This window comes from Lathamus discolor, chromosome 6 (assembly GCF_037157495.1).
Source record: "Lathamus discolor isolate bLatDis1 chromosome 6, bLatDis1.hap1, whole genome shotgun sequence".
Lineage (NCBI taxonomy): Eukaryota > Metazoa > Chordata > Aves > Psittaciformes > Psittacidae > Lathamus > Lathamus discolor.
The window spans coordinates 86,649,777-86,760,400 of record NC_088889.1 but is presented as its reverse complement, the minus strand read 5'-3'; the positions used below and the strand labels follow the sequence as shown (position 1 = coordinate 86,760,400).

The 110,624-nt window shown below is 49.9% G+C and overlaps 6 protein-coding genes across 16 annotated transcripts; 5 read left to right on the top strand and 1 right to left on the bottom strand.

The window, feature by feature from the left end:
* Positions 1-28,251: 28,251 nt before the first annotated feature.
* PSMG3 (proteasome assembly chaperone 3) lies at positions 28,252-32,289 on the top strand. The gene is given in 5 exon segments (XM_065684497.1): positions 28,252-28,279; positions 28,282-28,347; positions 28,350-28,439; positions 28,846-29,063; positions 31,256-32,289. Coding segments are annotated over 5 exon segments (555 nt in total). The 3' UTR covers positions 31,409-32,289.
* A 1,292-nt stretch (positions 32,290-33,581) lies between these two features.
* TMEM184A (transmembrane protein 184A) lies at positions 33,582-42,533 on the top strand. Of its 3 annotated transcripts, none has more exons than XM_065684491.1 (9): positions 33,582-33,667; positions 37,024-37,248; positions 37,835-38,000; positions 38,860-38,950; positions 39,042-39,117; positions 39,696-39,787; positions 40,037-40,206; positions 40,302-40,499; positions 40,919-42,533. In XM_065684491.1, the coding sequence occupies exons 2-9, from the start codon at positions 37,024-37,026 to the stop codon at positions 41,167-41,169; spliced, it is 1,269 nt and encodes a 422-aa protein (XP_065540563.1). In that variant the 5' UTR covers positions 33,582-33,667; the 3' UTR covers positions 41,170-42,533. The 3 variants fall into 3 exon arrangements, with proteins under 3 accessions (XP_065540563.1, XP_065540562.1, XP_065540564.1); XM_065684490.1 differs by lacking the exon at positions 33,582-33,667 and adding an exon at positions 33,745-33,851; XM_065684492.1 differs by lacking the exon at positions 33,582-33,667 and adding an exon at positions 35,396-35,593.
* Positions 42,534-45,093: 2,560 nt separating this feature from the next.
* On the bottom strand, positions 45,094-58,986 carry MAFK (MAF bZIP transcription factor K). 4 transcript variants are annotated; one of them, XM_065684495.1, is made up of 4 exons: positions 58,856-58,986; positions 53,684-53,843; positions 51,196-51,275; positions 45,094-50,019 (listed from the first exon to the last, which is right to left on the bottom strand). In XM_065684495.1, the coding sequence occupies exons 3-4, from the start codon at positions 51,229-51,231 to the stop codon at positions 49,585-49,587; spliced, it is 471 nt and encodes a 156-aa protein (XP_065540567.1). In that variant the 5' UTR covers positions 51,232-51,275; positions 53,684-53,843; positions 58,856-58,986; the 3' UTR covers positions 45,094-49,584. The 4 variants fall into 4 exon arrangements, with proteins under 4 accessions (XP_065540567.1, XP_065540565.1, XP_065540568.1 ...); XM_065684493.1 differs by lacking the exon at positions 53,684-53,843 and having other exon boundaries at positions 58,856-58,937; XM_065684496.1 differs by lacking the exons at positions 53,684-53,843; positions 58,856-58,986 and adding an exon at positions 58,487-58,585.
* On the top strand, positions 57,139-61,761 carry LOC136017520 (proline-rich protein 2-like). The gene is made up of 4 exons (XM_065685834.1): positions 57,139-57,205; positions 58,027-58,203; positions 58,276-59,175; positions 61,616-61,761. The coding sequence occupies exons 1-4, from the start codon at positions 57,139-57,141 to the stop codon at positions 61,759-61,761; spliced, it is 1,290 nt and encodes a 429-aa protein (XP_065541906.1).
* On the top strand, positions 57,298-73,605 carry LOC136016817 (lysosomal alpha-glucosidase-like). 3 transcript variants are annotated; one of them, XM_065684489.1, is made up of 20 exons: positions 57,298-57,401; positions 64,305-64,830; positions 65,006-65,151; positions 66,282-66,447; positions 66,896-66,992; positions 67,948-68,067; positions 68,280-68,398; positions 68,473-68,604; positions 69,311-69,421; positions 70,194-70,307; positions 70,451-70,535; positions 70,889-71,006; positions 71,350-71,483; positions 71,587-71,738; positions 71,864-72,012; positions 72,096-72,237; positions 72,441-72,539; positions 72,672-72,836; positions 72,911-73,057; positions 73,289-73,605. In XM_065684489.1, exons 2-20 carry the CDS (start codon positions 64,315-64,317, stop codon positions 73,349-73,351), a joined length of 2,775 nt encoding a protein of 924 aa, XP_065540561.1. In that variant the 5' UTR covers positions 57,298-57,401; positions 64,305-64,314; the 3' UTR covers positions 73,352-73,605. The 3 variants fall into 3 exon arrangements, with proteins under 3 accessions (XP_065540561.1, XP_065540559.1, XP_065540560.1); XM_065684487.1 differs by lacking the exon at positions 57,298-57,401 and adding an exon at positions 62,879-63,242; XM_065684488.1 differs by lacking the exon at positions 57,298-57,401 and adding an exon at positions 62,880-63,238.
* Positions 73,606-74,064: 459 nt separating this feature from the next.
* INTS1 (integrator complex subunit 1) lies at positions 74,065-102,729 on the top strand. 4 transcript variants are annotated; one of them, XM_065684482.1, is made up of 47 exons: positions 74,065-74,163; positions 74,285-74,575; positions 75,150-75,346; positions 75,549-75,686; positions 76,143-76,302; positions 76,675-76,780; positions 77,055-77,241; positions 77,380-77,525; positions 77,824-77,965; positions 78,308-78,484; positions 78,757-78,865; positions 79,449-79,569; positions 80,226-80,303; positions 80,826-80,983; positions 82,133-82,229; positions 82,598-82,689; positions 83,023-83,083; positions 83,469-83,666; positions 83,907-84,036; positions 84,212-84,391; positions 84,483-84,632; positions 85,221-85,400; positions 85,580-85,684; positions 86,528-86,695; positions 87,044-87,155; positions 87,599-87,757; positions 88,950-89,096; positions 89,506-89,604; positions 89,975-90,099; positions 90,789-91,043; positions 91,699-91,864; positions 92,457-92,597; positions 93,001-93,175; positions 93,260-93,383; positions 93,915-94,033; positions 95,074-95,161; positions 95,792-96,018; positions 97,005-97,128; positions 97,608-97,741; positions 98,117-98,309; positions 98,573-98,700; positions 99,188-99,300; positions 99,857-99,970; positions 100,855-100,925; positions 101,432-101,523; positions 101,638-101,747; positions 102,154-102,729. In XM_065684482.1, exons 1-47 carry the CDS (start codon positions 74,106-74,108, stop codon positions 102,267-102,269), a joined length of 6,561 nt encoding a protein of 2,186 aa, XP_065540554.1. In that variant the 5' UTR covers positions 74,065-74,105; the 3' UTR covers positions 102,270-102,729. The 4 variants fall into 4 exon arrangements, with proteins under 4 accessions (XP_065540554.1, XP_065540555.1, XP_065540553.1 ...); XM_065684483.1 differs by having other exon boundaries at positions 87,596-87,757; positions 91,699-91,858; XM_065684481.1 differs by having other exon boundaries at positions 87,596-87,757.
* Positions 102,730-110,624: the final 7,895 nt, after the last annotated feature.

Sequence of the window (110,624 nt, the reverse complement as noted above, 5' to 3'; positions counted from 1 at the left end):
ATTTTCCTGAGCTGCTGCTCAGTTCCCAGCCTGTAGTACAAGTTCTTGTCATCTGCCCTTACATGTTTGACCTTGCACTGCTGGCTCTCTTAGATTTAATCACTTCTACTCATGTTGAGATCACCCGGGTCTTCTGGCATGACGTAACATGACTCTGTACTGAGGATACTTCCCAGCATTGCATCTCCAGTGTTTCATTAGCATAAGACTAATTCTTATGCCAAGGTCATTAATCAAAATTATTATATGATGAAAACAACGTAATTCCTGAACTCTGTCCTTGAGACACTTGGTGAACTATCAGCCCTTCACTCAGTGCTTCCCTGGTCCACAGCGCCCCCACTTTTATCCCACTAATTCCCACCTCCTCTGGCTTCATTAATAGGACATGAGATAGGTGAGGCAGCCAGGCTGTGAAACTGTCTGGGAAGTGAATTTTTGGGTAATAATGGAAAAAGATGACATGGCTTATGGAAGACACTGATCTGCATACGCATACCTTGCAATTATGACCCTACTCTTAAGCGTGCATCTCAGCATCCTTGTGTCCACGGGGAGGAAGCACCTTACAGACGCTCTCAGGGACAGACTGAAGCCATCCGTGGTCCCAGCAATGGCCCAGCATAGTGTGATTCTTCATTCTCATCTCCTTTTGGTCACTGTAGGATGGCCAGTATCTGGATGTAAAGATCTGAATTTGCTTAGCAAACACCCTGACACCTTCCTCACCCTCATCCACAATGATGCCTGCACTCCATGGCAAAACCCTCCACCCACTCCTGCAGCACCACAAACCTCTCCCAGCAGATTTTACCATGGAAAGGAGCAGCATTACAGCATTGTCACATCCCCCAGGGATGTCTCTGTTAGCACTCTCTGTTAGCTGAATGTGGATCACCACAGTTAGCATCTGTGCGTGTAACAGAAAGCAGGCCTGCAGAGCGGATGCTGAAGTGGAAAGGACAAGACAGAGAAGGTCCCCAGTGGATGGAAGAAGTCACAGTATCCATGAGGAGCTGTTCTGGAGCTCAACCGATGGGAAGGGCAGCGCACGCATCCTCATGACCCAAAGTCCTCTCAACTCTTCCCTCTGCCTGAGTGGCAGGCAAGAAGTAACCTCAGTGATTGCATTTCTTTGTATGACCCCATCTAAAACTTTCAGCATCAGATAAACAACTCCCAAGGGTCAATTAACATGTCTTGAGATGATTAGAGTCTGACACTGATGAAACCCAGCAGTAATTAGCAAATTAAAAAAAAAAACCCAACCCTTTTGATTAGTACTCAGCATAATTCCCTCCAATTATTCAAAGTTCATGACTACAGGGGGTGGAATATCTCCAGGAATATTTATTTATATCCCTATTTTTTTCCAATCAACTTTGTGAATCTAGTTAATCATCAGCACTTGAACTTGTTAACTTGGAGAGTTTCAGAGCTGTCACTCTGTCTGATTGCTGGAGACAGCCTGAGGAAGAGTTTGGGGAACACAGAGAATCCAAATACCTGTCTCAGGCAAAGAAAAAGCAACAAAAAAAAAAAACCCAAGAAGAAAGCATAAAAAAAAGGAAAAAAATCCCAACTCACTGCAGCAGCAGAGCAAATAAAAATAGTGTTTTCCCTCTCTTTGTTTAGAGTCACAGCTTGGTGCTGGCATGTTTTGCATCAGCCTGTCAGACAGTGCTTTGCAAAGGCAGGCAATACACCTCCTTCTGCACACGGACAAAATCCTCTCCGAAATGATGCTCGTGCCTGCAGAGCCCAAATATCTGGGCAGGAGCATTCCAGGCAGCCAAGCTTCCCCAGCAAATGTGTTCCATGGTATTGCAGGCAAAGAATAGCCTTAAGCTATTAAGCTCCTTGGCTGCAGGTGCAGTAAATCAGTGCCCCAGCCAGCCCCCCGCTGTGGCTGGGGCAGGGCTGACCTGTCCATCATCCATGGGAAGCAAGGGCAAGCCACAGAAAAGCTGGAATTCCTCTGGAAGTCATCAGTGACTGCAGGGAAGCTTTGCTAAAGCATTTCATGCCTGTCTTCAGATGATATGAGAACAGTTTTCCTGCCCTAAATCCTTCTGCATCCTTTCTAGCAGGAAGGGAGGCATCAAGGACCACAAAACCTCTCCTTCCCTATCCCTCCCCAAAGCTACCCCAGCAACCAGGGCTCATGGCTGTTGGGATGGAGCTGGGGTGGGGACCAGCATCCCCACACTGCTGTCAGAGGCAGGTGGATGCGTGACCCCCATCCCACAGCCCCATATGTCCCAGAAGTACTTCTGTCTCCTTCCTCCCACAGATGCCTGCAGGCCTATGGGAGAGGTCGATGAAGGGAAAGCAAGAGATGCCACCCCCTCAAAGGATCAGGGTGGTCAGAGCACTGCAGGGCTTTATTGGGAAAACACTGCAATGGAGCCTGGGAGAACTTTTCGGCACCCTCTCATCTCCTGATGCACGGTCTCAGCAGCCCCAGCTTCACTGCCTCCTGCAACTCACGTCGCTTGGGCAGAGACAAGGTCCATCCTGGTGGCATTCAGGGACTTCCCTTGCGGACCTCCATGGGCAAGAGCTGGGGGCATGGAGATGTGACTACCTGGAGGGTGGGCTTGCCAGGCTCTGAGCTGCAACTCCTCCACCTTCTGCTTCATTAAAACCTTCTTTCCTGCCCGAGTGAGCCCTGAGGGATGGAGAAGACGAATCTCTGATAGGAAGACATACGCTTAAACCTTTCAAAGCCATTTTTCATTGGACTTTTCTACATTCATCACTGCAGACTAACAGAGATTTTCTCTCTAGTTTAGATGATTATTTTTTTTAATTTAATCCTATCCAGTGAGAGCCCTCTAGGGAGCTCCTAACCCTGCTTTAATAACATGCTCATTAGCGAGGTTATTCAGGGAGTGGTTTCTATTTGACACTCCAGCATCTTTCTAATTAATGTTGCTTTAAAACAAGCAAACCTTAAAAAAGAGAGAATATCAAACAGCTCGGAGTCAGCACTGCGGGAAGACAGCAATTTCCTCTGGATTTTCATCTCCCTTCTCTCCAAAATTCGGTTCTGAGAATGTCAGCCATTTGCTGAGACAGGACTAAATTAAAAGACTACAAGGCCCTGCCATCCCAGCAGCTCAGAGACGTCAAAAAGCAGCCAGCACACCAAGTAGGACACTAAGCGTGGGTTTGTTGAGCTGGATTAGGTCCTGCACAGTGCACACTCTGAGTCATGCATGTGCAAGGTTGTACCAATGCACACAGGCACTCCCCATGGGCCAAGGGACAACAGGGTGACATTTCTCACCACCTCTGCAACTGGAAATCCTTCCATCAGTTCAACGCCTCCCAGTACTGGAGGTCCTTCCCTTGGTCCCTCATTTATGCTGGGTTTGTGCATGCTAAACAGCTGCAGCAGCCAGCAGGATCACTGGGTTTGAGTTGGGGGATCATCATCACAAGGGATGTTGCCACAGTTGCTGGAGCAGGGACACAAAACTCCTCTGACATCTCTTCAGGTGGCCTGTCTTACCTGTATATTTAGATTGACTTTTCCCTTTGGCTTAGTTATTCCATATGGGATGGTCCAAAGGCTGGAACAGCTCAGAACTAAGCTCTGAGCTCATCTCCGTCCAGTAGCTTCACACGTGGGATTTGCCAGGTGTGTGCCTCAGTTTCTCTTCCATGAAGGCAAGCTCTGGAAACACATCCCACAGCCAGGTGGGATGCCTCTTAGCAACCAAGAAGAGTCTCGCACAGCAGGTGCTGCAGAAGGTGAAGCATGGCAACATCAGGGCACAAGTTACTGAAAATGGTTTCAAAACATGCTCAATTTACCCACAATAAGCAGGACTGAAGCTTCTTTCACTGCCCACCACTTCCCCAGCTGCAGTAACAGGTCCTATTAATTTCATTTTAGATACAGAACATTGAAATCTGAGTCACAAGTGGGGAAAGCAGAGCCCACTGCAAAGAAATACCTCCCTTGGCAAGTCAGCAGATGCAAGGAGAGCACAACAGGGACAAACTCTGCACTGTTGGAGGGCCAGCACCACTCCACCAACCAAAGAGAGCTGCAGCCATCTGTGCCCCGGCTGAGCTTGGTCCTGGAGGGCTGACGGCAAGTGCTACTTGGGCCAGGAATGGAATCCAAGTGGTAAAATGGTGAGATAAGAGGGTTAAGAGCCTGTGGATTCCTAGGGCTGGTAACAATGCTAAGAATGAGATTTGCGCAGGGCTTCCCTCTGTGCTGTCCTCAAGTCATTCCCCACAATTTGGACTGAAATAAGTGGATAATTGTGTTGCCTACCACAGCTTGCCAAGCACATGTCTCCGCCTGTGACGCAGGGAATAATGTCGGCATTACCTGGTTGTGTGAGCAGCTAAACTCTGAGTAAGTCTGCAGGCATCCTCCGCTCTCTATTATCGCAAGTTCCCCTTAGGCTCTTCTCTTTGCTTTCCCCAGTCTTACGCAGAATTTGGGCTCTTTTTAATTAAATGACAACTGTGTGCAGCCAGAGCTTGAATTACACCTGCCTAAAGCGATCGGCAGTGATTGGAATTGTCATATCATTTTGATTGCAAAGATTCCCACACAAGTCAAAACAAGCCGGGAGAGCAGGCATATGCTGGAGCTATTACCAGGGCTGTGAGACAGCTTCCCTTCTGCCAACACGCACCCAAGGCCTATCTCTTTGCAGTGGTTTGCAGAGGGAGAAGATGATGCTGATGCTGTTTGTGGGACCCAAGGTAGTGCTAGAGATGAGGCACAGACCTCATGCATCCGGCTCCACTGTTTCACGATTAATTCTTTACATCAGGCTTGCAGCAGCTGGTGTTTCCCTGGCTTGTTTTATGGCTGTGGTGGAAGAAGAAAGGGATATAACTGAAATAGGGCAAGTTAGAAGCAGGCACATAAAGATGAAAGAGTACAGATCAGTGAGGATATATGGAAGCTCTCTCCCCAGCAAGCATCGTGCTAAGATTTCCCTAGGGATTGTCCACTCCTCTCCATACTGCACTGCAGTGCTAACTCCGATTCTTCTTTGCAGTTGCTCTCCACTCCCCCTTAAAGTCTTGATCATACATACAGCAAATGGGATGCCCATGACTTCCCAGCATGTCAGGAAAAGTCTATCCCAGTTTGATACGGGCAGATATTATGGGAGGCCATGATGGCACAGCTATGTTGGGAATGCTGGGAGAGGACCTGCAGGCAGCGTGCGGGGAGGAGGGTGAGGCATTGGCTGGACCCCTCATCCCATAGTTCCGTCAGCTCTCCCACCAAGCAGGGCACTGTGTTTTCAGTAAATACCAAACCAGTCAGTAAATGGACAATCCCAGCAGCAAAATTGTCAGTGAAAACAGGCTGAACTGGGGAAAACTGCAACCAAAATCCCTGGGAGAGGGAGGCAGAGGGAAGATGCTGCCCTTTTGTATATGAAACTTCCCGCCATGGTTTCCAAAAGCAGCTTTCTTTAAGATCAGACCTCACTTTTAAAGTGAAGCAGGGAGAAGGCAGGGAAAGTTTTTGACACATCAAATAACCTAAAGCAAAACATTTCCATCCCAGTCCAGTGAGACAAGTTGGGGTCCCCAGCTGCAAGACAAAGGGAGAGCAGGCAGGGGGGTACTTGGACCAAATCCTTTCCCCCTATTTACTGGATCAGACACCAGCCAAAAACCCTCTGACTCGCCAGCCGCAGGGCCATGCAGGGGCACCCACAGGCCACTGCTGTAGGGACCATCACCCCTCTGCTCAATCCTGCTCCAGTGTCACCACTCAGTGATTGCAGTGCCCCTTTCTGTTGCTACAGAAACAGCCATGGATGAGGAGGTAGCGCAGGAGCTCCTGGGAAGGGCAGAGAGGTGACACGGCATCACACCCCTCCTGTGCTGAACCCCAGGCACCCTGTCCCCCGGCAGGCAGAGGTGTGCCAGGGAAGGCAGGAGCTGCAGGAGAGGTGAACAGCTTTGTGTCCTCAGGAAGCTCATTTTTAAGCTTTCCATCCTAAAAAGTCACATTTTTTGGTGGTGTGGAATAGATTCTTTGCTGTATTGGTTTGGAGCAATAATGACATCCAGTGGCTGGTTAGCTTAGTCCTCAAGGGGAATCATGCACGAGCATCCTTGTCCTGTCCCTGTTCAAGGGTGATAAAGTGGGACAGGCTGGAGCAGACGGAGTTGTTTGGGGGTCACTCCAGGCTTCTCTTGCGCCTGGAAGGAACAGCGCTAGGATGAGCCCTACGGCTCCTCCAGCAGCTACAGAAGCTGCTCCCAGGACATGCTCCCACTGAATCCTCTCCAGCAAGCCCCAAGCCTGCTTCTTTTGAAGTTAAAAGTCTCTTGATTTCAGGGAGGGAGCAGAATAAGAGGCAAGAGCTCTGCTTCTCCTGCCTGCCCCAGGAACACCCTGAGCTTGCTGGAGGGGCACATACGGTGAAAAAAACCTACTGAAGTGACTCAGGCAGTGTGGGCACTATACACTGACACAGTTTGTGCATCAAGTTACAAGACCTGAGACGTCTGAGGCCAGACTGAGCTCCTATGCCCAAGGTAAAAAGGGATCCATGGAACACCATAGACAAGCCCCAGGATGCCAACATGGGCCAGCTCAGTGGGGTGTTGCTGTGTCCATGCCAAGTGTGACATCAACCACTAAGTTAACCCAGAATAACCAAGCAGCATCTCAGGGCCTGTGGCAAGACACACAGAGCTTTTGACCCTTTTCCTGTAAGCACGGGCTGGGACAGCACAATTTAGGGATCTGAGACACAGTGTATCAGCAGGATTTACATGGGATGAAATGAGACTTTAGGGCTCAGCCACCACGGTGGCTTCATCACATCCCCTGATGACAGCAAAGGCAGGAGAATGATTTATTTGAAGCCAGAGCCCAGCTGTTGGGTGCTTATGGTCTCTGAATGTATCTCTTGCAGAAAGCTAGGTTGGCAAAGCCTGTCAGGAGCAGTTTCTCTGCTCACCCCTGCCAATGATTACTGGGTCAGGCAGAGGTTTCACTCCAGAGCTGACAGCTTTACATGAGTGGATGTCCCTGGTTCCCCTCCAGGCTCCAGCAGCAAACACAGCTCAGCCCACATGCGCCTGCCCAGGCCCTGAGCAAGTCACTGAGACGTGAAGAATACAGTTACACAAGTGGAGCAGCGAGCACTAGTGCCTCTGCCTGGCAGCTCCCTACATGGGCTGAGCTGGCAGAGGGGCTGGCAGAGACAGGGATGCAGCCAAGCATCCCATGGAGGCTGCACTCACTACAGGGGCTCTGGCACCCCACATCACTGCCAGAGTGGAATGAATGACTGGGATTGATGTGGGTGCAAGGCATGGCCATGGCACAGTCTCAGGAGCTTCTCACACCTTGGCTGCAGCCATGAAGCTCTGCCTTGAATGTGATAAGAGTGTGAGGTTCACCCCATGTCTGCTTCTCATTTCAGCTGTAACTGCATTTCAGGAAGAGCTACTTTCTCCATGGATTGCAGATGGAGCCATTCATCTCCAAGGAGATTGGAAGAACGCTAAAGTCTATTAAGCCAGGGATGCTAATTGCAGAGGGTCAACAGGCATCTCTCACTACACTGGAAGATGTGCAAAGACCCATGCACAGTCAGGGACACAGAAGACAAGTTGATTTAAGGCATCACCTCTTTAAAAAGCCACCTTAACAGTAAGGTCACCACTTCATTGCATGATCTCTGCTCTCCACAGTGGCTCAGGTTTCCCCAGCACTGGCTGCGCCAGTTTCTATCACAGCCTACACAGCTCATACACTGTCATTTCAGTGAGCTGGTTGCTGTGACGGCCTTGCTCACACTCCTCTATGTTTTGAGAGGATCACTATGGGTGCCCTGTGTGATTACAGGGGAAAGTACCTCCTGCCATTGCTGTTAACAGGGCAAGTCCATGTTGTACTGGCCTCAAAACTGCCTCTCTCCAGCTGAGAGGAGAAGGGACTCTGACAATGCAAAGCTTCTTCACTGAGTGTTTCACCTAGATGGTGAATGAACAGGCTTCTTGTCCCCTTCTGCTCTTAAAATTGCTAGCAAGTGCTCAGAGTCACATCTGCATGGGAGATGCACTGCAGAGCCCAGCGTATATCTCTCCTACTGCTCCTGACAGGTCACCAGTGTTTCAGCAGTGCCAGGAAAGAAGAAACCCTGAAGGTCTCCCCTTGAAGTGCCATGGGTTGGTGTGACAAGGAAACCTCTGCTTGAAGCAAGGGAGACACCAGCCACAGCTGGTCCAGGCATAACCTTGGCCAACACATCAACTGGGTGGGTTGCCTTTGTCTTCACAAAGCCTTGGCCAGACACTGCCCAAGTGGTATCAGCCAAGACGTGAGGGATAGCTAAGCCTTTGAGAGCATGCAGCAGCGTGAGAGCAGGGAGGCAGGACGCAGGGCTGACCCCAGCAGTAAGTGGGTGCATGGCTGCAGGCAATGCTGACAGCTGCTTTGCAATCTCATTTCATACAGATGTTCTCTTCCCTGCCTTCAGTTCATTGCTATTGCTCATTTCTGCTCTGTGGGTAAGGGAAAGAAAGGGAAAGAAAAGAAAAGGAAAGGAAGAGGGGGAAAAGAAGGAGAAAAAGGAAAAGGAAAGGGAAAAAGGAAAGAAAAAAGAGAAAAGCTATTGCAGACCCAAAGGACCCTTCCAGCACAACATTTAATACACTTTCTCCTGTTATATTAGCACTAGACAATCAAACTGTTCAGCACAAGGTTATTTCCCTCTAGGATAGAGCAGTGACTTGGCGAATGCTTAAAGAGATCTAACAGACATGTTATTGCACTCCTAAAGGCTGAGGGATCACCAACGAGCCATGCTGGTCTCTAATTGCCTCTGTGCTGCTGGGCACGCTCGGTTTGGAAGGAGACAAAACAGAGATCTCAGCTGAGACAAATCACCCCAAGCCCTGCCTTTGCCCTGGGGAGGAAAGGACGGATTCCCTGGGCAGCCTCCCATGTTTGGCATTCCTCTCCCAGCTTACGTGTCTCCGTTAGGTTTCCCAATGTTCTGTTTCCAGCTGCCATTGAACAGATGCCACTTCACCCCCTGGAGAGGTCTGTTTCCTAATGCTAGCATCAAACCCCCCATCACTTCACAAAGTGCTGTGGGCACGAATACAAATCACATCACCAACATCTGGGATCTCCTGCAGCAACCCCTCCTGGCCATGCTGCAGGTCCCCTGAGCACTTGAAATGCTGGGCACCCAGTGACCTGATGCCCATTTCCACTGCAGGTCCCAAACCCCAGCCACTCTTACTGCTAAGCAGTGGGTTTTGGTGATGTAAATGGATTTTCTTCTCTGCCAGCTCATGCCCAGGAGGTGCAGTTCTGTCAGTCACTAATTAAGGAAAATAATTTCTTTCCCTCCTTTAGGCAGGCTCCTCACACCCTTGTATCTTAGCCTAGACCTCTCCTGCTTTCCTCCACAGATTTAATTTCCTTCATCTTTTGGCCTGTAACTCCTCACTGCAACCTCACACTCTGGTACCTTATTGTCGTGCCCCAAGCTAGGTGGAATTCCCTCGTGATGTCCCCTGTGATCCCCTCTGTGCTGTACAACACAAACCAGCTCTATGGCTTACATGAAGAACCTCCCAGTGGCACATCATCTGACACAGGATCTTTTTTCCCCCCTTTTCCCCTTTTCCTTCCTTCCTTCCTTCCTGCCTTCCTTCCTTCCTTCCTTCCTTCCTTCCCTTCCCTTCCTTCCTTTCCTTTCCTTTCCTTTTCCCTTTCCTTCCTTCCTTCCTTCCTTCTTTTCCTTCCTTCCTTCCTTCCCTCCCCTTCCTTCCTTCCCTTCCTTCCTTCCTTCCCTTCCTTCCTTCCTTCCTTCCTCCCTCCCTCCTTCCTTCCCTCCCTATCCTTCCTTCCTTCATTCCTCCCTCCCTTTCCTTCCTTCCTTCCTTTCCTTCCTTCCTCCTCCCTCCCTTCCTTCCTTCCTTTCCTTCCTTCCTCCCTCCCTCCCTTCCTTCCTTCCTTTCCTTCCTTCCTCCCTCCCTTCCTTCCTTCCCTTCTTCCTTCCTTCCCTTCCTTCCTTCCTTTCCTTCCTTCCTCCCTCCCTCCCTTCCTTCCTTCCTTTCCTTCCTTCCTCCCTCCCTTCCTTCCTTCCCTTCCTTCCTTCCTTCCCTTCCTTCCTTTCCTTCCTTCCTTCCTTCCTTCCTTCCTTCCCTTCCTTCCCTTTCCTTCCTTCCTTCTTTCCTTCCTTCCTTCCTCCCTCCCTCCTTCCTTCCCTCCCTATCCTTCCTTCCTTCCTTCCTCCCTCCCTCCCTCCTTTCCTTCCTTCCTTCCTTTTCTTCCTTCCTCCCTCCCTCCTTCCTTCCTTCCTTCCCTTTCCTTCCTTCCTTCCTTCCTCCCTCCCTCCCTCCCTCCTTCCTTCCCTCCCTATCCTTCCTTCCTTCCTTCATTCATTCCTCCCTCCCTCCCTTTCCTTCCTTCCTTTTCTTCCTTCCTCCCTCCCTCCTTCCTTCCTTCATTCCTTTCCTTCCTTCCTCCCTCCCTCACTCCCTTCCTTCCTTCCTTCCCTTTCCTTCCTTCCTTCCTCCCTCCCTCCCTCCTTCCTTCCCTCCCTATCCTTCCTTCCTTCATTCCTCCCTCCCTCCCTCCCTTTCCTTCCTTCCTTCCTTTTCTTCCTTCCTTCCTCCCTCCCTCTTTCCTTCCCTCCCTATCCTTCCTTCCTTCATTCCTCCCTCCCTCCCTTTCCTTCCTTCCTTCCTTTTCTTCCTTCCTTCCTTCCTCCCTCCCTCCTTCCTTCCCTCCCTATCCTTCCTTCCTTCCTTCCTCCCTCCCTTTCCTTCCTTCCTTCCTTTTCTTCCTTCCTCCCTCCCTCCTTCCTTCCTTCCTTCCCTTTCCTTCCTTCCTTCCTTCCTCCCTCCCTCCCTCCCTCCTTCCTTCCCTCCCTATCCTTCCTTCCTTCCTTCATTCATTCCTCCCTCCCTCCCTTTCCTTCCTTCCTTTTCTTCCTTCCTCCCTCCCTCCTTCCTTCCTTCATTCCTTTCCTTCCTTCCTCCCTCCCTCACTCCCTTCCTTCCTTCCTTCCCTTTCCTTCCTTCCTTCCTCCCTCCCTCCCTCCCTCCTTCCTTCCCTCCCTATCCTTCCTCCCTCCCTCCCTTTCCTTCCTTCCTTCCTTTTCTTCCTTCCTCCCTCCCTCTTTCCTTCCCTCCCTATCCTTCCTTCCTTCATTCCTCCCTCCCTCCCTTTCCTTCCTTCCTTCCTTTTCTTCCTTCCTTCCTTCCTCCCTCCCTCCTTCCTTCCCTCCCTATCCTTCCTTCCTTCCTTCCTCCCTCCCTCCCTCCTTCCTTCCTTCCTTCCTCCCTCCCTCCCTCCTTCCTTCCTTCCTTTCCTTCCTTCCTCCCTCCCTCCCTTCCTTTCTCCCTTCCTTCCTTCCTTCCTTCCTTCTTTCCTTCCTCCCTCCCTCCTTCCTTCCCTCCCTATCCTTCCTTCCTTCATTCCTCCCTCCCTCCCTCCCTTTCCTTCCTTCCTTCCTTTTCTTCCTTCCTTCCTCCCTCCCTCTTTCCTTCCCTCCCTATCCTTCCTTCCTTCATTCCTCCCTCCCTCCCTCCCTCCCTTTCCTTCCTTCCTTCCTTTCCTTCCTCCATCCCTCCCTCCCTCCCTCCCTTCCTTCCTTCCTCCCTCCCTCCCTCCCTCCCTCCCTTCCTTCCTTCCTCCCTCCCTCCCTCCCTTCCTTTTTCCTCTTTTCTCTTCTCTTTTCTCTTCTCTTCTTTCTCTCCTCTCCTCTCCTCTCCTCTCCTCTCCTCTCCTCTCCTCTCCTCTCCTCTCCTCTCCTCTCCTCTCCTCTCCTCTCCTCTCCTCTCCTCTCCTCTCCTCTCCCCTCTTCTCACATCTTCTCATTTCTCTTTCTTCTCTCACATCTCATTTCGTCTAAATGCTCTGACTTCAACCCATAGTCACCATTTCTGTCCTATCATCCTGTTGCTACATCACCCTCTTGCTACATTTCATTTTAGGTCTCTAATTTACCCCAATCAAGTTATATTATCAAGAATAAAAATGTCCATGTAGTTAAAGCTCTGGGTCTGAGATACAGGTTTAACTCCCAGCCCTGCCACATTCTGTTTGTACAGTAAGGTGCTTAGATATGACAGCAGTTAAGTCCCGCAGAAAATCACTCCTAGGCCTATTCAGGATGGTACAGTGCATTTGAACATGTAGTCCCTACAGGTGCAGAGTTGCTCAGTCCCACATCTTCCTAGTCCATGTGGCTCTTCTGTGAAGTTTAGGAACCCCAATGCATCCCCAGCCTGCTATACTGCCAGCATAAATCCTCACTCCCCTGCGCTGCAGCAAGCCATTTAGAGCTCTTTTAAATGACATTACCTTTGCCTTGTGTATTTTTTGATCCAAAGCACAGGAGAAAGCTAACAGAGGGAAATCAGCATTTTAATTTGGTGATGTGGCAGTTCATAAGTAAGTCAGCTTATACGTGGGTTTGGATGATACAGAAATTGGCTAGTGGGAAGAATATTTACAGGAGTCTTTTCCCAGCTTTGGAATTAGACAAAATAATCCTACTAAATTAAACAAAAGTGATAATAATATAAGAAACTGCTTCTTAAACATGACAGCTTCCATCCCTGCCAACAACAGAGAACTCAACGTTTTCAACACATGTATAATGCATTTTTAATGTAAACAGCGGGAGGCATAATTCCAGCATAGGATGTGAAATGGAAAGCACTCAGGAAGGGAGCTGGGGAAATTGCTAACGCTGCACACAGAATGAAACTTCCTCTAAATCCCAAGCTCTGTCTGTGGGGCATTACAGCATCAGTACCATTATCACTACACACCATGGACAGCTTATTGCTATTAATTACGTTAGCAAAATAAAGGATCCTTTCTGGCCGGACTGGATGGACAATGTTAAGCCATGCTGGAAAAGCTGGATAAACCTCATTAAGGAGAATTTGGCACAGGCAGAGATAAGGCTGCAAGCTCCCCGAGTTCAGGATACTTCAAAGGGAAAGCTGGCTTGTGATAATGGATTTCTCAGGAGTCAGGACATGACTGGGCACCTTACTCATCCTGCAGCCAACTGCTCACACAGGAGGGGAGGTCTTCCTAGGAAAAAGCCCTCCACTTGCCTTGCCACACTTAAAGCTGCAATGGTGCTGCATCTTAACCATAATTTTGGGGTCTCAAGGCTCTCTGCCCCTTTGTTGCAGGACTCCTTGGTTAAAAAGTGTGTGGTGAGAGGGCTGTTGCTCCAGGCAGGCACACAATGGGATGGCACATCCTTGGGGAGCTGCTGTTTCCAACACTTCCCAGTGTGTATGGATGGCTGCGCTGTACAATCTCCTGCTTGCTCCATCTTGGGTTTGCAATGAAGACACAGTGAGAGATGAAGGAGCAGGTTTATTATGCATGCAGACAAGAGCGATCAGGGAGGGATGGCAAGGACACTTTGGGGACAAGGTTAGAATGCAAAATGATTTAGACAAGACGGCTGAAATGGCCCCAAATATTAAGTTGAAATGCAAACCAGGGACAACAGCAAAGCATGGCATTTCAGCAGGAGGCACAGGCTGCTCACTTCAAGGGTGGGAATGAATGGAGCCATGGCTTTCTTCCAGAAAGGAGCTAGGATAATGGCAGACATAGGGCAAGGGTCTGTATAGAGAGGGCACAGAGTCCTGAAGCTCTGTACCAAATGAGAAGTGGTCCCTCTCCTTATGAGCCTAAGAAGTAACGGAGGAGGGATGTTGGCCTCATATCTCTGCCAGCTTAACAGCTAAGTCCTTAAGGCCTGTGAAAGATAACCTTCATGAGGAAGGGAATGGTCTGTTCTGGACAGGACATTGTTGTTATGGGTTTAAATTGCAGTGAGAGCAAATCAGGCTAGACACAGAGGACTGGTTAACAGGGTCTCTGGAGCAGATAACCTTGGGGTGCCAGGAAGTCTCCATGTTGAGGGACCTAATAGCTTGAAAGCTGCCTCCTATTAGTGTCCAGGTCTTTTCTGCGGTGTCTAAAATGATGTCTGTGTGGCAAGAGGAGTTGAGGAATTTACCTCTCCTTGAGGAGAGGAGCTGGTCTGGGTTCCCCTGAAGCATTTTCCCTAACACAAGCGAGGCAAGGGCAGCTCATCATCCTATGCACTAATACTGCTCTGAATATTGGGAAAAGACAGAAGTGATGCTATTTTTAAAGGCGATATTAAGCACAAATAGACATGGCAAGGTGCCAGCCCCAAAAGATAACTGTTTCCAATAGAGCTGGGCGAGGCATTAAAGAGTCTTTCAAAAAACTCCGTTAGGGCTCCATCAAAACAAGGAGCTTTTCAGGATGACAGACACATAGGTGCCTCCTTCAGCTCATTCACCCAACCAGAAAAATCAGGCACGTTTTCTCCTCATTTTCTTTCATTCATATTCAAACCTTCCAGGGAAAAAAAAAAAAAAAAAAAAAAGAAAACACAAAAAATCATTAAAGTTTCTGTTGCAGGGAGGAAGGCAGCACCATTTCAAGTTTTAACACATCTTCTATTGATCAGCCTTAAATCTGCTGCACGCTACCTCCAGTCAAGCCCTCAGCTCCGCTGCATTGCTGCCAACATGGAAGGCACTTAGCAGGCAAGCAGAGAGCTCACCAGCCTGCAACCCTCACCCAGTGCTCAAAGCTTCAATATGCAGAAGCCTTTCTAGGCTGAAAAGCCCAGGCTTTTGCCTCTCCACCAGCAGGCCTTTGAAGACCTCTGGGTCTTTGTAATAGCGGCATCTGCTTGATCATTTCAATTTCTGCATGAGTCACAGTTCCCCTCATGTACTACTTTTCCTTTCCCACTCTGCCTCAGTGATGTTAGTGTCCCAGAGCAGAGATTTGACAAACCTCAGGCAGTGGATTCATGTCCAGAAAAAAAATTCAACTTACGACAAAAAGGGGAAAGGAAGGAGGAGGAAGAGGGGGATGTGTTTGTAGTAAAATTGCTCAGAGATCAATTTAGTGCTTCCTTAGGAAGTCCCTGGGATGTAAAGTACCAATTAATGTGCACATGATGTGAAATATGAATAGGCCAGAGTTTAGACTCATCCCCCAGTACAAACTAAGTGAAGCGCTTGAGTCGGCAACACAAGTAGCTATTTGAAGAGGGAAAAGGAAAGCCTTGTATTTCCATCTACAGGATGTGCCTCCAGCCACAGCAGAAGGACAGAGGAAGAAATACAAGTCAGAAATGCCAAGATGTGGAGACGTGAGCTGAGGGTGCCTGTGGTCTGCCTTGGACATAGGCCAGATGAAATCTATGGGTCAATACAATTCTTTCCCAGTCATGAATCCAACACCCATTGCAAACCTGAGCACTGGCTGAACAGGAACAATACACACTTCAGCTGTGGGCCCCCAAGCACTGCGTCATGCTAATCAAGCAACCCATGCAGTGCCCCTGGCAATGAGGTATTTTTAAATGACTATTTTAGGAGACAGCACAAAGATCAAATTGTTGTGAAGGCCCCCAGAATTGGTCATTTGATTCCTTAGACGATGCTAGTTCTACTTGTTTGCAAGGGAGATGAATGCTCCTCTAGGAAAGGTCCCTGGGACCTGTCCTTGCTTACCCCTCCAACTGCCTCAGGCAAGACAGCACCGGTGCCCGCATCCTGCCTGGCTGATAGATGCTCTGGACAGAGCACGGTTATTGCTCAGGTGCTGAGAACAAAACCAAAACCATTTTTGGTGCATTCTCTATTTACTGCTGCAGCACAATCAAATCCATCAGACGGAAAGAGGAGTTCAGTTGTCACTGTCACATCCCAGAGGAATGCTGGGCTGACTCCATTAGAAGACGTACACGTGTATCGATTACTGCCAAGTACAAATTCTCTCTTCTCTCAACTATTTGGTACACTGTTAGTTTATTTGCCCCCTCCAGGTTATTCTTAATTTTAAAACAACATGATTGCTGTTGTTCCAAATGCACAATACAAATTGACAATATAATATAGCTTGTATCACTGCAGTCCCTACTGGCCTCTGATGAGTTACTAATTCAGCCATCTGATTTTTTTCCTTTTTGCTTGTGGATTCCACAATCTCTGAAATGTATTTCTTATTCATGTTAAAGCAAAGCCATCCTGCAACCACAGGCTGCCTGAAGAATTTTTCTTGCCCTTTGACTCCAACACAGACAAGGCCGGATCTGTTCCAAAGATCTCCTCTAACCGCAGCCATCCGTCACTTATACTCAGAGATGTGCCCGATGCATCGGTGTGTAGTGACGACAGGTTTCTGGGAGCCAACCTCTCTCTGGATGCTGGGACAACTGTTTTGGAGGGGACGGTAGAACCTGTGAGCTCCCTACCTGAGTTTACGCACAAAAACACAGGCTGGTGCTAAGCAGGAATGGGAGTAGCAAGCTAAGGTCTTCTAGGATAAATGTCAGGTCCTCACCAAACGCATCTGCCTACAGACCTGATTCTTAAAGGGGGAACTCATCACTTCTGCCCCTGTAAATAAAGACATCAGAGTAACTAACTGTAAACTGATGAGCCTAAAAAGGGTCTCCTGAGGCTGAAAACACAGATCTCAAGGTCCTGCAGCTCTGTCAGAGCAACCAGGAAGGTCCAGCTTTCTACATTAGCATCGGCACTCTCCTGTCCTTGCAGTGCAATCTGGGAGCCCAACTTCTCTCACACCTGCAGTTTCCTTTGTGGAACTGGCAAAATGCACTGAAGCCATGGGAATCAGAGGTCCCATGATCTCACTACAGGATATTAAAATTCTCCATCTTCCTCTTGCCTGATGAGAGGGGGATGAACCGTGCTTGGTCCAGTTAGAAATTAAACTATTTCAAGTGTATAACATCTATTGCTCTCCTTGGGGATGACTCAGGATGTGAGCTACACATTTCTGGTTGAATGGTACTGGAGAGGACAGCAGGGCCAGCACTTCAGCTCTGTATTTATGGGTATCATCAAAAAAGCTTTATTGGATACATATTTTGCATCCTTCTCTCTGGAGGATCCAGCTGACTTTCACAGTATTTTTGTTCTCTGGCTTTCAGTAACTGCTTTTATACATATTTGTATATAAATATATACATATATTATACAGAGGGGATTTTGGTGACAGTTCCTCAAAATATGGAGAAATGGTGGGTGTTTCCTGCTTGACTCAGGGAGGGAACATGGAACTCCAACCTTGAGTGCAAGTCCAAAAGGCCTGGAGTGGGTTCTACCCTTCTACTGGTTACAACATCATGCTTCCCTCCTCTAAAGGAGAACTATCACGTGCTTGTCTTGCATAAAGGCTATCTGCCAAAGCTGTTTTTTCTTCTGGCTCCCCACCAAGATGTGCTGCTTTCTCCATTGAAGTCATCCGTCAAGGGCACCCAGGTGCCCTCCCTAAGGGCTAATTGTGAGAAGTGCTAGGTTCCCTGAAGGCTAAATGCAAAGATGTACTCCTCCTGCCATCCATCCCTGCCAAAGGGCCTTGTGTTGCATTTAGGAGGGTGTAAATTCTTCAGCACAGGGTCCCAAAGATGTGCCTGCTGAGCACTGAGCCCAGCTCCCCCGAGGGACAGTGCTCACACAGTGGCACAACTGAAACGTGGGACCACTGTGTAGCTAAACAAGAGACCTATCTATGTTCAGATGTACAAAAGGGTGATTCAGTATCAGTTTAGCACCTTGATTTTGGCCTCTGTACCATAACGCCCTCATCAGAGTGCACTCTCCTTCCTCCAAAGGGTGAGAGGTTCTAGGATTTCCTCCCAAAGAGGGAAAAAGGAAGGAGTCTATTGAAAGTTTTCACAAAACCAGCATGTCCCACGCGCAGTTTGGGTCAATCAAATGTTTTCTTTTGCCCTCTTTTCCCGTGTAAGATAAAATGTGGATGAAAAAAATGACATGAACTGAAATGACTGCAACTTCATTTGAAAACTCATCAAAGCAGAACACTGTAACCTGAAAGTTACTTTTGAAAAGGGAATGATCAAAACATTATGGCCTGATGTGTCAAAATAACATTTCTAACAAAACTCACTCTGACAATATTTTTCTCAAAAGCTCTTCATTGCACCATTCCCAAAAGGACCATTCCTAGTGATCGCACAAAGAGACCCAGGAATTTCTTTCTAAGGCACTACCAATGGGCACTGGCCTCTCTTTCTCTCTTCCTGTGCTGTCTGAGACTGAAAGTCTTTTGTACAAAGGTCTTGTTATTACTGTTGGCCATGGGGAGCATGTGTGTGAGATACACAACATTACAGGCTTCACAGCTGTGCCATGTTTGCCTGCAATAACAGGGGATCGGTCTGAACTGACACAGATGTCCCCAAGACAGCAGTGATTTATCAGACGTGCAGGCACATGAAGGAAAAGAGAGCTTGATGTGAAGGTCGCGCTACACGTTTTGCCCCATTCATATTCATAACCCCAACGTGCATCTGCTGCCTGATGCACATGTAGAGAGCAGATAGTTAGACAGGATGGGCCGTGCATCAGCATAACATTGAGCTGTCCAGCACATAGAAATATATACAGGAAACAATAGTTGAAGCATGTCTGTGTGATCCCTCAGCTCAAGATAGTACATGCTGAACTCCGTCCACACAAGCAGGATGGTACAGACCTGAACAGAGCATAATGAATGCCCTTCTTCATCATGCAGGTGTCACTTCTCCTGACTCAGATTCAATTACACTCACGGAGCTGATTGCAGATTTCAGCCTACCCTTGCATATCAAGAGCATATTCAATGTTCCAGAGACTTGATGAAACAAAATGTCAGCACGTGGCCTTCTTTACAGCCTCTGGGTCTTGTTCATCCCTGGTGGAGCTACATAAGGAATGAATTTGGCCTGTTTTGTCAGATGCGGGGATATCTGCGGAATAGCATGTTCAGTCCTTTATGTCAGACCATCTATCTCTTCTCAGCAAAATGCATCTGTGATTAGTTCCCTGTTTGCTGGTTTTCAAACCCACAGAATTATACAGTAACCCTCAAACAGAAGGAGGGGAGAATGAAAATGTTTAATTTAAAAGTTTATCTAGTCAAAGTAAAGTTAGGGAAAGCACTGAGCATCTCCAGTGCTGGTTAACCTATAAATGTAAAATAATGAAGACAGGGAAGAGGAATATTAAATGAAGTGAATTCTTAGGGGAATCATATCTTGGCTCATACACAAGTCTGAGCTGCTGCAGGAGAGGAATGGGAAGGCTGGGTTAGGGGGGAGAGGACAATCAGTGTATTTCCACGGAAAACAAGGGAAAACCTCAGTGGAACTCAGGTAGGATGGAAAGTAGCTCCACTTACAAAACAGTCTAGATCACATTCGCCCCACATAACAGCAGTGATGGATTTTGCCCCCAAAAACAAATAGCAAAACAAGTCTCATGCTCAGATACAGTTTAACCACACATGAAGCTGACGTGCAGACCCTGGAAGGGTTATTCCCTTTGCATGGAAACTCTGCCTTATTGTAAAGAAAGAGCTGTTGTATCAGGAAAGTGTCCACTGCTTTCTCCTCCAGACAGAGATCCTGTCCCTTGGGAATACACTGGCCTTTTGCAGATACAGCCCCCATCAGCATTTCTGGCAGGCTGCCTTCACATCCTTCCTGGATGCTTTCCTTTCACCCATGCAGGCACGCAAGTACCAGGACCAGTGCAAGAAACATCAAATCCCACAGCAGGCCACTCATCTGCTGGCAAAGATAGACACTGACTCAATTTTCTCTTAGTCCTGCTCTCTGTAGCTTCTCTGTGGGGGGCTGATGCTGCAGGACCCATGTTGCATTGTTTTGTAGATCAGTAGAAACTCCTCTCAAAGGCTCTAATTTGGCTTCCAAGTCAACAGCAAATAAACTTCTGCAAAGAGTGCTGAGCTGTAACGTGGGTCCCAGCTGGTTTTGGGAACATTGTTCTGTTGGAAACCATATTTCACGGTATGTAACTGTGACAGTGCTTTCTGAAGAAGGCCAAACATGTGGGAACACTTCCCTCTCCCTGGAAGTTAATGGTTGTTTCTCAGCATAGATTTATAATTTAATTGAAAAACTGAGAGAAAGAGAAGAACTTTTGGTTAACACTGCTCTTAACCAACACTTCTTTCAGTGGGCACCAGCCCAAACCGTAACATATATTAGAGGACTGACAATAGAAACATTCAGAGGGAAGATAAAATAAGAATGAGGCAAACAATGGTTTCACTTGCTCATTAGTAACTCCATGACATAAGCAGCTATTCCACATTTATGTGGCCACAGAAGTTCAAGTTGGCCCAGTACCTTCTCAACTGAACATTTTTCCTGCCTTCTAATCTTCAGGAGCCTTCCCCAACAAGCGTGCCTTCAGGCTCCTATGTGTAATGTTTGCATGATGTATCAGGAAACATCTCTAAAAAGAGACATCACTCAATGGCATGGAATCCTCCCTGGGAAATTATCTGCTGTGCTGCAGGCTGTGAAGGGGAGATTTGTCACCACTCAAGAGCTGTCCCATTCAAAAACTGCTGAAGCAAATAGCAAAACATTCTCCGAGTCAACCCTGAACTAAAGTCCCAGCCAATATCAGGAAGCCCTATTCTGTTAGAAGAGCCTCTTTTCAAGTAAGACTTTCATCCAAGGTTATCCGAACACTTGCAACCAAGTGGCATTTTGTGCTAACATTAATCCTGGTGTCCTGGCCAAATTCCAGTTTAAGGAACAACATTCTGCCAACCTAAATCCCTCCAGAGATTTCAGCAGGATGCATTTTTCTTCTTCCTTTTTTGTCTTTTTTGGGTGGTTAACTCTGGACAGAGTAAAAGGCTGACTGTGTTCCACATGGGGAAAGTGGACTTTGAAGTGAGCAGGACCAAAATACTGCGTGAAAACACATTATTAATAATAAATGGCTTTTAAAACACATTTGTACTTCTCTTTTAAATGCTGGTATCAATTTAAAACCCAGCAATGAGAACAGAGAAGTGCATTTTAAGTTGTAATCAATACATGAACGATACAAATGAAAGGGAGACGTTACGTAAGGATTTTTTCCCACTGGAAAGAGTCCTGACAGCCAGTTATTTCATTGAGGAAAGGAAGTCATCCAGATGGACTCTCCGTCACACTAATGAAGCCGTCTCATAACTGTAACAGAGACCTCATGTATCTGCTGTGACACTCAGCAAATCTGGGTATGAATAAATAACCAAAGTCCAATTGAATTAACCTCCAGCTGATCAGCACTACTAAACAAATTATCCTAAACTCTGAACAAGATTAGAAGGACTGGCACAGGCCAGAATCATGTGGCAGAAGTGTTAATTCAGTTTAACAAGTTTAAACCTAATCCCCCAGTGCTCTCTGAGCTCAGGGTTTTGGGGCAAACGGGTTCCAAAATGCTCTTGGAAGAGGAAAGGAGGATCACATGAAGTTAAGAGGAAAAACATGAGCTCAGCCTAGAGCTGCCTAGAGAAACAGAAGAATTCCAAGTGCAGAGCACAGAAGGACTTAGGCAGAGCATTTCTTACAGAGACAGAAGACAGTAGGAAAATGACTATGATTTGCTCATGGAATATTCCAACCTGATTTGCAGGATGAAACTTTAAAAGATGATAGCACATCTGCTTTCTTGATTATCATGTTTCTTGTACAGAAACATGAGATAAACACCTGTGAAAATTCATGTTATTTTCCCTATTTTTCTTCTAAGAGCACATTTGTACTGTCCATCAAATGCACAACTCAATTATCACAAACTTCAGTTCATTACTTAAAATGACGCTAACGAACAATTTCGACACTTAAACTTCTTTTATGTTCATTCATAAAATAATTTATGTGGCCAGTTAAAATGAACTTTAAACTTCAGCTTTAACAGACCCAACATTTTGCAGGCTTCTGAAATGTGAGAATCTGCTTTCAACAGAAAATATTTATTCTATTACTCTCTGGAGGCAGGAGAGGGTGTAGTAAACTCAACAAGTTTTACGAAATGGCGATAACCAGGATTTGAAGCACTTCTAAATAGAAAATCCTGCAGCATATGCACATGCCTCACAAATCTTTCAAATCACACTATTCCTTATAAATGTATTTCAGATCTTCTGTCATAGGTGAGTCCTTCATTATTGCTTCCAGTTTCCTAAAATCTTACCTTTTCAGAGACAGCAAATGAAACAGGTTAGTATAGGTAGGTAAAGACCGAGATCCGAAAGCCTCTACAGCTCTGAAGGGCACCTGCCTGCATTCTTTTGCCTTGTCATGGTGTATCTTTATGCAAGTCTGACTTTGATTCTTTGTGATCTACAGCACAACTAATGGTTTAAGTGCTAAACTTCAGCACCAGCGAGGATTTTAAATTCAACTACATGGCAAAAAGAATTAATGTGTTACGAAAGAGAAGCATCCAGCCACCAGCCATTTCCACCATCTCCATCTTCAACATCTATAAAGAACAATCAGACGGGGCCAATCTTCACCTAATATGAAAGAGTGGGGTTTAATACCCAGAAATCATTTTGTTATTGTTCCATTGGCAAGGCACAGAGTTGCCCACTTGGTTGGGAAATGCCTCAATGCTCCCACGCATTTAAATCTTGCAAGATGAATACCTCGTGTAACCCTGAAACTTCAGTCACACAGACCCTCAAAATCACATCCTGACCTGTCCCCTGCATACTTTGCTGTTATTTATGCAGTATAGAAATGAAAAGTAAATATTTATTCTCATTTTGCACTGCACTGACTGATATCTCCCAAACTTAACAGCAGCATTATAAACTGCAAATGATGACACATTGTCAAAGTTGAAACCATTTGGTTAGATGCCTCTTACATTTTCAACTATTCCCAATATGCAATTTCATAACTGTCTTGAACATGAGACAATGGATTTTTCCTCTTTCAACTGTGTAACAATGAACAACGATTAGAAACACTTTTAATTTCCAGCGTTTCAGGGATCAATGGCCACGGAGAAAATATGCCCTTTTCAACCAAGTTTTTAATTGTTTTCTCACTTGAAAGAGGAGCTAATTTATTACTGGCAGAGCACAAGGCATTTGTCTCATCAAGATATATCATTTTAACTCTGGGTGGATTCTAGACAATAACACTATTTAATTTGCTGTTGCAATTAAGTGATTTATACAACTGACTAAACTATTAGTATCATACTAATACTCTGCAAGAGCTACGTTGTTATTTTCTGTGCTGTCGCACTTCTTAGGAACAGAGTGGTACAAGTTTTGTACTTATGAGCTACGCCACAATTACTTTTACAATCCACTCCATTTGCATGGTGACTTTCATCTGACAGTCCACCACAAGCAACCGAAAAACTCTTGCATAAACTACAGCGAGCTTTATGGCAATTACTGCTGTCTTTACTGATCCATGGAGATAATTTCTTCAGCCATTGCAGTAATGCAAAGCTTCTGCTGTTTACAGGGCGGATCTGTTGATGGATGATACCATCCACAGGCACTGTCATAGCCAAGATCTATGTAGGGCTGTTATTTGACAAGTGAAAATTATGTAAACAGTACTTAAAGTCAATCTGGCTTCATAATGACTCTGCCTGCTCCATATACCCTGCCTACAGTGTCCAGTACAGACATCTGATATTTCATTATAAATATTGGGGATAAAAGTTATTATCAGACAGCACCAGCTTGACTGCATGATGTAATCCAGCCTCTTTCAGGTACCTGGAGCTCTTTCAGCACTTTTAGGTAGTCTGAAGCTGCTCTGGAGATAAATTTCACGTATTTCAAGAATGTCATTTTCATTTCAGTGGTTGCTGAAATAATTCCTGGGTATCTTTTGCAAAGACATGTAAGATCTGATGGTTTTAAAAGTACTGAATATATGAAAACTACTGCTCTTCAAGACCAGGAACCCAAGAAACTGTTTTCAGCAACATTCTTCTGTAGATGTGACTTATGTGCCTTTTGTCAGGCTCCGCAACCTCAGCAGTAGCCCCCTTGTAAAACTCTGCTGGCACCAAGAGAGCTCCTTTCTCATCCCAGCCCCATGGATCTGGAGTCCTCCTCCTTCAGCCTGCACAGCAGCTCAGAAAACACAAACGACACAGCATAACAAAGTCCTACAAGGGCTCCTGGAGTACTCCTCTATTTATACGTTGCTAAATCTGACTTTAAAAACCAGTTACTTCCAAAGGGCTCCAGTCAAATTGCTACCTAGATGTTTCCAAGCCCAGCCAGAGCATGCTGGCTTACTGCCACGGTTTAAATCCTACCCTTTCACAGAAAAACATGCTAGTGCTCATATGTGGGCAGTGCCTGTTTACACAAACAATAATGTTTTCTTACGAAGTTGCAAACACAAGAAAACAAGCATGACCTGAAAGAAGAAAACAGCATGACCTGATAGTCCCCAGCATGCAAAGACATCCATCCATTTCAGATACGCAGCTCGCACAGAAAGGGAATAATGTGGTTTCTGAGCATTATGGGGTTTTTTTCTTAAAACACTGTTTTTTCCAGCTGAATTACACATTTGGGGGGGTGGGGGGAAGTGTTTAATCAACAGCTAAATAGCTTAGAGTGGTTCTGCAATGCCTAATTGATCGGTTTAGCCTTCCGTTTATTCGTGGAACAAATGAAGAGATGGCCCATACAATAAGAGTGTTATGGACAACTTAAGAACAAAGCAAACCTCTTAGACATGTCTCTCAGAATAAGAAATGACACTAGTTGTTGTCTTAGGGAGCACAGAAAAGCGACCAATGTACAGAAGAGCTGGAATGCCCTCATCTTCCTTCAAGGTACGATCACATGGAATTACAGCCTGAGAGCTTTAACTCTGAGAATGCTGTTCAGCTATCACCTAATCCTGAACACATCAAACTCCTCAGCTGCTCAAATCTTAACCTCAGGCTTCCCTGCAAACCTGATGCCCCATTTCTGTCTGTCTGGCAGTTGGTTTTGGTGATGTCTGGCAGGCCCAGACCTACAACAGCCTGAAATCTAGAAACCAGCAGATAAAACAGCCAACTTGAGCCGCAGCAGGCTTAACTCCTGGCTGTGGATAGCCAGGTTCAAAGCTGTGCTTCCACTTGGCATCAAGCAGTGACAAAGCCTCTCTCCACTCACTGTAGAGCCAGCCAGGGACTTCTGGGGCTAAAGCTAGTCTTTGAGAACAGCCCCAGATGTGCTCCTCTACCCCTTCTCCAAGGGCCTCAATTCAGCAGCATTTTCTGAACTCTGCCTCTGCCAGGCTCTACTTAAATGCAGTGGAAACTGCTTGAAAGCACCAGGAGGTGGATTTCTCCCATCCCTCCTACTCCTTTGACACGACCCCATGGAGAGAGTACACATACAACCCCACACCACCCACATCCCCCTGACCTTGCAGTGACAGCAATAAGGGGAGAGGAGCATCCCTGATATTGTCTGGCCAGAAGCATGCACTTAAAGGCTGCTCTGCTTCATGTACCAAATTTATAACAAGAGTCAGAATAATTCCCAAGCAGCTCCCGCATCAGGGAGCAAACTAATTCCTTTCCTCCCTCCTTGGCTGCGTAGCCCTGAGCGCAGCTGCACCTGAGGTTCCAGCTCACAGTCTATATTCTGCATCATAAAAGATACAAGAGAGAAATCTAAACTAGAGAAGTAATAACCTGTAAACTAATAAACCAACCCGGCACTTTGATAGCTAGGTGCTCCCAAGAGCAAGGATTATTAATGGATGTCCTCAAACATGGTGTGTCTAGTTTTCAAAAGAAGTGGGAAACATTTCGGATGCTCTGTGGATCTTACACGTTTGCTCTTATAAAACCAGCTCAGAAAAAAAAAAATGCAAAGTTTACGATAAAAAGCAGCCTCCTTCCAGTCTACACACACAGAGGCACTCAAGCAGTTTAAAGAGTGGTAAGAAACCGCTCAAATGAATAATAATAAAGGTATAAAGCTGCAATAGGCAGGTTTTGTTATCAAAGTATGGGGCTGCAAGTCATTGATTTTCTCTGGTAATTGAGAGAGAGACACGCATGACTTATGTGTCTTCAGCAGCAAAAGAAAGTATCCTGAAATCCTGCAGAATCTCCAGCCAAGGACTGGATGGCTCTGAACTGCTGTCTGTCCCGATTATTTCCCTCGGATCGTAAAATGCAGTGTATTAATACTGTTATGTCTAAAGAGAGTTTGTAGTAATGTCTGCAATGTGATTAGGGATCTTTGGAGGAAAATTGCTATAGATAATGGAAGTGTAAGCACAGATACACGTTCTTCTAAGCCAGAAAACACTGGGAAGCAGGTGGCAGCCAGACAGGGACCCCTCAGGAAAGGTTCCATGATCTGCCATGGTGTGTATTCCCAAATCTCCATCCCCTGCCTCGGTCACACAGACAACGGGAGCCTTCTCCTTAGTTCTTTTCTTTGTTTTTTAATGTATTTACTTTCACTGATGAAGACTCAGTGTCCGGTCACCTCCTGCCATCTGCTTCTAGAGTTTCCAACATCCCACCTGAGCTCCATGCCAAAATGAGGTATCCAAATGACTGAAACTGTTACAGACAACTCTTTTGTCCCAAACTAATCCAAACCAGCAAAGTGCAGTGTTTCCATGTAAATCTGAACTAGAGCGGACTCTTTATCGTGTAAAAATAAGATGGAGTCTGGCAAGGACGGCAGGAAGAATCTGGTCCTTTGTGTTCCCTGAAGTAAAACTATTCTCTGGAGGAGCAGGAATAAAGTTCTTTATGAGTCAGGAGGCTTTACTGACAAGAGCTGCCATTATCTCCATGGAACAGGCAAAGCCTCTAGTGACTGTGGCAAGCAAGGAAGAGGAACGTTGTTTTCTCGCCGTTCAGGAAAACAGACTATTTGCCAGATTGCAAGGAGTGCGGAAGAGGCATCAAGCCTCTGGATTAACCACAAGGATAACCTGGTGCATTAAAAGCCTTTCCATGGACCTCTGCTGCTCTCTAACGGTGCCTTAAGGGATTCTCAGCACAAAGTTTAAATCCTAGAATCATAGAATAGTTAGGGTTGGAAAGGACCTCAAGATCATCCAGTTCCAACCCCCCTGCCATGGGCAGGGACACCTCACACTAAACCATCCCACACAAGGCTTCATCCAACCTGGCCTTGAACACCGCCAGGGATGGAGCACTCACAACCTCCCAGGGCAACCCATTCCAGTGCCTCACCACCCTCACAGAAAAGAATTTCCTCCTTATATCCAATCTAAACTTCCCCTGTTTAAGTTTGAACCCGTTACCCCTTGTCCTGTCACTACAGTCCCTGATGAAGAGTCCCTCCCCAGCATCCCTATAGGCCCCCTTCAGATACTGGAAGGCTGCTATGAGGTCCCCACGCAGCCTTCTCTTCTCCAGGCTGAACAGCCCCAACTTCCTCAGCCTGTCTTCATACGGGAGGCGCTCCAGTCCCCTGATCATCCTCGTGGCCTCCTCTGGACTTGTTCCAGCAGTTCCATGTCCTTTTTATACTGAGGACACCAGAACTGCACACAATGCTCCAGGTGAGGTCTCACAAGAGCAGAGCAGAGGGGCAGGATCACCTCCTCGCCCTGCTGGTCATGCTCCTTTACCTGTAGCCTGTAGTTGTAGTTTTGTTACAACTTTTAATGCAAACCAAACGAAGATTCATTACATCCCTACGAGACGTTACCTGAACGGTTCACAAGTCAGGTCGCTATTGCTGCAGCCACAGCAGGGATAGTTTGTGTGTGGTGGGAATGGCGGTAGGGACAGAGAACACAGAAAATAAGGGCTGGAGCCTAGTTTAGATACAGCAATTGGTAGTTTGGAAGGTTGCAAGCCTCTGAGAAAGCCCAGACTTCAGAGCTTTGTATGAAATAGTGCTCAGAAATACTATTCATGAGTATTTCAAACAGGAAAACCAGCACTGGGTTACCTGTGTGCAATAAACAGAGATGTTCGTACATACTGCCCGTGGGACATGGAGGTTTGCACTCCTCACACGGAGGTCCTCATCTCCCATCACAGCCCCGTGGGGCAGCTGCCATCGTGCCCTCAAGCCCCACACGTCGCTCATGAAGCAGTTGGTGCCAGACGTGCCTCCTGTCCCACCAGCTGTGACAAGGGGAGGGCAGGGATGAGGACACGGCTGCTGCCATGGCCCCAAACCACCCTTGTTTTGATGGGAAAGCACGCTCGGGGGCCTGACCACCCCCCGGTGGGTGGGAGCGGAGAAAACGGGGGTGAAAACCGGGAAAACGGCATCAAAATGAGGCCGGTGGAAGGGGCTCAGCCCCGCGGCCAGCGAGGGGCGATGTCCCTGAGAGGAAGGGGGGGGTAATGGCGGCGGGTAATGGCGGCGCGGCGCTGAGGGGAGGGGAGGAAGAGCAGCGGCCGCCCCGCACCGCCGCCATCGCCATCACCCTGCGCCATCGCCGCCGGCCGGCGGAGGGAGGGGAAAGGCTCCGCTTCCGCCGCGGCGGGGAGGGCCCGGGCGGAGAAGGGCGGCGCGGCGGGGCCCGGTGCGGGTAGGGCCGGCAGGGCCTCCGGTCCCCCCTCGGCCCGGCGGGAGAGGGCAGCGCCGCGGCCTGCGGGGGCCCGGGGGTGGACAGCGGGGCTCGGGGGTCGCCCCTTCGGTGCCAGCGGGTGGGAGGCTGCGAGGGCAGGGAGGGCACGGCTCCATGGGTGCGATTGGTGTTCAACCGCGATGGGCTCGGTGTGCGGGCGGCTGCCGCCGGGCACTTAGATTTCCCATCGCCATCAGGGATGTGGGGTGCTGATGGCTGTTCCTGCACAAACACGCACCGCCAGATGCTTTGGTGCTCTGTTAACATTGGGTATTTCAAATGAAGGATTCAGGCTTTTGATAGCCCATGGCCCGTGTTTTTAATGTTACTTTAATGGTATCGTTGCTTTGTTGCTCTTTCTCAGCAGCCATGGCAGCGAATCCCATCGTGATGTCCAAGCAGCGAGAGGAGGTGGTACACGGGGTGCCGACAGAGGTGGTGTGCACGGCGTTCTCCAACTCCGTCCTCGTGGTGGTCACACAGTACGGCAAGATGGGCACAATCGTCTATGTGGACCCCAACACAGTGGGTGACAACGTGGGCAGGCCCTCGCTCACCACAAAGGTGCTGCTGGGCAAGGATGAGGTGAGAGTGGATACACAGGCAGCAAGGATAAGAAGGGGGGAATGTTGTAAGTGGGGCTGTGCAGGTTGCTGGGGAGTTGGTGGGTCACAGCAGTTCATGGTGTTTGCACATTAATTGAAGAGCCTCTTCCGAGGGGTTCATCAGAAACATGTGGTGCTGCTCTGCTCCTTGACGTGACAGAAGTTGAACTGAGTGGCTTGGGGAGCTGTTATTTCCTGTCCAAGGGTTGCTTTGCTGTGTTTATGGCAGGTTTGATAAAGCTCCTATTGATTTAAGGGTTACAAGATCAAACATGCAGCCTTTGATAACCTTTTTTGGGTTTCCGTTCCCAGTGAGGTTGTTTTCCTTCTTAAGTCCCTTTTTCTTACCCCCCTCAATCTATGCCAGCCACATCATGGACTTTAGTTGCCCTCTCCCAACTGTGCCTGCCAGCACCTTCCCTTGAGAAAGTTTAATTTGTTTTGCTTCAACAAAATGAGTTTTTATCGACCCTTTCACAAAGCTGGAGAGAAAGCAGAAGAAAATGTATTTCACAAAGCGTCAGCTAGTCGCCCATTAAAGCACTAAGTTACAGCGCTACAATATGAGGCTTTCCATCAGAGCTGGAGCTATCAAATATTACTTTCTAACCTTAACTAGAAAATCTCTAGCAACACAAGTTCTTGATTCCACCTGCAGCTTCCCCTTATGGAGTTCTTGTTCTTCAGTAATAGACTCCCTTCTCCGTTTGGGAGGTGCTTTGCTTTCCCTGTTATGATGTCTGCTAATTCTGACCACCTCCGTCCCCAAGCTGGTTTTGTGTTTTATTTGGAGATGGGAAGTGCCTTTGTTTTCTTTGTAGCGCTGTATTTCTAAATCATTTTGCCAGCTCCATTGGTCAGACTTTAAGGAAAGGCTTTCACTGGTTTGCTGTCTTCCTGCTAGTCCCCATTAACAACCCCGCTTGGGATGGTGCGCACTTCCATACCACACTGGTAGCTGAAATCAGGCCCATCCTTCTGATAAAATACATGACTGGGGATGTAAATAAAACCTAGACAAGCTGAATGGATGAAAGCTGAAGCAGTGAAGGTTCAGACTGGATATTAGGAAGCACTTCTTTACCAAGAGGATGGTCAGACATTGCAACAGGCGTCCTGGAGAGGTGGTCAATGCCCTAAGACTGTCAGTGTTTAGGAGGCATTTGGACAGTGCCCTTAATAACATCCTTTAACTTTTGGTCAGCCCTGAATTGGCTCCGGGTTTGTACTAGATGATTGTTGTAGGTCCCTTCCAACTGAAATAGTCTGTGATATTCTGTTCCTGTTTCTTTCTTGTTAAAGAAACCTCATTAGGAAGATAATATGCCTCTTCTTCCCTCCTTCAGCATTACTACTTAGTTCTGGTTTTCATTATTCTATTAAAATTAAAATCAAAACCAACATATCTTTTACACATGCTGTAAAAGACTAAAAAACACTATTTTGGGGTTTTTAGGAGCTGCAAAAGTAATTTTTTTTCCAGAGCTTGTATGTTAACATACCTTCATCAGCAACAAGGTTTTAAACAAAAGCTGCACTTGGAGACTTCTTCAGAATTCTGGTCCTGATGGAAGTAGAGGCATTTTGATCCATGGCATTTCGTATAATTTGATATTTGGTAGGTGGGAGGATTAGGGGAAGGAAATTGATGGTTAGGGTGGGAGGATTAGTGACAGGAAAGCTTCTCTGTACCAGCTTCCGAAGATATCCGGGCTGGTGCAGAACTCGATTAAAGTGCAGCTCCAGTTCAGTTGTTTCAGAGTGGTTTGGGTGGCTGTTACTCCTGTGTCCAAACTCTTCCCTTTTAAGCCAGCTGGGTGCATGCTTTGGCTTTGCTGGCCAGCCAAACTGCATGTCTGTTCCCAATCATGTTGAACCTCTCAGCAAACTGCACGCTCACTCTGAGTCCAGTATCATAGAATTATAGAATCCCAGACTGGTTTGCGTTGGAAGGGACCTTAAAGCTCAGCCAGTTCCACCCCCCTGCCACGGACAGTGACACCTTCCACTAGATTAGTTTGCTCCAAGCCCCGTTCAGCCTGGCCTTGAACACTGCCAGGGATGTATCAACAGGTTCTCAACACATTCCATGTCATTGCAGGGCTCTCCCAGCTCATGCAGGAGAGTTCTCCCAGCTGTGATAGCGTACATCTGTATGCCTTTGCTTTTCAGCCCCTCGTTCATGTTTGTGCCAAAAACCTGGTGGCATTCGTTTCTCAGGAAGCTGGGAACAAACCCGTTCTCCTCGCCATGGCTTTAAAGGACAAGACCATGGAAGGAATACAGGCTCTACGGGAAGTGATCCGAAGTTGCCAAGTGTGGTGAAGTTGTGCCATCTGGATTCAAGGAAATGATCTTGAGTCTGTGACTCATCACCACCTATTTAAAAGGACAAGAAATGAAAATGATGGAATGTCTTTGTGCTGGTTTTGGACGAACTGAGGAATTTCATGAATTTTTCTCTACTGTGTAGAACATTTGTGGGTTTTGTTACTGTGACAGGTTTGCAGTCCATACAGTCAGTGATGAGACGAGGGCAATTGTCTCAACATACAAGAGAAGCGTTATTTTAATCACATTGGGTGGGATGTATATTTGGGAAGTGGCGTGGCTCTTGCATTTGTATCCTGAGGAGCGATGGATGCCAAGCTCTGGAGCTACGCTGCACCGCAGAGGGGGAACACCCAGTGCAGGGTGAATGAAAAGAAACATTGACAAATCTAATTTTACCTGTTTTCTTTTTTGCTCTGTGAAAATGGCTTCAATTGAAATACAAGCCTGTAACAAATCAACGGCAGTTGCATAATAGGAAAGGTTTTCTTGCTTGTTTTTAAGGAAATGAGTCCTATACGACTGCTTTTGTCCTCGTGTCAGTCCTTTTCCTGATGCAGTCAGAATCCATTTTCCACTTTCGCTCTGGTTTTAAAGAGAGGCAGATAATTATGCTCTGCAAATTTCATGAAAGCTGACATCAGGGTGGAAGACAGGAGCCCAATTTAGTGGTGCGAAGGAGACAAAGAAGAGCTGCTTGTGCATTATGTGGTACCAGCACATCAGAGAGGCAGCACATACCTCGGTGGGACCACTTGCAACAAGCTGTCCCTCTCCTGAAGCATCTGTCATAGGAGACATGGGGACGGAAGTGTTTTGGGGGGTTACACATGGGTGTTTCTCCCAAGTCTGTTGAAATAAAAGCGTTCAATGAAGTCATATGAGTTGATGCAATGCTTAATAGCCAGGCTTTGCTTGAAAACACATTTGTTTTTACCTCTTGTTGTAACAACACCAAGTAGTAAATTGTTAAGTGAGCTGTTACACACTTCTGTCACTTATTGGCAGAGTAGAATAGAGGTTAGGGCTTGGATTCTGAGCAGGCAAAGCCTGTGCTGCATTAGGACCTGTTGGCAGGGCAGAACCAGCCCAGAGCCTCTGCCTGCCCCACGCAGATCCAGCTGCTGGGATGTTTCTGTTGCTAAAAAAAATCCCCTACAAGTAGAAAAGCAGAAAGTGGCTTTCGAAAGGACTCTTTTCTCTGCAGTCATTTACAGCAGTGAAGGGATTATGAGAAATGAAACTTTAAAAGTACATTCAGGCACTGCAGGCTTGCAGCTGCCCCTGACAAGAAATTTCAGCTAAAAATAATTCTCCAAACTGTGCTTCCAAGAATCAAAGATTTGCATCTGTCAGAGCTCCACATTTTCCCTCATTTATGCTTTTTTATTGGTCTAGGAAGGCTGAGAGAGGCATGTGGAACTTGTTAATGACGATGCTGGTTTGTTAGTAGAGATTCTTTCCTGACATTAAATTCAATGTATTTCCCAAACCCTGGCCCTCTTACGGTGTCCACAGCTCCAGCAATGTGCACAAACCATACACTTATTATCAAATTGAATGTAAATTGCATCTTCCACCATGGTGATACAGTGGCAAACCACCACTATGCCCTGAAAACCTGAGTGCTGCTACCTAAAAGCCAACCACAAGCTAACCACCTTCATTTCCTGGCCCTGTGTGCTACCAGGTCTACACAGGGTGGCAAGTAAAGGACTTTTTCAGCTAAAACCTGGCTTTCAGATAATGCCAGGGCATGGGGGTTATTTCCCTGCCCACCCTGTCCATATCACCCTCAAGGCCACCAAGGAGGAAGGACCTATAGCACATAGCTATAAATTGAGGCAGGACAGCATCCATCTCTCCTTAAAGCCTGTCCAGAGGAGTGGGTGGTGCACACACAGGGCTCTTGCTGTGCTGGTCCTGTGGGTGCTTTACCTGAAAGCACCCATTTGGTGTTGGAAACAGGAGACGTATATCTTGCTGTCTTTCCAGGGGTGATAAATTAGACCATGGGCAACAGGTCCTTAGCTTTGCTCCTCTCTACTCTGCAGTAAACCAAGGGGGAGGCCTGCCTCAAAAAGCAAGCGCAGGTCTGCCAATGCCATCGCTTTCCTCTAGGTGAGGATTAACTCCCAATTGCAATACAACCTGCCTTTCCCCCGCAGGACGTGTGCGGGTGTCAGGCTGCGCCATGGCTTTCCGTCCGTGTTTGCTTTCCGGGTTGGGTGCCGAGCGTGACAGACTGGAAAGGTAAGTTGGGTGGCTTTTGCGACCTGCCGCTCAGGCTGCGGGGTGCAGGCAGGGTGAGCTGACAGCGGGCAGGGCTGGGAAGGTGCCCGGAGGAGGAGTCTCCACCGAGCCGCTGGAGGAGGGCGCAGGGGATGCGGGTGCAGGTGCCCGGCAGCCAGGCCAGCTCCTGGAGCAGCCCCGCAGGGTGAGTGGGGTCATGGGGGGGGTGAACAGCAGCCGAGGGCAACCTGGCACAGAGCAGAGAGTGCCCCAGCCATCCATGGGACCAGCATGGCAAAAGCCCTGTGTGTGGGGGGCACCCACTTCTTTGGGATCGCCTTGAGGAGAGATTGATGCTTCCCTGTCTCAATTTATAGCTATGTGCTATAGGTCCTTCCTCCTGGGTGGCCCTGGGGGTGCTATGGAGAGGCTGGGCAGGGAGATAACCCCCATGCCCCGGTGCTTTCTGAAAGCAATCAGGAGGAAGGGCGTATCTCCTGTGGTGGGGCTGAGCCTGGATGTGGGTGATCCCACCCCCAGGATGGGGTTTAGGGATCTCTCCCCCCTTACTGTGGCACACAGCCAACAGTGCACAGGCACTGGTGGGGGCACTAGGGGTTTGCCTTTCCTTTCTGACTGCCCCAGCCTCACGGGCACAAGGTGGGATTTGTCCTGTGTGCTTCGGGACATGGGAGGGATGTGATGCTCTGGCAGCCTGTGGATGGGGGAATCCCTGGCAAAGAAAAAGTCCCAAAAGCAAGTTTCACTGCTCAGTTTATCTTCTGCTCCGTGCTCACTTAGCAGCTCTAATACTCCATGGAGTGAGGGTAACAGGTAGACCTGGCAGGTACCTGCAAAGTGGCTGAAAACACCCAGACTGGATGTGGCACTGGCGCTGAGAAGCTGAGTTTTGCTGCTAATATTGTTCTCTGTCTCCTTGCCGCCTTTGTTTTGGAAGCAAATGTCTCTCTAACTGCATTGAATTGCCCAGCTACCTTGCATGGCCGGGATCGAATTACCTGTGGAGCTGGGAGCCCCGTCTCCAAGCGGCACCGAGGCTTTTGTGTTTAATCACTTGCTCCGCCACGTTCAGAGTGTGACAATGTCGGGGAGCCTGCCAGGGACCGGCTGCTGGAGCCACTGTGCTCCTACCGCCATGCCTGGGAAAGCTAATAGGGGTTGGGATGTCTTGGGCTGGGCCCCTGTGGCACTGTGATGGGTTAAAAACACAGTAAATGGGTCTAGCAATGAGCATGGCTCTCCGTTGTGTTCTGGGAAGTGAACTGGATCCTTCCATATCGTGTTCGGGCAGAGGGTTCAGGCTTAAACAGGGGAAGTTCAGGTTGGATATAAGGAAGAAGTTCTTTACTGTGAGGGTGGTGAGGCACTGGAATGGGTTGCCCAAAGAAGTGGTAAATGCGTAAATGCTCCATCCCTGGCAGTGTTCAAGCCCAGGCTGGACAGAGACATGGTTTATTGTGAGCTGTCCCTGCCCATGGCAGGGGGGTTGGAACTGGATGATCTTAAGGTCATTTCCAACCCTAACCAGTCTGTGATTCTATGACTCTATGGGGTCCATGCCCAAATCCAGCCTATGGCCCCAGCCAGCAGCAGGGCAGACCCCAGGAACAGTGAGGACTGATGGGGAGCGGGGCACAGCTGAGCTCTCACCTCCCTCCCCATGCCATGAGCTATCTTCCTCCTCCTGTTAATGTTTACAAGGCAGGTCCGGCAGCGTCATGGTCTGAGCAAAGACCAGGTCCCTGCCCGGCTCTCCCTTCTTCCTGTTGGCAGGGGCAGGGCCGCGGGACAGGTACAGGGAGGAAAAGACCCGAATCCCGCTGCCTCCTCCATCCACTCTGCTCCCATCCATCCATCCATCCATCCATCCATCCATCCATCCATCCATCCACGCATCCACCTCTGGCTCTGCTTCCCCGCTCGCAGGTACTGCGGGTGAGCTCCTGGTTCCTCGCCAGCTCACTGCTGCCGCGGGCATCTCCGCTTACAGGCAGCTCCTGCCAGGCAGAGGAGGGGGGGGGGAAGGTATTTTTAGGGCTGTTGATCTGACACCAGCTGAGTTTCCTCTCCTGTGAGGCTGGGGTTCGGGCAGAGGGCAGCAGTGGCAGCCACAGGGCGAGCTCTGGCTTTGGTTTGTTTTCTGTGTTTAAATGGACCAAGGTCAGTCCCTACCGCTCTGATCTGCGGCAGATGCTTCCTTGCTTCTCACCAGTTCGTGCTTACGGTTGTATCTGCAGGCAGTTGGTACCCAGCAGCTAAAATCTTTGTTTATGAATGCACCAAGAAGCGCCTCTATAGTTAGAGCTCTGCTCGCAGGTCATTGTTTTGGTTGGGGTTTTTATAAACCACTATTGCTGTACTTGGGAAGAAGCAGCTTTCTGTAGATTAGCAGGAAGAGAGGCCAAACATCGCAGTTTGCGCATCTGTTGGCCTTGAGATATGAAGCTGCCCTATAAATAAGAGTGTATTATTAGGCTGGTCCTTGCTGTCTGGAGCTGCAGGGTACACGGTGCCCTTATGCCCCAGCAGCTCTCTGTGCTGGGAATGCTCCGTGCCTTGGGGCAATGCTTCGAGGAGGACAGACCTGCTGGGGAGATGCTGGAGCACTGCAGCATCCCCAAAGGGCAGCAGCTCTGCGGCAGCTTGGCAGGCTTGCTCTCTGGTGCTCAGTTTGGTGCAGGAGGGGCCACTGGCTGCCCTTCAAGTCTTGGAGTTGGCATTGATGGCGCACCAAGACCCCCATGATCCCAAAATGGCCAAGGCTTTTTTGGCCAAACAGCCTGGGTGATGTCAAACATTCTTGGGCAGCCTTGGACTTTGCCTCCATCCGGAGATGCATGATGAAAGGAGTGAAATTTGGGAGGGGATCGCAGGTATTGTGTTTTCTGGGCTCCCAAGGAGGAGGACATAAGTATCCAGATGGTGAGTAGATAAGGGACTTGTTATTGTCATGGGTGAGGGATGAGTTTAACCCTTAAACATCTGGTTCCTGACGGAAAAGGGTCCTGAGCAACATGAGTGAACTCACAGTGACACAAACATAGGCAGGTTTTCTATTACAAGAGGGATAAAGACCCCTGAGGAAGCAAGAAGCAAGGCTGGGAAGGAGAAGCATGTGTTCTGGGGGCACGATGTTTGCATACACCTCCTGCTCTTGAAGGATGTTTGCATTTTCCTGCTGTTTGCATTTTCCAACCATCATAAATAGGCTGGTTTGGATGAGGGACACGCTGGAAAAACCCTATGAAGATAAACCTCACAGGTTTGCCCACACTGTGTGGGCTGGGAAATGTGCTGGGACCTTCCCTCTCACCAGCTCACCTCAGTCCTGCCTCTCCCTTTGCCTCTCCCTGCAGATGAGTAATGCCACACGTGCCTTGCCCTCTTCCATGGAGCCCAGCACCCTGGCGCCCAGCACAGCACCCAGGCTGGCTTCACCCTCCCCATCCCCAGCCCTTGCCCTGCTCATGGCTGCCCACAACGACTCCCAGGAGAGCCAGCAGCTTTTCCTGACCACTACAGCAGCACAGGCCATCTCCGGCATCTTCGTGTGGTCGGCTCTCATCATCACCTTCTACCAGGTACAGGCTGGGGCAGAGACAGGGCTCAGCACTCAGGGCCAGACTATTGATTGCCCCCAAGTTAATTGCAAATCACTCAGCTCCAGATAAATATCTCCTGCTGTTGCTGCCTGGAGGGGATATCTCTGTTGTGCAGAGGGAGCGCGGTGCTGGCAGCCCGGCACAGTGGACTTTGCCCGTTGCTCTCTGATGGCTGCCAGAGAAGGGCATCGGCACTGCCTGGAGGCAACACCCAATGGGGTTCCTCATCTGGTACCTTAGGGTCTGTGCCTTTGGGATGCACACCACCATGGGCATGGGTTTGGGTGCTACTGAAGGCAAGCTGGTGCCTCTGAACACTGGGATGGGGCTGGCACAGAGGAATGCATGCTCCTTGCATAGAGCCAGGGAAGGGACCTGATTTCCATGTGTTTGCATGGAAGGGAGTGCCCCAGGGACTGGGATGGAGCCTGTCTCATGTGTCTGTTCTATGGAGGGCTGACATGGGATAAGCATCCTGCAGCCCTGCGGGCTCGGGCTCGGGGGTACCTCTGGTTCCCCTCCTGACCAGAGGTAGCCACAGCTCCGCACATTGGGCCCTTTGCAGATCTACACACACCTGAGGAATTACACCATCCCCAAGGAGCAGCGCTACATCATCCGCATCCTCTTCATCGTACCCATCTATGCTTTTGACTCCTGGCTCAGCCTCCTCCTCCTCGGCAGCCACCAGTACTACGTCTACTTTGACTCAGTGCGCGACTGCTATGAAGGTGAGTGCAGCCTCTCCTTGGCAGAGATGCTGATGGCAAAGCAGGGCTCTCATCCCACTGACCTGTCTCTGGATTGTATAAGGAGGCAGATCTCCACCTCTTTCACTTCCCTTCCTCCAAGCAGAGGTTTTCCCCTTCCTTCTCCATCAGCAACAGGAAGCAGATGCCCCATAGGCAGGCATGAGCCTTTCCAACAGCCTCAGAGGGACCCCAGCATCTTGTGCCTGGGGAAAAAGGTTTTCTGGCTGCCTTTGGGGTAGAAGCGCAGCTCCTCTAAAGCAGGAGGTTGACATACATAAGAAACTGGGGAGTTGGGGTGATTTGAGGTGCATGGGAAGCTTCTCAGGGTTGAAGTTGCACTTCCACCTTGTTGTTCACCCGCTGAGGAGTGGAGTGTGGCCATGTGCCTTACTTCAAGTTTGGAGTATATGAAGAATAAGCAATGGGGATGTCCAATAAAGCTGTTCGGGACCTGCTCCTTGCTGGCCGCTTGTGCTGCCCCTTAGCAATTCTGAGGTCTTTCCATGCAGATGGTCCCTGGCCACTGCACTCCTGCCTGGGTTTGTCTGGGTGTGCATGGTGCCTGGCTCCATGAACAGTGCTGGGACATACAACCGCTGCCCCGTGCACACAGAGACTGTGTGTGCAGAGGGGAGCTGCCGCATCTGCAGCAAACCCTGTGTACATGGTGCTGTGTGTCTGACTCTGCTTGCTCCTCTTGCTGGGCTCCATCCGCCAAAGGCTGAGGAGGTGCCGGGGTGAATGACACAACACCTGAGCTGGAAGGAATGTGACATGTACCAAGCCCCTCCCGGATCCCCATCAGCCCTGCTGACCCTGTCCGCCCTTCCCTTGCCAGCCTTCGTGATCTACAGCTTCCTGAGCCTGTGCTTCGAGTACCTCGGAGGGGAGAGCACCATCATGGCTGAGATCCGTGGGAAGCCCATTGCGTAAGTCCCAGCAACACACAAGCTCCTTGGCCCTGCACCCACTATCCCCATCCAGCAGCCCCAACAGCATCTCCTCGGCTTCTCCTTCCAGATCCAGCTGCTTTTATGGGACCTGCTGCCTTCAGGGTATGTCCTACTCCATCGGGTTCCTGCGCTTCTGCAAGCAGGTGGGTACCCGCTGGGGGGCATTGGCTCTGCACCCCTCTGATGAGGGCTCTCTGGGTCCCTTCCCCACTGCCCTGCTGAGGGCTCTGCTTTGTCACTCTCCCAAGATGCTTGGTTTGGGTTTTCTCCTCCGAGAGGCAGCTCACCGGGCTCACAGGCACCCAGCCAGCAGCAGGGCTCTCTGTCCTTGCCGCTGACTCACTGCTGAGTCAGGGTCTCCTCCCACTGCAGAGCTGAGATTGCCATCTCTGTCCAGTCCCGGGTTAGCCTGAGCTGCTCTAACCCTCTATAGGTCTGTGCTGCAGGCTGAACCCTGGCTCTCTGTCCCCAGCTCAGCTGGACTCCCATCACAGAGTGACCATGCTGCCTTTTGGGAGCCCTGCTCCTTCCCATACGCAGGTTCATGTCTCACCCCACAGCACTGATCACTGCTGTGAGGGAGAACTGCTCCCTCCTGGGTGTCTCTGTCCTGGGAGCAGAGGGGTTGGGTTGTGTGGAGGGGCTGGGGGTAACAGGAGCTGCAGGGAGGGCAGTGGGATGTCCCTGCTGCCCAGGCTGCACTGTGTCTCTCTCCATGCAGGCCACGCTGCAGTTCTGCATCGTGAAACCCCTCATGGCGATCGTCACCATCATCCTGCAGGCCTTCGGGAAGTACCACGATGGGGACTTCAAGTGAGGATGCTGGGTTGGGCTGGGAGGGTGAAGGGGGCAGGAGGGGTCCCTCCTTCATCACCACAGAGGAAAAGCTGAGAGTGGTCCCATGCTCCCCCCATTTCTCCCAGCATCTCCTTCCCCTCCTGGGCTGTGCTCTCCCCTGCAGCAAAGCTACACACTTCTCCCCTCCCCATTCATCCTTCTTTGCCTCCAGCTGTGCCCACTTTGCTTCCTGCACCCTAGAGCATCATCTCTCTCTTCCCACAGTGTCCAAAGTGGCTACCTCTACATCACCATCATCTACAACTTCTCTGTCAGTCTGGCACTTTACGCCCTTTTCCTCTTCTATTTTGCCACCATGGACCTGCTGCGCCCGTTTGAGCCAGTCCTCAAGTTCATCACCATCAAGGCAGTCATCTTCCTCTCCTTTTGGCAAGGTGGGTACCACCACAGATGCCCAGTGCTTCTCATCCCATAAGCACACCTGAGCCAGGGATACAACACCAGAGCTGATCCCTCTTCCCCTGCACAGGGACGCTGCTGGCAGTCCTAGAGAAATGTGGGGTGATCCCTGAAGTTCAGATCATCGATGGGAAGGAGGTGGGAGCTGGGACAGTGGCTGCTGGCTACCAGAACTTCATCATCTGCATTGAGATGTTCTTTGCCTCCATTGCCCTGCGCTATGCATTCACCTGCCAAGTGTACAGAGAGAAGAAAGAAAACTCAACAGGTAACTTTTCCTTCTTCCTTTCTTGGTCAGTGACTAAAAGAGATCCCGCTTATAGCATTACCAATGGGATGCTAAAACCACAAGAGCAATTTCCTTCTCCTGTGCTCCAAGAGTTCCTTCTTATTCCCTCATGATACCCATGAGCCATAGCAAGTGGATAGGAAGAGAGACCTTGATGTGGATGGGCAGAATTAGGGGATTTTGGTATTACAGCACATGCTGTAATAACCAATCCGGTTAGAAACAGAGCTGGGGTTGCCTTCCTTCTCCTTGGAACTTGCCACTGCAAGCCGACATGGGCCACAGTGAACCCCTTACCTTGAATTACTATGGAAAAGTGTCACTCCAGTCTTGGAGCACTTGGGCTCGTGAGTGTCTGATGTCCTATCACCCCCCGCCCCTTTCTCCCTGTTTTTCAGCAAACCTTGCTCCGATGCAGAGCATCTCCAGTGGGCTGAAGGAGACCATAAGCCCCCAGGACATTGTCCAGGATGCAATCCACAACTTCTCACCCACGTATCAGCAGTACACCCAGCAGTCAATGCAGGAGGCAGAGCGCAAAGCACCAGGAGAGAATGGGCATGTGGCCTCCAAGGTGGATGGACCGAGCAGCAGAAAGAGCAAAAATATCGAGAAGAGAGTGCTGATCCTGTCGGACGAGGAGCTGTAGGGGACAATGGAAGGGACAGTGACACTGGAGACGTTTAAACCCATGCAAATGGGAGGTGTCTCAAGGCTGAGACAACCTGGTCTAATGGGAGCACTGAGAAGCCAGGAACTCTACCCAAAAAGCCAGTCTCTCGAAGGGAAGATGCAATAAGCCAGGGAAAGGTTAAATCACATAGTGCCAGTTTCTGCCATCCCATCTCTTTGGGCATTAAGATTGGGGCTATCTTTGCTCCTGCAACTAAGCAGCCACGCGTTGCAGCCTGGGCTTTGTTCCCCACTGCTGGTGCCTCAATGCCCCCATGCCTGTGCTGGGGAATGCCAGGCAGGGAGGGGAGCCAGGCTATAGGATGGCCCAGCCGCCCTTGCCGTCCTCTTACCTCCAAGCAGTGCTGAAATGCTTTTCTCAGCACGGTTTTGCTCTAGTTTCTCATGATTCGAGTGAAAAAACTGATCTCTGAGGGCCCCGTGGAGAAAACCAGCCCAGGAAGGTGACTTCACTTCACCTCAAAACCCGGTAACGCTTCAAAGACATCATTCCTTATTTTTACATCTTTCCCCCTCTCCTCCTCCCAGAAAAGCCCATGGAGCTGTGCAGACCTTTACCAGGGAGGAAGAGTAAGTGATCCTCCTCTCCCTCCAGATGGGGATGCAGCTGGATGAGTAACTCCCCCGGGAGCAGCAGCAGGACCTCATTCAGGGCTAACACAGGGTCTTGCAGCTGCATTTGGAGAGCTGCCGGTGACAGAAGCGCTTGTTTATGTCCAAACCAGCTTATCTCTGCCTGGATCAGAAGTTAAAAGGGATTCCAGATTCCTTATCAGAGCCTTTATTAGGGAACCAGACCGTGACTGGTGGTGGTAGGAATGCACTTAACTGGGAACTGTCTGTTCCTCCCAGCCCTTCGCTATTTACCAACCTGGGGGAAGGCAGGAGGGAGCTGAGCACAGCAGGGTGATAGTGGTGGGGACAGAGATGCTGGGGGATGCCACTGCTCAGGGCAGGACCACTGGCAGGGGAAGATACTGCGTGGGGGGATTCTGCCATACCAGTGATGGAGAGCGTGCATCCTTCCATTAAACTTCCTCTCTGGGGGTTTTCCCCCCAATTTTTAGTCCAAGATGATCCTCGAGAACGTCCTTAGGCACTGGGTGGGCTGTTGTTAGGGGGCAGTGAAAGGACAAGGGCAAGCCTACAGCCTGAATTGCACTCGTGGTAAAGCGATGGGTAAGGCTTAAAGCTGTTTTAGATACAGCTCCTAGTATTTGTTTGGTCTCTCCTGTACCTCCCCTTATCTGCAAAACGCAAATCACATCATGAAATTATTTTATTTATGAATTTTTCTAATAAACAGCAATTTCTACCACAGGGCAAGCTTTTTCCCTTAGCTCAGCAAATCCACGATCTGCTTGTTCCTGCTCTAATGCTGATGCTCTTAAGCTCAGTGTCCTCCCTGCCCCTCAATGCTGGCCCAGCAGAAATACCTGCACACGCAGCATCCTGCACATTTTGGCATTCCCACAGGATTCGTGCTCATCTTTTTCACTCCACAAAGAATGTGTGTGTGAGTCCCCTGCTTCCTCTCCTTCCACTGCACCTCTTCCAACCCTCGCCTAAGCTGTGGATGCAGCAGTTAAGAGCTGCTGGGTCTGCTTTAGCCAAGCCCAGTTTCCAGCACCAAGACAACCTCTATTTGTGGTTACTGAAGAAACCTTATTGTGCTGGAAGCCTGGACTCCATACGAGCAGCCTATAACTAAGCCAGTCTTGCAAGTCCCTTTGCTCCGAAGCCTCTCAGCCCATACCTGTTTAGCTGGTGACAGCTGCCACTTCTCTTGCAATGAGGTCCATCAACTAGATCCATATGCATTGTGCATCCAGGCATCCACCCGTGGTCGTGGCATCCTGGAAGAAGAAATACCCTGCCTGCAAAGGGCAGCCTCAGTGCAAAGGAACGAGCCTGCTTGGCTTTGTAATGCAGCCAGCACTGAAGCAGGGACACCACATCTTGGTCCTCTCCGCCCCCTGAGAGAGGGCCGGCCACAGCTGCAGGAACAGAAGCGAGGACAGGCTGCAAAGGTGATGATAGCACATCTGTTGGTAGGCTCGCTGAGATAAAGACTTGCACAAGAACACAGCAAGAGATGTAGTTGTACTTCATCGCGCAAATGATCGACTCCGGTGCATAATGGGCTGCGTTCATTGCTCTTGCCAGCAGGTGCAATTCCCACTGCAGACAATAACATTTGCCTGTTTATGTCAAGCCCTGATTACTGTATTATATGTAAAACAGGTCCTTCGTGCAAGTGAAACAAGGAGGAGAGGTACCGGCTGTGGCTCGTCCAAGTCAGCAGCGTGATACCAGCCTGAAGGAGCCATGCTGGGCTGGACACCAGCAGGTGATGCTCCATATCCAGCAGGAGAGAGCTTGACCTCCTGCTCCTTTACCTTGGAATAGGGAGCAAGGCAAGAGCTGGGCACTGGCAGGGCCCTCAAACCGTGATGCTGTCAAAACACATCCACTAGGAAAAGAAGCACCAGCAGTGTTGTAGGCTGAGCAATGCATTCCCCAGCAGACACGCTCTTGCGCTCCTCTGCTAACACGTCTCCTCCATTTCTCCAGCAAGGACACAGGGAAAGCTGGCAGCAAGCACACGGGTGACCTACACAGGAGCCCGGCTGTGCCTGGAGCTATGCCAGCAGGCAGCCAGGCAGGGACAGGCTTTGCTCCCTGCCAGCAGCAGGCTCCAGTGGTTGGCAGATTTGTTTTCCAGTTGTCTCTTGTTCTTGGGCTTTCCCCAAGGACAAGGCTGGGATGCAGCTATGGCTCTCCCAAGCTTTTTGGGCTTGGGTCGGGCAGGGTTAGAGCCTGCTCGTGTCTGGGATGTATCCTTACATCAGGGCACACCATGCCGTGGCAGGCACAAGAGCTGGGGCTGATTATGCCTCTCCATCAACTGGCCTATTTCCCTCTCTTCTTCATTGTCACCAGCTCCTTGCTGCCACCCCTCCAGGCAGGAGCCGAAGCACATGATGATGAGTTTCTTGCTCAGCGGGTGAGTGCAATCACTCCACAGGCTCCACCACGGTCCCTGCTCAGCCGAGCCTGCCTGGCCCCACCTAATGACCATCCATTACCCACTGACACACAAAGCCTTTTCAGCCCTACCTCCAATTCCAGCTCTGGCCAACACACCCGTCTGCAACTATTGCCTCAAGCCAGCACAGACCAACTGTCTTCCTCCTTCCTCTAAAGAAAATCAACCATGTGGAACAGGGGGTTAAAGCTTACATGCTCCCTCAGAGCACACAGGCACAAGGTGCCACCTCTTTAAAGCCCAAACAGGGTGAAACATAAATGAAAGATTGATGTAAGGGGTTAACGTGATTTATTCATAAGCAGTCACATAGGAAAGCAGTGAAGGAGTGTTTCACAACCCACAGGAGCAGAGGAGAGGGTGTGCTCTAGCACCACAACCTATCTAGGATGCACAGGGCCTCCTAGCCAAGAGCACCCTTGTGCATCCAGCTCTCAACACCACGACTGCAGGCAGGAGCCTGCTGAGCTATCAGCCTCCACTTGTGCTACCATAAATACCCACTGATCACACACAGAGGCACAGCCTGGGTTAGAACCATGTGCTCTGCACATGGGATCCACCAGAGAAGCAACTCTCAGAGAAGCTATCCCTTGAGCATGCTCCAAACACAGCAGGGAAGCACCATGGCAAGGCCAGGAGCTGGGCAAGGGGGGATACACCAGGCCCATCAATGCTTGCCAAACCCCAAGCAGCATCACACTCACTGAGGCCTCCTAAAAACACATCGCTCACCATCAGAATGGGGACACACAGGCAAAATTCCCCACGGAAAACACTCCACTGAAGATCAATTCAAGCTCCAAAACGCTGACCATAGACCAGGGCAAGTCTGAAACCAGAAAATGCTTTATTGGAAAGGTACAAAAAAACCAGTCACTGCAGCTAAATTTACAGCAATAAATTACGTTGTGGCTGTCAAGAGAAAGTAATGGACACATACACAGGGCTATCCGCCTTACAAACAGGAATCCACATTGCTTGGTATATCAATAATTTATTTTATAATAAAAAAGCAGCACAAAAATAAATATTGAAATGAAATTACTGAGTAACCACAGAGGATAGAATGAGCTGGTGATAAAAAACAGAACAAAACCAACTGAAAACAGAAGACGTCTATCATTAAAAAAATGAAAGCAAGTATCCACCACCTACAGAAACACCCCAGCAGACTGAAATACAGACGAAGGAAAACAAATCCACGTTACAAAAGGTTTTAGGTTTTGTATCTTTTTTTCTTTTTTTTTTTTCTTTTTTTTTTTTCCTCCTTTTTTTGTTTTGTTTTTTTTTTTTTTTCTTAAATAAAAACAATCATGACAATGAAGTTTAAATGATTTGAGAGAGAAAAAACAAAATGCCACCTTCTCCTCCTCCCCGGGACTGAGCCGTCCAGTGGCCTGGCTCTGGCCTTGCCACAGCTCACCCATCAGCGCCTCATCCCTTCTCCGGTGTCACCCCGGTCTCCATGGGCAGACAGTGGAGTTGGGCAAGAGCAGAGACGCTGACCTGCTTCAAAGGGATCTGGAGCTGCCCTGGAGGGAAAAGGTTCCCCATTCCCAATAGAGAGCACAGCAAACATCCACAAGAACAGAGATGTCCCTCCCCAAGTCCCTGCCCGATGCTTCCGTCTTCTCCTGCCTCCCGCCCAGCCCTTGGTACCCACGCTGCAGACAGGGAGCATCCCAAGCAAGGCCAGGCCCATGGGGAGAGGATCCCAGCATTCAAATCCAGAGGCCAACCCCCCCACCCCCGGCTCCTCAGCAGCGTGGCAGGGGGTGGAGGGGGGGGCAACACAAATGAAAGAGGGGCAGAGAAGGGAGCCCCCAGCATCCAAACTACTGCAGCGAAGAGACAAGCGAGAGGTACGGCCCGGGGGGATGCCACAGGCTGCAGCCAGCTCCCCACGCCGCGCTGGCCCTGGGTGTCAGGCTTGCAAGTGCAGGACGGAGAGAAAATAAAAACAGGAAAAAATCAAAGAAAACAACCCAAAAAAAAAATAAAACAAAAAGAAGAAAACCACAACAGAAACAAACCGGCCCCCAGAGGAATGCAACGCGACAACCCCAAGCTGGAGGGACCCTCCAGGGTGGAGGAGCTGGGTCTCCAACGCGGTCACAACAGCTTGCGGGTCATTCCTCCCTCCACGTTACCTTGCAATTCTGATCCCTCTGTGGAAGTTTTAGCCAGGACATTTCATTCCCCTCCAGGTCACCACCCAGGGAGCCCTGGACTGGCAATTTCTTTTTAATAAAGATTTTACAGTATCAAACTTGGAAAAAAAATTAATTTTTTTTTCTTTTTTTTTTTACGAAAAAATCTGTACGATAAAATGTATATAATTATATATTTATATATATATTTCTCTCTCTTTTAAATATTTCCACGTGGTCCTTATGGATATCCAATATGGATTACCTACCATGGCTATGGTATCAACAGCTTTAACAACACCCAGGCCTCTTGTTCTTTAGCGAGTGACCAGAGAGTGAAGTGCCTACCAGCACTAAACTAGCAATCACTTGGACAAGCCTTTGGCACCCTTCCTTCCAAGAACTGGAAATAAAAGAAACACTTGGCCACAGGGGAAGTGCCACATAAAGATATGTTTCTTAACCCATTCCAACAGCAAGAAGACCCCACGGAACCAAGTTCGACCTCCAAGTTCCCCTGGTCTGATTGCCCCGGCTCGGGGCTCAAGAGCAGCCAGAGGGTGTTCCTATCTAGCCAGGAATGTTATGGAGCTCTGGAGCTGTTTGAAAGACTGGAAGCATTTGGGTGTTTTCAAGTCAACTGGCCTTTTTCATTAGAGTTTTCATTTAAAGCCCCAACAGTGCCAGGAGTCTCCATTTTGCCTGTTTTCGGAGGCACCTGTAAGGTCTGGGAAAGATTCCAATGTCTGTGAGCTGGAGAACATGAGAGGACCAGGAAATGACAGTAACATCTTTCTCTTCCTCAGCTTCTGCTGTGGGAGTCAATAACTGGTACTGATACACAGGGCATCGATCTGCCTGTTCGGAGATAGGGAGGGAGTGGAGGAGAAATGAGGTAACGCTAAGTGTCATCCAAACTCTACGTGTTGGAAAATCACTTTGAAGGAAACTCCCTGCTCCCCTCCATAACACATGGATCTGGCAGGGGTAACGAGCCTTCGGGAAGCGTTTCACTTACACCCTTTCTGGCTCAGTAAGGTCACGGCTGTCGATGTTGAGGACTGAACGAGAACCAAGTCTGAGGTTTCTCTTTTCATTAACCTATTTCACGAAGGACCCTCCTGGGAAATCCAGAGACTCCGATGACAAGGTGAAAAAACGAAATAAAATCATAAAAAAAGGAAAAGCAAGCTACCAACTTCTTCCAAAGACAAGTAGGGCTTCACTAAATGTCTACAAACCTACTGCTATTCGAGGCCTCACACAACAAATTATACTGGGTGTCAGGTGCCAGTTCACTGTCCCCTTTGCAACAACAGCGGCACTTGATTATTCTCTTTCAGTCCAAAACACTCGTGAATTCTCCGTGATCTTTGCTCTCTGTTCTGGAGCCCAAATCCTCTAAGCTCTTCTCCTCACCTTTAAACGCCAGCCATCTCATTCTCTTCTCACCTGCGTTGACAACAGGCATCGTCCGTTCCACAAGTCTCTGACCTGCCCTGCAAAAACCTCACAGTCCCTTTTCTTTCCTACTTCAAAAAGGAAAACAAACGAACAACAACAGAACATATGAACACCAACATAGCTATTTTGTTTTTTACAGTGACCTGGAAACATTCGTCTTTTCAGCTCCTTTCAGCTTCCCACCTCCTGCCCATTGCCGAGCCAGAAATCCCTCTCCCAATCCACTGCTCAGAGCCACCCAAACAACTTCTCGATCCCAATTCTTCTGTCCCCTACATACACACTGATTTTCCATCCTGTCCTCTCGGGATAATCCACCCGTTGGCAAGAGAAAGCGTCAAGTTTCAGGGTCACGTTCACACAGGTTGTCTCAACACTGAGGGTTGTTCACTGTACTCTTTGGATCCCAACTTCAGCGCCTGACATGCTCTGGAGAGCAAAAGACTCTTCCAGCTCCCATCCGACCTCCCCACAGCCCTTCTCTGGTCAAAGACTGGTGAGCCCAGCTCTCCTGCTAGGATGTTCATTGCTAACCTGCCAATGCTTTTGTCAAAGAGGAGGCTCTGGAAGCTCTCTCCTCCTGTCTGAACGCTATTGCCCTTTAGTTACACTTCAGTGCTTTAAAAACATCTCTCTGAAACACCTCTGCACAAAACCCTCCTCATAGTGCTGATCCCAGCAGAACTGTCCCACCTTCTCGCAGCCAGTTCTGCCTCCACCTGGTAATACTTGCAGCATTTTTCCTCCTCATCTCCCCTTCTCCTCCCCTTCACACTGCTCTTCACAGCATTTACCGTGCCTCCTTCCCTTACCAGCTTCAGGGAATCCAGAAGAAAATAATAAAGCAGCTGCTACTTCAAGACCGCGGATCATTTGGAAGAAATAAACTGCATAAATATACCCAATTCACAGGCACACCTTAGGGAAGGAGCTATCGGGAAACCTGGGCTTGGAAGAAAGGAGGCTGCAATGTAGTTGGTTTTTTTACAGGCCACACAGGTAATGGGGCATATTAAAATATGTAAAATATATCTATATTCCCATATTTTAACAGCATGGATTGAAAACGAAAGGTTATTCCTAATGGGTGTGGTCAGACCCAAGCATTAGTCTCCATCGTCCTCCTGCTCCCATCCACTCATAGCAGGATGCAATCTAATCCAAAAAGCCTATATCCCTGCCCTCATAGCATCAGGTGGAAGCGGGGATGAGAGGGGGAAACCCTTCTTATAGGGAGTAGGATGCCACAATAGGAAACTCTTTTTTCCATACATTCATCTCACATGATGATTTCTACAGTCCATCTGTTTCCTGGCTCTTGAGCATCATTCACAAAGACTCCGGAGGCTCCTCAGGTATCTTCTTGCAGCTGGAAAGCTGCCCACAGCTGAGAGGGGCTTGGGGGAGGCAGGGGTAAGAAGGAAGCAGATCTTGTTATTTGTTCTGCATACAGAGCTCAGATCCTGGACACAGGAGGCTGATGGAGCCGCTGGGTCCAGACAGAAGCAGCCAGTTAAGTTCCCTTTGTAGGTTTGGGGTGGGGTTTTCGTTTTCTTGTTTTTCTTTTCTTCTCCTATTTTTTGCACTTTTTGGAAGAGAATTGTTAAAATGCCAATTCTTGACGTGACCAAGTACTCCGGAACAATGCATAAGAGCCTTATCCCCTCCCTTCTGAAAGGCTGCTAGTTCCCCCCCACCGAGGGCACTAGGACGCTGCTGAGAACGGCACAGAACTGGATGAGATTTCGGCTGATTTCACGATGGTGATGACACTGGTGGTGGCAACTTTGGTCGGGGTGATGGGCCCTCGAGCCACAGTACGAGCAAAGGTCTGGAGTGCTTCGTACTTGGAGCGCAAGGCATCCAGCTCTAGCTTCATGCTGCTGTTTTCTCTGGCCAGCTTCTCCACCTCTTGCTGCAGCTCAACCCGCTGCCTCTCCAGCTCCTCTTTCTGAGTCACGCGCTTGATGCGGCAGCTGGCAGCGTAGCCCCGGTTCTTCAGCGTGCGCCTCCGCTGCTTCAGACGGATGACCTCCTCTTTGGTGAGACCCCTCAGGTGCTGGTTCAGCTCCCGTACGGACATTGACACGAGTTCATCATCACTCAGCACTGGGGCATTCTCTCCTGACTCCTCCTTTACCTGCAAATACCAACAGCACAGGGGTAGCAGCAACCCTATGTGAACGGATGCTCTGGACAGTAAAAGAGAGACCGGCCACCCCTCAGCAATGGGACAGCCCTACCTGGAAAACACCCCCAAAGCACTGCAGACAGCACGCATTCCACTAAAACATCTGCAGAGATCTGGGCACTGCTTTCTCGTCTGGGTTCGGGTAACCCTCTTAAGCCAGAGAAAGCAGTGAGCATTCCTCACCCAGTGTAAGCTGAACAGTAAGATTTCTAAGGAGATAAATGTCAAGCAGACTGAAGACTTCTGTATTCCTTTGTCAGAACTCAGAATTCATACTATGAATGCTAAAGATGACACCTCTTCCCAGCATTATGCTGGGACACCGGTGCAGCGTCTCAAAAGCAGAATTAGCCGCTTATATGCGAGGTTTAACTCGGCATTTGGTGGCTTTTCATTGAAGACTGCTCATTCAAGTAGTGAACAAACCCCTGCTTGGACCACAGCCTGATTTGGTTCTCCTGGTGCATAGCCCAGACTCTGAAGTACATGAGGAAGACACCAAGGCCTTGTGCCTTTTTCTCAAGCAGGTTTGCTGCCACAATTGTTTTAAGAATCATGGAATCATTTAGATTAGAAAAGACCTCTAAGATCACTGAGTGCAGAACCTTTAAGACATCACCCTTTTGTCTCTTCAGAGACTGCAGAACATCTGGAATGAAACGCTAGGACAGAGGAAAAGAACTGTGACAATGCATGTACAACCCATGCATAGACTGCCACTAAGCTGGTATGTCTGAGGCATCTACTGTCTCGTGGATCTGAGAGACACCAGCTGAACACATCCTCTCCACAGTGCCTTCCAGTCCTGAGAGGAGAAGGGCTTCATTGACAAGGCCTGGGAGCACTGGTTTCAGGATGCTGCCAATACCTGCCAAGTCAAAAGTCGCTTGGATAGCAACTGGGATACCTCTATGCCATCCCAGAGATTTCAGACATCTTTCTGGGTATCACCAGTATCCTTCTACCCTAACTTTTCCTGTAGATAGTAGGAAACTGCATGAGCACCTGTTTGTAAGAGTCTCTCAGAATGAGAGAACAGTCATGCATAACTGATATTGCACGAAGCACGGTTCTGTGACAGCCTCCCCCGCCACCCAGCATCACCCACTCAGCCTTCTTCCCTACCTTTAACGCCTTGTTCGGTTTGGGATTAGTCGTCATAACCTGAGCACAGTCTTCCGGACAAAACTGCTCAGAAATTGCAACTGGAAAAACAAAACAAGATTCTCAGGTTACAATAATGAATGTCAGAGGTGAAGGTAGGAAGAAGACACCCAACACACAGTGGGAGCCCCCAGCTCAACTACCACTGAAAGCAATAACCACACAGTTGTTTAAAACACCTGGATGGATTCAGAGATCAGTTTACCCCATCCAGATACAAGAAAGAGAAATCTGTGTTAACAAGTGCACTGCTTTTTGATGCTGAAGACCTCATATTTTGTTATTAACTACACTAAGATTAAGAAGGAAGGACAGGGCAGGGAGGGGGAAAAGTACACCAGCTCCTGTCTGTAAACAGCAGTTAGGCTAACCACCATGCACCACCTTGCAATATGCCACCCCTTTGCAAGGGGAGTGCACGGTGTGGCCTCCCAGGCCCAGTCACTCGCTCACCTCCCTCCAGAGGAATCCCAGACGCTCGGAATGGCCTATTAAGGACTGAATTAAGAGTTACCTCCGCTCATAAAAGGCACTGAAAAGCCACAGGACAACAACTCCCTTCATTCTTATTTTGATTATTATTAACCCGGCTCGAAATTGAATCAGCAACCCAGAAAGAAGCTGCCTGGTTTGTAACCTGCTTACAGCGCCGTCCCCACCCAAAGGAGACGCCACCAGAAAACCCAAACAACAGAAACAAAAGCCCCCCCCCCAATAACAAAGCAAAGGCAGGAGTTTGCCTCTCCCAACGCACCAAGACTGTTGCTTCCCGATCCTCTCAGCCCCAGGCTGCGAGAGCTGACCTGCCTGATGTTTCTAGTGACATGGAGGCATGTCCACCGACAGCGAGACACCGAGACACTGCCCTTCACTCTCACCTTAGCAAGAGACTACACCCCTTCGACCAGCACCTTGCAGAAACCCCACCTGCCCGCACCTCCACCCGAAACCTTCACCCCGTGATGATGGCAGCACGGAGCTCTGTCTGGTACCTACCGCAAGAGAGGCGACCGCAGCCGTGCCACCATCACAGCCTCTGCCTATGGCTCCCCAGCGGGGAGAGCACAAGGCACCGGACCCCCCCCCCGCCGATGCACACCCAAGCGGCACCGCAGAGCGCGCAGCCTGTCTGGCGGGAGTCCTCTTCCCCCCTCCTTCCTTCTCCAGCCCAGCCCAAACCCTCCCCATTTCCACGTCTGCATCGTGTCACACATCCTAATCATTCATGAAAAATCCAGCCAAAGCATCCCAAGCATGATTCCCTTCTGATAGTTGCCATGGTGACCTTGGGAAAGTAGCCAACCCAGAGACAGTCGCCATGGAAACAGAGAAGCCCAAAAGCAATAATGACTTCAGGTCATGTCTGTGCAAAGACATCACGAGGTCGTCGGAGAGTAAACAAACTCATTCATATCTGCAAACAGGGGGTAGCAGGATTTGGGGAGGGGGCAAAGGTGGGGCTGGGGACCAGTGGGAGCCGTGTGGGTAAAGGTGCTGGCTCAGCCTGCGCCGCTGTCACTGGAGCTTTATCAGTCGAGACACCTCATCATCACACGACTTACGTAAAGATCAAGATGAAGAGCAAGGAGGGGGGAGAAAGAAAAAAACCAATCCCCTAAGTGGAAAGCTGTGAGATAATATCCTAGATATTAGGGAGTGTATTTAGACGCCTTCTCTATTTTTAAGCCCGAGACAGCACAGCTCTCCATGTCTGGAGGAGGGACAAGGACAGCCGCACAGCGCACAAGCCAAGATGCTCCGTGATGAATGGACCACTTACAGCAACTGGTGTGCGCTGCATTTTCTAGAGCATCACCGAATCCTTCCCTCCTCTCCTCCAGCACCAAACCCCACCCCGGGCACACCTCCAACAGCCCTTGCCTCGCCGGGGCCGCAGGGGACCAAGCCCTAGCCTCCGAGGGACACGGATGCGCCCGACCCACTGAGTGTTTTGCACGAGGGCTGACCGCAGGCAGGATCTCCTTCAGACCCCATGGCTTCCCCTCCACACCGGGCCATGGCCACCCACCCCTACCTCCAGGCCGGAGGTGCAGACGTAGGCGCTAGCACGGAGGAGGAAGGAAAAAGCTCCTGGTCTCAGCCCAACGGTCCCGGCGAGTTCAGGAGAGCAGAGGCGCTGCCAGTGCGTAGAGGAAACGGCCGGCAGCCCCCTCCCTGCAGCCGCGCAGGCAGTTGGTGCCATAGTTATGCAGTGAGTCACCAGCTGTTTACAGAGTTTGAGAGCTCACATTCCCACAGCATCAGAAACTCTTCCTTCCCTCGGCATCCCCCCCTCCCTCGCCGCCCCCATCCCTACAAGGAAAGGGGCACGCTGCCGGCACTCCGCGCTGCTAAAACCGGAAAAGGAAAGTCAAAAAGGAGGGGGAGGCCGACGGCAGACCCGTCACACCCACCAATTACACAAAAAAAAACCCCTTTTGATCCTCACCCAGCGCGTCTTCAAAGCACTTGCTACGCCAGCCGATGGAAAAACTGAACAGGGCCGCTTGGCTGCGCCGAGGTGGAAAGAAACGTAAAATACCATGGAAAACAAGAGCCGAGGGGTGAGGTCGCCTCCGGTGGGGTCGGTGTGGGGCTGCTCCGGATCCCTGTCACAAAACCCTTATGGTCACCTGTTGCTCCATGTCGTCAAAGCTACATCTCCTGACCCTGCACATTCCTCAGCAGACGGGCTTGTGCTGCACGCCCATCTCCACTTGCACCCTGGATGGGCCAGCATCCCTCCGCAATGGACTGGGATCCATCCTACTGCACCAGAGCTGCTGCTGGCACAGAGATGAGCAAGGTTGGGCCCTCTTCACGCACGGGTGGGAGACTGGGGTCTGCCCTGACCCTAAGGGCAGGATTTGGTAGGGGCAAGTGGAAACACAGGCTCAGGTGCCAGGGTGAGTCTTATCTCTGTACTAGGTGAACCCACAGGCGTGGTCCGGGCTCGAAACCCATACAACAACACTCGCAACCCTCACCAACAGTCCTCCGGGACCTCGGCTCCATCTCTCCACCTCCAAAATCCTTCCCATCAGGGCTCTTTGGGACTCTTCAGCTACCACCTGAAATAAGCACGGCATCTCCCACAAACAGAAGACAAAAACCCCACAACAAAACCCATCCTGCAAACATGCCCTATCCAGCAGCGTTCCCTAAACACGCTGCACAGGGGTCTGCTGGGACCCTGCCTGCGATTTGATTATTAGAACCCTTTTAGTCTTTACCCTATGCCTGCCCTTCTTTTCTTAATTGCGTTTGCTGCATCACGTCTAAAATTAGGAGCTCAGCTTTTTTGGAACAAGGACTGCATTACATCGCTGCTCTGTAAGCGGTACGACACGTTTCAAACGCAACATAAATAAAGCAGCGAGTAGTAATACAACTGTAAGGGGCAAAGGCTTTTCCAGCGCAGCTCACACTTGTATTTAGGCAAGTGTTTTGACTGTGTGTTACATAAAGCGCCCTTGTAATTCTGCAATAAAGTTACCCATTGACAGCCTTGCCAACGCCCTCTCCCTCTCTCAGTCTATTCCTCAGCCTCTTGCAGCATCCTCCCAAAAACCTGGAGGTCTCTGGCTGACATCCCAAGCCTCACGGTCTCGGCTTGGACCATCTATAGGGATCGCCATTCCTTTGCTTTGAAAGGGGAAGAGAGCAGAAAGCCTGATTCGGGCAGAGGTAGGATGGCGCTTTCCACACCAGGCTTGCAATTAAGGAATAAAACATGCCAGAATGGGATTTCAGACTTTCCACGCTACAGGGCTTTCAAAGCACGTTGCGTATTAAGGAATTACTATCAAGTCACTGCTGACACCCGACAACTGCGGATGAATTCGAATCTTGAAACTCTTTCTACACTGAAAGACAACCCTGGCCAGAACATGAGAGCCTGGCACGCAGCCCTGCCGGTGTTCAGCCTCCATCCTCAGACACATACAGCAAAGTGAAAACATGCAACCCTCGCTTCCAGCCAGGCCAGTGATGACTTCCAGAGGGCAGAAAAACAGCGTGAGGTTCAAGCAGCAATGGGGATCTCTGCCACTGAGCACAGTTACACAGAGAATACTTTACTCAATCCCAAATGCAGTGATTTAATCCCCAGGCAGCTATTTTAGTTAAATTTCTCATCTATTCACAAGTTATTCCCAGCTCCAAAGTGCTACCCAAATGGAAGTGCCTACCAAGGATAACATCTGAGCTGACAGGTGAAGGGAACCAGAGACGCTTAAATCTTCGTGGCCGTGCCTCTGCTGCTCAGAGGCATGACATGGATTTCCAGCATGTTGCAGCATGGTAGGCAGAGCACCATCCTTCTCCCTATCATTCAAGAAGCCATTCTCCTGCTCTGACAATCTTCACACATCCTGTAAAGCAGACTGACGCTTGTCAGTCATTTGTAATGAGAGCGGGGAGGGACGGGCTGATGGTGTGAATCAGAGAGTAGAAGCATATGCGAGGCAGTATATTTGACATGAAGGGAGAGAAGACACAAGGAGGGGGTGAGTCACTGTTTACTGTTCTAGAGGAGCTCCATGCAGCCCTCGCCCAGCTGGCCAGCTTTCCGTTTCCCTTATGGATCGGAACCAGCGTCCAACAGCAAAGTGGAGATTCAGGAACCTTCAGAGCACATTTGAAAGCTGCCAGGACACGGCTCTCTGAGGCGCTCTCTGGGGAAGCCTGGACACATATCAGACTTCAGTGGTCTGGTAAACAACCTAGTTAGATGCTGCAGAGAGCCTATGACCGGGCAGCAGAGGATACGGGGTGCCAGGAGGGCATGCTTGCGTGTCACCTCAGAAACGCCACCAAGGAGGTGGCTGAAAGGGAAAGGTATGCAGCAGCGAGCCCTGGTACTGACAAGCATACGGCGCTTTTTCCATCACGTGCTTACAAAACACAGTGACAGAGCTACACCAGAATTATGCCTCAGCATCACTAGCCCAGAGATGCACCTCCTCTGACAGCCAAGCTAAGTCATTGAGCAACAAATAACTTGCTCGGATGCACAGCCAGATCCTGGGGCAGAGCTGTGATTGGGATTCCTAGCTACGCTGCTCCTGACCCCACGTGCCAGCCATCGAGTTGGACATCTTCATCAGCTGCTAAAAATGGAACACAGCACATCGCTATTCAGGGTCCTGCGATACTGCAAAGCAGTGTGACTCACTATGCAACCTGTCCCTCTGCTCGGGAGCTTAGCGGAAGGGTAATCGCTCTCATTACTGCATCCCCCCCCATTTCTTGTGTTGATGGTCACAGAGCACTCTATCACTTGCCCGAGTTTGAAGGCAGCCTGAAACAATAGCTCAGACAGAAGTGGAAACTGCCTGCTCATCTCTACAGGGTGCTGAGCCTGAAACTTCCTGATAATTGAAAGTGCTAGCACCGCTCAAGTACTTCACAGCTGGATGTTTACAGAAATGATCAGTGAGCAAGCTTATCCCACAAACCCCGACTGCCGCGGGGGCCAGCGCTCCCAGCTGTCCTTTCTTCGCTTCCCAGACATCTCACACAGCTAGAGATTTTCAATACCAAGTTCTGCAGCGCATTCCACACCATTAATCATCTTCCAAACACTGATGGAAATAAGACCGTATCAAGCTGATCTGTATTTTTCCCTTTCAGGAGGCACACAGCGGTACTGAACTCCTTGCCGCAACAGATTGCCGAGACGGGTGACGGCGCAGAAATGACATAAAACATGACAAAGCACGCTAGCCTCGACAGGCAAACAAAAAGAGAGCTAACACGTTTCTGCCTCTGGTTCAGAAACGCTTGCGAAGCAGGGCACGAGCCTGGCACAATACAACCAGCAACGCTGAACGCTGCTGTGGCACAAAGCCCTGACGGCTCAGAGCCTGCACAAGCAGGCAGGGTGTCTTGAAGGCGAGAGTCATGGCGTGCCCCAACCTTGCAGCAATCACCCCGCTGCTGCCGGACCCCCATTCAGCACCTCCACCGGGTAGGAGCAGAGTTAACTCGGGTGCCGCGCAGCCGAGTGCGCTGCCATTGGGCAACCATGATGTCCATCACCTCTAGGAAGTGACTCCACGAGGAAGGCTTCTCCAAAAGCAGCACCGTGTACACACGGAAGGAGAGGGGGGAAAACCGGACCAACACGCACCCGTTTCAGCAGTGAGGAAAAAAAGCCCCACAAGGTAAATCCATGTGCTGCTAAACCCCGCCCGGGCTGGGGCACAGGGCTGTGCATCGCCACGGACAGGGCTTGTGAGGACTGAAAGGCGTGCAGCTTTCCCGGGAAACACTTTCCTCTCACCAGTTCCCCCTGCCCACCCTCGGCTGAGCTTCAGGACTATGATAGCAAAGGAGGTGGGTGCCAGGTGAAAGTGAAAATGGAGGCCTTTCCCTTTTCTGTAACAACTTTGCCCAAAGGGGGCTCGTTCCTAATTTGAGACCTCATGGCCTGCTTTCAGCGCAATCCGTAAGAGAAACCCTCCGCGGAGCAGCCCACGAGGGAAGGGAGCGGGCTCTCAGCCTGAGGAAGAGGAGGAGGAAGGAAACAGACCCTGACATACTGAGATCGCCGTTCCCCTCACTCGCGGCCCGTCTGCTTCCCCACCTTATACCACCGCCTCCATGGGGAGCCCGGGCGAGGCTCCCCCACCCACCCCATCACTGACTAAACCCCCAAACCGTCCAGCGCCCACCAGACGGTCCCACGGCACCCACAGTGTCACCGTCCCCTTCCCTCCCGCTGCCCCATCCTTGCGCGGCTGCAGAGCACCCCGTTTGCTGACCTTCCCCCCCCCCCCCCCCCGACAGGCTCCGGGACCGGCCCGATCCCAACCACGCTCCTCTCCGCGTTTCCTTCCAAACGCAACCCGCGCCTCGCAGCCCAGGGGACCGGGAGCGGTGCCTCCGGGGGCAGAGGGCAGCTCCGCGAGGCCGCCGCCCCGCCCGGTGCCCGCCGCACGCCGCCCGGCACCGGCTGCTCCCTCCGTACTACAAAAGCAGCTATTTTTAGACCCGGGAGCGCGCGGCGTCACAACAGGTTTCCTCATGTATTTTAAGAGCCATTCAACGGCAGAGGCAGCGCGCTCAGCCTCGAGGGGAGGGGGAACAACAACAACAACAACAAACAAGAGGAAAGCGGAGCCCAGGCGCGGCCGCTCCCGCAGGGACCTCGCGGTGCGGCGGCACCCGCCGGGCCCGGCCCGCGGACGGGACGCTGGGCTGGGGGAGATGTGACCGCGGGTCCCGCCGAGCCCCCCCCACCCCTCACCGCCTCCTCCTCCTCCTCCTCTCCACGGTGCGGCCAAGCCGAGCGCTCCCCCGGCGCCCCCGTCCCCGCCGGGGCCCACGTGCGCGCCGCCCGGCCCGGCCCGGTGCGAGGGGCGGCGGCACCACGTGCCCGGCGCGGTGGTGACTCAGCACTTTTACCTCAGCCGCCGCGCCCAACCGGACCCGACCGGACCGTGCCGAGCCGCTGCCCCCCACCTCACACCCCCCACCCCCCCCCCCCGCACACCCCACCTCAGTCAGCTGCACCGCACGGACCAACACCCCCCCCCCCCCTCCGCGTCTCCCTTCACACCCCCCCAGCCCCAGCAGACCCCCCCCAACCCCGCCGCACCGGGCGGCTCCTCCTCACCTGCGCGCCCGTGGCGGGGGGCGGCGGCGGGGGGCGGCGGGGCCGGTGGCGGGGGCGCTGCGCGGCTCCCTCCGTCCCTGCCAGCGAGTCCCGCGGACAACAACAAGCGCGGGGCGGCCCCCTCCCCCCCGCCGCGCCGCCGACCAACCAGCGCCCCCGCCGCTTCCGGCATGGCGCGTCACGCCGCGCGTCACCCCGCCCGGCCCGGCCCCGCCCCGCCCCGCCGCCGGCGCGTCACCACCCCCGAGGCCACGCCCACCCCCCCGCGCGGTTCATTCATGGAGAAGGGCGCGGGGAGCGGGGTGGAGTGGCGGCGTCACGTGACTACCTCCCAACACACGCGCGCACACAGACACACACAGACACGCACAGACACACACAGACACACAGACACACACACACACACACACACACACACACACACACACACACACACACACACACACACACACACACACACACACATATATCGGGGTGCGCAGCGCCGAGCACCGTGACCCTGTGTGTGTGTGTGTGTGTGTGTGTGTCTCTGTGTGTCTGTGTGTGTGCGCGCACGCGCACATATGTGTTTATGTATACATGTATGTATGTGTGTGAATATGTATATATGTATGTGTGAATATGTATGCATATGTGTATGTATGTGTGTGAATATGTATGCATATGTGTGTATATATATGTATGTATGTGTACGTGCATATGTATATGTGTGTGAATATGTATGTATGTATATGTGTGTTTATGCATGTATGTGTATGTATTTGTAAGAGTACATGTGTATGTATTTATGTGTGTAAATATGTATGTATATGTGTGTGCATGCATGTATATGTATGCGTACATGTGTATGTATATGTATGTGAATATCACAGAATCACAGAATCCCAAGGGTTGGAAGGGACCTCAAAAGATCATCTAGTCCAACCCCCCTGCAAGAGCAGGGTAACCTACAGTACATCACACAGGAACTTGTCCAGGCGGGCCTTGAATATCTCCAGTGTAGGAGACTCCACAACCCCCCTGGGCAACCTGTTCCAGTGCTCTGTCACTCTTACAGTAAAGAAGTTCTTCCTGATGTTAACGTGGAACTTCCTATGCTCCAGTTTACACCCATTGCCCCTTGTCCTATCACTGGATATCACTGAAAAAAGCCTAGCTCCATCATCCTGACACCTACCCTTTACATATTTGTAAACATTGATGAGGTCACCCCTCAGTCTCCTCTTTTGCAAGCTAAAGAGACCCAGCTCCCTCAGCCTCTCCTCATAAGGGAGATGTTCCACTCCCTTAATCATCTTTGTGGCTCTGTGCTGGACTCCTTCAAGCAATTCCCTGTCCTTCTTGAACAGAGGGGCCCAGAACTGGACGCAATATTCCAGATGCGGCCTCACCAAGGCTGAGTAGAGGGGGAGGAGAACCTCTCTTGACCTACTAACCACTCCCTTTCTAATGCACCCTAAGATGCCATTTGCCTTCTTGGCCGCAAGAGCACATTGCTGGCTCATGGTCATCCTCCTATCCACCAGGACCCCCAGGTCCCTTTCCCCTTCGCTACTTTCCAGCAGGTCACCCCCCAACCTGTACTGGTACAAGGGGTTGTTCTTCCCCAGATGCAAGACTCTACACTTGCCCTTGTTAAATTTCATCAAGTTTCTCCCCGCCCAACTCTCCAGCCTGTCCAGGCCTCGCTGAATGGCAGCACAGCCTTCTGGTGTGTATATGTATGCATATGTGTATGTATGTATATGTATGTGTGTGAATACGTATGTGTGTGAATATGTATGTATGTATATGTGTGTGTATGCATGTATATGTATGTGTATGTATGTATGTGTACATGTGTATGTGTGAATATGTATGTATGTATATGTGTGCATGTATATGTGTGTGTGTGTCCCCATAACCAAGGTGTGCAGTGCCAAGCACCGTGACCCAGTGCATGTGTCCCCGTCCACTCACCCCCCAACTGCCAGGCTCCCTCCGGCCCAGACCAGCCCCAGAGCGTTCTGCACCCTCATGCCAGAGGGCTCATCCTCTGCCGGTTGGGTCTCAGAGCCCGTGAGCACTGCAGCAGGCCCGCATCCTGACCTGGAGCCAGATTCCACACCCGGCTCTTGCTCTTTCCCTGTGTGGTTGTGAGAGCTGCTAACACAGCACCCTGACCCCAGAGATCCCAGGCGTGTTGGATCCTGGGAGCATCCAGTAATGATGAAAACACATCCAAAACCACGTAATAACCCAGCGATTGCCCAAACCCAACTGTCTCCATCGAAACTGGGCTCCCTTTCATTTTTCCATGCTCATAACTCTATTAGAAGGACTGCGTCTGCCCCATGCAATTCGTGCTTTCCAGCCTCAGGGACAAATAACCTTGTTTGAGAAGATCTAAGGGCCACATGTGAGGCTTTGAGTAAGATCCTGTCTTTCACTGCTCCCTTTGCACAACTCTAGCTGCAAAACATGGGCAGCCCCACACCTGGCACAGCCCCATGGCTGCATGTGACAGATGCACCTCCCTGCTGTTAAGAAACCCCTATTTCTTATTGGAACTGGAGTAATGAGGGTGGTTAAAGCTCCCGGATGGTGGCATGAATCTTCCACCCAGTGTGACTACAACAGCGTTGGCCTCCACCTCTCCTCAAGCTGCAGACTCTGGCTGCAAACCTGCCCTGGATGCTGTGACAGGGTGAGCTTGGGGTTGGAGGGCAGATTTCAACCATCCCCATGGTCCCCGTTGTTGCCTCTGAGGTTTGTCTCCAGATCTTGTTTATGTCCCGGTGGCTCAGAGAGTCAAGACAAGCAAGGAGCAGGATGCTGGTGGTGGGAGCCTTGGGCCACCTGCCCCTGTGGTGGGCATAACCAGGAGTGGCTGGAGCCATCCTGCATCATCCAAGGCTTTTCCCTGAGACATCTATCCAAAGATGGTCCCCAAAGCAGGAGGGATGGCCTGGCTGTATCCTGGGTGGGGTGTTACCTTCTGTGGTGTCAGACACATGCATGGAGCTCACCACAACCGGGGTATTTTCTGCAGTCTTTGCAACAGCATGGGTTTGTCAGGTCGCATATGGCATGGGGGGGGGGGGGGGATGTTGTGTAGCCTGAAATCCTGTTTCTGGGTGAATCACCCTGTTCTCAACAGCTCTTACTTTCTGTTTTAATTCCCTGTGGAAAGCAGCTCTGTTCCGAAGGTCTGTTGTCCTTCGCTGCTGACCTTTAGACTGCAGTGGCCTTTATAGTAAACAACGAAGAGCTCTCCAGTCCCCTGAGAGTGTGAAAGCCTGGGCTTTCCTGCAGTTATGGACACTTAAGGATGAACAGGAGAGCACAGGAAAAAGGACCTCTGGTGAAAACCTGGATGGCGAAACGGCTTTGTTTTGGGGCTAGCCCACCCGTGTGCTCAAAACACATCCAGCATCACAGTTCCCTGAAACCATGGTGCTGGATTCAGCACAGGCACCTCTTTCAGGCTGCTTTGGGTGAAGTGTTCTTACCCTGAAAGAGGACATTAATACTCCTGGTTCTGAGACCCTGGAGTACTGCATACAGCTTTGGAGTCCTCAGGCCAGGAAGATATGGACCTGTTGGAATGGGTCCAGAGGAGGGCCACAGAAATGATCAGGGGAATGGAGCACCTCTCCTACGAGGAAAAGCTGAGAGAGATGGTGCTGTTCAGCCTGGAGAAGACTCCAGGGAGACCTTATTGCAGCCTTTCAGTTCTTAAATTGGGCCTATAAGAAGGATGGGAGAGACATTTTAGCAGGGCCCGTTGCAATAGGATGAGGGGAGGTGGTTTTAAACTAAAAGGCTGGATGCGAGGAAAAAATTCTTTATAGTGAGTGTGGTAAAACACTGGCACAGGCTGTCCAGGGAGGTGGTGGATGCATCAGCCCTGCAGACATGCAAGACCAGGCTGGATTCGTTTCTGAGTAACCTGATCTATTTGAAGATGTCCCTGCTCATTGCAGGGGGTTGGACCAGATGACCTTTGAATGTCCCTTCCAAACCAAGCTATTCTATGATTCTATGACCCTGAGTGCATCCGGGCTGGGAAAAATCTAAACAATCACTCATCTCCCATAACGTGCACCTCGTGTCGTCCGAGCAACGTTGCGTGTAGATATATATGTATTAAAACATACAGATAGAAAGCACACAGACCAGAGGAGCAAGCAAGCAAGCATGCGGCTGGCAAGGGTCCTGGGAGGCGTGTGTGGAGGCGCAGCTACTAGAGAGGAGCGGTAGGACCGGGCGGCTCGTAGGGTTTTTACGGCGGAGCAGGCATTGCTGCGGCGGCTGAGGGCTCTGCCCGCTGCCTGCCCGCTGCCTGCCCGCTGCCTGCAGCCCGCTGCCCGCCCGGAGCCACAATGTCAAGAGGAGACACGTGTATGTAAGCGCCTGGAGAGGCCGGACCGGGGATCGGGCAGGCGGGGCAGGGGGGCCCCGGACCGCGCTGCCTTCCCCGGGCAGGGCTGGGGAGCCCACGGCAGCAGGCGCTGGGTGTCCCGGTCCCCACACTGCGTGCCACGGCTGCGGGGTAGCATCGCATGAGCACGGGGCCGTGGGCTGGTGGCACGCCGAGGACCCCGGGGTTCGCATGCCGGGTGGGTGCTGCTACCCCCGGGGGACTCACGCGTGGGGAAGTGACCTGGCTGCTTCGGAGCCAGGCCGTGGCAGGTTGAGCCATTGTGGTGTCGGGGAATAAAATCTGCCTTTCTGAGAGAGCCGTTTTGCTGAGCCTTTGCAGTGAGGAGGTGTGCAGGGTCTGAGTGCTTATGGCTTGGGAGGGAGATGCGGAGAAGAAAGTTGTGTCTCTTATTCAAGGTGCTGGGATTGCTCCCTGCACTCAGCAGGACCGCGGGGGTCTCCTTTGCTTACGGTCTAGGAGATGTTTGCCTAAGAGGTTGTAAAAGTCAGGTCTGTCAGTGGGAGGCAAAGGCTGACTGCATATTCCTTGCCATCCCTCACCCAGCCCTTCCTGAGGCTAAAAGCTCTGACTCAGGGGTTTGGGTGATGGCAGAGGATGCTCTGCACCTCAGAGCTGCAGCTCCCAGCATCACAGCTCTGTTCCCATGTGCAAACGGAGCTCGGTTTTGCTTGCAGCTTCCAGAAACGCTGCAGCCCATAAATTCAGACCTGGGGAAAACCTGAGGGGCCTCTCTGCCAGCCGCCAGGAATAGGCAAATGCTGCCTTGTTCCTTGGGGCTGCCGGAGAGTCATAGGGCAGCATCTCCCCACGCTCCAGAAGGGTCAGGCCCACCCGAAAGCCATCCTTTGCCACGTTTGCTGCGTGTATCTTAGCCAAGGGCACAGCCATCACGGTGCAGGGTGCTGAGGTGGGCAGGCTCTGCCTGAACCACAGGCACAGGGAATGGGAAAGCCATCCCTGAGGCTCAGTGAGCTCCCCTATTCCATCTCCTTCATGTTTGCCTCCTTCTCCCCCTCGCTCCAGCACCAGCACGATGAAGTCGTACCAGAAGCTGACGCAGCCATCAGCATGCCGGCTGGAGGAGGAAGGGGCTGCCCCAGCGCCCACCGGCCACGGGAAGCTGGCCCCGTGCTGGGTGGGCAGCGGGCTGCTGGTGGCCGCCGTGCTGCTGAGTGCCGTCACCGTCTGGGTGCTGCAGCAGGTATCAGTGGGCTGGCCCCGACCCACGCTGCCCCCCAAGTGTCTCCTGGTACCCGAAAGCCACCGCTTTGACTGCTACCCAGAGCGGCGCGTGGTGGTGACACAGCAGCTCTGTGAAAGCCGAGGGTGCTGCTTCATCGAGAGCCCACCACCGGCGGGGGGCAAGCGAGGGGTGCCCTGGTGCTTCTACCCCCCTGACTTCCCCAGCTACACCCTGGAGAGCCTCAATCAGACGGCGCTGGGCATGGTGGGGTTGCTGGTGCGGCGGGAGAAGGCCTATTACCCCCGGGACATCGAGATGCTGAGGCTGGATGTGGAGTTCGAGACGGACACGCGGCTGCACATCAAGGTGAGCCTCCCGCTGGCTGCTCTCCTGCATCCCTCCATTCCATAGGTGACCCTGCTCAGACAGAGTCTGCAAGATGCTGTGCTCCAGACATGGCTGTATGTGGCCAATGAGCAGCTCCAACCCTTTGCCCTCTTGCTTTGCTGGTCTGTTTTTACATGTTTTCTCCATTTTGCAGATAACGGATGCGGCCAACCCACGGTACGAGGTTCCTCTCGAGGTTCCCCGGGCAATGAAGAAAGCAGAAAATCCCATCTACAGCCTGGACTTCTCCTGGGATCCCTTTGGGGTGGTGCTGCGGCGCAGAGCGACAGGGATGGTGCTGTAAGAACCCATCTCCTCTGCGTCCTGCAATGGGTGGGGGGAAACTCATCCCACCATAGGCATGCTGCAGCATCATTCCCAGAGGGAATTCCCACACTACAAAGTCTCCAGCCAATAATTACTCTTTGTGCTCATCTTTCCTTGCAGCATGTGGCTTCTGCCCCCACAGGTAGCCACGTTCTTGCTGTGGCTGTGGCAGGGCTGGGTGGGATCAGCACCCGTCCAAAAACCTCCCAGTGCCCTAATTCCTCTCCATGTCCTACAGCAGCCCTTGTGCAGGTCACAGCACGTCACCAATAAGGCACCTGGTGGCTCAGGGAAAGGGCCGCAAGAACGTTGTGGCTTTGCCTGCTTCACCCTGGTTTTGGGTTTCCCTGGCTGTCCAAGCAGTAGGGACACACACAGCTTCAGGCTTTCTGTGGAAAAGGACTGCTTTGCGGCACTGCTCAGTCACCTCCAAGGCTTTGCCCACCCTGAGCTGTTGGTGAGCACCAACAGCAGGTCAACGTATGGCCAGGGTGTTTTGGGATCCCATCCTTTCCTCCTTCTTCCTGTTTGCTGGTGCCTGTTGTCCATCCTTGAGAGGTGCTTATCAGCAACAGCAGGCTGAGAAACCCCACCACCACTGATGGTTAATAATAACCTGGGTGGAAACTTCTGGTGTCAAAGGAAAGGCTGAGCCATGCTGGGTCAGGCTGATTCAGCCTCGGGCTGTGCCCCATCTCCAGTCAGACCCGAATTTGCTGCCTGGGCCAATGTGTTGAGGCTGGAGGTGGTGTGGGACACATAATGCTGCACTGACCCTTGGGATGCTTCAAGAGCAAAGGGGTCAGTTGTTGATGGGCAAGTGGATCCCAGTGGGTCCCAGGATCCTCTCTTAGAATCATAGGATTAACTAGGTTGGAAAAGACCTTTAAGATCATCGAACCCAACCATTACCCGAGGACCGTCAAGCCCACCACTAAACCATACCACTAAGGGCAAACTGATCTCTCACAATCACAAGTCACATCCACCCCTCATCTGCCTCCTCACAGTGGCCCACACTGTATAGCTGCCACCCCTAACCCTCATGGCCACCCCTCATCTCCCCTCTTGACCTCCTCTCTCTCTCCGTGTCACCTCGGCAGGCTCAACACCACTGTGGCCCCGTTGATCTTCGCTGACCAGTTTCTCCAGATATCCACATCGCTCCCGTCGAAGTTTCTCTACGGGCTGGGGGAGCACCGCGGCCCCCTCCTGCACAGCATGGACTGGAGCACCCTCACGCTGTGGGCCCGCGATGTGTCTCCCACGGTACCATCTCCCCCCTCCCCATGGGGATGCAGGGGGTGAGGAGAAGGGGGTACCACTCTCTACCACCCTGGGAAAGCACATCAGGGGGTGGGCAGCAGGAGTGGGAGAGGCAGGGGGTGGTCAGGGCTGGCGGGCAGACACGTACCAGGAGGATTTCAGTGCAATTGCAAAATGCTCTTGGCACTTCAAGTGCTTTCTGCTCCACCCTGCTGCTCATGCAACATGTTGTGATGAGGCAGGTTTCCCCCTCGCCCAGCCCAGCTCGCTATCAGCCCCAAAGCTGTGAGAAAGAAGCAGCCTCACAGCTCTGAAACCATCCGTATCCCTCGCCTTGTCCTCTATGTGCAGCAGGTGCAACTTGGGGCCATTCATTCATCCCTGGTGACACAGGGGCTCTCCTGCTTTGCCCCAGAGCTGCTCTCTTTCAGCCATCACCTCCTCTTTGCAGGAATCGTTCAACCTGTATGGTGCTCACCCCTTCTACCTGCTGATGGAGGAAGGTGGAGATGCTCACGGGGTTTTCCTCCTCAACAGCAACGCAATGGGTAGGTGATCTGGGACATTCCAGACCAGCTTGTCCCTGGCAGGTGGGGCCACATGGGAGATGCTGGAGCAGCCGGTTTGGGAACCTGGGGCGAGAGGAAGCCATGAAAGGGAAAGATGTGGTTTGATAGCTCCGTTATTGAGCATCGCCATCTGTTTCCTGGCTACAGCGAGGCTCTTTAGCAACTGCCGAGCAGTTTAACCACACACCCAGCTGCCAAGTTGCCATCAGAAAAGCAAGTCCCTTGTGTGTGGGTCTGTGCCCGTTCCCCCTCCACCCATGACATCCTTGCCCCTAGGCCTGGCAGCGTGGCACAGGGCGCAGCCGGTGATGCCATCTGCCACCCATGCCGTTCCCAGCTGTGGGATCTGCCAGCTGGTAACACAGCAGCTCCCGCGGGCTCCTGCCGTGTTGGGAATGGCACCGGCAACCACCCGTGTCCTCGCCGGCAGCCGCCGCTTGCAGCCAGCTGGGTTGATGCTGTGACACTGCATCTCTCATAGCTCCAGCTGCGCTCGCTGTAGTGCGGGGATGCTCCACAGCAGGAGCTCCTGTGAGATGCAGCCACCTGAGCTGACGTTTGAGGGCCCTCTCCTTTTCCTTCTAGGAAAGCCCTTGCTCCCACCTGCTCACCTGTACAAGTAGCTCTTGATGCACTAAGGAGGGGGTTTTGCAGGAGGATGTGAAAGTAAGCCCCGCATGTGCTTGGTCTTTAAGTGGAAGCTGGGAGAATGGTGCAGCTTTAGGCTTAAATAGCAGATTTCTAAGATAGCAACCTCCCAACGTAAGCCAGTGATGATTTAAGCCTCCAGATGCCCATTTAGCATCCGCTAAGCGCAAGGCAGGGATTTCTGTGTTCCAGTGCCTGTGGTGCTGCCTGGTCCCTGCCATGGGGGGTCAGGGTCTGGGGATTGCTCTGCAGTCGTCACTGTCTTCTTCTCTTCCCCTCACCAAAGAGGTGGCTCTGCAACCCGCCCCAGGCCTGACCTGGAGGACCATCGGGGGGGTGCTGGATTTTTACATCTTCCTGGGGCCCGATCCCAATATGGTCGTCCAGCAGTACCAGCAGGTGATAGGTAAGTGCCTGCATCCAATGTGGCCATTTGCTGGCACATTCCCTGTGCCCCATTTCCATATCACCCCAGCTTCACCCCTGTCCCCAGCCCTCTCAGGTAGGGAGGGGTCAGCAGGCACCTCCTTTCCCCCATCTCCCATTCCCTTCCCATCCTTTTGAGATGCTGCTGTTCTCTTGGGACACCCCATCCACGCTCCTGCTTTCCCACTGCAGGTTTCCCGGCCATGCCACCCTTTTGGGCACTCGGCTTCCACCTCTGCCGCTGGGGTTATGGATCCAGCAATGAGACCTGGCAGACCGTGAGAGCCATGAGGAACTACCAGATCCCTCAGGTAGCTCCTCAGACCTATGGTGGGGGGGGGGGCGTCCAGGCTCCATGACCCATCCCTGAGCCTCTGTCCCGCAGGATGCGCAGTGGAATGACATCGATTACATGGACGGGTACCGGGACTTCACCTTTGATTCCCAAAAATTTGCCTCCCTCCCGTCGCTGGTGGAAGACCTGCACAAACACGGGCAGCACTACGTTATGATCTTGGTACTCCTCCTCCTCTCCCCCTGTGCTGTTTTGGCTGCAGAGCCAGGATATGATAGAGGCGTAAGGAAAGCTCGTGGTTGTCTCCAGCCCCAGGGATTTTTATCCAAGACTGATCCCTACTGGAACTGCCACTGGAAAATGCCCCCCGTGCAGTGGCCACAGAGACATGGGTCAGGTTATTGTGTTGTGCTCCTTTCTGCTACGGGAGCACAGGGATGCCCTTATCCCCATGGGTGAAAGGATGGAGGAACTGCGGGTCAGGCTGTTTAACTCGTGGTGCTCACACGCACATGAGTGCTGGGATCTCATGACCTGGCTGTGGTCTCCCTTCTTCCCCCCACAAGGAAAGGGGGTACTGGTTCTGCTTGCTGGGGGTCCTGGGAAGGGAAAGGTTGTGTTCCCTCCCTGTTGAACTCCCCCTTGTATCCCAAGCCCATCTGTGACCTGACATTTCTTGCACAAGCATGAGAATTCTTGTGTTTGTCCCCCCCTTCCTGAAACACCCTGATGGGTCCTGGAGACTTGCAGAAGTGGTGCTTTAGATGTGTTGAAGCAAGTTTCTGTTCCCCTTGGGGGAAACAGCCACTGTGTGTGAGCTCTGGCTGACCCTGCCTGGGTTGTCCCCTTCTCTGAATCACACCAACCTGGCATGAGGAAGAGGCTATGGCCTGCCAGAAATGGCACTAACACTCTGCTTCATCCCCAGGATCCTGGCATCAGCAGCACCAACCCCAACGGCTCCTACTGGCCATTCGATGAAGGCTTGCGGCGGGGCTTGTTCCTCAACACCACCCAAGGGCAGACGCTCATCGGGCAGGTGAGGAGCTCTGGAGGGAAATCCCAGCCCTGTGGCGCTGAGCAATAGCAGGGCTGGGGTTTCATCCCTCACGCTGGAGGGAAAGACAAGTGGCCAAGGGACCTCTCCGGGATGATTGCCAGGGCTTGGCTCAGCTCTCACCCCTGTGTGTCACCTCCTGGCATCTCCAGCGCCCTCGGGAGCCAGCCCCTGCCCCAGCAGAGGAGCCCGTGGATGTCATATGAGCTTAATGGAGTTGGCAGTTCAGTCCAATCTGGTCATCTGATTTCTGTCCCTTCCTGCTTCTGGACTGAGGGGAGGTTGTCTGTGATGGGCACGTGCCTTCGGATCTGCTCCGCAGTATCCCCCTTGGCCATTTGGTCCCACCAGTTTTTCCTTGCTATCTACAAGGAGGAGGCTTTTAACGTAGCCTGCAAATGAGGGGAAAAATAAATCAGCTAAAATTCCTCAAGTGTGGAGAAATCATGGCCTCTCCATGGCATGCCCTGGGCTAGGTGGTGTCAGGGCTTGTGCAAGACGAGGCAGAGTAGCTGCTTTATCAGTTGCCACTGCCCACCAGACCTTGGGGTGTCCTCAGCATCCCGATGCTTCAGGGTACCACAGAAGCAGGAGGGATGCTGTGCATGCAGCATCCAGGACTCGAAGCAGTCAGCCTGGGTTTATTGCCTGTTTCACCCCTGGTTCTTCCAGCATGCTCACATCCCTGTTCCGTGTGGTGGTACCCCACAAACCACTTGCTCACTGAAGCCATCATTTTGTGATGTCCCCACAGGTCTGGCCTGGCTTCACTGCCTTCGCAGACTTCTCCAACCCCGACACACACCAGTGGTGGCTGGAGAACCTGCGGCGCTTCCATGCCCATGTACCCTTTGACGGCCTCTGGATCGTAAGTCCCTCCTTGCCCCCACGTCACTCCCTGCCAGCAGCTCTGCTCACACCGTCTGTTCCCTTCAAATGCAGTTTATCCACTCTATCCACAAATCCCCAAAACTTCCCCCTTGAAATTGCTCCACTGTTTTCTTTGCTTAGGACATGAATGAGCCGTCCAACTTCATGGATGGGTCTGAAGAAGGCTGCCCATCGGGAGAGCTCGACAGCCCACCCTACACACCAGGTAAGGAAGGAGATGAAATACAAGGCTGTGCTGGTAGGTACTGTGCGCTTGGAGATCACTGGTAACTGGGTGTGATAGGGAAAAACCATTTTTAAGAGACATCGCATCTCTGTTTCACACACTGAATGTCTCCATCCCTACTTCCGTGTGCCAGTATCCGCACCCAGCCCTTGAACACTTGTCAGGCCATGTCAGGGACCAGGATAGGACCATCTGCATGAGCTTTTGGTGCCAGTTTGGCAGTGGTTGGCAGTGGTGGGAAGGATGCCCCAAAGCCAGCATGCAGGGCAGGGGGATCTGCATCCCCTGCAGCCCTCTCACCATGTGCTGACAGCATCTCTCCCTCCTGGCAGCCGTGTTGGGCGATTCCCTCTCTGCAAAGACAGTGTGTGCCTCGGCAAAGCAGAAAGCCTCGGTGCACTACAACCTCCACAACCTCTATGGGCTGATGGAAGCCAAAGCCACAGCAAGGTACACAAGCATCCCGCTTCCTGCTGGCCTGGGGATGGGATGAAATCCTGCTGCTCACAGCTGTGTAGGGAAAAGATGGGGATTTGAATGCCTGACCAAAAGGTCAAATGCTGTGGCTGCTGACAGCCTCTGGGATGGGATAACCCATCAGAGGAGGGAAGCTGACACTGCATATGGGGGATGAAGCCAGTCCTGATGATGAGCCTTTGCCATATTCTGGCCAACCCTCTAGCACTGCAGGGCTGCCATGGTGCTGACCTCTACCTCCTCTAGTGTGGGCTAAGGTGAACTATTGGGGTGCTGCTCTCACCCCCTGCCTCTGTCCCTCCCTGTGGTTTCCCAGCGCCTTGATCCAGATCCGGGGGAAGCGCCCCTTCGTCATCTCCCGCTCCACCTTCCCCAGCCAGGGCCGGTACTCGGGGCACTGGCTGGGTGACAACCGGAGCCAGTGGAAGGACATGTATTACTCCATCCCAGGTGGGTGGCACAGCACGCGGGTCCTTCCTACCAGCACCCCCAGCTCCGTCGAGCTTCTTGTTTGCTCAGAGACATCTCAGAAACTCCCTGTCCCTGCCCTCAGGGCTGCTGAGCTTCAGCCTCTTCGGCATCCCGCTGGTCGGGGCGGACATCTGCGGCTTCTCCGGCAGCACCTCGGAGGAGCTGTGCACTCGTTGGATGCAGCTCGGTGCCTTCTACCCCTTCGCTCGCAACCACAACACCCAGAACGAGAAGGTCAGTGGGAGGCATTCCGTGGGTGAGATGCGAGATGTGGGATGGAGGCTGTGGGATGCAGGTCAGGGGCAGTGGGGATGCCTGGCGAGGCTGCGGATGGGGATGACTCTCCTTGCCTCCCCCAGGCCCAGGACCCAACGGTGTTCAGCCCTGCGGCAAGGACGGCCATGAAGGACGTGCTGCTGACCCGCTACTCCCTCCTGCCCTTCCTCTACACCCTTTTCCACCATGCCCACCTGCAAGGGGACACGGTCGCCCGGCCCTTGTTCTTTGAGTAAGAGCATCCCCCCCAGGAGCTATGGAGGCACTGGATCATGGAGGAGTGGCTGATCAAGAGGCATTTCCATCCCGCCACAGGTTCCCCCAGGATGTGACCACCTTGGGGCTGGACAGGCAGTTCCTGTGGGGCCGGAGCCTGCTGGTGACACCGGTGCTGGATCCTGGGGTGGACTCGGTCACGGGTTATGTCCCCCGTGGCATGTGGTACGACTTCTACACGGTGAGGAGGACCGCGGCGCTCGTTTGGGGTTGGATGGTCCCTGCTTGACCGTATCGGGTCTGTTGATGGGAAGCCACAGCTGAGCCCAGCAAGCCCTAATGGAGGAAGGGGGTGGGGATGGCTGGTCCATCCCAGACCCATGCCCAAAGCCCTGTGTTGTGCCCCGGACCCCCTCATACCTGTATCTCTTGCTGCCTGCCCAGGGCTCTTCAATGAACAGCAGTGGGGAGACGGTGAAGATGTCAGCCCCTCTGGATCACCTCAACCTGCACATCCGGGAGGGTGCCATCCTGCCCACCCAGGTAAGCACCCATCCATCACCTCCACAGAGCTGTCCACAGCGTGTGTGTGTGTGTGTGTCCCCTGCACCTCAGCTCCCAGACCCCCATCCCGTGTGCTCACAGCCCTACAGCACCCATGTCTTTAAACCCCAGAAACCAGGGACCACCAGCGAGGCAACCCGAAGGAACCCCCTGAGCCTCATCGTGGCCATGTCTTCGAGTGGCACTGCTTGGGGGGACCTCTTCTGGGATGATGGAGAGAGCCTGGACACCTTCGAGCGGGGCAGCTACTCCTATGTGGTGTTCAATGTCACGCAGGTGGGATGCAGTGAGGAGGGTAGGGGGGTCTGATGGTACCCAGGACCTTGAGCTCATGCTGTCCCCTCCTGCAGAACATCTTCACCTCCGCTGTCCTCCATGCCAGCGCTGAGGCCACTGAAGTCACCATTGGCACACTGAGCATCTTTGGGGTGCGAGAACCACCCAGCAAGGTCCTCCTGAATGGCCACGAGAAGCCGTTCTCCTACCTGGACAACCAGGTATGGCCGCGTCTCAGGGTGCCCTGTCCTGCGGAAGCCCCATCCTCAGGGGTCTCCATCCCTTCTCTGCTAGCCCTAAGGGCCACAGGCAGAGCTGGTGGCTGAGGAGGTGGCTCTCCTGCCATGTCAGTGTTCAGGGGGAGTGGAGCTCAGGCAGGCTGGGAAGGGGACAGGATGCTCCACATCCCCAGGCTGAGGCTGTACCCCAAAATGTTTCCTCTCCTCCCACAGGTTCTCACTGTGAGTGACCTCGGTCTTAGCCTCAGCCAGGGCTTCTCCCTGCAGTGGCTGTGAGCAGGGGGCTGGGGGGTGACCCCCACCTAGCCATCACTGTCTGGAAGATGCTCAGTGCTCCAGGCCTTGAAGCTGGGATGCTGCTATGGAGGAGGCGGTGGGGACTGTCACATCCTGCCATGGGGCCGCCCAGCAAGGCTCGGGATGGGGAGCCTTGAAGGGGAGGCTTGGCCACCATGTCCCCCGCTCCTGGTTCCTATGGGTGGTGTGTGCGCCTTTGGTCCCTGATGCAATAAAGACACGTGGAGAACTTGTCCTGGGAGCATGACATGGGGATGGGATGAGGGCATGGGGGGGATGAGGGTGGGGGGCTTTGATCACCCCCAGTTTTACCTGATCTCGGTCCTCTCATCCCCTCAACCTCAGCTGCTCAATCTCATCCCTAATCTAAGCCCCCCAGTTCCAACCCCACATCCCACTCCCCCAATTCCAGGCCCTGATTCCAGCCCCTTGGTCAGTGTCACCGAACCACCCCCCACCCACCCCCAGTCCCTCCCCTCAACAGCCCCTCGGGACCCCCAGCGCTCTCCCATCTCCCCCACCCCTGGGTGCAGGTGGCCCTCCAGCCCGCTTGGCGGCGCTGTCCCGAGGGGCGGGGCGGGAGCTCGCGTCTCTCGCCTCTCTCCTCCTCCTCTGGGCGGGGGCCGGAGGGGAAGTTCCGCTTCCGCTAGTGGCGGCTGGGTCCCGGTCCCGGTCCCGGTCCCGGTCCCGGTCCCGGTCCCGGTCCCGGTCCCGGTCCCTTGGTGGCTGCATCATGAACCGGCCGAAGGCGGCCGCCGTGCGTCGGCCCAGCACCGTGCCCAAGCCCTCCGGTGAGTCCGGCCGGGCCGGGGAGGAGGGCTGCGGGAGGGAGGGAGGCAGGCAGGCAGGCAGGGAGGCAGCGGTGTTCCGCGGGGTCCGGCGCTGTCACGTCTGCCCGCTGTCCCCTTGCAGCGCACCCGCCGCCGGGAGACTTCATCGCGCTGGGCTCCAAGGGGCAGAGCAGCGAGGGCAAAGCCGCCGTCACCCTCCTGAAGTCGGCGCCCCCCGGGCTGCCCTCCGAGCGCAAGCGGGACGCGGCCGCCGCCTTAGCGGGCCCGTCGGGGCTGACCGGCTTGACCAAGCGGCCCAAGCTGGCCTCCACGCCGCCGCTCAGCGCCCTGGGACGCCTGGCAGAGGCGGCCGTGGCGGAGAAGAGAGCTATTTCACCCTCCATCAAGGAGCCGTCTGTCATCCCGATCGAAGGTGAGGCCTCGGGGTTCTGCCGGCACAGGCAGGTCGGGGATGCGATTTTTCCTTCCCCTGCTGCTTCAGCCCAGGCGCCTTTCCTGAAGCCCACACGCTGGCTTCGTGTGCTGCCCTGAAGGGTTTCCTTTGCTGGATGTAGGGCTGAAGCCGCAGTTTTGTCTCCTCTCCTGTTGGCATTCACTTGTGCTCACTGTCCTGCCTGATAGATGTTTAATGGCAGCATCAAAAGGCTCCCTGAGGATGTCTTTGAGTGTGGATTGTGGCCTTTATTGATATATTTCTTTAGCAGAGTCTGGATCTGAACGGGGCTTGCTTTTTGAATTGCCATTCCATTTTCTGCTGTTTGATACGTTTGCAGAGGAGCATGCTAGCATGAACCAACTAAATAATAACCAAGGGGCATTGTCAGGTGTGAATCAGAGCTTTTCATAGCAATCGGGTTTGGGAAGAGCCATTGCAGGGGCTAAAGGTGAGCTGGTCCGTGCTCTGCTTTCCTGGTGACTGGCCATGCCAGTGTCTCAGGGCATGTTATTGAAGGTAAATGCTGATGCCTGTGTGTTGGTGATTGCAGTTGTCCCCACGGTGCTGCTGGATGAAATTGAAGCAGCAGAGGCAGAAGGCAATGATGACCGTATTGAGGGAGTGCTGTGCGGAGCTGTGAAGCAGCTGAAGATGAACAGAGCCAAACCTGATACCACACTGTACCTGAGCCTCATGTACCTGGCCAAAATCAAGCCAAACATCTTTGCCACTGAAGGGGTTATTGAGGTGAGGGCTGTGCCTCTTAGGCTGATGTCTCATTGCAGCACAGTTCAGTATCCCTCAGGTCAAAGCTTAATCTGCATGTCTTTAAAATACTGTATATCTGTGGCAAGCTACTGCAATTTGTATTTCTCTTTGTAAAGCTTTACTGTATGTTTTCTTGCTAGAGGGCTTGATTATTACTTTAATTTTGTGGATGGTATTCCAGGCACTTTGCAGTCTGCTCCGAAGAGATGCTTCCATCAACTTCAAAGCCAAAGGGAACAGCCTCGTGTCTGTCTTGGCCTGCAACCTTCTGATGGCAGCTTATGAAGAGGATGAGAACTGGCCGGAGATCTTTGTCAAGGTTATTGAACTAAGGGTGCTTCTGCTGGGCTGAGGCAGTGGTGGGCAGACCGGGTGAAACCATCCAGGGCTGGGAAATACAAGTGTCGCAGGGACTTCTAATTTGTCTGTAGGGGTTAAACCAGCCCATTAATTTAAAAGGCTAAGCCTTTGAAGGACCAGCTTCTATATTTTGGCTGTAGAAGCTGTAAAATCTTTGCTAAGGATTAATCAGCTGTGTTGCTTGAGAAGGGTCAGTGCCTGGTAGTTTGGGTTGTGATGGTTGGGATCTTTTTGCTCTAATGTGGCTTTCCTGCAGTCATCCGATCTGTTTTCCATTCGTGCAGTGGTTATGCTGATTTCCTACTTTGCAGCTGTATATTGGAAATAAATAAAAACAGGGGAACCTCACAAGTACTCCTTTGATTGATCAGTAAAAAGTAACAGGCTTGAGCATGCTTTGTGCTCTCTTCTGCAGGTTTACATTGAGGACTCCCTTGGGGAGCGCATCTGGGTGGACAGCCCTCACTGCAAGGCGTTTGTGGATAACATCCAAACAGCTTTTAACACAAAGATGCCTCCTAAGAGCATGCTCCTGCATGGAGAAGTTGGACGTAGCGGAGGGGACCTTAGTGCTGGTAAGAAGGTGTTTGGGAAGCAAAAACAGAGATGGGTGGGGAGAGCATGGAGCCTGGTGAGCTCATTGACTGGTGTAATAGTTTGTTACTTGATGGTGTCAGGTAAAACAGACTTTGAGTTCCAGGCATTGCTTTTCCTCTCTTTGGGGCTCTTTCATTTCCTGGGGATGTTTGAGGGCAGGCAGTGAAAGAGGTTTGAGGAATGTGCCTCTGTGTGTGTGTGGTACAGTGTGAGGAAGCGACTAGTTGTGGCTTCCTTCAGTGCTGCTGAAGGGGATCCTTGAAAGAAGCTAAACACATGAGAGCATGAGTGAGTGCTCTGTAGAAAAAGGAGTTGTCTTACGAAGCATACTGTGTGCTGGTCTCTCTTAGGAAGCAGCCCACACCCTTCCATGACAGAGGAGGAAGACAGCCAGAGTGAGCTGCTGATTGCAGAGGAGAAAATGAGCCCGGAGCAGGCGGGCCAGCTCATGCCCAGGTACAGTGCTTCTTGCTCTTCTGATGTAGCTGTGTGGCAGATCTCTCTGTGCTCACCCACTCCTGCAGTGCTGCAGCAGGGAGCTCCTCTGCACTATCTGTCCCGTGGCACTTGCTAGAAGATGTTGAGCATCAGATAAAACTGGTTGTAGGAGAAAAGAGTAGACTTTGTAATGTGTATCACAAACAAGAAGGGATGCTGATCTCTGAACACAGCAAAGTGTGATCACGTTGACTTGTGTGGAAGCGAATAAAATGCAGGCTGTGTGGCCCAGGTATGAAGACCTTGCAGAGAGTGTGGAGGAATATGTCCTAGACATGCTGCGGGACCAACTCAACCGGCGCCAGCCAATGGACAATGTCTCCAGGAACCTCCTTCGACTGCTAACAGCAACCTGTGGCTACAAAGAGGTGCGGCAGACGGCTGTGCAGAGGCTGGAGATGTGGCTGCAGAATCCAAAGGTAAGGATAGAAGGTGTTAAAGCAGAATAACTCTTCTGGACCTGGTCTGGAATCCAGCCAGGAGGGCTGCATACTGTACACTGCAGTTTCTGAGCTGTGGTGGTAAGTGACAATAGCCTTTCTGTTCTTCCTTTGCAGTTGACCAAGCCAGCTCAGGACTTGCTGATGTCAGTCTGTATGAACTGCAACACCCACAGCTCAGAGGACATGGATGTTATCTCCAACCTGATTAAAATTCGTCTCAAGCCGAAAGTCCTTCTCAACCACTACATGCTGTGTGTCAGGTGAGTGATTGGGACTGCGACAGGAAGGGAAGCACTCTGGAAGATGTGCCCAGGACCCTGATGGACTCGGTGTCTCTGCAGAGTGGTTTTAAATACCAGCTTGGACTGTAGGGTGTTGTGTGTGACATTTAAATGGATTTCAATGGCCTGGAAATCTTTGTAATCCTTTAATATTGCTCAACATATGTGCTGCTTCATCCTTTTCACTTTCATGTGCTAAATACTTCAAGAGAAATCAAAACAGTGGGTCTAGCTGCAATGAAACATCGGCTCTGATACCTCTGGTCTTCCCTTGCAGAGAGCTGCTGAATGCGCACAGGGATAACCTGGGCACCACAATCAAGTTTGTGATTTTCAACGAACTGTCAAATGCAAGAAATCCCAACAACATGCAGATCCTGTACACTGTGCTTCAGCATAGCTCAGAGCAAGCTCCAAAGGTAGGTGTAGTGTTTTGTGTGACTGATGGTACTCCCAGAGCCCCACCGGAGAGATTTAGTTGATTTGAGGCTCAGATGAAATATTTTCACATACAGCTGTGAGATCTGTATCGTACTTTAAAAATTACTTTATTACACTGGTCAGGAATAAATGTACATGGGTATTTTCTAACTCCCACATTCTGGGTGACCAACCCTGGGGTAATGAAGTTTCACAAGAGAAGGGTTATTACAGTTCCCTGGGGGTCTCGAGGGCAGGAACTGTTTCCTTGTGTCTTTTCATTTTGTAGATGAAGATACCTTACAATTCACTGAAAGTTTCCTCTTTCTGTATGGCCTTAGTACCTAGCAATGGTGTTCCAGGATCTTTTGACCACTAAGGACGATTACTTGCGGGCTTCACGGGCTCTGCTGCGAGAGATCATCAAACAGACAAAGCATGAGATCAACTTCCAGGCCTTCTGTCTGGGTCTTATGCAGGAACGCAAAGAGGCCCAGTATGCAGAAATGGAATTTAAGGTACTACTGACCCTAGTGCTGCTGGGTGTACCAGTGGTGTACTGACTGTTGTGCTGCTGGGTGTACCAGTGGTATACTGGGCTCTTCTGTAATTGCTTTTCTGGCTGCTCTTTCTTTTGTTCTTTGTTACCTCAGTGAATCAATATTTGTGTGTCTCATAGCATCTCTTCCATATCCCATTTCCAAACATCCATGATCATAATCTTGCATGACAAAATACTTTTCCAAAAGGCAGCTTTGGGTATTATTGGTTCAATTCATCTTTTTTTAAGGAGCGGTTTGTCATCCACATAACTGATCTGCTAGCTGTCTCCATGATGCTTGGTATTACAGCCCAGGTGAAGGAGGCTGGAATTGCTTGGGACAAAGGAGAGAAAAAGAGTAAGTAGAACAACCTAGGTTCCTTCTGAAGATGGGCAGCTTAGTAGATATCTCCACCTGAGGTTGGGGGAACATTGCATCTAGGATTAGGAAGAGGTGAAAGTCTCCATTCTGAACAGAAGTATGGAAGTGCTTGCTATCATCCTGAGACTGACAGAGCTGGGAGATGTGGCATTTGTATGGCTGGGTGCTTGTATCTATGGAAGCAGTGGTTGAGAGGCTGGGAAAAGGGAACTGCGTATGGAGAGGCCTCAAGCCTGGAGGGGCAGCCATTAGTATTAGTGAGTATCTAATGCTGAGAAGACAGACCTTTGGGGTGGCACGAAGTGACTGCCTGGGTATCTCACAACCCTAATTTGTCCATGCTACATCTTGTGGTTTTGTTGCAGCACGCATCAGAAAGCAAAGTATTTGTGGTGCCAGGGCTGGGATACTCAAGGCTGTCCACTATACCTCTCTCCATTTTACTGTTGGTGCTTCAGAGCCCTGGTTACTATCTGGTCCTAAAACAGCCACCCTCTCCTGCTTGGCTCTTGAAGAGGCTCTTCATACATGTGTAGTTTGTAACCTGGCTGTTTTTCAGACCTGGAAGTGCTGCGCTCTTTCCAGAACCAGATTGCTGCTATCCAACGAGATGCTGTCTGGTGGCTTCATACGGTTGTTCCATCTATCAGCAAGCTGGCTCCAAAGGACTATGTGCACTGGTAAGAGACACAGCTTGGTAATCTGCAGTGCATAGGCAGTTCCTTTCCCAACAGTGTATGACATTTTGTGAAAAGCCATGTGTATGCCAGGGTTTGGTTGGATTTCTCTCCTCCTGTCAGACAGGGAGCAGAAACTGTTTTAGCAGCGTTTATGCTGGGACTGTCTCCCCCTCTGCAGATCCATCTTCTTACCAGAAATATATAATGGAAAATAGTCCTGATTTGAATTATTTGGGTCCACCCAATAGGGAATTTCCAGTTTCCAACTAAGCATGATCCCTGTGGACTCCTTGTTCTTTTGTCTGCTGTCCATTTTCAGGCTGTATGGTTGTGGGCTCCATAGGTAGTGGTGTCTTTTCTTCCTGCTTCTGGCAGACAGCTTGTATCCTGGGCTCTTGGCACAAGGCATTACAGTAGCAGGTCAAGCCAGAATTAATAGTAAGTGGGATATGTTATTGAAAGTATGAAAGCTGAATGCCCATACTGTGCAGTCGTCTCTGTTATGATTCATGTTGTTACTTTTGCTAGACTAGCTTATCTAAGGCTCCTTCATGTGTAAGATGGGAAGCATTAGCAGGAGTCTGGGGAGACTGGGCTGCTGAATGTGTATTTGAGCATCACATAGATTATGTTTACTGTGCACTTCGTCTCTACAGCCTCCACAAGGTGCTCTTCACAGAACAGCCAGAAACTTACTACAAATGGGACAACTGGCCCCCTGAGAGTGACCGCAAGTGAGTGCTTTCTCCACCCATAGCTGGGTACTGGCATGGGGCTGCTGTAGCTGGAGGCAGAGGAATAGGCGTTTTCTGGTGTTCCTTATATAGCTGTATTGGTAAGACTTGGAACTGTGCTTCCATTTTCTTCATCTGTTACATTGCCTTAAGATTGAGGGATGTTGCTCCATTCTCCATCTGATCCTCTTCCTCCTTTATTCCTATTCCCTGTGCCAGGCTGTTCTGTATCTTGATGCTGTAATTGTAAGAAGGGCCATCCTGTGCTGTCTGCTTTACTGGGGTAATGTTAGGGAGCTCAGACGCAAGCAAGCTGAAATGTAGAGGTACAAGGCAATGTGAGCAATATTCCATAAAGCGGTTTGTTTCAGGTAGTTACATTTGGAGCTGGATACTTGGGAAGGGATTGTGAACTAAGCTGTGATTTCTCTTCTGCTCAGATGAGCTCTAGGGTCTATGGAGGGTTTCAGGAACCCTCATACTGCTGTCAAAAGAAACCTGATTGTCTCATGTCTCATGCAGCTTCTTCCTTCGCCTCTGCTCCGAGGTGCCCATCCTTGAAGACACGCTGATGCGGATCCTTGTGATCGGTTTGTCACGGGACCTTCCTCTTGGCCCTGCGGATGCCATGGAACTCGCTGACCACTTGGTGAAGCGGGCTGCGGCTGTGCAAGCAGATGGTAAGACTGTATAAATCTCCAGTCAGCAAGTGGTTCCTCCTGTCTTCATGTCCTGTTACCGCCACAGCTGGCTCTGGCAGCTCCTACCACATACCAGAGAGCGTTTTCACCACCTAAAGCATGTTTTAGTCGGGATGGCTAAGGATTTCGCTCAAAGCCAGGCACATGTTGCTGTTGCTTTCTCACTAGAGAAGCTTCTTATTTTCTCCTGCTGTTTTTCTCTGTTTCTAATTTTCTGTCATGGAGTGTTGGGGAAATTCTTGGTTGTGTTGAGGATGAAGGACTGTGAATAACCACCCAAAGCTTGGAGTTAGCATCTTAAAATTCACTTTAGTCCTTTATACATATTGTAAAATGAGTAAAAGTTTTTAGGCCGTGCAAAAATGAAAGGGTTGGAAGTTAAGGTAATTAACCTATGTATAGCATGCTCCTCCTAATTCCATTCAAACACTGTTACAGAATAACAGTTACAAAAGCAACCTTAACTCTTAGCCCCTGTTACGAATTCATTCAGCATTTGTCCTGTCATCCTTGGAGCTCATTCAGTTGAGTTACATGTGTTTGTGTCAGAGTGGAGGGGATTGTCAGAGTTTGATTCTAAAGCATCTTATGTGCTCTTAGTGCTCACTGGTTAATAGCAACGTCTAATCCAGTGCAAGTGGAATGAACTAGACTTTGCTGGGAAAATACATCCAGTCTCTCAGCATAGCATATTAAATACTGCACCATTCCCGATACTGGAATAACTGGAGTTAGAGTCAGTCTGAAAGTTTGCAGCAAAGTTGAATAGCATTTTTAGTTCCTCTGAGCCCCAGAAGTTCTGAGCAGTTTTACTGCTTATGTGAAGAAGTTTACTTGAGTTCTGAAACAGGTATCATATTGGATGCATTTGGGGAAAAAACCTGCCCTTAAGAATTTAAACCAAATTGGAGCTGAAAAGCTCAATATCCTTATATATTGACTTACAACTTTAAGTGTTGCTGCTTTTTAAAGTGTTGTTGGGTTTTGTTCCTGTAATATCATGAGAACAAGCCCACAATAACCTAGTTGCTTGAAGTGAAATTTTTCTTATACTGTAATGCTTTTCTTGAAGGACTTTCAGCCAGGTAGACAGGTCAATAACTTGCTTTGTCTTTTCTTCTCCTCCAGATGTCGAGGTCCTGAGGGTAGAAAGAATCCAGCTGATCGATGCAGTCTTAAATCTGTGCACTTATCACCACCCAGAGAATATCCAGCTACCCCCAGGGTAAGGCTTATCACATAGACAATCTTGTTGTGATCTAGCTCATTTTCACTTGGTGACTAACTGTCACAGATTTTGAGATGCTTTTCCCTACTACAGTTTGTAATAACAGAGTGATGAGGAAGCCTTTCAATGTTCAGGTGGGAATTTCTGTAGAGCAATTAAGACCTAATTAAGACCTGACTCATGGAATGGGTTTTCCTCTGCAGGAACTCTGACCTTTCTGCTTGTGATATTTTCAGCTGAATCTATCTGTCCCTCCTGAAAGAGGCTGAATCTTTAGATCAGTGCATGATTAAGGAGAAAAGGAGCCTTGAGGCGGACTTAAGTAACCAGATCTGACAGCTTGTATTTGTTGATGGCTTTTGCAGGTACCAGCCTCCAAATCTAGCTATTTCTACCCTCTACTGGAAAGCCTGGCCTCTCCTGCTGGTAGTGGCTGCATTCAATCCTGAAAACATTGGTGAGTGTGGACATCTCTCAGGATATTATTTCTGCTGCAAAAGTTGCCCAAGGTGCTTTCTGCTGAAGTCTGGATGCCTGTGTTCAAGGCATGTGCTGGGTTGAGGAGATAACCACAGTTAACTAACTGTCTATTCCCTGTGTGTGCAAAAATACACAGTTTCGAGGTTTAGACCACCTTGTGGCTGGAATCATGTAGCCTGTGCTCTGAAGTGTGGTGGCCTGTTCTGAAGTGAGTTTGTTGTGTGTCTCCCAATTTTGGAATGTGTTGGAATATATATAAAGACCCTCACGTTTTTCCTTGTATTCCTGATTGCTGTTTTCTCTGCTGCAGGTCTGGCTGCTTGGGAGGAGTACCCTTCTCTAAAGATGCTCATGGAAATGGTCATGACCAAGTTAGTATGGTTAAATCTCTACATAAGTCAAATAGACCACTGACAACATTTATGTCTGCATGAAGTTTGTGCCACCTGGCTCATTCCTTTCCAGTAGGACTGATGTAAAATAATGTGGCTGGCAGCAACATCACAGTTTGAGTGGGAAAGGTACTTTCCCCCAACAGAAATACTAGAAGTGAGGGATAAAGCTTAAAAAATGGAGGGATAACTGTGGTGTGCATTGCTGAAAAGGTTTCAGTCTCTCTGGCCCCATTGGGAAGCTGTCGTGTTTCTTTCTGTGTTGCCTAATGGAAGCTGAGGTTCTGAGGACACTTTCTGCCTGTGGTTCATGAGTTTTGAATAAGCCAAGATAACAATTTTCTTTTCTAACTTATTTTCTCAGTAATTATTCCTATCCTCAATGTACCTTGACGGATGAGGAGACACGCACAGAGATGATCAATCGTGAACTCCAAATCTCACAGAGAGAAAAACAGGAGATTCTTGCATTTGAGGGTCATCTGGCTGCTGCATCCACGAAACAAACCATTACAGAGAGCAGCAGCCTCTTGCTGTCCCAGCTGACAAGTCTGGACCCTCAGTAAGTAACCTTCTGCAGGCTGGTGCCATCATGAAATCCCAGTTAATGCTCATCAGGAAGCTACTGCTTGTAGGGTGCTTGATGTGGGCAAGAGGAGCCCTGAGGTTTGGTAGCCTGAGGTCCTTGTCCTTCTGTTGCCACCTCCATGTCCCCCTCATACACTTCTGAATTGACTGATCCTCATCAACACCAGAGTGAAGGTAAGTCTGCGTGGTGGATAACTTCTTGTTTCTCTGGCAGGGGCCCCCCACGGAGACCTCCACCACATGTCCTGGAGCAGGTGAAAAGCCTGAACCAGTCACTTCGCTTGGGCCACCTCCTGTGCCGCAGTCGGCATCCTGACTTCCTTCTCAACATCATCCAAAGACAGGTGGGCTGGTTCGATGGCTTGACTGTGTTGGGATCTGATCCCTTGTCTCAAACTTGAGCAGAGTGAGGGGCAAAAGGAAGCTAAGGGGAAGGGGGTTTACTGCTCTGGAATTAAATGATCAGTGTGCTGCATCTATATTCTGCTGCTGTTGCATTGTTATTCTCCTGCTTCCTAGGCCTCATCACAGTCAATGCCATGGCTGGCAGATCTGGTTCAGTCCAGTGAGGGTTCCTTGGATGTCCTACCCGTGCAGTGCCTTTGTGAATTCCTGCTGCATGATGCTGCTGATGAGTCAACCTCAGGTGAAGAAGAGGAGGAGGGCGAGAGTAAGGACCAACGTGCCAAGAAACGCCAGGTGAGTATTCTCTTAGGGATCACTTCTGTTACCTACTTTCTGTGCATCCCAGATTTGACTTTACTGGAAGGGCCAACTTCTTGTTCCACAGAGACAACAGAAACAAAGGCAGCTGCTTGGGCGCTTGCAAGACTTGCTGTTGGGTCCCAAAGCAGATGAACAGACAACTTGTGAGGTGCTTGACTATTTCCTACGACGCTTGAGTTCCTCCCAGGTGGCCTCACGAGTCCTGGCCATGAAGGTGAGCAGAATGAAAATCTTCTTGACGAAAGTTTGTCCGAAGCTGAGGGCAGAGTCCTGGGTTCTTATGAGTTAAGAGCCAGCACAGTGAAATTCTTTCATGTCACCCTTCTTCATAACTTGTCTCAGTCTTCAAACCCCCTGAAATGCACTTCTACTCCCTACTGCTCAAAAACCTTCTCTGTTCAACAGCCAAGTAGTACTTTTCTTAAGGTAGATTTAGATTTTGCTGTTTCCTGTGAAGTTCAGGTGTAGACTCAGCAGATCGTGTGTAATTGGAGTAATCCAGTGGAGTAATGGGCAGGAGCTGTTGCCTATGGGCAGTGTAAATGGGTGACTGCCTGGTGCTCTAGAGCATAGTCAAGACAAGTACTATTGCACAGAGCTCGAAAAGAATATGCTTGGAGAAGACCGAAACTTCAAGCAGACTAGCTGTCAAGCAAAGACATTATTTGAGATATGAAACCCGTTATGTGCTGCATTTGGATTGCTGCATGATGTTTGAATCTTGTTTCTATTGTATTAGTATGAAGGTAGCACTCCAGCTGTGGCTTCAAATGCAGCCGTTGTGTCCATGTGACTTCTACAGGGCCTGTCCTTGGTGCTGTCAGAAGGGGGACTGCGTGATGGAGAGGAGAAAGATCACCCCATGGAAGAAGACTCTGGTGATTCTGAACTGCTGCAGGGATATCAGTGGCTGCTGAAAGACCTCCCCAGGCTGCCACTGTTTGACAGTGTTAGAGCAACAACAGCTCTTGCCTTGCAGCAGGTAGGTGTTAGTAGCTGGAAAGGATAAGTGACCAGCTTGCTGTTTGTCCTACTCATGTTAAAATAAATCAGAGCAAACATGCGATATCAACATGTTTATATGCTCACAAAGAATTTTTCTTATGCTGATGGTTGTTTTGATTGAGTCTTGATTTCTGATGAGAGTAATTCTCATTCTAGGCCATCCACATGGAGACGGATCCCCAGACCATCAGTGCTTACCTGGTGTACCTCTCCCAGCATGCCCCTGTGGAGGAGCAGGGACAGCACAATGACCTTGCGCTGGTGAGAGGCCAGGTTGTTGGGGCAGGGGGGTTGCATGGGGGAGACCTGGCCTGCCTCAGGACAGTGGTGACTTGCTGTACCAGCAGGATGAGGTTTTTGGGAGCATGCGAATCTGATAACTGCATGTTTGCGTTTCTGTGTCCGTGTTGGGAGGTAACCTGTGGCTTTGGTTTCATATCATGAAATGATATCGGAGCAATGGCCTCCAGTCCAGCTGCCCATCAGATGGGGAATGCAAGAGTGAATAGTGGTTTGAAAGAAATCCCATCACTTGGCAGTGTTTCACAAGTAAGCAGGTGCTAAACCTGTAGTCCCATGTATCTGGGGAGAGAATGGGAAATCAGAACAGTAGTGGTGGGCTGTGCATTTCCCTGTCACCAAAATTTCCGATTTTCTTTTAAAGGTTTTGTTGAGTTATTTTTTTATCAATTTATTTTTTTCCATTTTTCTATCTCCAGGTGCTTTTTTTCATTGCTTTTAAGGCTCATTGTACTCTTTCCCCCTCCGTAGATCTGGTTAGATACATGGGGAAGGTTAACTGATAAGAGTCAATAGGTCCATTTCTTTAGAGAAATGCAGGTTTTTACTGGGTAATGCTCACTTTGTTATGGGATGCATCAGAATGCAGCTGTGCTACAGCTGGGACACTGCAATGTTATCACAAGGTGCATGCAAAGCACTGGCATTTTCCCTGTTGTGACAGTTCTGCTCTTGACTTTACACGTTGATCTTCAGAGTGGTATTAACTGGGATGCTGATGGAAACTGGAGAATCTGATGCAGTGAACAGGAGAACCTGGCTGTGTTGTTCAGTAAAGACCTCAGGGATCTCTTCCCCTTGCAGGATGTAGCCCGACTCATCGTGGAGCGCTCTACCATCATGTCTCACCTCTTCTCCAAGCTCTCATACTGTGCTGAGTCAGATGCAGTGCTTGTTGCTCTTCTCTCCATCTTTTCTCGCTACATCAAACGCATGCGCCAGAGTAAGGAGGGCGAGGAGGTGTACAGCTGGGTGAGTGCCTTTCTGCCTGTCTTAAGCAGGTAAAAAAAACCAGACAGGTTAACAAAAGGGAAGCCCTTTGTGGGTATAAACAATGTCTGGTTCAAGAATTCCCTCAGCTAAAGGTAATTGGATGTTGGCATAATATGAGAGCCAGTCATATGTGTACATAAAAAGCTTTTTTACCTTCCTTGAGTAAATTTTGTGGCCACTGTTGGAGATACTGTGCTGGGGGGGGATGACTTTGATATGGCTAAATTTGTCCAGTGTCATGTTCTCCTTTCATCTGTATGTCTCACATCCCATTCTCCTTTCTCTCCCCACCTTTGTTCATCCTCATTTTTTCTGTTTTTTTTCTAGTCAGAGTCCCAGGATCAGGTGTTCCTTCGTTGGACTAGTGGGGAAACAGCCACTATGCACATCCTGGTGGTTCATGCCATGGTTATTCTCCTGACACTAGGGCCACCTCAAGGTTAGTGAAATGTGCTCAGATATATTCAAGGGGCCATGGACAATACAGAAACTTCTCTATCTGCCGTCTCCTAATAGGTCATGGTGTTAATCCTTCTACTCGGGGGCTTGTCCCTTGCGATTCTTGTTTGTAGCTGTAAAAGGTATTGGAATATTGCTGCACAGAGTGATTTGCAGGCTTATTATTTTTGCCTTCTGTAGACAGAAAATATTAAAATGCTGTTTCCCTCTGTACTAAACAAGAGGGACTCAGAGACTTACTATAGTATGAGAGCTGGGCACTCAGATTTGTAGTTCATATTTCCACTTGATATTGTTTACTGCCAAGTTGTTTCTGACAGTTGAACAAAGAAGTGTTCTGGTGTATTGATCTGTACAGAGAAGGGCAGGCTCTTCTAGGTGCTTATGAACGTGGGAGATAATTTTGTATCCACTCTTAAGCAGGGGATGGTGATTTTTACACCTTACTGGATATATGGTTCCCAGAGAAGAAACCCCTTCCTACTGCATTTCTGGTTGACACCTCAGAGGAGGCTCTGCTGCTCCCCGACTGGCTAAAGCTGCGTATGATCCGCTCGGAGGTCCCACGTCTTGTGGATGCAGGTGAGCCTGTGGCGTGTTTATTGGTGGTTCAGACCCTCCTGAAAGGACCTGAAAGGAAAACGAGAGGCTTCCTCCCTCCAATCCTCTGTGCTCCCAGCTATCATACTTGGATGCCTTTGGATGGGGCCATCAGTCACTGCAGACACCACAGCTGCTCAGGGAGCTTGGATTTAGCAAGCAGTGTGTTTAAGTGCAGTCTAAACATACAACAGATACTTTGCTACATCCTTTAGGGCTGCCAAACAGACATACAGAATATGAGCTGGTTGTGGGCATGGGATGTTAAGGGATGCCCCAGAGTGATTCCCTGCTCAGCCATGCTGTGTAGTTCATGTACAAGGGTTTGAGAACAGGTACAACCTTGCTAACCTTCAGACCCCACAGGTTAATCCCTACAGCATTAAAAGCAGAATTCAGGGAAATCTGAGACCAAAGGGGAGGTCAGTGCCTTTGGTAGAGCTTCTTACTGCAGCATGAAGGGCATTTCCTCCCTCTCTGATCCAGCTGAAGCTTGCCAGCTTTTGTATACGTTCACTATCACTTTTAAAATAGAGGAGTGAGTCTGTATGGGTGTTATGCTTTCTGAATATTTTAGAGGAAAAGGAGGACTGAATTGGAGTCCCATCTTTATTACAACAATACAGATTGAACTAACCTATGCAGTCGCCAGACAAAAAGCACCGTACGGCTTCCATAGGGCAGTGCTTGCAATGTGAAAAGCAGTGTTTGAAGGATGTAAGCTGTGCCTCTAGTTACCTTTGTCCTTGCACAGCTCATCTGTGCTCTTTTTCTTCTTGGTATTCAGAGCTTTTGTCCCTTTCTTACTAATTAAATGACAGCTGTCTATAGAGAGTGATTGAATTATTCAATAATTCCTGCCTGCAGCCATCAACAGATAAGGTGGAAGTTATTTTTTAATATGAGTGATTGGGTTACTGAGGTTTTGATCAAGTTAAACAGAAGATCAAATTAAACAGTGAGTGAATTAACTGGAGGATGCAATAAGAAGGCAGTGATTTGCAGAGGAAAGAAGGCACAGTAGGCAGCTGTCAGACTTCTGGCTTTAGGCTCTCTGTGGTCCTGTCATTAAAGTGTCACTGTTGGTCCAGCCAAAAGCACAAAGATCAGGTAATAGAGATGACCCTTTGTGGGCAGTTCAGAGGTCTGAGGACTCAGTGTTTGTGTATTTCAGCCCTGCAGGACCTGGAGCCACAGCAGCTGCTTCTCTTTGTTCAGTCCTTTGGAATCCCAGTTTCCAGCATGAGCAAACTTTTGCAGTACCTGGATCAGGCAGTATCTCATGATCCACAGACACTGGAGCAGAACATCATGGACAAGAGTAAGAGCTTTAGATAAGGCTGACAAAGCATTTTACTTGAACAGTTTTCACAAGTATCTCATATGACTTCTTTGGGAAAATCAAAAGTAGTCCAGCAAAATGTGTGCACAGGCTGCTTTGGCACCCTGTTGTCACTGTAGATATCTCCCAAGAGCTTCTCTGGATGGCCTTTGGCTGTATTTCCTGAACTAGAAGAAGGATTTTGTAGATTAGATTGTAAAGAGTCTAAAAAGTAATGTGGAGGCTATCTTGTAAAAGAAACAAGGTTTAAAAGCATTGTGTTCACAAAGTCCATAGGAGCAGCAAATTCTCCTCACTGAGGGAGCTGTACAAACAGCAAACAGTTCTGCCCTGGTTTACTAAAGAGGGCAAGATGAGGAAGTGTTCATGTTTTTTTTTTCTTTTTCAGACTACATGGCTCACCTTGTAGAGGTTCAGCATGAGAGAGGAGCAACAGGAGGCCAGACTTTCCACTCCCTGCTCACTGCCTCCTTACCAGCCCGCCGAGGTACTGCCTGGGATGGCCTAAGCTGCTGAATATCAAAGTCATCTTCCAAACTTCCTTGCTGTTGAGAGGGACAGGAAGAGCTGCCTTCAAAAGGGGCTGTGTGGCAATATATCAGCAGGCTGCAGTTAGACACCGGTCCTTGCTAGAGATTTTTGCTCCTGGCAAAGGGAGAAATTGCAATATTTTTGGAGTTTACTACAATGGGTTGTGAGTGATATGGAATAATAGGTCTTGCTTGGCCTCAAGAGAAAAGCTACTAAATTCATCACTAGTTAGAGACTGTAAAGTTGAAGGTGATCCTGTGTTGGGCCTCCCAAGTGCTAGCTGTCATAACAGCATTTATCTTTGTTTTCTTTTATTCCTCTTGCAGACAGCGCTGAGACTGCAAGGTCAAAATCCAGTCCTGAGAACTCTCAAGGCCAGAGCCGGATCCGGGCCTTAAGCCAAGTGCGAGTTCTGGGCCCAGAAGATGATCTGGCAGGCATCTTCCTGCAGGTACTTGTATAACCTCTAGCTGATAACACTGCTTCCCTGCAGCCCCTTCATAAAGTCTGTTTCTCTTATTCTTGTGTCTTCTGACCCTTCCTACTGCAGTGTTTGCAGGCAGTAAGTATGAGAGCTCTGTATGCAATGAGGCTGCGGCATTACAGCCGCATGGGATTGATCCTGGAAGGATTTTTTCCTTTTAGTTTGAACATGATGTGGCTTTTGATTATGCCTAATGCTGTCAGTGCGTCTTAGCATATTCCTGTCTCTGTACCTTGTTTGTCTGTGTATAGTGGCTTTCCTCTCAGCACTAGATGGGAGGATTTGTGACATGCTCACAGGGCCTAGGCAGCAAAGCAGTGTGCAGATAGCATTTGTACTGTCTTGCCTGCTTGCAGAGCCTCCCTCTCTTCATTGACTCCAGAAAGAGTCTACAGGAATTAGTTGGCCAAGTTAGTTGCCAGTATTTGGGTGGTATGGTGATTCCCCCACAGTGTCAGTGTTGATAGTCATGTTGGGATTGCATACATGCTATGTATGTTCCTATACCAGGAACTGAAACATTAAATAAGCTGTATCAGAAGGTTCCAGTTGGATCACAGTCAGTGTAATTGTACAAGTTAAATCAGTCCTCTGCTTCAGGATGTTCATGGTACAGCAAGTTCTTTCATTTCTTATTCCTTTCTGTATTCTACCAGCTTTTCCCACTAAATCCAGATCCACGATGGCAGAACTCAAGCCTGCGCCCGCTTGCCCTGGCACTACAGCAGGCCCTGGGGCAGGAGCTGGCTCGCATCCGCCAAGGGAACACGCAGGTCACTGGGATCACAGCACGACTTCTCCAGGCAGTAGCTGCACTCATGAACTCGCCACACAGCGGAGCATTGGTGATGGCAATGCATCGCAACCACTTCATCTCCTGCCCCCTCTTGCGCCAGTTGTACCAGTATCAGGTGAGCGGTGTTAAGATGAGGATCTCTGTAGTATTTAACAAAGAGGGGTGAGGAGGAAAAGGTCTGCAGTTCATCTGCTCTGCTATGTGCAGGCTCTCTACCTCTGTAATGCTGAGCATGACACAGAGGGAGTTAAGTTGCCTGGACATAGACATCTGGGTGCAGGCTTGCCACATTAGTCTAGCACTCCTGAGAACTGAGGCTTGCATGCAGGGTTAGGTGTATCTTACCTAGTCTGGCAACTGTGCAGCATGGTGGATTAGTAGCTGATTGGTTTTGGGATCTCTAGCCTGTGCTGTTTTGGAGCAAGGATGTGTCTTGCAAGCAAACAACTTAAGAACTGAAGTCTATTGTTCCTTAAGTCTTCTGAGCAGGCTATGATTTATCCAATGAAATAACTCATTCCTTTTGTCATGATGAAAGAAGGCACAAAGTTACTCTTAGTTATGCTGGGAGAGGTATTGTGTGTGTGACTCAGTCTTCTGCTTTGCATTTGTACACTAGAAACCACTGCCTTATGAGTGAGCTGTGGTCCAACAGCGTGGGTGTGCTCTATGTATTCTTGGCAGTGTGTGCCACTATCTGCATCTTTCCTGCTATTTCTGTTGTATTCTTGAAACGTGTATAAGCAAGTGTTTTTTGCTGCACTCCCCAGCGCTGCATGCCACAAGACACTGCCTTCTCCTCACTCTTCTTCAAAGTCCTCATGCAGATGCTACAGTGGTTGGAGAACCCTGCAGTGGAAGATGGTCCTCTGCGTGCTCAGCTGAAGGCCTTTGCTGTGCAGTACTCCTCAAGGCACAGGATCAGTGATGGTACCGGTATTGTGCAGCTTATAGGACTCAGAGTGGACAAAGTGGGACAAGAAAGGGACAGAAACAAAACTGCCCCCAGGGTAGAAAGTGTAGTGGGCTGCCTTTTAGAGAGGTACGCTTAGGAATAGCGAAGGGAGGTTTTGTCCTGTGCTGTATAAACTCCATGGGGATGCAAACAAGTGACTTAGCTCTAGGGGCTTGCAGTAGGCGACTGGCAGCATCTCACTAAGCATTGCAAATCTTTCAGGGAAAATTTCCAATTGCTCAGGCTGGGAATTCTGTGCTAGCTGTAGTTGTGAAAGATGAGAATGTCTCTGGAACAAGGTCGCATCATTACTTGTTTTACCATCTGCCATTTCATGGGAGGAGGAGTATATAACCAATGGAAATGGGTTTGCAGTTCTAGAGTTTTCTTGTAGCCACATGTCCCTGTAACATGTAAAAGAGCTGTCAAGAGTTTTGGTGGGAGTAAAAAGGCAGTAGTGTAGTGTGTATTCTTGAGTAGTTGTGCCCTGGAGCTTCATGGGCATCTTGAGAAGAGAAGCCTGATGTGAGGCTGGCTTGGCCCTGTGATGCCAATGCTGTGATTTCTTTGCAGTTCGAGGTGGCTTCTTGCACCTCACAGAAGCTCTGACTTTCCGTCATGACCCTGATCTGATCAGCTCCACGGTACGTGCCATCATTGCAACCCTCAAATCAGGAGAGAAGTGTAATGTGGAGCCGGAGCTCATCAGCAAAGGTATGGCTGTCCTTCTGCTTTGCTCCCCTTTTGCAGCAGCAGGTTGAACTTCTAGCCCAGCAAGGGAGTGCCTGCTGTGCAGGCTGTGGGAAGCTGCCTTCTGCCTGGATCAGAAAATGTGAACTGATCTAAGCTTGGTCCTATCTTGTATCCCCTGCTTACCCTGCACTGGTTTGTGGGTTTGTAAACTGTGATCTGGGGCCGGGATTAAGTCTCTCAGCACTGTTTCTACTAACAAAATGAGAAATAGAAGTCATCTATCCCAGATAAAAGTCAGATTCCCTTTTTACTGAGCCAGGCTCTCAGGAATGCTGGGCTGGTTGCTTTCATGATAATCTTACAAGATTCTATAGCTTTCACCACATCCTGAATTTAACGAGTGACATCTTTCTCCCTCTGCTAGTCCTTCAAGGTCTGATTGAAACTCACTCTCCGTACTTGGAGGAACTCCTGACTGTCCTCTTCTCAGCTAATGTTGAGGCCAGGTTTCCTGCCATAAAACCAGTTGCTGTGGTGAGCTCCTTGCTGCTCCAGGACAAAGAAGAAACACCAGTGAAGAAGGAGATGGACAGTTGCAGGTGAGCCCAAGACAATGATGGGAATTCACTGATGGGTCTGGGTTCACAACGTCACTACTGATACTGGCTTTGTTTTCTCCTCAGTACTGAAGCAGCTTGGCTAGGGCCCTCCTCTGGCCTTCTTAATGACTGGCTGGAGATGTTGGACCCAGAGGTGATCAGCAGTTGCCCTGACCTCCAGCAGAAGCTATTATTCTCCTGGAACAAAGTAAGAGTTGTTGGGTAGAGAGACTGCTGTGCTGAAACCACCTTCCTGGGGTGCTGACCTGCACCTAGAAACAGGGCAAGGGGTAGTTTTGGGTTTTCCCACATATTGGTAGATCAGTTCCAAAGCAGTACAAGATGGCTAGGAGGGGGAGTCTGGTGTGTCCTTCTCAGTGAAAGGCTTGTATTTCATCTTATCTTTATATTACCTCACCTGTGTTCTTTTCAGGACCTTGGAATGTGTTACAGACACAATGTAGTCACCTAACAACCCAGCCAGCTGTGGTTTCATTGATATTTTTGCAGACAGATCAATAGCTTCCCCAGAAGTGCTATGTCAAGGTTAAGACTAAAACCGAATCTCATGGCCAATGCCATGTTCAATTAGAAAGTGCTGCAGAAAAAAAACGAAATCCACCTGTTGTCTTCTGTGCTGCCTGGATCATTGTCCTTCTGTAATATACATAGTATTTCCTACATCCACCTTGCAGCAAGGATCCATTTCTTACATCTTTGCCTTGTTTGGTCCTTTCAGGCAGGGTCCCAGGTACCCTCCTTCCGCCCATATCTCTTGGCTCTTCTGACTCACCAGTCCAGTTGGACCACACTGCACCAGTGCATCAGGCTTCTGCTCTGCAGAAACAGGGAGCAAAGGTGAGCTTTGTTTTTTTTCAGGCCTAGCAAGGAGTTTTGAGTTGGGTGACTCATTGTGTTGGGAGAGAACAAACAGGAGTTGAGAACAAGAGCTGCCACGTTCCACGGTGCATCTGCCAGGAGATATAACCCAGCCAAAAACAGGCTTTGTGAGAGGGATGCTGATTTCAGTCATGCTGATTCGTGTACCTTGATATAAATATTGCCTGCTGTTTGATGTAAGCAGTGCATAAAGATTTGGCTGTGTTCTAAACAGGAAGTGCTAATCACTGGCTAATCCATCTAGCGTTGCCCTTGTTGATAATCTTTATGAATATGGGGTCTGTGAGATGCCTTGGATAGTGAAATCACAGCAGTCACTACCTGGGCAGGCTCTGTTGGATCCTTTGGTTGTCCTAAACTCCATTACCAGTCTTTCTCTAACCCCCTTCCTTGCATCAGTCTCCCAGTTCTGATCTCTAAAGCCACCCTAGCTCTCAGCTTCTTATAGCATTGCTCTCAAATACTAAAGTGCCACTGTAGTAGTTATCTTGCTTAAGCTTGTTACGCTTATGGACCAGATAACATTAATACCTTATAGCAGTAATTCAGGACATGAATAAACTAGCAGGACTTCTAAAGCTGGTAGTATTTTAGTCTGCTAATTACTCTGTTATTGATCTCTTGCTCACTAACAATTTCATTCATTTCTGCAGTCCAGGATAACAGCCAGGATAAGGATGTTCTGTTCACTGGGACGGCGTTAATTGTTTGTGTTATGACCAACTTGTGGTCCAAGACTCCATGTAGCTGCACACTTGCTGAATGTCATTTGTTCAGCTCTGTACCCTGTGCTGTGCTTATTGAAACAAATATTTAGTCATAATCTGGGAACAGAACCAAACCCCTTCTTGGGACTTAATGGATCCTATTTTTACATTTGCAGATGTTTCTTTCTTCACAGTGCTCAGGATGTTTAGAGACGCTACCATGTGTTTGTGTGCTGCCTGAGGGCTGTGTTGTCTCTAATTGCAAATCTGTCTTCCTTTGTCTTCTGGCAGGTTTGACCCAACTGCATCCTTGGATTTCTTGTGGGCCTGCATTCACATTCCTCGGATCTGGCAGGGGAGGGACCAAAGAACTCCTCAGGTAGTGGTTCAGTTCTTCCAAGATTCCTCTCTGAATGGAGTCAGAGACAATGCTTTGACAATGCCTGATTTTCCCATGGTCCAGAGATGGCTGGAGTGGTAGAGGTGCAGCCTGCCAAGTTTGCTGCCTGTACCTCTGGTGGTTATTTAGCTGCTCTGTTATGTTACATATTACAGTGGCAGTTTTGAGTCCAAAAAGCTGATGTGAACACACATAAGTTTGCCCACTTGGCATGCCCCCTACAGCAATTGCCACAGTGTCTGTTAAAGACCTAGGAACAAGGATACAGTGGTGAGCAAGCTAAAACCCAGGGTGGGGTAATTCCCATTTTACAAAGAAAAGGGGGTTGCATCTCTTTGCCACAGGATTTCTTTGGTTTGGTGACTGAATTATGGTTTCTGACCACCATCACTGATGCTGGGATGGAAGTAAATGAGTTCAGACGTAGAAGACTGGTAAAGACATTTCATTTGGGGCTATGAAGCATGCTTTCAGAGCTCTAGATATGGGGCAGTTCTTAAGTCTAGTTCTAAGAGATGTTCCATTTCAGCTGGGGAAGGTGTGACTAGAAGGAATTAAGGATCTAGGGATTTACTGTGGATTCATTTTGGGTTTTCTCTTGCATTACAGAAGCGCCGTGAGGAATTTGTGCTCCACCTGAAGGCATCAGAATTGATCAGCATGGTGGAGCTGATCCTGGCTGAAGCAGAAACCAGATACCAGAACACTGAAGAGGCCTCCTGCACACTCATCCAGTCTCGACTGCCACTGTTGCTCAGTTGCTCTCATGGGGATCTTGAGAGCATCAAGAAAGTGACGGAGTATCTGACCAGCTGCATCCAGCAATGGGGAAGCAGGTGGGGTTGCAAATGGGGAGCACTGTCTACTGTAATTCTGCTTGGGCATGGGCAGCCAGGTAATGATGAGACTTGCTAGCATGTCTTCATCAAGAATATTGTATTCCAGAGTCCATATGAAAAGTCTGTGCTGTTCTCCCAGATGGTTTTTTGGGGAATAATAAGTAATTTTAAACAGTACTTGGACCAGGAAGGTGACTTTAAAAGTGAAGTCTAAGGGCCCTTTTAGGACATCAGGATGAAATGCTTGCCATGCTTGATTTTGTTTTTTCTTGTAAGACAATGGTTATCTTTAATTACTGCTTCCTTATGTGGGATTTCTTGTCTACTCATCCCTTGAATCACTGCTCATAATGCATCCTGCTTCTGGACCATTATGATTGCTCTCTGAATGGAGACTAAATTGCTTCCTAACAGCTATGTTAGCACTGTGGGAAGAACAGGAAGATGCTGTGTTTGTGGCAGTGAAACAAACTGACCTAATTCTAACCTCATTTATGGTGGTGTTAGAAAAGACACTGAGTGATCTCAGTTGCCAGTGCATTGTACTGCCTCCCAGTACAGACTGTGACAGGGTTTTGTGGAGGGCAGGTGTGTAGAGAAGATGCTAGCTAGTCTGAATAGTTCTGATTCTGACTACTCTTCCAGTTGGGATGGGGGTGACCATGAGTACCATGTGCAGGAACTCTTCAGCCAAGATGTAAGCAGAGCTTTCTTGTCCTGTGCCCCTTTGTAACTGCGGTGTTCTAACTCCAGATGGTCTAATGATGCATCTCCATAGCCTGTGGATGGATCCCTGTAGACCATGAATAATTTCAGTAGGTCAGAAGAAGCAAGGACTGAAAAAACACTGGTTCACATTATTAGTGGCTGCTCTTTTACAAGGTCTGCTGGCCATATGCAGGAAGGCTGGTAGTAATCTGATGGGTCTGAGATGTTGGAACTAATACAGTAACCAGTTGCTGACCTCTCCCTTTTTTCTTCAGCTCTGTGGGAAAATGCTGCCAGGACCTTCTGCTTCAGATATACCTGCAGCTACCTGAGCTCCTTGTGCCTTTGCCTGAGATGCTTCTCACCAGTGAAGGAGCCAGAGACAGCAGCACTTGCAAGGTAAAGTTAGAGGCATAGGAAGGCCCCTTTCTAGTTGTATACCCAGAGTAGATGCTATCTCGATGCCCAGAACTGGCATAAAGGACAGTCCTGGTAAAAAGGACAGGGTTTGGCAAAAGCTTCCTGGCTCGCTTGGTTTCTTTACCTTACTCTTCTGTTGCTCCCTCCCTGTATGCACTCTTACGAGCAGAGGGTTCAGGTCTGGTTCATTTTGCAGTGTCTTCCTATAAAATAGTTTAAGCTCCACAAGCTTCTGTAAAGCACAAGTGTGCAGGCGTTGGGTCCTGCTTTGATGTCTGTAGGGACTGTGGACTTCAGATCTTGTGCCAGCTGGAACGTTGCATCTGCTCGCAGATTCTACTTGAAACTGGTTTCTGTTACCCCCCTCTGTAGTTGGAAAGGAATTGGGAAACACTGCTGAATAGCCAGGGGCTTGTGCTTTAAACTTCTTAACTGTGTACTCATTGCTTTTCTTCTAGCTCGATGCCCTGGTTCACAGATTCATTAACCTCCTTGCAGACACCAGTGACTCCAAGTCATCGGAAAGCCGCGTGTGGGATGCCAATATGGCCTGCAGGAAGCTAGCTGTGGCTCATCCCATTCTACTTCTCAGGTACTGCTCTTCCCTTTCATCCTCTGTGTAGCTGGAGTTCATTGAGAAGCATTCACCCATGTCCTAGAAGGGGAACAGCCTTGCTGCAATCATCGTGATTGTGACAGAATCCATGTTCAAGGGTAGCAAAGTGCCTCTTATAATGAGGCAGCAGCTATTTTGGCTCCATGCCTGTCCAGGAACTCTTGGAACTGGAGACTAGAGAACAGAACGTGAGTGGGAAATGGGGCTTGCTGATTCTATGGATACGGGGATGAAATCCACAACCCTGGGAAGAGGATAAGGGATGCTTCCTTCCAGGAACTGAGGTGTAACAATACGTAATTCTTTCTAGAAAGAGGCTAGATCAGGATTTTCTTGTGTTTGGTGTTTCAGGCACTTGCCAATGATTGCAGCACTGCTGCACGGCCGTGTTCACCTCAATTTCCAAGAGTTCAGGCAGCAGAACCACTTGACCTTCTTCATCCACGTCCTGGGGATCCTGGAGCTGCTCCAGCCGCAGGTCTTCCAGAACGAGCACCAGGCGGCACTATGGGACTGTCTCCTGTCCTTCATACGTCTGTTGCTGGTAGGAAAGTCCCTGCTCCCCTTTCACACGTTCGGGCTGCCAGCCACTAGGTGGAGAAGCTCCTGTAACACAGGGCAAGCCCAGCTCCCTCTTGTTTGGAGGGCAAACTTTCATATTCCTAAGAACAAAAAAGTACTTTGGAGAGCTTAAAGAGGAGGCAGGAGATAAAGAAGCTACCCCCTGGTACCTCAGAGGTGCAGGCTGGGGAGTGCATCACTGTTGTTTTTCTTTTGTTAACTCTCATCTTCTCAATCCTTTCCCAGAACTACAGAAAATCCTCACGGCACCTGGCTGCCTTCATCAGCAAGTTTGTGCAGTTTATCCACAAGTACATCACATGCAATGCCCAGGCAGCTGTCTCCTTCTTGCAGAAGCACTCGGATCCACTCCAGTAAGCTGCCTTACTCCTGTGGTTATCTTACGGAGAACTTGCACAGTCAGGCTGCCATGAGCTAATGGGACAGAAAACAGCGAATGAATGTGAAAAAGTAGCTATTAATATGGCACTTTTTCACCCTTTGCTCCCTGAATCCTCTACTGAGATGAGCAGCCATGTTCCTTCTTATTGGTGAAAGCTTAGTCCAAGGAGATCAGATAATGATTTCAACTCACATAATGGCATAAACATCCTACTGAGGCCTTATAGTGCCCTGGAGTCATTTCCAGAGGGCCAGCAGGAGAGTCTTTTCACTGAGTGGTGGCTGCAGGGTCCCACCTGCAGATACGGGGAGAAAATGTTTGAGTTCCAGTTACGATGAAAGGAAAAGTCCTGTTGCTGCTTCTGAGAAACGATTCAGTTTAGTGTACATACATGTGCTGTTACTTCTCCTCATGCCCTTACTGCTATTGAAAGCTAAACATGACATCTCTTCCCCCAGTGACCTGTCATCAGACAACAGTGACCTCGCAATGTTGAAGTCCCTCCTGGCTGGGCTGAGTCTGCCTAGTAAGAGTGGTGTCTTGGATAGGGGCTCTGATGAAGAGAAGGATGGTGAGTCTGAGTGGGGGGAATGTTATTCCAGCTGAACTTGCAGTATATTTTACAGCACAGATGCTTTTATGGGCTGTATGCTGTGCTTGTTCTTCTCATACCAGCCTAATGAAAGGGTATTTAGAGTGGAGAATGTCACCTGTATACTCAACAGTTTGGAACCAGTATCTGGGATGGGTCAGTGATATGATTACTGGAGCAGAAGAACAGCTCTTAACAAAGGCAGGTTTCATTGTTGTGGATTTTGCCATCCTTAGCTACACCTAAGGATTTACTTATTAGGATACTCTAAGGGTAAATCCACTTCTCCACTGTTTACAACTTGCATGGGGAAAATACTCAGTATTGAAACGGCTTGGGAAGGTTCCTTTGTGTCAGCTGAGGGGTACCATAATGTGCAGTGATGCTATAGACAGCGCGAAGGCCAGGAGCTGTATTACAGTATTGCTGGTTGGTTTGTGATGCATCACTGTACTGGTAGGGAATACTGGACCTGTCTCCCTGTTAAAGCTACATGGACTCTGGGGAGTGACCTATTCTCTCTCTTTTCCTCCAGATGAAGCAGCAGCCGGCTCTCTCCCCCTGGTCAGTGTGTCTCTCTTCACTCCTCTCACACCAGCTGAAATGGCCCCATACATGAAGAGGCTCTCTAGAGGCCAAACAGTTGAGGGTAAGTGAGGACCTGCAGAGCTGTACAAAGATGCAGGGCAAATGCAGGCATATGCTAACCCTGTGACTTACCTGTCAGCTTAGCTTCCTGTTTCAGTCTTGTGCTTGGAAGTCTCCAGCAGTTAGGATGTGGTTTTGTTTTGGTTGAACTTGTCCATAACTTGCTGCAACAGAGGCTTATGATGATGCTGTTATCACTTAGCAGTGCTGCAACTGCCTCTGTGTTTTGGGGCTCTTCAAGCATCTTGTAAGTGCTCTGGGAGACAGAAGTAATTCAAGCAGTTCATTTAGAGCCAGATCTGCAGTGCTAATAAGAATGCCATTTTTTAGTGATATAAAAATACCAAACTGATGAGAAGCAGGATTTTGTTAGAAATCCCCAAATGGCCTTCATGGAAGAAAACTGCGTTAACCTGACATATGGGAACAACGGGATTTTTCTCCAGAGGTCTCTGAAATTGCAGGTGTCCAGTGTTCAGACCTAAGCTATATTATTGGGGTGACATTTTTCTTTCCACACTAGAAATAAGGGGAAGAAATCCTGCCTGGATGTGTTTTTGAAGGAGCCTTTCTGTAAAGATCCTTCAGTTAACTTCAAAAGAGGGTGTTTTGGAATCTAAACCTCACATGCCACTCCTTCCCTCGCCTATGGCGTGACAGTGCTGGTGACTTCTGGCTGTGCAGGTTGGGATGTGCTGATCTGGCACATGACCTACCTGTTGTCATCCTTTTTGAAGAACTGTCTGTATTACACTAGTTCTGTGTCATAAAGACAAGTGGGAAAACTTGACTGCTTGGGAGATTGGATTTGTAGGGAAAAATAAAAAGATCCTGTGCTGGATCAGTGAATTTTAGTCACTTCTTTCAACCTGTGTCTTCCACCAGACATCCTGGAGGTGCTGACAGACATTGATGAGATGTCCAGACGGAGGCCAGAAATTCTGTCCTTTTTTGCTGTGAGTATTAGTGTCTCAAACTGCCACTGGAAGGAAGAGGTTCTTCTCACCAGAGTCTGTGTTGCACAGCCAGCTCAAGTACTACCCTTCCTCTGCTTTTTGGGTGGTGGTTGGAGCATCTATATTCAGCTAGGCCCTCTGACAGCAGGCAGTATTTACTTCCTACCATCTTCTCTCCGTTTCATACTGGGTCTGCCATCATCCACTTTAACTTTTCTTTGTCAGAGGAAGAATTAACCCTCTGTCCTCTTCCCAGTATTGGGCAGACAGCAAAACAGCTCTGTTGAAAACGCTGGAGCTGGGGGAAAACTCAGCTGACCCACATGGAATAAGATTACAGAAAGGTGCTTTAAAGTATTCAAAACCAGGATAATCCTTCTTACAAAGAGGGATTTTTCTGGCTCAGCCAGTACCTGCTGGATGTGTGTTGGGCTGGATTGGTGGTGGAGGGGTAGTAATGCAAGTGTGAGGAGTGTTTGCTTCCTAATTTGTGCTTCTTCTTTCAGACAAACCTACAGAAGCTGATGAGTTCATCAGAGGAGTCCTGCCGAAATCTGGCCTTCAGCCTGGCTTTGCGCTCCATTCAGAACAACCCTAGGTGAGGCCCACTGGAACTCAAGCTCTCCCAAGTCATTGATGGGCATCGACTGCCCATCTTGAATGCCTGTTGATGGTGGTCTGGACTGCACTGACACTCATGTTTTACTCCCAGCATTGCTGCAGACTTCCTTCCCACCTTCATGTATTGCCTTGGCAGCCGAGACTTTGAGGTGGTGCAGACAGCACTGAGAAACCTGCCTGAATACACACTTCTTTGCCAAGGTAAGTTGATATCTGCCACCTTTGGTGCATGCTTGGCCTCACAAGGGTCAAAGCTGGGCTCCTGTGCTGGGAACAGCCTCCCTGGGAAGTTGCCAAGGGTCAGGGTTGCCTAGACCAGCCCATCAAATGTGCAGGTGATTATATCAATAGTAGCTTTGATCTGAGCATCACAGGGGAGATTTGTCATACAGGCAAGAAAGGCTTCCTTGGAGTAGGTTTGATCCCTTATAACCTTCTCTGAGTTGTGATCCCTCGTGTGATCATATAACAACAGAGCTGTTAAATGATGGATTGTGCCACCTTCTTCTGGCACAGCTGCATTCATCCCCATGTTTGTTGGTGGATTGCTCTTGCTGGCACGTTGGAGCTCTTGGGTCAGTCCTCACGCTCTCTTTCCCTTTCACAGAGCACGCAGCAGTGTTACTGCACAGGGCCTTCCTGGTGGGGATGTACGGCCAGATTGACACCAGCTCTCAGATTTCAGAGGCCTTGAAGGTTCTGCACATGGAGGCCATGATATGAACATGGGGTTCTGGGACCTCCAGTTCCAGAGGAATTGATTGAACTGGACTCATCAGCTGCACTGAAGCCCTGTAAGAAGACAGTGTATTTCAGCCCATGTGCTGGAGGATCAAAGAGGTGGTGTAGCAAGCCAGACTGCTGTAAAAGGAGAGTGTGCTGGTGAAGAGCAGAAAGGGGCAGTCTATCTGGCTAAGACATTATTGTGCATCTCCTAAACACTGTGCCAAACAGGGACCACTTCCTTCATGGGGTCTTGGGGCAGTGGGCATTGGTTGGTTGGTTGTTTTGTGTCTCCAAGGCGGCAGAGCTGCTGGGAGAGCAGAAGGCAGTGCTGGCCCTTGTACCTGAAGTCTGCACCCTCTTTGTTGGAGGGAACATGCAGATCTGTGCAGGGGGAGAGACCTTTTTGTTTTCTGGGGGTGGGTGTTTGGTTTTTTAATTAAAATTCTCTTTGTTTCCATTGTGCCTTGCTCTGCTTTGTGCTGCCTTGGGTGTAGCTTCACATCCCTCTCTTTTACTCTAGACAAAACATCTCTGGAAGACCTGTCTTCATGGACAATGCTCACAGAGCTGTCTTGGCCTTTTACAGAATGTGGGAAAGAGGTTTAGAAAGGTCAGTGAGGTGTCATAGGTGAGTTTAGTCAGCACCAGCTGCTGGCGGGATGACTTTTAAGAGGTCCTTGAAAACAACTGCAGAAAACTTCTTGGTACCTCTGCAAACATCCCAGCAACTGGCTGCTATCACAGTGGAGTCTTCAAACAAGCAGTTGGGTTTCCTCTTTGGGATCCACCACTTCCTCCCTGTGACTCTTCTGACCACTGCTCTCTGGTCCTTGTGTACTGATAGGGATGGTGGCTTACTTGCCAGCTGTCATTTGAGGACAGAAGAGGAGGTGTGTTCCTTCCCTCTGCTCCAGAGAAATAACTGCCATGTATGTTTGTTCTGCAGTCTTGCGTAATTCTAGTCACCAGTTTGCTTTCACGTTTGTCTCTATTTCTCTGGCACTCCACTTTGTTAGTAGAGAATTTGTGTAGTATTCTGGATAGAGAGTTGTAGACAAGTGTGTCTCCTTGCTGGTAGCAGGAGTTGTGTCCTCATGGGTGGAGAAATACCATCCATCCTTGCAAATGAGGAGCACCACAGCTAAGCCCTTGTGCTGATCTGTCAAAATAGGAATGAATGTCCAGCAGGCTTTGCAGAGAGGTGCAGAAGAAGAGGGAGAGATCAGAACCTCCCATCAAATGTAAGTTGCCTTGCCTTTATTTAAAGAGATTAGAGCCATCACTTAAGAATGCAACATGCTTCCTTTCCTCAGCAGCATCTGCTTCACATCCAGGGCCACTACTGTGGCAATTAGCCACATATAAATTATGTGGAGAAACAGCTGAAGATCAAGTAATTGAAACGGTTTTCCTGAGGGGCTCAGTGACAGCAGGATTAATGCCTGTCTAAAGGGTTCCCAGTGAGATTACTGACTCCTCTTACCTCAGTCCCTTATCAGACATCATTAAGGCACTGCTCTATCAGAGCAGGGAAGTGGTTCTTTTGGTGCTGCAGTGGACCTAGAGCAACTGGGAATTTGTGGGACTGACTGGAAAAGGGCTTCTCACAGGACTTTGAATAAAGGAGCAAGAATGATGTCTCAAGGCTTACCACGCAAAGATGGCGAGTTAAAGTAGTGGTGCTTTAGTGAAGATCCTTCCTGTATATGAGGCTTTCTAGAAATCCTGCTCCAGGGCTACAACTAGAAACAGTTATGTGTAAAAACAAATTGTGTGGCTGGCCCCAAATTCTACTGTGGTGATGCCTGCTGTGAGCTGACCTCCTCCAGGATTCCAGGTTTGGAGGAGCAGGGCATGCTTGGGTGTTGGCAGAACTACTTGATGCCCCTCAGATCAGAACAGCCAGGCTTTGTAGGGCAGTGTGGAAAGAGAGATGTCTGAGAAGGTGGAAGGAGCATCTCTATCAGCAGCAGCAGACATCATCTTTTGGGAGATCAGGAATCAAATTCAAAGGGAAGGAACGTGGGAAAAAGTTACTCTGCAGATCTGTGCATTCCTGTAGATCTCCCAGTACAGAAGCATCATCTATAACTTCTTGATCTCTCTCCTTTTTGCTGTATTCAATGTTCCCATGATGAATTTGCTCTGCTGCCACCCTCTGCTTGGACGCACTGGAGCTGAGTGGGTTGCCCTGGCTTGAAGCACGTCACCGAAGCCAGATGAGTGCTGAGAACAGAGCTGTCAAGGGGTGCCTGGCTGTGCAGACAGCTCAGGGCAGGAGCTCGTCCCTCCTGTCTGAGAAGGCAGCCGTGACAGCTCTAAAACCCTTAGCAACGGCGTTACTGATGCCCTGACACTCACCCGCCTTCTAATCTGCGCTGTGTAACTTTCATCTCCGCCTGGCTGAGCGCTTCGCCTCCTCCCATCGCTGCTGAGCTGACAGGGGTATCCTTCATAGGTCTGCCAGGCTCCTCCTGGGAGCTGGAGCCATCTCAGTCTTCAAGGAATGCTGGTGGAGAGGAGTGGTGAGCAGGTCTGCAGGGGTATTCCTTGCCCAGCCTGTGGAGGTGGTGGCATGGTGCAGGCAGGCTGCAGCACAAGAGTCAAGGCTTGAGAGGAAGGGGATATGAGGTCTCCTTGCCCATGTTGTGATGGCATTCAGGTCCGGTCCTCCTGAAGCCCAGCTGCTTCCTCACAGAGATGACCAGGTCCTACCTCCTGGTGGGAATCAGGGGATCACAAATCCCCTACAAACACCAGGCACCTTTTGCGATGTTTTCCTGCCACAAATCATTTCTCTGCTGCAAAGATAAAATGTTTTTATGACCCAGATGTGGCAGCATTTGAAGGGAGATGGACACTTGTCCAGCATGCACATGATGGATCTTTACTGCATGGGCTGTAGGCATCTCTAACCCGACCATACCATGTTCTGCCAGGCCTGGTGCAGGGCATAGAATCATAGAATTGTTTGAGTTGGAAAGGAGCTTAAGATCACCCAGTTCCAACCCCCTGCCATGGGCAGGGACACCTCACACTAGACCCTGTTGCCCAAGGCTCTGTCCAACCTGGCCTTGAGCACTGCCAGCAGTGGGATGTTTACCACTTCTTTGGGCAACCTGTTCCAGTGCCTCACCACCCTCACAGTAAAGGACTTCTTCCTTACATCCCCCCTGAACTTCCCGTGTTTGAGTTTGAACCATTCACCCCTTGTCCTATCACTATAATCACTGGAAACTGCTCTGAGGTCATGATTAATGCATGCTCCTGACTCAGTAGCAGCTGCCTCTGGGGCACGCTTGGTGCTGGGGAGCTGGAAGAGTCCCAACACTGAGCTCAGAGGCAAATCTGCCCAACCTGCTACGTCAACAGCGGAAACGCAGGGAGAGGTGTACAGGTTACAGCCAGCAACTGGGATGTCATGGTTTCAGCGTTTTGCCAGCCATTAAAAAAAGAGGAAGGGAAGAGAAAGAGAACCTCATTCTGCAAGTAACAGCATGCAAGAAATCTCATGGCCGGGGGGAGGAAGAGGAAAGCCACCTCCACTACTTACTGTTTGTGTGTAAATGTGGGCTGTGGTGTCTATTCCTGGGCTCTGGGGCTTCGCCATCCTCTTCCTCCAGCCAGCCTTATCTGTGACCTCTATCAGTGACAAACTCCATCCCTGCCTGCTCTCAGTTAACTTCCTTCTGGCCCCACCACAATTCAGGATGGTGTGATTCATGCTTAACTTGAGCAATTGTTCACCAAAAGCTAAAAATGGCAAGAGTCTTTTTAGCTTGGGGGATGTCAGAGCCAGCCCCATACCAGCTGAGTAGCCTGGCTTCTCTAGGGGTAGTATTTACCTAAGGGGGGCTGAGTTTTAAATCTCTGCATTGCCTCTCTGTGTGTTTAGCTAATTTGGCCCTAATGCAGCAGAATATAGAGCTTGTGTTTTCCCCTCCTTTCAAATTCAGGAGATCTTTATAATACTGTATCTGCCTGCCCTGTGTAGCTGGTGCTGTCTTGCCTTTGGCATTACCCTGTTTGCATGAACAGCATCTCTAACACAAGGAGAAATTGGGCAAAAAACCGTCAAGACCCCCAGCAACAATTAAAAAATTCATTAAGCTACAACAGGCCCGTCACTGCTGGGTAATTATTAAGCTGTAAGAATTGCTAATTGTCTTATTAGCATTAAACAATTATGCAAATAAAGGAAAACATACCATAAGAGTAATAAAATTACCTCCTTTTCTCTCCTTTTATTTTAACCAATAATGAGATTTAAAACCTAAAGTGATGCTTATGGTTTTACTTGGAACATCTTCAGAGAGGAGTGAGACCTCTAAGGGCACTCAGCACCAGGTGAGTAGGACACCTTGAACTGCATCTACCACGAGGTGTCTTGTGGGGCTTGCAGTGCTTCCCTGTTCTACATCAGTTCAACATAGGGACACACACATGGCCTTGGAGGACCATGCAGTGGTCACACTGCTAGGCCAGGACCAAAGAGTTCGGATTCTTTACTATCATAGACTTCTCATGGGTGCCTCCATTCTCCCCCACATAAAGCACATGGTGCTTCAGGGTTTCTTCCTGGGTGAAAATAATGAAATTTGTAAGTTCTCTCATCAATTCAGGACAAAAGTGCAAAGTTCTGGCCTTTAAAGTTATGTTATCTCAAGGACTTCATTACTACCAAGTTAGTAACCTAAGGTAAGTGCTGAACTCTCTTCTAAGTGAGGTTCCAGCTGGATTTTGGAGGTCAGCAGTAAGTTGAATGATGAGGAGTCTTTGTCTTGTTCTTGTTTATCCCCACCACTAGGAAAAGGAGACCTCACTTACTCATGTTCACAGTGAGCTTGGAAGAAACAAAGTGCTTCTTTGTTTCAACATGTTAATGCTGTTAATCTCTAACAAATATTACTGGTTTGCAGGCTTTAAACTCTGCTCTGCTGATAAGGCACAGCATTTCAAAGCAGCCAGGGTGGGTCCTGCTCCCGTGGTGATGCAATGATAAATACAGGTCACCTCACTCAGTCTTGTGTTTTAGTGATGAAAACCTGTTTAAATACACCTTCGCTTTCGCTTTCTGATAAGAATAGCAAAGTGGATGGGGAGGGCATTCTGCCATGGCAGTGCAGAGATCGGGGATCACCGCCACCCATTTCAGCCTTCTTGGAAGAGGAGGGGAGGTCACCTAAAACAAACGCCAATCCCCAGTGTCCTTGAAGAGCTGCTTCTAGCTCCCTGGGATACGCTGGTACCCCACCAAGCAGCTGTTTGCGGCCTCTGCCTTCTCACTTGGTGTGTAAGATGCAGCACGTGAGGAGCAGTTTCTCATCCTTGTTGCCTGGAAATCACTTCCTGACTTTGACCTCGCCTCACTGTTTCGGGGGAGAGGAAAGCCAGTGGGCAGGAGGGAAAACAAGGGAGAAAGACTTTTTTTTTCCATGTGATGTTGTGTTGTACCTGGGTGACAGGACACAGTGAGCTCCGATGCTCACTGATTTTGAGGTCCTAGGGTAATGGGTTTACCGTTGAGCTCCCGAGGGGCACATGTCATGGAGAGATTCGCTGAGGTGCCTGTTCCTGTAAATTCACGTTTCACATTACCCGAGCGGAAATTTGTGCCCAGACTTGAATTCCATAATACCTTTATTTACTTTGGGCTGCTTTGCAGGTCACACTGCCAGACTCGGAGGGGAGGCGGGTGTCCTCCTGTGTGAGTAGCTGTGAAACTCTTGGGGCTTTCATTTCCCTGGCTTAGGCCTTTCCGTCTCTCTGGAGTCAGCCTGGCTGCCTTCTGGGAAGGGAGAGCTGATGAGGCATGTTACTGATGAGATGCATACTTTTTCCTTCTCGTTTTGAATCCCTCAATTTATTACAGGTCACTGGCATGGGAATGTATGACAGCTTTTGGCTACAACACACAATTCCTGTTGTTGGGAGTGAACAGCCCTGTGTACAGCCTGCAGCACAATGACGAAGTAGCTCAGTTTGATCAGCTGATTTCCCACAGTAGTTAAAAGACGTGGGTTTTCTATAACGTTTCATTCTCTTATGAAAAAAACCTCCTTCGTTCTCAGCTTCATGAGGCCCCACATTGCCTGGTATAAGGAATCCACCCTTTCCCTCTAACTCAAGTCCTCAAACAAACATTGGTTGTTTTTCTTTGGGCTTTAGAGTGGTCCTAGTCATATATTTAAGTTTTTTTCTCTCCTAACACTAAAGTCCAGTCTGCTGCAGACAGGAACCAGGATAAATTTAAGAGGCAATGGCAGAGGGTGGTCCCCACCGCTCATAGTCAAAGCAGCCATCAGGAAGCACGCAGCATTTCTCTGCTGCAGTTTGGTATCTAGGAAGAGAACTGAAAAGGAAGAGAAAGAAAAGGAGACGTCTCCTTTAGTAGAGAAGAATAAATCGGTCCGTGTCTGTGGACTGCTACTCTCCCACAAGCTTTCAAACGTGCCCTAGGAAGGGATCTAGGGGATCCTGTGTTTGCAGGACATGCTCTGCTCCATGAGCTGGCAGTGAACTGATAGGAAATCACCCAGCAGCACTGGGAACAGCTCAGTGAGTGTGGGAAAGGTCCGCAAAACAGATGAGGATATATAAGGCTCCTACAAGGAAAAGTTGTAGAAGGGAAAAGTACAATACAGAGATGGGATTTGTAAGCGTCATCCCATGAGGAATATCCTAGGAGAAGAGTGGTTGTGGGTAATAGGAGGCAGCTGCACAGGCAGCTCTGCTCCCTTCCTGCCCTGTTCCTCCCTCGAGTGCTTGTTAGTTTACCTGTTGGTACATTAAAGACTCATCATTGCTACAAACTCCCGCAGAGCTCTCCTTAATCACCAACTAAGAACACTGCACAAGTCGCTGATGCCTGTGTTTTGAAAAGCCATTATTGGGCCAGTAGTAACACTATTACTGCCTTAGCTAACTCCTTCAGCAATGTCATTTTAATCACCTTAGTGTATAATGCGGACCTGATTCTTCTGGTGTACCAAGGGCTATACCTTCAACCTAACCCTCTGTGGGATGCACAGGTTGGAGCCAGCAGCTAATACTTTCTTCTTCTGGTGTTTGCAAGCCTGGATGCCTTCCTGATACAACTGTTGTGGCCAAACATAGATGACCAGGCTCAGTGCAGGGAGGGATGAGGTGAAATGCAGTGGCCTGTGATGCACAGAACATCACAGCTGGTCTCCAGAGTCCAGCCTGGCTTTCTGCTCCATGGGTCTATGACTCCTGCTACCCAGCCCCAGCTGCCCCTTCCCAAAGCACAGGGTAATGAGAAGGGACCAACCACATCGAGCCCTTAAGCTGGGTTTGTGAGAAGGCAGATTGTCATGTTAAGCAAACATAGTTTTTAAAAAGCTCAATATCATTCCCTGGGCCGTGCCCCATCTGGGCCATTAAATCTGAAAGGGGTAACTACAGCTGTGTCAAAGCTGAGCTCCGAAGCTGCTTCTCACTCTTTGTACTACCAGCGATTGGCAGCGACTCCCATTTTCAAACATCGTTTTCTTCTCCTCATTTCCCAGTGCTGCACTGTATAGATCGCAAGCACGGCAGGGGGCTGTACGCTCCTAAACAAAACAGCCTTTGAGACTTACAAAAAGAAACCCCACCAAATGCATTTCCTAACCCCTTTGCATCCTCTGTATTTCAAGCCCTAAGTGACTTGATGACAGAGGATGGGAAGGGCTGCCTATCATTAACCAGTTGGCTTTTTGTTATCAATATAGTGAAAAGGTGGTGTGGAAATGAAGCAGGACAGCTCAGCTTCCAGGGCTTCAGCGCTGCAAGTTTCCAAGCAAGCAAGCATCTTTTCCAAGGAAGTGGGTAAAAAAAAGCCTTTTGGGTTAATCCAGCATTTCTTTTGCTTGGTCCCTTGGTAGTCTGATTAATTCTGAGTGCAGATGTTCATGGTTTCCTTCATAGAATACACCCAGTGCTCAGGAGCAGGCTCACTGCACTGTGTTTCCTCCTTGCCACACCGTTCTTGTTACGGTTGTGCAGCAACATATGCTAAGGCCTTATTACAAGGGATTCCTATAAATGGCATAAAGGATTAATAATGTATTTATAACACAGCTTTGTTTTAGTATAAAGTGATCTATAAATTCGTAATAAATGTTTTATAATGTTTTTGTAGCCTGTTATAAATGATAAATGGGAGACTATAGATGCCGCATCAAATATTCATGCTGCATTGTGTGCATTATTATGCTGTTACTGTTCAGGAAACCATTAATAATAAAGTGAATGGAGATGTAAAAGTTGCTGACATGCCCAGCAAGCCATTTATAATGAAACGTATAATCCTTACCATAAAGTAAATACATTGGCCGGTGATTGTTGATG

Coding starts and splice junctions, on each gene's coding strand:
- TMEM184A (XM_065684491.1), top strand. CDS start 37,024: ATGAGTAATGCCACACGTGCCTTGCCCTCTTCCATGGAGCCCAGCACC. Junction 38,001..38,859: donor AGTGCGCGACTGCTATGAAG/GTGAGTGCAGCC, acceptor TTCCCTTGCCAG/CCTTCGTGATCTACAGCTTC. Junction 39,118..39,695: donor TCCTGCGCTTCTGCAAGCAG/GTGGGTACCCGC, acceptor CTCTCCATGCAG/GCCACGCTGCAGTTCTGCAT.
- MAFK (XM_065684495.1), bottom strand. CDS start 51,231: ATGACGACTAATCCCAAACCGAACAAGGCGTTAAAG. Junction 50,020..51,195: donor AACCGAACAAGGCGTTAAAG/GTAGGGAAGAAG, acceptor TGGTATTTGCAG/GTAAAGGAGGAGTCAGGAGA.
- LOC136017520 (XM_065685834.1), top strand. CDS start 57,139: ATGGCGTGCCCCAACCTTGCAGCAATCACCCCGCTGCTGCCGGACCCC. Junction 58,204..58,275: donor CGGCACCGGCTGCTCCCTCC/GTACTACAAAAG, acceptor ATGTATTTTAAG/AGCCATTCAACGGCAGAGGC. Junction 59,176..61,615: donor GGGTGGAGTGGCGGCGTCAC/GTGACTACCTCC, acceptor GTTTGTCTCCAG/ATCTTGTTTATGTCCCGGTG.
- LOC136016817 (XM_065684487.1), top strand. CDS start 63,220: ATGTCAAGAGGAGACACGTGTAT. Junction 71,739..71,863: donor ACAACACCCAGAACGAGAAG/GTCAGTGGGAGG, acceptor TGCCTCCCCCAG/GCCCAGGACCCAACGGTGTT. Junction 72,238..72,440: donor TGTGGTACGACTTCTACACG/GTGAGGAGGACC, acceptor CTGCCTGCCCAG/GGCTCTTCAATGAACAGCAG.
- INTS1 (XM_065684481.1), top strand. CDS start 74,106: ATGAACCGGCCGAAGGCGGCCGCCGTGCGTCGGCCCAGCACCGTGCCC. Junction 78,866..79,448: donor GGACAAAGGAGAGAAAAAGA/GTAAGTAGAACA, acceptor GCTGTTTTTCAG/ACCTGGAAGTGCTGCGCTCT. Junction 99,301..99,856: donor CTCTGATGAAGAGAAGGATG/GTGAGTCTGAGT, acceptor CTTTTCCTCCAG/ATGAAGCAGCAGCCGGCTCT.